The sequence below is a fragment of the Pteronotus mesoamericanus genome, unplaced genomic scaffold (genome assembly GCF_021234165.1).
Source record: "Pteronotus mesoamericanus isolate MK-2021 breed Mesoamerican mustached bat unplaced genomic scaffold, CSHL_Meso_final scaffold_1066, whole genome shotgun sequence".
NCBI lineage: Eukaryota > Metazoa > Chordata > Mammalia > Chiroptera > Mormoopidae > Pteronotus > Pteronotus mesoamericanus.
The window spans coordinates 760-144,938 of record NW_026555299.1 but is presented as its reverse complement, the minus strand read 5'-3'; the positions used below and the strand labels follow the sequence as shown (position 1 = coordinate 144,938).

The 144,179-nt window shown below is 37.5% G+C and overlaps 14 protein-coding genes and 1 pseudogene across 14 annotated transcripts; 9 read left to right on the top strand and 6 right to left on the bottom strand.

Moving 5' to 3' along the window:
- Positions 1-4,119: 4,119 nt before the first annotated feature.
- LOC129081488 (olfactory receptor 5L1-like) lies at positions 4,120-5,055 on the top strand. The gene has a single exon (XM_054587153.1). It carries the CDS (start codon positions 4,120-4,122, stop codon positions 5,053-5,055), a length of 936 nt encoding a protein of 311 aa, XP_054443128.1.
- Positions 5,056-14,071: 9,016 nt separating this feature from the next.
- On the top strand, positions 14,072-15,016 carry LOC129081487 (olfactory receptor 5L1-like). The gene has a single exon (XM_054587152.1). The coding sequence runs from the start codon at positions 14,072-14,074 to the stop codon at positions 15,014-15,016; it is 945 nt and encodes a 314-aa protein (XP_054443127.1).
- A 10,606-nt stretch (positions 15,017-25,622) lies between these two features.
- LOC129081486 (olfactory receptor 5L1-like) lies at positions 25,623-26,552 on the top strand. The gene has a single exon (XM_054587150.1). The coding sequence runs from the start codon at positions 25,623-25,625 to the stop codon at positions 26,550-26,552; it is 930 nt and encodes a 309-aa protein (XP_054443125.1).
- A 324-nt stretch (positions 26,553-26,876) lies between these two features.
- On the top strand, positions 26,877-29,282 carry LOC129081465 (double-strand-break repair protein rad21 homolog). Its single transcript, XM_054587134.1, is given in 4 exon segments — positions 26,877-26,891; positions 27,375-28,758; positions 28,761-29,011; positions 29,013-29,282. Coding segments are annotated over 4 exon segments (1,920 nt in total).
- Positions 29,283-33,913: 4,631 nt separating this feature from the next.
- LOC129081485 (olfactory receptor 5L1-like) lies at positions 33,914-34,852 on the top strand. Its single transcript, XM_054587149.1, has one exon. The coding sequence runs from the start codon at positions 33,917-33,919 to the stop codon at positions 34,850-34,852; it is 936 nt and encodes a 311-aa protein (XP_054443124.1). The 5' UTR covers positions 33,914-33,916.
- An 11,900-nt stretch (positions 34,853-46,752) lies between these two features.
- LOC129081484 (olfactory receptor 5L1-like) lies at positions 46,753-47,706 on the top strand. The gene has a single exon (XM_054587148.1). The coding sequence runs from the start codon at positions 46,756-46,758 to the stop codon at positions 47,704-47,706; it is 951 nt and encodes a 316-aa protein (XP_054443123.1). The 5' UTR covers positions 46,753-46,755.
- A 9,261-nt stretch (positions 47,707-56,967) lies between these two features.
- Positions 56,968-57,927, top strand: LOC129081482 (olfactory receptor 5L1-like). Its single transcript, XM_054587147.1, has one exon. The coding sequence runs from the start codon at positions 56,968-56,970 to the stop codon at positions 57,925-57,927; it is 960 nt and encodes a 319-aa protein (XP_054443122.1).
- A 10,500-nt stretch (positions 57,928-68,427) lies between these two features.
- LOC129081481 (olfactory receptor 5W2-like) lies at positions 68,428-69,366 on the bottom strand. The gene has a single exon (XM_054587146.1). It carries the CDS (start codon positions 69,364-69,366, stop codon positions 68,428-68,430), a length of 939 nt encoding a protein of 312 aa, XP_054443121.1.
- A 15,326-nt stretch (positions 69,367-84,692) lies between these two features.
- LOC129081480 (NADH dehydrogenase [ubiquinone] 1 beta subcomplex subunit 1-like) lies at positions 84,693-84,874 on the bottom strand (annotated as a pseudogene).
- A 2,780-nt stretch (positions 84,875-87,654) lies between these two features.
- Positions 87,655-88,575, bottom strand: LOC129081479 (olfactory receptor 1020-like). The gene has a single exon (XM_054587145.1). It carries the CDS (start codon positions 88,573-88,575, stop codon positions 87,655-87,657), a length of 921 nt encoding a protein of 306 aa, XP_054443120.1.
- Positions 88,576-95,781: 7,206 nt separating this feature from the next.
- On the bottom strand, positions 95,782-96,720 carry LOC129081478 (olfactory receptor 1020-like). Its single transcript, XM_054587144.1, has one exon. The coding sequence runs from the start codon at positions 96,718-96,720 to the stop codon at positions 95,782-95,784; it is 939 nt and encodes a 312-aa protein (XP_054443119.1).
- A 10,921-nt stretch (positions 96,721-107,641) lies between these two features.
- LOC129081477 (olfactory receptor-like protein OLF2) lies at positions 107,642-108,619 on the bottom strand. Its single transcript, XM_054587143.1, has one exon. It carries the CDS (start codon positions 108,617-108,619, stop codon positions 107,642-107,644), a length of 978 nt encoding a protein of 325 aa, XP_054443118.1.
- Positions 108,620-118,841: 10,222 nt separating this feature from the next.
- On the bottom strand, positions 118,842-119,780 carry LOC129081476 (olfactory receptor 1044-like). Its single transcript, XM_054587142.1, has one exon. The coding sequence runs from the start codon at positions 119,778-119,780 to the stop codon at positions 118,842-118,844; it is 939 nt and encodes a 312-aa protein (XP_054443117.1).
- A 10,809-nt stretch (positions 119,781-130,589) lies between these two features.
- LOC129081475 (olfactory receptor 1044-like) lies at positions 130,590-131,528 on the top strand. The gene has a single exon (XM_054587140.1). It carries the CDS (start codon positions 130,590-130,592, stop codon positions 131,526-131,528), a length of 939 nt encoding a protein of 312 aa, XP_054443115.1.
- A 9,056-nt stretch (positions 131,529-140,584) lies between these two features.
- On the top strand, positions 140,585-141,454 carry LOC129081474 (olfactory receptor 5W2-like). Its single transcript, XM_054587139.1, has one exon. It carries the CDS (start codon positions 140,585-140,587, stop codon positions 141,452-141,454), a length of 870 nt encoding a protein of 289 aa, XP_054443114.1.
- Positions 141,455-144,179: the final 2,725 nt, after the last annotated feature.

The following is a 144,179-nucleotide window of genomic DNA, read 5'->3' as shown; positions in this document are numbered from 1 at the left end:
AGGCATATATATCAGTGCAATAGAATTGAGGATCCAGAAAATGCCTCCAACCCTGTGTACGGTTGATTGGTTTTGAAAATCTGTCAGGCAGTTCAGTGGGGCAAAAAGTCCTTTCAATTAGCGAGAATGAGTGATTGGAGAATCATATGCAAAAATGATGAATTTCAACCTTTGCCTCACATCATACACAGACATTACCTCAAAATGGATCATTGGCCTAAAATTTAAGAACAAAAAGTAAAAGTTATATGCTTGATGAAGGATTTGTATCAGCAATATGCAAAGGACACTTATTTACAACTAGAGTATGAAAAGCCATATGCAGTTTATGCAACAGACAGAATATTTGAATAAACTTTTCACCAAAGTCAACATAATCTAAAAGGCATATTATCATCTGCAATAAGGCCCAGAGCCAAGTCATGAATTTAAGATGTCTTAAGTGAGGGCTTAAAAACTTAAAAGTGACCTTAAGATCAACAACATTCATAGTTACTTACTAGAATGTTCTGACCCACAGGTTTCTCCTAATGGGGACAATTCAACCATTATGGATTGATGAGAGCTTTTGTTTTGTTTTGTTACATTAAAGGTGATGTAGAAATGGAGGACCAGATGTCTAATCAGTCCTGGGTGTTATATCTGGTACATCAATTGTTGGAATATATATTGTAATACAGTATTTGAGAGCATAAAAAACTATTTATTTGCAACTACTTTTTAGTTTAATTTTATTATTATTTTTTTTATTACTGACATTGTTACAAGGGTCCCCCATTTTTCTTGTTTTGACCACCACTAACAAGCCTTGCCCCATACCCCGGGCCCTCAACACATTGTTGTCTGTGTCTATGGGCTATAGGTATATGCATGTATTTTTTGGCCAGTCTCCTCCAGTCCTCCACAGCCCCGCCCCTCCGAGATCTGTCAGTACTTTCTGACCACATGGACCTTGTGAGGTTGATGTGTGCACTCAGTGACACACACAGACAGACAGAACACTGTGGCCTACATGAGCATTAGACAGAATGAGAACACATCTGGGACAGATCATAGAAGGGGTCCCCATGGATGGCTTCAGGCATTGGGCACACATTCAGAAAATGCCACCTCAGTACTGGCTGGGAGCTTGTTCTCCCACCGGCCCCCCGCCCCCCACCCCCGCTCCGCCCCCACCCTACCCCCTGCAGTCAGAAGAGCGGGAAAAACCACAGAGCCGCATGGGACTTTTCCTGTGACTTATTTTGACTTTAAGCTGCAATTCCGTGGTTGTGCCTCCATCCTCTCCTTTGTGAGACAGGCCTAGATTTGTTCTCTTGATTGGTTGTCGGGATGATTAAATGAGTTAATGTTGCATAGTATTTAGAGCGGGTTCTAACATATAAGTGCCCAATAAGTATGAATTATAGTATAGTTTTCTGACCAGTAGGTTCATTGCTTTTATGGTAATAAAAAAATTCAGGTGTAGCTATAGTCATTGAGCCATATAAGAATTTAGGACATTTTATAATATCATAAGAGAAGAAGAATTTATGAGAAATATTCACATTACTATGGCAATTATGAGCTGTGATACATGTATATAATGCCAAGGTGTAAAGTCATAATGAATCATAAAATCTAGGAGGCACGTTTGGTTTAAACAGCTTTTTCCCAAGTGGAGATAACTTGAAAAATAAATTTTCTGATGATATTCCATAGAGATTAATTTTGTTTTTGTTACTTCACACGTTGTAGTAAGTTTAATTTTCATATATTTTGTTACAGCATAGAAATCAATAATTGATGTGCAACGTGAGGGACCCATTCCCCAGGAGCTTAAATTGCAGTATAAGTCTCTAACTGTGCACCACACTCATCCAAACATGTTCGGCACCGGGGACGGAACGTCTGTCACTCAGGTTTGTTAGCTAATGCTAGGCTGTGGTTACCTGAAAATTAGAGTGAATATAGTTTCCTAGCAAACAATTATTTGAAAGATGTAACTATCTGTTTGTCTTCTTGATAGAGAATGATTTAACATACCACATTCACGTGCGCTTACTGGTTCAAGTGTTTTTGTCTTTTTGTACTGAGAGACACTTGGTCGTAAAATCAGAACAGTTTCCTCTGGGTCACCAAGGGCTGATATATATGAATAATATGGAGTGAAAAGTACAGAATACAGAGTGGTCTCTCTCTCTCTTTCTCTCATCTATTTCCATTTTATTTCACACCATTTATTGTCATGAAACCTAAATATGACCATAGAGAACTCCAGACTGTGACCCTAGTTTTTTGTTATTAGAGTGGGTTTTATCACATTTTAAATGTCGTGAGGCGACACTGGTTCCTAAGACTAATAGGTTTGAAGCGTGCACTCCTACGATGGGCCACCTGCAGGTTGTCCTGTGTGCCTGCCACCCAGAGTCAGAATTTCTTCCGTCACCATGCACTTGCCCCCTTTACCCACTGCTACCCCTCCCCACTCCCCTCCCCCTGGTCACCACCGTGCTGTTGTCACCCTCAGTCTGAGGGTTGACGTCAGTGTACGAGCCTGAGACTTGGTCACGGAGAGAGAGTCAGGGCATGAGGACTATCTCTGTGATAAATGAAGTCCTTTAGATTGGACTTGCTTTTACCGTAAACTAGTTTCTTATCAGCCCAGAATATAGGGGGACATTTTCCAGCTTTATTTTCCTGGTTTAAGTCTTAAGTGAGCAAATAAGTCAGGGTTTTGGTGAGTTTTTTTGCCAAGTAATAAGAAAACCATGATTTCAGGAGGTGATTTGCCCCCACTTTGAAATTAGCTCCAGCTATGGAGAAAATACCAGGTTAGTTTTCAGTGCAGAATGTCTTCACTCAGTTTCCTTTACGTGTATGTCTATGACATCATAGGAATAGTCCTCTAGGAAGGAGGGCAGAGGATCAAATTCTTTAAATCTTATGTGTTTTCTTTAAGGTCAGGTCTGAATGGTACATCTAATTTTTGCTGCACATATGAGTATAATGTAACCAATTTCCCAACCAAGTACTTCAGAGAACCTGGGAACGTTTTCACTTACCCTTTCTGTAAAATGTGGGTAAAAGAGTAACCTTCTGATTGTAGCCAAGTTGCAGTGGTAAATTACAAAATATCTATCATATGTCTACATACCTCTACATGTATATCTTAATTTCCATCTACTTGTATATTCCAAATGTTTTCTTATGCATTTTTAAAAAGAGTTAACCATCTCCAGAACATAATTTAAAATGACCTGATAGCTTTCTACCCTAGATATGATGCATCAGGATGTAACAATTGCTCTCTTTTAGACACTTAAAATTTCCCAGTGTTGATATCGTAAACAATGCTTCAGTGTACCCTTGGATGTAGTTTTTCACAATTTTGCAATGTAATTACCATATCTTATTCACATTTCTCATTAAAATGTAAGATAGCTTTTGTTGTTGTCAGGGTTACGTGTTCTAATATATGCCCTAACTACTTTCAAGAAGAATGTTTAGGAAATTTACATCTTCCCAAGACCTTATTAACTTAGCTCATTATTAGTGTAACTAATTAAACCAATTTGTTGATTTGATATGAAAAGTATAATTTTAAGGCTATATTTTAATATTTTTCATAATTCTCAATTTACAGAGTTTCCTGAACCACAAATCTCAAAGAATTGTCACCTCAGAAATGGACTTGTGAAGAATATTGTGTCTGCTTCAAATTTCTGTCCTTGACAGAATCACTTAGAAAAAGGTAAATATTTTATAGAACCAGAGTAGGTGTTATCTTGTTGGAAAGAATTATCATGTTTTCGAGAATGGGAATAATATTTGTGCGGTTTTGAAGTATATCATTGAATGTGTTTTGAACCCATGAACACGCTGTTTTAATCGGTCATGTCAGCCTATTGTCATAAAGGTTGGACCTATTCTTAATTTGTGTTATGTGTAATTCAATTTTGACCCATGGGTCTCAGGAGACAATATTTTTAGTGAGATGACAATTATGTTTCTGTCATGTATGAATACACTGCTGGATATCAGTGTTATATTTCCTGAAATTGTTCACCTCTTCATTTCCTCTATTTTCTGTTTCCAGAGAAACACAGAAATTGTCATTTGTTTTCCCACTGGGTGGACATGAGGGAGGAGAACTGCACCGCTGTGACAGAGTTCATTCTCCTTGGATTAACAGACGCCCCTGAGCTGAGGGTCCTTCTTTTCATGGTGTTCCTCCTGGTCTATGGAGTGACGGTTCTGGGCAACCTGGGCATGATCGCACTGATTCGGGTCAGCTCTCGGCTTCACACTCCCATGTACTTTTTCCTCAGCCACCTGTCCTTGGTGGATTATTGCTACTCCACGATCATTGTGCCAAAGATGCTAGCTAATAGTATAAATGAAAACAAAGCCATCTCCTTCATGGGATGCATGGTGCAAATATATTTATTTTGTGCGTATGGAATCACTGAGGTCTTCCTGCTGGCCGTGATGGCCTATGACCGCTTTGTGGCCATTTGCAGCCCACTGCTGTACATGGTCACCATGTCCCAGAACCTGCGAATGGTGCTGGTTTCTAGCTGCTACCTCGGTGGGGCAGTGTGTTCTCTGATTCACTTGTGTTTAGCTCTTGAGATCCCATCCTACAGATCAAATGTGATTAACCACTTCTTTTGTGATCTGCCCCCTCTCTTATCCCTTGCTTGCTCTGATGTCACCGTGAATGAACTGTTTCTGTACATTGTGGCCTCCTTCAATGAGATCATCACCATTGTGATCATCCTCACCTCCTACTTGTTTATTCTCATCACCATCCTGAGGATGCGCTCTGCAGAGGGAAGGCGCAAAGCCTTTTCCACCTGTGCCTCCCACCTCACAGCCATCATTGTCTTCCATGGGACAGTCCTTTTCACTTATTTCCAGCCCAGTTCTGGCAACAGTGCGGATACTGAGAAGGTGGCCCCTGTGTTCTACACTGTAGTGATTCCCATGCTGAACCCCCTGATCTATAGTCTAAGGAACAAAGATGTGAAAGAAGCTCTCAGAAAACTGGGGAGCTCCAAAATATTTTCCTAGGGAATAACTTCTTACCAGGACTTGGGTTCCCATGACACGGGCTGGTGGAGGGAGGAATCGGTTTGCAGTTTTGGAGTGGGAGGAACAGCCTGGACATACATCTCCATGAGGGAGTCGTTTAGATTCCCTTATCTTTGTGCCCCTGCAGTTGAGCAGGGTAGGTTTGGACTGTTTTCATCATTTGCAGCCTACATCTTCGCTTGTATTCTTTCAAAAATGTTTTAAATTGGCATGGGAAGTGGACTGTCAGACATACATTGTTTGCTTAAAACATTCATAAGGTTACCAATCTTGAGATTCATATTTTCTGATCTGTTATGGAAACTGAGTTATTTCAAAATTGAATTCCTCTCATTTTACAATGGAGACCACAGCTTTGCCAGTTTATACAGAGAATGAGATTCCCATATGTGTATATACTCTGCTTGTTGTTCATTTCTTGCTTCCTTGTCATTGCAGTGTCTAATGTTTTTGGAGGTTCAGGTACTAGGGTCTAAAAAATGGAGACATGAACAAAATAATTATTTCCCAGGAATCGTAGGGAACTTTAGTGACAAGTCATGTGTGAAGAGCTTAGGAAAAATCAGTGCTGAATTAGCTTTCTGTTTCTGTCCTTGGGTTGCTGTGTGTTTCTGTCTCTCTGTCGTGTGTGTGTACGTATATTAAATGTGTAGATACATTTAACAACCTTTGTTATGGGTGACAGCATTTCTGAATTTGGCTGTTTTTATCACTCTTCCTGCTTATCATTATTGCTACTTTATAGTTTTTTTTAAATTTTATTTTATTTTTCATTTCATTTTATTTTTTTTAATTTATTTACTTTTTAAATACATTTGTCTCTGCCTCCCCTCCACCTCTTTCCCTTGCCCCCTCCTACCTTCCCTCCCTCAGCTCCTCCCCCTTGGTTTTGTCCATGAGTCCCTGCTATATGCTCCCCGACTTTCCCCTTCCCTTCCCTTTCCCTGCCCCCCCTTCCCTCTTGTCTCTGCTGATTTCTTTTCCCTTCAGTGTTGCTGGTCATATTTTCCTTGCATCTTTGCATTGTTGGTTAGGTTCCACTTATAGGTGAGATCATATGGTATTTGTCTTTCGCCCCCTGGCTTATTTCGCTTAGAATGATGCTCTCCAGTTCCATCCATGCTGTCGCAAAGTTTAGTACTTCTTTTTTTCTTTCTGCTGCGTAGTATTCCATTGTGTATATGTACCACAATTTTTTGATCCAATCATCTACTAATGGGCATTTAGGTTGCTTCCAACTATTTACTCATACTTATAGGTAGACTTCTAGGCGCGGTTTATGTTCTTTGTTGTGTTTTTGCTCTTGATGAAATGAGCTTTTTTCATTCTTCTTCTTTGTGTCTGAATCATATTTCTTCATTCATTCCTGATTTATATGCATCATTGACTAATTTACTTGTGCTTTCATTGTGTTTATTTCAATTCCTACAATATATTTGCCTGTCCAATGAAGCTTCTCCCCTTAAATTGACAATAATGTTAGCAGTAGGCTTGAGCTCGTGAGGAGTCCTGTGAATTGTAGGCTGTTCAGCAGTATCCGCAGCCTCTACACACTCGATGCCCCAGCACTACCTTGTCATTGTGATAATCAAAATTGTCATACGTTGTCAAGTGTCCTCTGTGTGTTTGTTTAGTTTGTTTGGTGGAAGTAGATTCAAAACTAACTCTACTTTAGAACAACAGTTCTAAAGGGGAAAAGGTAAGCATGCGTCTGATAAATGATTTGTATCTACAGATCTTTATAATTAAAAACTCACGTCTCAATAAAGCAAAGATCAAAAAGGAGCACAAGATGTCCTGGTTGGGTGGCTCAGTTGGTAGAGCATCATCCCATTCACCACAAGTTTGTGGGTTTGATCCCCGGTTGAGGCAGTTTCCTGGGTTGCGGGTTGTATCCCCACTTCTGGCACATATGGCAAGCACCCGATTGATGCTTCTCTCTCACATCCTGTTTCTCTCTCTCCCTCTCCCCCTTTCTTCCTCTCTAAAAACAATAATAATTTAAGAGCAATCTTCAGGTGAAGATATAAAAAAGTTTTAGAAAAAGCATAAAGTAACTTATAAAATGTTTTGAATTAAATGCAAATGAAAACACTATCTATAACATTTTAAAGGAGGGATATTTAGAGTTTTAAAAGGTAAGGGATACCTTAAAACTAGAACCTTAGATTCTACATTTAGAAAGTAGGAAAAAAGTCGAACTAAACAAGCAAAGAAAGAAAAACAAATATAGGAAGCATATAATAAAGACTAAAATATAACCAATAATACTAAGATGAAACACAATGTAGAACATCCATGAGTTTTAATTTTGAAAACATCGCTAAAATGGACAAAAACCTGTCTACAATTAGAATGAGAAGATGAGACAATTTACAAAATAACATCAGGAGGGATGCTGGACTTGCGAAAATTAAAATCTCTATAATAAATATAAGAACATGTGCCAAGCAATTAGTGAACTTAGATGAGAAGAGCAAGTTACTACATAGCTAAAGTTACCCAAAAGTGACAATAGAAAATAGGAAACCTGAATAGACATATAACAAGGAAATAAATTGGGTTTGTAACTAAAATATTATCTCTTCTGTCAATATTCAGACACAGCTGGCTGGACTTGTTGTTTTCACTCAACACTTATATAATTAATAATAGGAATTATTGATTAACTCTTGTCAAAAATGAAGGAGGAGATTTCTTTCCAAATCACTTTATTTAGGAAGTATTAGGCTGATATCAAAGTCAATAAGGAAAGAGAAAGAAAGACAACACACATGACAACACACATAAAACCCTTCATGGTAGTAGATAAGAAAATTCCCAGCAAAATATTTGCATGTAAATTCAAGAATATATATAAAAATTAATAAATCATAATCAATGAGTATATCCCAGGAAAGCAAGGAGGGTTTAACAGATGAAAAGCAGTTAATGGAGCACATGACATACAGAACAGAAGAACCATACACAAAAGCCATATGGCTACCTCAGTAAATACAAAAGAGGTATCTGACATAATATCAATCCCATTCAAGATAAAAATTTCCGAGGAAGAGAAATAGAGAAAATGCCTCCAACCTACAAAACTTGCTTCTGCCATCAAACTTAATGATTGCTGAATGAGTGTTTTCCCCCAAATCACAAAACAATGCAAGATGTCCACTCTCAGTGCTGATTATAGATGACAGATTTTTATATATATGTATATATGATAGACTAATAAGACAGTCAGTCATCTGGATTCATAGTAAAGCTAATTTATCCACAGACTACATAATCTTTTAAGTAGAAAATCCTGATCACTACACACACACAGAAACCACTAAAGTAATGATTGGGTTTATCAGAGTCACAAGATGCAAAATGAAAACAGAAAAACAATTTTATTTTTATATAGTACCAAAAGAATCCCTGAATGTGAAAGTAAGAGAACAATTTGATTTATAACAACATTAAAAATCCTTAGAAAATAATTTAACAAAAACAAGACAGTAGTTAATATCAAAGTTATGAAACATGGTGTTTGTCCTGGTATAAGGCAGACACATATCAATGTAATAACACTGAAAATTAAAAAGTGAAGAGACTAAAGGTTGATTGATTTTTGACAAAGCTAACAAGGCTATTCATTCAGCAAGGAGAATCAGTTCAATAAATGGTGAAGAGTAATTGACTATCCATACCTAAAAACATGAACTGAAATCTATACTTCACACCACATGCAAATATTAACTCAAGGTGGATCATAGACAAAAACTTAAGAGCCAAAGGCACAAGTGGTATATCTGATGAAAAGTTCGTATGCCTAGATAAAAAGAATACTTTCACCTAGACCATAGGAAGTCAAACGGGCACAGTAATCGCACATATATTCCACCAAAGAAGAACGAGTTTAAGAGGCCTCAACTGCGATATACAACCTTCCAAACACTAATATTTCAAGTTATTTCTCTTTCGACCCCCATGTTTCTATTCATGGAGGTAATACACAATATACGGACTGGCGAAAGTTACTTTCCTTTTTTTAGTTTTGAAAGATGATGAGGAAATGGAGAACCAGAGAGTTTCCTCCATCTAGGGTGCTCTCTTTGACACGTCAAGTTTAGGATGATGGTATGTGGTATTTTATTTTGTTTTTTTCTTTTTTGTTTTTTAAAAAAATTGCTGTATTTTTCCCATTAATATTGAGGCTCCCTAAACTCATTCTACTTTGGTGAGATGTTTATGCAAATATTTTGTCAGATTGACTTCCTGGGCTCTAGTTGTAAGTATTCTTCATAGATTAAGGATATAAAATTTTCACCAGATATATAAATTGTGCCTTTGGCTCTTAAACCTCTTATGGTATTTTTCCATTACCATTTATTTCCCTTCAACCCCCTTGAGTCCTTCTTCATTTTTGCTTAATTTCTCCACTGCACACCCTTCCTTAGTTGTCATCCTGCTCTCCATCTATGAGTCCGCCTCTATTTTGCGTATTACTGTAGTTTGTTCATTAGATTCCCCACATGACTGAAATCATATGGTATTTGTGTTTCTCTGAGTGGCTTATTCACTTATAATAGTGTTCTCCAGGTCCATAGATACTGAGGCAAAAGGTAAAATTTTATTATTACTACTTTTATTGATTATTGTTATTATTTTTGGTTTTAGACAAAGGGGAAGGGAGGGAGAAAGAGAGGGAGAGAAACATCAGTATGTGGTGGCCCCTCATGCAGGCCATACCAGCTACCTGGTCTACAACTCAGGCATGTGTCCTGAGTGGCAAACGAACCAGTGACTCTGGTTTGCAGGCTGATGCTCAATTCATTGAGCCACACCAGGCAGGGTGAAAAATTTTATTATTTTTAAAGCTTAGTAATATCCCATTGTGTAAAGGTCCCATGGTTGTTTTATCTACCCATGTATTGATGGACACTTGGGCTACTTCCATATCTTGGCGAGTGTAAGTAGTGAGGCAGTGAATATAGGGGCACTCACGGTCTTTTTTGAGGTATCTGTACACTACTTTCTACAGTGGCTGCACCAGTCTGCATTCCCACCAACAGTGCCAAAAGGTTCCCCTTTCTCCACAGCCCCTCCAGCACTTGTCATTTGTTGATTTATTGATGCTAGCCATCCTGACAGGTATGAGAAGATATCTCATTGTGGTTTTAATTTGCATTTCTCTGATGATTAGTGACACTGGGCATCTTTTCATATGTCTATTGGCCATCTGTATGTCTTCTTAGGAGATGTGTCTATTCAGGTCCTTTGGCCATATTTTTGGTGTTGAGTGTTGTAAGTTCTTTATAAATTTTGGATACTAACCCTTTATCAGATGGATAAGTGGATATGTTCTGTCATTCAGTGGGTTGTCTCTTTATCTTGTTGATGTTTTCCTTTGCTGTGCAGAAACTTTTTAGTTTGATGTAAGCCATTGTTCAATTTTTCTTGTGTTTCCTTGCCTGAGGAGATATGTCTGATAAAATGTCCCCAAGAGCAATGTCCAAGATTTTGCTGCTCATGTTTCCTTCTATGATTTTAATGGTTTTGGGTGTAACATTTAGGGTGTGGAGCTTTGGGTTTAGATACCACACTTCTCAGGAGGACCCTATGTTGGCTGAAATATACCTCTGGAAGTTCAGCTGCTCTCCGTGGCAGCCCATCTGGCTCTCTTGTACCTCTCTGCACTCCCTACCAATCATGTTGTGGTGAACTGGTTTCTTCTGTCTGTCTGTGGTTATAGGGCTTGTCTGCAGCTTGCGTTCAGTTGGTTATTCAGGATTATTTCTCAACTATTTAGTTGAAATTCCAGACTGGTCTGGGAGGAGGTTCCTGTAGCTTGCACTTACTCCTCGGCCATCTTGGGTCTAGTATATGGTATTTTCAAGTATAAAAATTGATTTACTTGTAACTATTTTTGACCACATACACCTTGTAAAGTTTATGTGTACACTCAGTGATACACATAGACCAGTAGAAACCGTAGCCCACACTGACATTAGACAGTCAGCAGAAGAGCACATCTAGAAGGGATCATCAAAGGGGTCCCATTTGATGGCTTGTGGCGTTGGATGTAAGAAGGGACATGCGGCCTCAGCACTGGGTGAGAGTGCTTTTTCCCTACATAGCCGGAAGGTTGGGGAAAGCCACAGAGCAGCATGGGGTGCTTTTCTGTGATTTATTTTGACTTTATGCAGGTTACGACTCAGCGTGTGTGCCTCCATCATCTCCTTTGTGAGACAGACCCCTAAAAAAGATTGCTCTCTTGACTGGGTGTCATGATGATAAATGAGTTAATATTGCACATTACTTAGAGTAAGTTTTAACATGCAAAAAGTGCCCAGGAAGTCATAACTATTAATAATTTTCTGACCCGTAGGTTATCTTCTTCCTAGTGTTTGAAGGGATTCTAGTGCGTCTTTAATCACTGTAGTTGCTGGAATTTAGCGGAATCTGTAATATGGGAAAAAGGGGGAATTAATAAGAAACATTCATGTTATTTTGTATGCCACTCGGATGCAATGCCGTATAGCACCATGGAGTCTGAATGGAGACCCGTTTGTTTTCAAATAAGTGTTTTATAAATTAGGGCATGACAAATATTCCTGGTGCTATTCCATAGCGATTAATTATGTGTCCTTATACCACATGTAATATTAGTTTACTTTTAATTTTTTTCTGTAGTTTTGAAGATTAACAATGATGTGAAACTTAAGGGACCCATTCCCTGGGGGTTAAAATTACAGTCTAATTCTCTACCTGTGTACCATGGTCTTCTTAACACTGCAGCACCAGGGAAGAACTGTCTGTCACTCAGGTTTGTTAGCTTCTGCTAGGCCTGGTTTCTTGAAAGTCAAAAGGATCTGTTTCCCAGAAAACAATTATTTTAAAGATAGAGCTGACTCATCTGTCTTCTAATTAGAGAATGATTTAACAGACCACACTCCCGTGCACTTACTGTTTCCAATGTTTTTGTCCTTTTCTACTGAGAGAGAGTTGATGGAGAAATGAGAACAATTTCTCCTGGACCACCAAGCGTTGATGTGTATGACAGAATGGAGGGTAATCGAATGGTAGTGTCACCCTCTCTGTGTTGTGTGTCTGTCTGTGTCCTTGTGTCATTAACATTCTTCCTTTCTCCGCATCAACTTGTGCCATGGAATCTAGATTTTTATAAGTATAAAAGAGCTCCCTCATTGTCACCTTAATTCTGAGCTGTGAATTTCTGTCCCCCTGAGTCGGTCATGAGGGATCAGGATGTGTAGACTACCTCTGCTCAGTGAATGAGGTGAGTCCTTTTAGATTTGTTTAGGGTCTACCAGAAACTGTTTTTGTTTAAATTGTTGTTCAGTTACAGTTGTCTCCATTTCTCCCCACCACTCATCCCTCCCCATGCATCCCCACCTCCCACCTTTGATCCTTCCCTCCTTCGGCTTTGCCCATGTGTCCTCTATGTAATTTTCTATATTGTAGGCCTAGAACGTTACGAAGCAGTGTTTCCAAGTTGATTCTCCTGTTTTACTTTGAAATGGACAAATAAGTCAGGTTTTTCTCGAGGTCAAGTGATGAGAAAAGCATGATTTTTGCAAGATGGTTTGGTTTTACTTCTTAAAATTAGTTCATATTTTGGAGAAAATGCCAAGTTCTGTTTCAGTCCAGAATCTTTTCTCTCAATTATCATTACATAATATAGGTATAATGTCATGTGGGTACCCCGGTAGGATGGAGGGCAGAAAAAAACATTTGCCACCTTCCATATGACTTTTCTGAAGAACAGGTCTGAATGCTATTGTACATTGGACTTTGAGAATATTCAATGTAACCACTTCCTCCAACCTACTACTAGAGGGAACTTGGGAAAATGTTCACTTACCTCTTTCTCCATGTGAGGAATGGATTGATGTTCTAGGGTTGTAGCCAAATAAAAAAGAGAACATATAATACTTTCACCTTATATATTCATTTGTCAACATATATATTTTATTTAAATATACATCTATATCTATATCTATATCTATCTATCTATCTATATATATATATATATATATATATATATATATACCATTTAAAAAAATTTTTCCTAACATCATTTCAAATAACATGAGAGCATTCTATTTTAGGTAAGATATGCTATGGTTCAACAATTGCTCTATTAATGACAATTATTTTTCCCATTGTGAATATTATAACTAATTATGCAATGTGGATGTGAATATACTTTTCACAATTTGTAAATGTAGTTAAGAATCTCTTGTAACAGCTGATAAATTAAAATCTCTCGTAGATATATCAGGTAGGTTTTAGTGTTGTCAGGGTGAAGACTTTGAATATATATTGCCTAGTTGCTTTCCAGAAACATTTACACTGGAGTGATATCTCTCGGAGTCATTATTGATATTGATGATTATTATAATAATTAATTAAGTCAGTTTGTTAATGTGACAAGTAAAAATGATGTTGGATTTCAGTTTATATTTTAAATCCTTTTAAAATTCTGCGTATTCCCAAATTTACAGAGAACTCAGAGTCACTGTACTCGGAGATTTGTCACAGTCCCCAACAAGAGGACTGCACAGGACCTCACAGGCTGAACCTTTAAGCTAATGAAAGACAGAGTTAAAAATATCAATGTATATAGGACCTAAGTTATTGCTGTCTTACTTGAACAAAATTTATTACATTTTTCAGGGAACAGGAATTGATCCCTTTGGCTTCAAAATACATCATTGGATCTATTTCAAACTCTTTCAAAACATCTAAGTTAATTCATCACCCCAATGTATTGTGGTTGGTAACAGTTGAGAATCACACACATTTCTCCTGATACTTTCCATTTGGTCTGTGGGGTCTGCTGCCACACGGAACATTTGGGATTATTTAACAATTGTTTTACAAATACATTGTGTTTGACATCAATGTGATTTTTTAAATTAAATGGATGTGTGTTTTCTCTCTTATTTCCATTTCAGAAGACACACAAAATTTATCATTCGGTTTTTAACCCCGACATATGATGGAAATGGGGGAGGGGAACTGCACCGCTGTGAGAGAGTTCATTCTCCTTGGATTAACAGACGCCCCTGAGCTGAGGGTCCTTCTTTTCATGGTGTTCCTCCTGGTCTATGGAGTGAAGGTTCTGGGCAACCTGGGCATGATCGCACTGATTCGGGTCAGCTCTCAGCTTCACACTCCCATGTACTTTTTCCTCAGCCACCTGTCCTTGGTGGATTATTGCTACTCTACGATCATTGTGCCAAAGATGCTAGCTGATCTTATAAACAAAGACAAAGCCATCTCCTTCGTGGGATGCATGGTGCAGTTTTATTTATTTGGTGCCTGTGCAATCACTGAGGTCTTCCTGCTGGCTGTGATGGCCTATGACCGCTTTGTGGCCATTTGCAGCCCACTGCTGTACATGGTCACCATGTCCCAGAACCTGCGAATGGTGCTGGTTTCTAGCTGCTACCTCGGTGGGGCAGTGTGTTCTCTGATTCACTTGTGTTTAGCTCTTGAGATCCCATCCTACAGATCAAATGTGATTAACCACTTCTTTTGTGATCTGCCCCCTCTCTTATCTCTTGCTTGCTCTGATGTCACCGTGAATGAACTGTTTATGTACATTTCGGCCTCCTTCAATGAGATCATCACCATTGTGATCATCCTCACCTCCTACTTGTTTATTCTCATCACCATCCTGAGGATGCGCTCTGCAGAGGGAAGGCGCAAAGCCTTTTCCACCTGTGCCTCCCACCTCACAGCCATTGTTGTCTTCCATGGGACACTCTTATTTACTTACTGCTGGCCCAGTTCTGAGAACAATGCGGATGCTGACAAGGTGGCTGCAATGTTCTACACTGTAGTGATTCCCATGCTGAACCCCCTGATCTATAGTCTAAGGAACAAAGATGTGAAAGAAGCTCTCAGAAAACTGGGGAGCTCCAAAATATTTTCCTAGAGAATAACTTCTTACCAGGACTTGGGTTCCCATGACATGGGCTGGTGGAGGGAGGAATCGGTTTGCAGTTTTGGAGTGGGAGGAACAGCCTGGACATACATCTCCATGAGGGAGTCGTTTAGATTCCCTTATCTTTGTGCCCCTGCAGTTGAACAGGGTAGGTTTGAACCGATTTCATCATTTGCAGCCTACATCTTCACTTTTACTCTTTCAAAAATGTTTTAAATTGGCAAGGGAAGTGGACTGCAGACATACCTTGTTTGCTTAAAACATTCTTAAGGTTAAGAAAGAATCTTGAGATTCATATTTTCTGATCTGTTATGGAAACTGAGTTATTTCAAAATTGAATTCCTCTCATTTTACAATGGAGACCACAGCTTTGCCAGTTTATACAGAGAATGAGATTCTCATATGTGCATATACTCTGCTTGTTGTTCATTTCTTGCTTCCTTTATTATGTTTGTGCTGTTGTCATTTTAGTGTCTAATGTTTTTGGAGGTTCAGGTACTAGTGTCTAAAAAATGGATGATATAGCTTAAGGAACAAATCTTGAGAGGAGTTGCTTTGAATTTATACACTGCTTTGGGTGGTATGGAAATTTTTAATGATGTTAATTTGTCCTATCCATAACATGGTATGTGCTTTTACTGATTTGTATCTTCTTCAATTTCTTTCTTAAGTGTCTTATAATTTTCTGAGTACATGTGCTTTACATCCTTGGTTAGGTTTCTTCCTAGGTATTTTATTCTTTTTGAAGCAGTTGTGAATAGGATAGTTTTCTTAATTTCCCTTTCTGTTAGTTTGTTATTGACATCTAAATTGCAAATGATTTCTGTGTATTAATTTTGCATTGTGCTACTTTGCTGAATTCATTGATCAGTTCTATTGGTTTCTTGGTGGAATCGTTGAGTTCTCAATGTATAGTATCACGGCATCTGCAAATAAAGACAGTTCTTCTTTCATTCCAATTTGGGTGTCTTTTATTTGTTTTGATCTGATGCTGTGGTCAAAACTTTCAGTCCAATATTGAAAAAGAGAAGTGAAAGTGGACATTCCTTGCTGGATCCTGACCTTAATGGATAACTTGTAGTTTTTCCCATTGATTGTGATGGTAGCAGTGTGTTCGTCATATATGGCCTTTATTATATTAGATATGTTTCCTCTAATCCCACTTTGCTACAAGTCTTTATCATAAATGGGTGCTAAATTTTATCAAATGATTTTTTGCTTTTATTGATATGATTGTGTGGTCTTTTCCCCTCATTTTGTTTATGTGGTGAATCACATTTACTGATTTGCAAATTTCATACCAACCTTGCATTCCTAGAAGAAACCCCACTTGATCATGATGTATGATCTTTTTGATGCACTGCAGTATTCTGTTTGCTAATATTTTGTTGAGGATTTTAGCATCTATGTTCATCAGTGATATTTACCTATAATTTTTATCTTTGTAGTGTGTTTTTCTTGTTTTGGAATTAGAATAATGTTGGTCTCAGAAAATGAGCTTGGGGACCTTCCCTTCTCTTAAATTTTTGAAATCTTTTGAGAAGAAGAGGTGTTATTTTTCCTCAGGATGATTGGTAAAATACACCTGTGATGCTGTCTGGTCCAGGGCTTCTGTTTGTGGGGTTTTTTGTTTCCTGCTTCAATTTCCCTAGGTGTAATCCATCTACTCAGATTCTCTGACTATTCTGATTTAGTTTTGGATGATTTTATGTTTCTAGGAATTCATCCATTTCATCCAGGTTGTCCAGTTTGCTGGTATATTTGTTCATGATATTTTCTTAAAATCCTTTGTATTTGTTTGGTTTCAGTTGTTATTTCTCCTCTTTCATTTCTGATTTTATATATTTGGGTCCTCTTTTTTCTTGATGAATCTTGTTAAAGATTTGTCAATCTTATTTATTTATTTTAATTTTTAAATCATGTTTATTCTATTACAGTTGTCTCAATTTTTCCCCCTTTACCCCCCTCCACCCATCCCACCCCCACCCCAACTCCCACAGTCAATTCCCACTCTGGTGTTTATTTCCATGGGTCATTCATATATGTTCTTTATCTAGTCCCTTCCCCTTCTTTCCACCATTGTCCTCTTTCCCTCTCTCCTCTTGTCACTTTCAGTCTGCTCCATGTTTCCATGCCTGTGGTTTATTTTGTTCATTAATTTATTTTGTTGAATAGAGTCCACTTATAGGTGAGATCATATGGTATTTGTCTTTCACCAACTGGCTTATTTCATTTAGCTTAATATTCTCCAGTTTCATCCATGTTGTCACAAAAGGTAGCAGTTCCATCTCTCTTTTTTTCTAAATGCAGATTGATTTTATTTATTTTTTTTACGTCAAAGTCAATTATATTAAAAAATTTAAAACCCTTTTAAAGTCTCAGCAATTAAACCAACATGACACCTGCACAGAAATAACCAAGTAGATCAATGAAATATAATGAACATTCTAGAGACAAATGTATATATCTGTCTAACAATATATGATTAAGTTGATATTTCCAGTCAATGGGTAAAATAAGGCTTATTCAACAAATAAGGTGCATGGACCAGTATTACTTGAAATCAAAAAAATATAGAGCCCGGTTTCACACATTATACAAGAAATATTCAGGTGAATTAAAAATCAATATGTAGAATCTAAGGAGTTTTTGGAGAAAATACAAACTAATATTTTTCATGACCTGAAGTAAAATATTCAAACCCAGAAGCTGTAAAGTAAATATTGACAATATGACTATATTAAACACTTAACTATATAGTAATATACATTTAAAAAAGTTAAAGGATCAGGAATAGAATAGAAAAATATTTGCAACACATCTAAAACATGGTTAATAGGTTTTTTTTTTGAAAAAAGTTCTACAAACCTTTAATCAATAAGTGGATAAAGAATACCAAAAAGTCATTTAAAGCTTTTTTAAAAAATAATAGAAATAGGCAAGAAATATACTAAAACAGGTTTAGTTTCAACAAATAATAAAGGAACAATTAAAATAACATCATTTTCACAATCAGATTAATGAGCATTAAAAATATTGGTAATATCAAGTATTGACAACTCTGAAAGGAACTGGGTATTCATAGACTCTTTCTTCATCATCTTAAAGCAGTCCCTTAAGCATATTTTGCAGTGCTGGTTTGGTGGAGGTGTATTCTTTTAGCCTTTTTTTTTGTCTGGGAAACTCCTTATTTCGCCTTCCATTTTATTTGAGAACCTTGCTGGGTAAAGCAGTCTTGGTTGCAGGCCCTTGCTTTTCATAGCTTGGAATATTTCTTGCCATTCCCTTCTTGCTTGCAGTGTTTCTGTTGAGAAGTCAGCTGCTAGCCTTATCAGGGCTCCCTTATATGTTACTACCTCTTTCTTCCTTGCTTGCTTTAGGATTCTCTGTTTGTCTTTGCTATTTGCCATTTTAATGATGATGTGTCTTGGAGTGGGCCTCATTGGGTTCCTCTTGAATGGGACCCTCTGTGCTTCCTGGACTTGTGTGACTTTTTCTCTCCAATTAGGGAAGTTTTCCATCATGACTTTTTCAAACAGGTTCTCTATCCCTTCCTCATCCTCTTCTACTTCTGGTATCCCTAGTATACGGATATTATTATGTTTCAGGTTGTCTTGCATTTCCCTCAATGACTCTTCATTCTTTTTGAGTCTTTTTTCATTTTCTTGCTCTTTCTGGGAGCTTTTTTCTACCTTGTCTTCCAGCTTGCCGATTCGGTCCTCAGCTTCATCTAGGCTGCTTTTGATTCCTTCTACTGTGTTCTTCAATTCAGAAATTGTATTCTTCATTTCCTCTTGTCTCTTGTTGATAGTTCCTATGTCCTTTATCATGCTGATATAGTTTGCAGTAAGTTTCTCATAGTTTCCCTGTAGTTTTCAGTAATTCTCTCTGAGCTCACTGAGCTTATTGAGCTACCTTGGAACCATTGTTTTGAACTCAATATCTGATAGTTAACTTGCCTCTATTTCATTTAGTTTTCTTTCTGGGGATTCCTCCTTTCCCTTCGACTGGGGCGTGTGTCTTTATCTTCCCATTATTTGTGAGACTCTTCTCTTTTGCTTCTGATTCTTAAGTTGATCTGTCTTGATTTCCTGACTTTGTGGTGTGAACTTCTATGGTTGGAGACCACTGTTTTTACTTTCTGGATCTGTCTCTGATGATGTCAGATATTGACCCTGTCCAAACTTAGGCAGTCTGTTCGAGTCTTCCAGTAATCTACTGTTTGTGGCTGTCTCCTTCAGCTGTTAATCTATTCTCTCTGCACTCAGCAGGCCACCTCAGACAGCTCAGGGTGGGGAGGAGTCCCTCCTGGGGGCTGGGTTATTGGGTCCTTTTACACTGCTGCCGTATGGGGGAGGAGTCCGAGCTACTCTCTCAGTTCTCTCCCCAAAGCCTCCGTCCCCAGTCTCTCTTCAAGTGTCGCCAGACCTCTCTGCACCCCCTTTTGCCAGGGATTTACTTTCTGTGGCTGCCACTCTGCACTCAGCAGGCAGCTTAGACAGCAAGGAGAGGGGTGGAATCTCATGAGGGGTGGGGCTATTAGGTCCTTTGATGCAGGTGCTGCTTAGGGGGCATGGTCTCTGCCTGAGCAAGATGGCTGCTGCCATATGAGGGATGAATCAGCCCCAGATCCTGCCGGCTACTCTCTCAGTTCTCTCCCCAAAGCCTCCTTCCTCAGTCTCTCCTCAGGCGTCTCTAGCCCACTCTGTCCCCACCTTTGCTGGAGACCAGGGTAAGTGGCTGCAAATAATAATTTTGTGTTGGTCCTTTAAATGGTTCTCTGCATCTCCAGCCGCCTGTCTCTGGCAGAGAGCAACCCTGCAGCTCTTCGCAGCTGGCTGTTTTCTGTGTACTTTTTGGGCTCTGGTGCTGTGGGCTAGAGATCCCCAATTTTGCTTTAGACCCCACTCTTCCCAGGGGGATCCAGCTGGCCATTTCAATATCTTTCTGGTGCTGCCGCCTGTGGGCGCCCTGCCCGCCTTCTCAGGTCTGTACTGCACTCCGTACCAGTTAGATTGTGCTAAAGCCGATTCTTCTGTCTGTCCGAGGTTACAAGGCTCCTCCCTCACTATTGTTCAGTTGTTTGTTCCAGGTGATTTCTCCACAATTTAGTTGTAATTCCAGGTTGGTCCTGGGAGGAGGTCAGGGTGACTTCCACTTACTCCTCTGACATCTTGATTTTCTTACTTATCTTTTCAAAGAACCAGCTCTTGGATTCATTGATATTTTGTATCTTTTTTATTAATTGTTGTTCAGTTACAGTTGTCCTCATTTTCCACCCATTACTCTGGCCCTCACTACCCTCCCCTATCTTCTACATTCAATCTACACCCGCTGTTGTCTTTGTCCATATGTCGTTTATACATGTTCTTTGACTCTTCCCCTTCTTTCCCTCATTGTCCCCTCTACCCTCCTCTCTGATTACTGTTATTTCTTTATTTCAATGATGCTGATTAAAATTAGTTTAATAAAATTTTAATAAAATTTGTTTGTTGTGTTGATGAGGTTCCATTTATAGGTGAGGTCATATGGTATTTGTCTTGTACCACTTGGCTTATTTCACTTAGCATAATACTCTCCAGTTCCATCCATGCTGTTGTGAATAGTAGAAGTTCCTTGTTTTGTTCTGCTGTGTAGTATTCTGTTGTGTGAACGTACCAGTCTTTTGATCCATTCATTTACTGATGAGCATTCAGGCTGTTTCCAGAATTTGGTTATTGGAATAACACTGCTGTGAACATGGGGGTACATAGGTTCTTCTGAGTTGGTGTCTCAGTATTCTCAGGGCATAATCCCAGTAGTGGAATTAGGGTCCAAAAGGCAGTTCTGTTTTTAGATTTTGAGGAAATTCCATACAGTTTTCCACAGTGGCTGCACCAGTCTGCATTCCCACCAACAGTGTACTAGGGTTCCCATTTCTCCACATCCTCTCCAGCACTTGTTGTTTGCTGATTTGTTTATGATGGCCATCTGACTGGTGTGTCACTTTTAAAGACACAATTTCATTTATTCCTGTTCTGATCCTTATTATTTCCTTCATTCCACTCACTTTGGGCTTTATTTGCTATTCTTTTACAAGTTCCTTTAGTGTAAAGTGAGATTGTTTTTTTGAGCTTTTTTTTTTTAGATAGGTCTGTAATGCTTTGAATTTCCCTCTTAGGGATGTTTTCCCTGTATCCTATAGATTTTGGATCGTTTGTTCTCATTTCCACTAGTTTCAAGGTATCTTTTGATGTCTTCCTTGATCTCATTATTGACCCCTTTATTATTTAATACCATGTTATTTAGCTTCCATGTCTTTGCATGTTTTTCAGTGTTCTTGTGATTGATTTCCAGTTTCATAGCATTGTGGTCAAAAAAGATGCTTCATATGATTTCCATCTTCTTAAAGTATTTGAGACTAGTTTTCTTTCCTAACATGTGGTCTATCCTGGAAAACGATCCCTGTGCACTTGAAAAGTATGCATATTCTGCTGCTTTTTGGTGAAATGCTCTGAGGTTATCAATTAGATCCATTTGATCTACTGTGTCATTTAAGGCCACTGTCTCCCTCTTGATTTTCAGTATTTTTATAATCATTAGTCTAAACTCTCTATCTGATAAATTGCTTGTCTCCATATTATCTAGTTCTTCTTCTGGAGAATTCTCTTGTTTTTTCACCTGGGGCCTGGTTCTTTGTCTTCCCATCTGGCTGCCCCTGTGTTTGCTTCTGAGTTATTAGGTAGGTCTGCGAAGACTCTGGTGCAGACCTTTAGAGATGCCTCTTGTGACTGGTCCCGGGCAACCTGTTTGGAGCTTCAGTGATCTTTAGCATGTGGCTCCCTTGCTGTGCAGAAAGAACCAGGCTATGCACTAGGGAGTCTTGTGCACCAGCTCTGGGCCCAGAAAGGGTCAGCTAAAGTCTCAAGACTCCCAGAGATCTGTCTTAGTTATTAAACTTAATCAGTGATGCAGCCTCAAGCTTACCCAGTAGCCTGGCTTACGCTCTACAGGGTGGGGCAGAATAATTCCTGCAGGCAGGACTGTTGCTTCTCTTCAGCTGATGTCATTTGGAGGGGAGTGCTCTGCCTGAGAAAGATGGCCCTGCAGTGTGGGGAATGACTCAGCATAGAGATCCCGATGGCTGTTCCTTCAGTCTCTCCCCAGAGCCACCAGCCCTCTATTCTCCTCACATGCCATCAGTCCACTCTGCCCTCGCTCTGCCAGAGTCTATGGTACATGGCTGCAAATGGAATTTTGAGCATTGGCTCTTTAAGAGGCTCTCTGTGTCTCCAGCTTGTCTCACCCTGACTGACAGAAACCCTGTTGCTTTTCACAGTTGGATTGTAGCTGCATTTTTTTCTTTCAATGTTCTGCTAGTGTAGGCTGGCGAGCCCAGCTTGGGGTTGAGACACCACACTCCTCAGGAGAAACCTCTCTCTGCTGAAATATACCTCTGGAAGTTCAGTTGCTGCCCGTGGCAGCCCATCTGGCTCTCTTGCACCGCTCTGCAATCCCTACCAGTCATGTTGTGGTGAACTGGTTTCTTCTGTCTGTCTGTGGTTATCAGGCTTTTCTGCAGCTTGCGTTCACTTGGTTATTCAGGCTGATTTCTCAACAATTTAGTTGTAATTCCAGATTGGTCCTGGGAGGAGGATCCTGTAGCTTGCACTTACTCCTCGGCCATCTTGAGTCTAGTATATGGTATTTTCAAGTATAAAAATTGATTTACTTGTAACTATTTTTGACCACATACACCTTGTAAAGTTTATGTGTACACTCAGTGATACACATAGACCAGTAGAAACCGTAGCCCACACTGACATTAGACAGTCAGCAGAAGAGCACATCTAGAAGGGATCATCGAAGGGGTCCCATTTGATGGCTTGTGGCATTGGGCGTAAGAAGGGACATGTGGCCTCAGCACTGGGTGAGAGTCTGCTCTTTCCCTACATAGCCGGAAGGTTGGGGAAAGCCACAGAGCAGCATGGGGTGCTTTTCTGTGATTTATTTTGACTTTATGCAGGTTACGACTCAGCGTGTGTGCCTCCATCATCTCCTTTGTGAGACAGACCCTTAAAAAAGATTGCTCTCTTGACTGAATGTCATGATGATAAATGAGTTAATATTTTGCACATTATTTAGATTTGGTTTTAACATACAAGTACCCAAGATGTCTCAACTGTTAATAATTTCCTGACCTTCAGGTTATCTCCTTTCAGTGTTTGAAGGGATTCTGGTTCGGCTTTGGTCACTGTACTTTGCTGGAATTTAGTGGATTCTGTAATAAATAAGAAAGGGGGAATTAACAAGAAACAGTCATGTGTTTTTGTATGCCACTCGGATGCAATGCCGTACAGCACTATGAAACTTGGATGAAGACATGTTTGCTTTCAAATAATTGTTTCACAAATATGGACTTTACAAATATTCCTGATGCTATTCCATAGAGATTAATTATGTGTCCTATACCACATGTAATATTAGTTTACTTTTAATTTTTTTCTGTAGTTTTGAAGATTAACAGTGATTTGGAACTTAAGGGACTCATTTCCTGGGGATTAAAATTACAGTCTAATTCTCTACCTGTGTACCATGGTCTTCTTAACACTGCAGCACCAGGGAGGAACTGTCTGTCACTCAGGTTTGTTAGCTTCTGCTAGGCCTGGTTTCTTGAAAGTCAAAAGGGTCTGTTTCCCAGAAAACAATTATTTTAAAGATAGAGCTGACTCATATGTCTTCTAATTAGAGAATGATTTAACAGACCATATTCCTATGTACATACTGTTTCAAATGTTTTTGTCTTTTTGTACTGAGAGGCAGCTGATGGAGAAATTAGATCAATTTCCCCTGGAACACCAAGCATTGATGTGTATGAAAGGATACCTAGTGAACAAATGGTAGTCTCTCTCTTTCTCTCTCTCTCTCTCATTCACATTCTACCTTTTTTCTACATCATCTTCTGTCATGAAATCTAGATTTTATAAGCTTAGAATAACCCTGTAATTGTCATCTCAATAATGAGGGTTGAATTTATGTGTCCCTGAGTTTGTCATGGGGAATCAGGACATGTAAATACTCTCTGTTCAGTGAATGAGGTGAATCCTTTTAGATTTGTTTCGGGTCTGCCATGAACTAGTTTTTTTCATCAGCCTAGAATTTAGGAAGAAGTGTTTTCAAGTTGATTCTCCTGTTTTAACTTTGAAGGGGGAAATATATCAGGTTTTTTTGGCGGGGGTTAAGTAATGGGAAAAGCATGACTTTAGCAAGATGGTTGTTTTTACTTCTTTAAAATTAGTTCATGTTATGGATTAAATGCCAAGTTCTGTTCTCAGTCCAGCCTCTCTTCACTTAATTTTCATTACATTATGTGTATAACATCATGGGTGTACCCCTCTGGGACAGAGGGCAGAGGATAACATTTGTCACCTTCCATTTGACTTTTCTTTAAGGACAGGTCTGAATGTTATTGTACATCAGACTTACAGAATATTCAATGTAGCCACTTCCTCCAACCTACTACTAGAGGGAACTTGGGGAAGACTTTACTTCCTCTTTCTCAGTGTGAGGAATGGATTGGTCTTCTAGGGTTGCCACATTGAAGTGATAACATGATTTTTTATCACATATATTCATACATAAAAACATATATTTTATTTAAATCTACATATATATACAAATTGTACTAGGTTTTTTTAAAAAGGAAAAATAACCATTTCTGTAATCATTCCAAATACCACGATAACATTCTTTTTAGATAAGATATACCATACTTTAATAATTGCCCTACCTATGACAATTAATTTTTTCAAATTGTGAATATTATGAATAATGATGCAATGTAGCTTTGAATATACCTTTTCACAATTTGTAAACATAATTAAGCATCTCTTATAACAGTTTAAAATATAATCTCTCATAAATATATCAAGTAGCTTTTATTGTTAGGATCGAGACTTTAAATATGTGTTGCCTAATTGCTTTGCAGAAAAATTTATACCAGAGTTATACCTCTCTGAGTCACTATTGATATTGATCACTATTATTGTAATTAGTTATGTGAGTTTGTTAATTTGACAAATAAAAATTATTATGGATTTCAGAACATTTGTTTAAATCTTTTTTTCATTTCACATAGATCGAAATTTATAGAGTACTCACACCCAGTGTTCTCAAAGATTTGTCACACTTCCCAGCAAGAGAACTGCAAAGGACCTCACCTGCTGGAACTTTATGCTAATGATAGACAGACATAAAAAAATTAATGCATATAGGGTCGCAGTTGTTATATTACTTGAACAGAGTTTATTACATTTTTCAGGGAACAGGAGTTGATCTCCTGTGGCTTAAAAATACCAAAACATCTAGTTAATTTATCACCCCAATGTATTGTGGTAGGTAGCAGTTGAGAATGACACACATTTCTGCTGATACTTTCCATTTGGTCTGTGGGGTCTGCTGCCACACTGAACATTCAGGATTATTTGATAAATGTATTTCAAATACATTGTGTTTGATATCACTGTGATTTTTTAGGTTAATATAAATGTGTGTTTTCTCTCTTATTTCCATTTCAGAAGACACACAAAATTTATCATTCGGTTTTTAACCCCGACATATGATGGATATTGGGGAGGGGAACTGCACCGCTGTGAGAGAGTTCATTCTCCTTGGATTAACAGACGCCCCTGAGCTGAGGGTCCTTCTTTTCATGGTGTTCCTCCTGGTCTATGGAGTGAAGGTTCTGGGCAACCTGGGCATGATCGCACTGATTCGGGTCAGCTCTCGGCTTCACACTCCCATGTACTTTTTCCTCAGCCACCTGTCCTTGGTGGATTATTGCTACTCTACGATCATTGTGCCAAAGATGCTAGCTGATCTTATAAACAAAGACAAAGCCATCTCCTTCATGGGATGCACGGTGCAGTTTTATTTATATTGTGCCTATGCAGTCACTGAAGTCTTCCTGCTGGCTGTGATGGCCTATGACTGCTTTGTGGCCATTTGCAGCCCACTGCTGTCCCAGAACCTGCGAATGGTGCTGGTTTCTAGCTGCTACCTCGGTGGGTCTGTGTGTTCTCTGATTCATTTGTGTTTAGCTCTTGAGATCCCATCCTACAGATCAAATGTGATTAACCACTTCTTTTGTGATCTGCCCCCTCTCTTATCTCTTGCTTGCTCTGATGTCACCGTGAATGAACTGTTTCTGTACCTTTCGGCATCTTTCATTGAGATGATCACCATTGTGATCATCCTCGCCTCCTATTTGTTTATTCTCATTACCATTCTGAGGATGCGCTCTGCAGAGGGAAGGCGCAAAGCCTTTTCCACTTGCGCCTCCCACCTCACAGCCATTGTTGTTCTACAAGGAACAATCCTTTTTCCTTATTGCTGGCCCAGTTTGGGCAACAGTGAGGATGCTGACAAGGTGGCCACTGTGTTCTACATTGTGGTGATTCCCATGCTGAACCCCCTCATCTATAGCCTAAGGAACAAGGATGTGAAAGAAGCTCTCAGAAAAGTGGTGAGCTCCAAAATCTTTTCCTAGGGAATATTTCAAATTGGAGGATGGTGGAGGGCTGAATTAGTGGGCTGCAGTTTGGAGTGGAGAGAGTAGCAGCCAAGGAATAGGTCATTATGAGTGAGTATTTTTGATTCACTGATCTTTATACTTTTGATTACTTACCAATCAGCATAAATATATTATTAATTTGATATGTTTTTATGTTAGTATGTTTTTGGCTAATCTCTTCCAGTCCTCCACATGCCTGCCCCTCTGAGATCTGTCAGTACTTTCTGACCACACACACCTTGTGAAGTTGATGTGTGTACTCAGTCATATGCACAGATGAACAGAACACCGTGGCCTACAATGGCATTAGATGAAGTAGAGCACATCTGGGACAGATCATAGAAAGGATCCCATTTGATGGCTTTTGGCATTGGGCATGCATTCGGAAAATTGCGGCCTCAGCACTGGCTGGGAGTGTGTTGTTTTCCCCACGTAGTCACAGGGGTGGGAAAACCACAGAGCAGCGTGGGGCTTTTCCTGTGATTTTCACTCAGTGCTTGTGCCTCCATCATATCCTTTCTAAGACAGACTTAGAAACAGGATTTTTCTTTTGATTGGTTATCCTGTTGATTATAAAAGTTAATATTTCAAAGTGTTTAGAATAGGTTCTAACACAATAGTTCACAATAATTGTGACCTATTATATAGTTTTCTGACCAGTAGGTTCATTATTTATATGGTATTTAAAAAATTCTGGTATCTTTAGTCATTGTGCCCTATAGGAATTTAAGGTTTTGTAATATAAAAAGAAAGGGAGTCAACTCCTAGTGGAGAGCTAGGTTTCCTCCTATTTCACAGTCAATAAGAACAATTTTCTACACACATTTTGTCCTCAGTAAAAGAGGGCCTTTGGTCAAAATTTGGCTAGTGGCCCACTGGGATAAGAAGGTAACCAAAGCCCATGTGTTTGAGTGTAATCTAGAGAGCAGTGTGGAGAGCATCATCTCACCAAAGGTGAAGATGGCACTCCGAACATCAGGGAACCTCTTGCTGGGAGTACGAATCTACCGCAGAAAAGCCAAATACCTCCTTGCAGACTGTAATGAAGCATTCATTAAGATAAAGATGGCCTTTCGGCTAGGTGTTGTTGATCTGCCTGAGGTGAACCGAGAAGCCGCTTACAATGCTATTACTTTACCTGAAGAATTTCATGACTTTGATCAGCCACTGCCTGACTTAGATGACATCGATGTGGCCCAGCAGTTCAGCCTGAACCAGAGTAGGGTGGAAGAGATAACCATGAGACAAGAAGTTGGGAACATCAGTATTCTACAAGAAAATGATTTGGGTGACTTTGGGATGGATGATCGTGAGATAATGAGAGAAGAAAGCACTTTCGAGGATGATGACATGTGAATAAGCACTAGTGCTTCTCACCTCCTGTTGGAGCCTGAGCAGAACACCAGCAATCTGAATGAGAAAATTAACCATTTAGGATATGAAGACCAATATAAGGATGACAATTTCAGAGAAGGAAATGATGGTGGCATATTAGATGACAAACTTATTAGTAGTAATGATGGCGGTATCTTCGATGACCCTCCCGCCCTGTCTGAGACAGGGGTCATGTTGCCAGAACAGCCTTCACATGATGATATGGATGAGGATGATAACGTATCAATGGGTGGGCCTGACAGTCCTGATTCAGTGGATCCTGTTGAACCAATGCCAACTATGACCGATCAAACGATACTTGTTCCAAATGAGGAAGAAGCCTTTGCTTTGGAACCTATCGACATCACTGTCAAAGAAACAAAAGCCAAAAGAAAGAGGAAACTAATTGTTTACAGTGTCAAAGAGTTGGATAGTAAGACAATTAGAGCCCAACTTAGTGATTATTCTGACATAGTTACCACTTTGGACCTGGCACCGCCTACCAAGAAATTGATGAAGTGGAAAGAGACAGGGGGAGTGGGAAAGCTCTTCTCTTTACCTGCCCAGCCTTTGTGGAGAAACAGACTACTGAAGCTCTTTACACATTGTCTTACACCTCTAGTTCCAGAAGATCTTAAAAAAAGGAGGAAAGGAGGAGAGGCTGATAATTTGGATGAATTCCTCAAAGAATTTGAAAATCCAGAGGTTCCCAGAGAAGACCAGCAACAGCAACATCAGAAGTGTGATGTTATCGATGAGCCCATTTTGGATGAGCCAAGCTGCCTGCAGGAATTGGTGATGGAGACCAGCAGAACTTGGATGAGTCGGCCATGCCCCCACCACCACCTCAGGGAGTTAAGCGGAAAGCAGGACAGATCGACCCAGAGCCTGTGATCCCTCCTCAGCAGGTAGAGCAGATGGAAATACCTCCTGTAGAGCTGCCCCCAGAAGAGCCTCCAAATATCTGTCCGTTGATTCCAGAATTAGATCTTCTACCCGAGAAGGAGAAGGAGAAAAAGGAGAAAGAAGATAATGATGAGGAGGAGAAGAGGATGAAGATACTTTGAGGGGGGGGGTGATCAAGGTCAAGAAGAAAGAAGGTGGAACAAAAGGACTCAGCAGATGCTTCATGGCCTGCAGCGAGCTCTTGCTAAAACTCGAGCTGAATCTATCAGTTTGCTTGAGTTATGTAGAAACACGAGCATAAAGCAGGCCGCAGTGAAGTTTTACAGTTTTTTGGTTCTTAAAAAGCAGCAAGCTATTGAGCTGACACAGAAAGAGCTGCACAGTGACATCATTGCAACACCTGGACCCAGGTTCCACATTATTTGAGTAGCTCAGAAGCACTATCGCTAGTGTTCATGTCATGAGTGTACACAAATGGCCCCCGCGTGTAGGGCGCACAAAACCCTTTAAGAAAGGGTTTTCTTAGTGTGCCCAATTTTTGCCTGTACAAAGTCTCTGCTTTTTTGATTTTTTCCAGTATTTTAATTTTATCAGCTTCATCTTTAAGGGAAACTGCTCGTATGGACTGTGTTCTGATGGAGAAAACAAGCACCCCGAGGACTCAGAAGATTATTCCAACAGTTCAGAAGAGATGTGTGCAATATGGGCGCATGGAATAATGTTGAGTAGCAGTCAAGAGTCAGGATTTTTATCTGTGTTCTCCATTGGAAAGGAAAACTTGTCAGGAAAAATGCCTGACAGTTTAAGAATTATGGTGTGAGTCTTAGAAGGAAATTGTCTTTTCCCATCAGTAACACTGGCAATCTTCTTGGTGGCCTCTGTACTCAGGCCTGGTGCCCAGGGATCGTCCTCGAGATCTGTTTTTTTTTTTTTTTTTTTTTTTTTTTAAAGTTGTTTGTTTATTTCATATATTTGACAAAGAAATATATTTGTACTTTTTTCACTGTTATACTTTCCCAGGGAAAGAACTTTATTAAATATGGTTAAAGTAATCTTCTTTAATCTGCATACTTAGAAAAAAATGTAATTATATGTATAGAGGTAATCTTCATATCATTTAAGGCATTCTCCTTATCAGTTCTTTAATTATAAAGTTTATTTTTTTTTTTTTAAAGTTCATTTTAACATTTTATTTTTCATATTATGATTTTTTTTTTTAATTTTTTTTTAATTAATTTATTTACTTTTTAAATACATTTGTCTCTGCCTTCCCCCCCCCCTTTCCCTTGCCCCCTCCCACCTTCCCTCCCTCAGCTCTTCCCCTTTGGTTTTGTCCATGAGTCCTTGCTATAGAGATCTGTTTTTAAAGTGTAATTCTGTCATAACCAAGGGGGTGTGGGAAATTGTGTTGTAACTCGTCCCCTCAGCTACAAAATGATAGGACTTGGTTAGAAGTGTTCTATTTTATAAATCATTCCATGAATCTTTTTAACGAACCTTACTATCCTAAAATCTGTTGTTTTAGTGAGGCTCTAAAATGAGCAGAAATAGACTTTTTTAGTCTATTGTTGCTTATGGTTTTTGTTGCTTATTGGGTTTTAATATTGTTCCTGAAAATAGTTGATGCTATGTTACGTATAACTTTTCTAATAAACATTTATAACTTTCCAGGAGCTACAAATCAAAGTTTTAAAAAGATGTTTGGATATATTCGAGTATCCAAATCATGGAAATAAAAATTGCTATGCCAACCAAAAGGACAGACTGATGGGAAATCATACACTTGGTTGACTTAACCTTTAGGCAGACAATGCTGTAAAAATAATGGCTTCTCTGATATTTCTTATAAGTTTTATTACTGATCTCTTTTTCCAATGCTGCACATTCTGTGTTTGGAACTTTAATAGCTTTGCAACAGAAATCCTGTATCCAGTTTCCTATAATTTAAGTGAAGAGAAACATCCAAATAAAGGCTTTATTATTAACAGACCAGATAGCACCAGAAATTATGTGTCTATTATGATTATCAAAAGGTCTTAACTTTTTAGGGCAAAATTACACTGAAAGTTCTAGCTTAAGTTTTGGTACTTTTGTGGGGAAAAAAATCACTTTTGAAACTCCGACTTCAGTGTATATCCAGTAATTTAAAATTAAGTGAAATGTTTTAAATTTGTGAATGCATAATTACTGTTTTGATGATTCATTTTCTTGAGAATGGTAATTGTATAAAATTCCTATTGCAGCTTTATTTTCAATATAATGTGCCCGTAAACCATTTTTCTCCCTTTGTAAAAAGACATTGTAGATAATTGAATGTTTGATTATAGAAAAGTCATTAGTTCCTTGTTATTCACATTTTGTTAGTCTGGTTTTTGTTGCTTATTGGGTTTTAATATTGTTCCTGAAAATAGTTGATGCTATGTTACGTATAAATTTTCTAATAAAAGTTGTGTTACAAGCTGTAAAAAAAATAAAAAGAAAGGGAGAATTTATAAGAAATAATAATGTTATAATGGGAATAATAAACTGTGACCCATGTATATCCTATCCACATGTAATATCTTATAAGGTACCATAATATCTAGGAGGCATGTATTGTTATGAACAGTTTTCTTCCCAAATGGGAGTAATTTTAAAAATAAATTTTCTGATGATATTCCATAGAGATCAATTATTATTTGTGTCACATCACACATGGTCTAAGTTTAATTTTTATACGTTTTGTTACACCATGGAAATGAATAATCGATGTGCAACTCCAGGGAGCCATTCCCCAGGAGCTTAAATTACAGTATAAGTCTCTAACTGTGTCCCTTCTCATTGTAATATGTTCGGCACCAGGGACAGAATATCTGTCACTCGGGTTTGTTAGCTAACGCTAGGCTGTGGTTACCTGAAAATCAGAGTGAGTATAGTTTCCTAGCAAACAATTATTTTAAAGATATAACATCTGGTTTGTCTTCTTGATAGGGAATGATTTAACATACCACATTCACGTGCACTTACTGGTTCAAATGTTTTTGTCTTTTTGTACTGAGAGGCAGCTGATGGTGAAATGAGAACAATTTCCTCTGGATCACCAAGCGCTGATGTGTATGAGAGAGTAGAGTGAACCCATGGTAGTCTCTGTCTCTCTCTCTCCTCTTTCTATTTTACTTCACACCAATTTTTGTCATGGGTCTAAAAATTAATGATCATGGAGGAACTCCTAATTAAATGTTATGTTAATAGAATGAGTTTTATCATATTTTAAATGTCATGAGGTGACATTGGTTAAAAAGACTAATAGGTTTCAAGCATGCACTCCTACGATGCATCACCTACAGATTGTCCCGTGTGCCCGCCACCCAGAGTCAGAATTTCTTCCGTCACCATGCACTTGCCCCCTTTACCCACTGCTACCCCTCCCCACTCCCCTCCCTCTGGTCACCACCGTGCTGTTGTCACCCTCAGTCTGAGGGTTGATGTCATTGTACGAGCCTGAGACTTGGTCATGGAGAGAGAGTCAGAGCATGAGGACTATCTCTATCATAAATGAAGTCCTTTAGATTGGACTTGCGTTTACCGTAAACTAGTTTCTCATTATCAGCCCAGAATGTAGGGAGAAAGTTTTCCAAGTTTATTTTCCTGGTTTAACTCTTAAGTGACCAAGTAATTCAGGGTTTTGATGAGTTTTTTACTAAGTAATAAGAAAACCATGATTTCAAGAAAGTGCTTTGCCTCCACTTTAGAATAAGCTCAAGCTATGGAGAAAATACCAGGTTATGTTTTCAGTGCAGAATCTCTTCACTCAGTTTCCTTTACCTGTATGTGTATGACGTCATGTGAATAGTCCTCTAGCAAGGAGGGCAGAGATCAAATTCTTTAAATCTTATGTCTTTTCTTTAAGGTCAGGTCTGAATGGTACATTTAATTTATGCAGAATATATGTGTATAATGTAACAATTTCTGAACCAAGTACTTTCAAGAACCTGGGAATATTTTCACTTTCCTCCCTTTTTAAATTGGGTCAAGGATTAGCATTTTGATTATAGCCAAAATACAGTGATAAGATATAAAATATCTATTATATATCTACATACTTTACATGTACATCTTAATTTCCAGCTACTTGTATGTTCCAAGTGTTTTATTATGTATCTTTATTTAAGAAAATTAACAATCTCAAAAACAAAATTTAAAATAACATGAAAACTTTCTACCCTAGATATGATGCAGAGGGTGTAACAGTTGCTTTCTTTTTGACAATTAAAATTTCCCTATTGTTGATATTATGAACAATGCTTCAGTGGAGCTTGGATATAGTTTTTCATGATTTTTGTCAATGTAATTAATATAGGTTATTAAATTTCTCAATAAAATATAGGATAATTTGTTCTTGTCAGGGTTGTCTTCTAATATATGCACCTATCTACTGTTCAGAAAAAATTATAGAAAAACTCTTTCTTCTTGAGACCTTATTAGCATTGATAAATATTATAACTAATTAAACCACTTTGTTGTTTTGGTATGAAAATTACCATTTTAGGTGTACATATTAATTTTCTTTTTTTAATGAATCCCAAATTAAAGGGTTTTCATTATCCACAAATCTCAAAAATTTGTCACCTCAAAAATGAAATTGTGAAGAACTTTGTCTCTTTAAAATTTATGTTCCTGATAGATTCAACTAAAAAAAGTATATAGTGGTGTTATCCTAGTCGACTAGAATTTACATTGTTTTTTTAGGTAACAAGAGTTAATGTTGTGTGGTTTTGAAGTATATCATTGAATCTGTTTTGAAACCCATCAAGCCATTGAACTTTAAGTGATCAATCAATCTACTGTGATAGATAAAGGTTGGAATTATTTAATGTTTCTGCTGATGTTTAAGTCAATTTTGATCAGTGGGACCCACTGAGATATCATTTTAAATTATATGACACTTCATCTCTCAAAAATACACTGCTTGACAAATATCAACACTATTTATTTCAGAAATTATTTATCTACTGATTTCATCCTTTTTTCTCTTTCTAGAAGAAGCACAATTTATCGTTTGTTTTCCCAACCTGGCGGAAATGAAGGAAGAGAACTGCACCGCTGTGACAGAGTTCATTCTCCTTGGATTAACAGACGCCCCTGAGCTGAGGGTCCTTCTTTTCATGGTGTTCCTCCTGATCTATGGAGTGATGGTTCTGGGCAACCTGGGCATGATCGCACTGATTCGGGTCAGCTCTCGGCTTCACACTCCCATGTACTTTTTCCTCAGCCACCTGTCCTTGGTGGATTATTGCTACTCAACGATCATTGTGCCAAAGATGCTAGCTGATCTTATAAACAAAGACAAAGCCATCTCCTTCGTGGGATGCATGGTGCAGTTTTATTTATTTTGTGTCTGTGGAATCATTGAGGTCTTCCTGCTGGCCGTGATGGCCTATGACCGCTTTGTGGCCATTTGCAGCCAACTGCTGTACATGGTCACCATGTCCCAGAACCTGCGAATGGTGCTGGTTTCTAGCTGCTACCTCGGTGGGACTGTGTGTTCTCTGATTCACTTGTGTTTAGCTCTTGAGATCCCATCCTACAGATCAACTGTGATTAACCACTTCTTTTGTGATCTGCCCCCTCTCTTATCTCTTGCTTGCTCTGATGTCACCATGAATGAACTCCTTCTGTACATTGTCGCTTCCTTCAATGAGATCAGTACCATTGTGATCATCCTCACCTCCTACTTGTTTATTCTCATCACCATCCTGAAGATGCGCTCTGCAGAGGGAAGGCGCAAAGCCTTTTCCACCTGTGCCTCCCACCTCACAGCCATCATTGTCCTACAGGGAACAATCCTTTTCACGTACTGCCGTCCCAGTTTTGGTAATAGTACAGATACTGACAAAGTGGCTTCGGTGTTCTACACTTCAGTGATTCCCATGCTGAACCCCCTGATCTATAGCCTAAGGAACAAGGATGTGAAAGAAAGTCTCAGAAGAGTGGTGAGCTCCAAAATATTTTCCTAGAGAATATTTCAAAGTGGAGGATGGTGGAGGGCTGAATTGGTGGGCTGCAGTGCTGGAGTGGATTGAGCAACCAAGGAGTAGGTCGTGAGTGAGTTGTTTGATTCACTGATCTTTATACTTTGATTACCTACCAATCAACATAAATATATTATTAATTTATTTTGCAGCTTGACCAAGAGCATATCTCAATTCTTTAGGACTTTCTAGACAGTTTAAAAAATAATTGAATAGATTTGTTGTAAGTATTGAGAGCTAATTTTGTGTTTGGGATGGAATATTGTTTTTATTTTTTTATTTTTGTAACTTTCAAATTTTATTATTATGTGTTTTTTAAATTAAATTTAATTTTTTGTTATTATTATTATTTTCTTATTTATTTTTTCAAATACATTTGTCTCTGCCTACCCCCCACCACTTTCTCTTGCTCCCTTCCCTCCCTCCCTCAACTCTTCCCCTTTGGTTTTGTCCATGAGTCCTTGCTGTATGTTCCTTGACTTTCCCCTTCCCTTCCTTTTTCCCCACCCCCCTCCCTCCTTCCCTCTTGTCTCTGTTGGTTTCTTTTCCTTTCAGTGATGCTGGTCTTATTTTCCTTGCATCTTTGTATTGTTGGTTAGGTTCCACTTATAGGTGAGATCATATGGTATTTGTCTTTCGCCTCCTGGCTTATTTCGCTTAGCATAATGTTCTCTAGTTCCATCCATGCTGTCGCGAAGTGTAGTAGTTCTTTTTTTCCTCCTGCTGTGTAGTATTCCATTGTGTAAATGTACCATGGTTTTTTGATCCAGTTATCTCCTGATGGACATTTAGGTTGCTTCCAACACTTGACTATTGTAAATTGGGCTGCTATGAACATTGGGGTGCATAGGTTCTTTTGAATCGGTGTTTTGGGATTCTTAGGGTATAGTCCCAGCAGGCGAATCACTGGATCAAAAGGCAGTTCCATTTTCAGCTTTTTGAGGAAATTCCACACTGCTTTCCACAGTGGCTGCACCAGTCTGCATTCCCACCAACAGTAGACTAGGGTTCCCTTTTCTCCACAGCCTCGCCAGCACCTGTTGTTTGTGGATCTGTTTATGATGGCCATTCTGACCGGTGTGAGGTGGTACCTCATGGTGGTTTTGATCTGCATTTCTCTGATGGCTAGTGATGCTGAGCATCCTTTCAAATGTCTCTGGGCCCTCTGTATCTCCTCCTTGGAAAAGCGTCTGCCCAGGTCCTTTGCCCATTTTTTGATTGGATCGTTTGTCTTCTTGGAGTGGAGTCGAGTGAGTTCTTTATATATCTTGGAGATCAAACCTCTATCTGATGTATCATTAGCGAATATATTTTCCCATATGGTTGGTTCCCTCTTCATTTTGCTGATGTTTTCTTTAGCCATGCAGAAGCTTCTTATTTTGATGAGGCCCCACTTGTTTATTCTTTCCTTTATGTCCCTTGCTTTAGGAGACATATCAGTGAAAAAATTGCTGCGTGGGATATCTGAGTTTCCTGCCAATGTTCTCCTCTAGGACTTTGATGGTGTTGTAAGTCTTTTATCCATCTTGAGTTTATTTTTGTGTATGGTGTCAGCTGATGATCCAATTTCAATTTTTTGCATGTAGCCGTCCAACTCTCCCAACACCATTTGTTGAAGAGACTATTATTGTTCCATTTTATGCTTCTGTCCCCTTTGTTGAATGTTAGATGCCCATAGAGACCTGGGCTTATTTCTGGGATTTCTATTCTGTTCCACTGGTCTATGGATCTGTTCTTGTGCCAGTACCCGATTGTTTTGAGTATAGTGGCTTTGTAGTAGAGTTTGATGTCCGGAATTGTGGTCCCTCCAACTTTGTTTTTCTTTCTCAAAATTGCTGTGGCTATTCAGGGTCGTTTATGGTTCCATATGAATTTTTGAAATGTCTGTTCTATTTCTGTGAAATACGTCATTGGTATCTTAATAGGGATTGTGTTGAATCTATAAATTACTTTGGGTAGTATGGATATTTTGATGATATTAATTCTTCCAATCCATGAGCACTGTATATGCTTCATTTATGTGTGTCTTCCTTAATTTCTTTCTTCAGTGTTGTATAGTTTTCTGCGTACAAGTCTTTTACCTCTTTGGTTAAATTCATTCCTAGGTACTTTATTGTTAAATTAACTGTATTGATAATACAGTTAATTTATAGATAAATTAATGATAACCTAAAAAAGAAATTACAAATGTAGATTATTATGTATATTAGGGAGGATTTATTTTTCATCTAATAGTAGTAATATTTATTAGAAACTGTCCTCATAGACACTATTATCTAATTTTTAAATATTTATAACATGTTTATCATTAAAAATTCTACCATAAAATTGTTTGAATTACTTATATTTTCTTCTTATATCCTGTACTCTTTGTATTAAGACAAAATTCAAAATTGTTCACACTTATTGAGTGGATAATTTTATTTGTTTTTGTGAGAGTAAAATGAAAACTGGACACAATCTTATACTGGTTCATGAAATAATTTGGTATGGTTATATGATTTTAAACTTACAATGATAAATTAAAATAAAACCTGTAATATTTGTGATTGTAATGTAACCAAAATGTTGTACACCTACACAAATAAGCTACCTTCCCTTGAATATTGCCACTAACTTAATTCTTAACTTAACTGTAACTATCATGGAAAATTAACAAAAATATTATATTGCCTTTGATTGGAATTTATGTTTTCTCTCTACCTTGGTATAAGATGATTAAATTTTTGTGCATTTAGAGATATAAACCTTAATTTTATTCTGAGTAAATAAAAATAGATTGTTTAAGTGCTCTGACCAGTATATTAAACATAGTCCGTGATAAAATAAAGATTTCAACTACAGAAGCACTATACTTTTCAATAAATACTGATGTAACATTTCATGTTATTTTATTCCGTCACTTTAGATTTCAAAATGTCTTTGAAATCTCTTACATCTGCTATGCAGAACATGATTTATATTAGTGTTAGCTATTATATTTTTTATGCATGTGACTCTTCAGTGAATCGGTTTTTGAAATCTATATATTTGTTATAATTTTAATTGACTTAATTGATGATTTATAATTCATCATAAATTTAACTTGAAAGGAGAAACCTATGGTCTTCAGTGTATTCCACAGCTCTTATGTGCATCTTGATTAATTTGGAATTCATGGATCATCAGGTTACACGTATTTATTTTGTCCTTGAGTTATACCTTATTTTGTTCCTGATCTTATAGAAAATGTTTTCAGTCTCCATCACTGAGAATGATGTTAGTCATAAGCTTCTCATATATGACCTTTATTATGTTGAGGAACATCTCATATTTACCACTGGTATGGCAGTGGGAGGGTGGTCTAGTTGTGGAAACATTTAGAAATAATTTTAACTAAAAGCTGTCCTTTCCTACATAGCTGGAACTATAACAGAGTATGACTAATATTTATTGTGTACTCCTGTTATCAGATTACTGTATTTGAGGATATTGTTGATGGTAGACTACTTTAGAGGTGCCATAAATTGCAAATTTACATGAGCTCTTTTTGTCAATGTTCATTTTAACATTGTCTGTCCAATAAATATACATTTATATATTTAATAAACATATTCTTTTCATTTCTTATTAAAGTTACATCTGGTAATTTATTTATTTTGAAATGGAATTACTAAGCCATGCCTAAGAAAATTTACTTTCCCAGATTCAGAGAAGTTTTTAAAAGTCTTCAGTATTACTCATTAAATGACAACTTAAAAAACATATGTCCATTCCTCTTAGATGAAACTTGTTTAAATCAATATAATCACACTTTTGGCTAAAGTGTAGGAGATGGCTAACTAGAAAGAGATTGCTTCTGATACTAGAACACAAAGTTGGATACTCTGCAAGTTCAAAATTTTTCTGGAACCCACAGAGAGCAGAGGTCACTGTGTAATCAACTGAAAGAAACATAGAGTTCCAGGTAACAGGATTCCATTGCTAGGGGAGGGGAAAGAATCTGGAGAGAGGTCCATATGCAAAGAGAAGACTGAAAGCTTAAGATGGATTAGTAACTGAGAATCTCTGGCAAACCAACTCCCACCATAAAATAAGATGACTGTAGATGAATCTGAAGTTTGTGGATCTCAGAGATAATCATATAGTCAACAAAACTGAAGCCTAGCTTCAAGCAATATCCTTAATGCTGAGCAAAAGGTATACATCATTTTTAGGCAAAAAGCCATTTGTTTGAATCTCTATTGATCTTCAGATAATGTGCATTAAAAAAAATGTAGCTGTGGCATGAAAAAGCAGGAGAAAACAACTGGTTATAGGGAAACAAAAACACTACCAGACTCAGATTTGGATTGGCTTAGATTTTAAAGTCATCAGTTACACGGTCTAAAACAACTATAGGTCTATGGGTATCAGTGGAAAAGGTATCAACATTTGTGACCAGATGGGAAATTTCAACAGAGTAATGGAAACTAATTCTGAAAAACTAAATTTTCTGGCAATAATAATGAAAAAATAGAGATAAAGTATGTCCTTATGGGCATAGCAGTAGCCTCAACATACTCAAGGAAAACATTAGTGAATGTACAGACAGATGAATAGAAAATACACAAAATGACACAGAGGGAAAAAAATGAAGAAATAAAGGAAAATATTTAAGCTGTATTCCAATATCAGATAGTCAAAATCACTATATTTGAAACTCTGAAAATAAAAATGAAAAAGTCAAGGCAGAGGAAATATGTGTAGAGATAATGGCTAAGAATTGTCTAAAATTAACAAGACACCAAACTACAGGTCCAAGAACCTGAGATAAAACCAAAGAGAAGGAACGCACACAGAAAACACAGTGGGGAAAATGTGGAACAGTCAGTACTGAATGTCGCAGCACTGAATAACCTCCTCGTGGAGTGCTCTCAGTTGCATTGTGGGATGATGAGCAGCGCCGTGGCCTCTACACACTGGATGCCAGCAGCACCCCCTTCTAGTCATGACGATCAGAAATGATCCACAATTAGTTGTCAAAGGTCCCTGTATCTGTGTGTGGGAGTGGGTACAATACCACCTCCAATTTTGAACAACTTTTCTAAAGAAGAAAAATAAACATTAGAACAGATTTCTTACTAATAAAGTGAGAAAAAAAATTGAAAAACGAAAGTGTTAAAGAGGAGAAACAATGACAAAACTCTTACCACAGAATGGTGATATAATAAAATATCTTTCAAAAATAAATGACAAAACTGTTTTCAAACTAACAAAAACCAAGGTAATTTATTTTCAGTAAACATGGACTAACAGAAGTATTAAAATATTTTATACAGGGAGAGGGAAAATCATCAGACAGAAAATGAAGTTCACAAAGATAAAAAAATCACTAGCCATTGTATGTTAAATGTAAATATGAAATGTTCTTTTCTTATTTTTAATTGTTCTAAAAATATCCTTGCAAGCTAGGGGAAAGTGAAATAATCAAAATGCTTAAGAAATAAAAGCAATAGCAAAAATTAACATTTATAGACTCTATAAAAGTGTAATGTAGTAAAATAATAACATAAAGGATCAGACAGAACAGGGCTCTGCTGTTTCCTGATCCATACAAAAGCCATAGTTTATTAAATAAGTTTATTGTTAACTCCTAAAAACCATTGAGATTTTACAAAGAAAAAAAATATTGTCAGTAAGGATTAAAAAATTCTCATTTCCAACAGTGATGAATGACGGAAAATACTATAAAAGAAACAAAAAACAGGTGAAAACAGAGAGATAAGGTATTAAGGTTAGATACCTAAGTTAATCATATCAATAATACCTTAACTATAGTCTAGACTCAACAATTAAAATATAGAGAATGTCTTATTGGACATACAGGCAACATGAAAACTGTGCACTATCTAAAGAAGCTCCTTAATCATGAAGGCATAATTTAAACCTAATAGGATAGAAAATATCTCATGTGGATATATTAAAATAAAACAAAGGTTTAGAACAAGATATATTACAAAGGGTAAAGAGGCTGTAGCATGAGGAAGGAAGGATAAATTCATCATTGTACAGAACAATCTTAAATATGTTGGTTGAACGGTTGTATGTGGTTAAGATAAAATGACTTGCTAGGTTGATCAATAGATTCAATAAAATTGTGCTAAAAATCTTGCAGGATTTTCTAAATGAACAGGCTGATGCTAAAATATGTACAATAAAGAGCTAGAAAAATTGGCAGTCAAACTGGGGTAAGTAGGATACTGCATGTACTTAAAACTGAAAATTATAAAATATTGTACTTGGTACTCGTAGTATAAGGTAGGTATATATATATATATGTCTTATATACAGCTATATATATATATATATATATATATAAGGTAGATTTTATATATATATGTCATATATATAAGGTAGATTTTATATATATATGTCAGAAAAAGTCCAACTATCATCAATATAATGAGAATGATTTGCATGGCATTGATGTAACCTGGCAGCCAAGGAAAGTGGACTGGAATGTTCATGCGTGAACAATGGCAAGTTCACGGTATTAGTCAGTGGGGGTGGTAGATACTATTGAATGAACATATGTACTGTCTGGTTGTTGCATGCAAAATGCCCGAGCAAATAGAGCAATGAATCTGCGTCAAATTTTGCCTTGAACTTGAACATTCCTCTGCAGAAACTGTTGGGATGGCTCACTAGGCCTCAGCTATGGGCAGCTGGTAACTGGCAGCTTCATCAGGGCAGCATGCCTGCTCACACATCATTTCTTGCACAGAGTTTTTGGGAAAACATCCAATCACCCAGGTGTCTCAGCCCTGCTACAGCCCACATTTGGTGCTCTGCTACTTCTGGCTTTTCCCAAAACTCAAATCACCTTTGAAAGGGAAGAGATTTCAGACCATTGGTGAAATTCAGGAAAATGCAACAGGGTAGCTGATAGCACATGGCAGAACTGTGTGCCTCCTTTGAAGAGGACTGAGGCATCATTGTCCTGGACAATGTTTCTTGTATCTTGTATCTTCTTCAGTAAATGTCTCTAGTTTTCATACTGCATGTCTGGGTACTGTCTGGACAGACCTTGTATATCAGTGCAATAGTACTGAGGGTCCCCAACCGCCCCCCGCCCCCCGAACAACCCAACCATGTGTATGGTTGAATGGTTTTGAAAATTTGTGAAGGCAATGCACTAAGGGAAAATAGTCCTTTCAATAATGGAGTTGAGTAATTGGATATTCACATGCAAAATTGATGAATTTCAACCTTTGCCTCACATCATACACAGACATTAACTCAAAATGGGTTATTGACAGAAAATAAAATTTAAGAGCAAAAATCACAAGTTATATATTTGAGGAAGGATTCATATCAATAATATGCAATAGATACTTACAACTAGAGTATGGAAAGCCATATACAATTTTTACAATAGGCAAAATATTTGAGATAATGTAATCTAAAGGAATGTTATATGTGTAGACACAGAGAGCCATACCATGAGTTTAAAATGCCTCAACTGAGGACATAAAAATATTCAAAATGGCCTCAAGATCAACAATGTCCATACTTATACTTTGTTTTGGCCCACGGGGTTTCTCCTAATGGAGGTAATTGAACGATAATGGGTTGAAGAGAGCTTTTCTCTGTTCTTTTGATGGTGGAAATGGAGGACCGAGTGTCTAATCAGCCCTGGGTTCTGTCTCTGGCACATCAATTTTTGAAGTATATGGTGTAATATAATAGCTGAGAGCACAAAACATCATTTACTTGAAACTACTTCTTAATTTAATTTATTATTTTTTATTACTGACATTATTACAGATGTCCCCCCATTTTGACCCCTACTCTCCAGCCTCTCCCCCACCCTAGGCCCTCCCCACATTGTTGTCTGTGTCCATAGGCTATACACATTTGCGAGTATGTTTTTTGGCTAATCTCTTCCAGTCCTCCACATGCCTGCCCCTCTGAGATGTGTCAGTACTTTCTGACCACATACACCTTGCGAAGTTGATGTGTGCACACACTGATACACCAGATGAACAGAGCACAGTGGCCTACGTGAGCATAAGACAGAATGAGAGCACATCTGGAAAAGATCATAGAAGGGGTCCCATTTGATGGCTTCTGGCATTGGGCATGCATTCAGAAAATGTGGCCCTAGCACAGGCAAGGAGTGTGTTGTTTTCCCCACGTAGTCACAAGGGTGGGAAAAACCACAGAGCAGCCTGGGGCTTTTCCTGTGATTTTCACTCAGTGCTTGTGTCTTCATCATCTCAGTTGTAAGACAGGCCTAGAAACAGGATTTTTTTCTTGATTGGTTATCCTGATGATTAAATGAGTTAACATTTAATAGTGTTTAGAATAGGTTCTAACACAAAAGTTCGTAATAATTGTGAACTATTATATAGTTTTCTGACCAGCAGACATTATTTTTATGCTACTTAAAAAACGCTTTAAATACTTTTTTTTATTAAGGGATACTAAATACTAGCTTTAGTTATTGTGCCCTATAGGAATTTAGGATTTTATAACATAATAAGAAAGGGAGAATTTATAAGAAATATTAATGTTATTATGGCAATAATAAACTGTGAACCACATATATCATATCAACGTGTAATATCATATTGCACCATAATATCGAGGAGCCATGTTTTTGTTGTGAACAGTTTTTTCTCAAATGAAGATAATTTAAAAAACAAATTTACTGATGATATTCCATAGAGATTAAATATTATTTGTGTTACATCACACATTGTCTAAGTTTAATTTTTACACATTTTGTTACACCATAGAAATTAATAATTAATGTGTAACTCCAGGGAGCCCTTCCCCAGGAGCTTAAGTTACAGTATAAGTCTCTAACTGTGCACCTTACTTACCCTAACATGGCCAGCACCAGGGATGGAACGTCTGTCACTCAGGTTTGTTAGCTAATGCCAGGCTTGGCTTACATGAAAATTAAAATGAATATATAGTTTCCAAGCAAACAATTATTTTAAAGATATAACATCTGGTTTGTCTTCTTAATAGAGAGTGATTTAACATACCACATTCACGTGCACTTACTGGTTCAAATGCTTTTTCCTTTTGTACTGACAGTTGATGGTGAAATGAGAACAATTTCCTCTGGATCACCAAGCGCTGATGTGTATGAGAGAGTAGAGCGAACACATGGTAGTCTCTCTGTCCCTCTCTTCCCCTTTCTCTTCTCTTTCTCTGTCTCTCACCTTTCCATTTTATTTCACATCAATTTTTATCATGGAATCTAAAGTTAATGACCATGGAGAAACTCCTAATTGTTTTTTATGTTATTAGAGTGGGTTTTTTCATATTTTAAATGTCATGAGGCGACACTGGTTCCTAAGACTAACAGGTTTCAAGCGTGCACTCCTACGATGCGTCACCTGCAGATCCTCCCGTGTGCCCGCCACGCAGGGTCAGATCTTCTTCCGTCACCATGCACTTGCCCCCTTTACCCACTGCTACCCCTCCCCACTCCCCTCCCCCTGGTCACCACCGTGCTGTTGTCACCCTCAGTCTGAGGGTTGACGTCAGTGTACGAGCCTGAGACTTGGTCACGGAGAGAGAGTCAGGGCATGAGGACTATCTCTGTCATAAATGAAGTCCTTTAGACTGGATTTGCGTTTACCATAAACTAGCCCAGAATATAGGGAGATATTTTCCAGCTTTATTTTCCTGGTTTAACTCTTAAGTGACCAAATAGTCAGGGTTTTGATGAGTTTTTTTGACAAGTATTAAGGTAACCATGATTTCAGGAAAGTGATTTGCCTCCACTTTGAAATTAGCTCAAGCTATGGAGAAAATACCAGGTTATGTTTTCAGTGCAGAATCTCTTCACTCAGTTTCCTTTACCTGTATGTGTATGATATCATTGGAAGAGTCCTCTAGGAAGGAGGGCAGAGGATCAATTTCTTTAAATCTTATATCTTTCCTTTAAGGTCAGGTCTGAACGGTACATTTAATTTATGCAGAACATATGAGTATAATGTGACCAATTTCCCAACCAAGTACTTCAGAGAACCTGGGAATGATTTCGCTTAACCTCTTTTTTAAATGTGGGTAGAGGATTACCTTGATAGAGTAAAGTTGCTGTGGTAACATACAAAATATCTATCATATGTCTTCATACCTCTACATGTGTATCTTAATTTCCATCTACTTGTATATTCCAAGTGTTTTCTTATGCATTAAAAAAAATTAACCATCTCCAAAACATAATTTAAAATAACCTGATAGCTTTCTACCCTACATATGATGCATCAGGATGTAACAATTGCCTCTCTCTTTATTATTATTATTATTATTTATTTTAATTTTATTTTTTTATTTTTCAAATACATTTGTCTCCACCTTTCCAACACCACTTTCCCCTACCCCCCTCCCTCACCTCTCTCCCTCAATCCTTTCCCACTTTGGCTTTGTCCATGGGTCCTTTATACATGTTCCTTGACTTGATCCTTCCCTTCCCTTTCCCCACCCCCACTTCCCTCTTGATTCTGTTGGTTCCTTTTTTCTTTCAATGTTGCTGGTTATATTTTCCTTGCTTGTTTGTTTTGTTGGTTAGGTTCCACTTATAGGTGAGATCATATGGTATTTGTCTTTCGTCCCCTGGCTTATTTCACTTAGCATAATGCTGTCCAGTTCCATCCATGCTGTCATGAAGGGTAGTAGTTCTTTCTTTCTGCTGCATAGTATTCCATTGTGTAAATGTACCATAGTCTTTTGATCCACTCATTTATTGATCGGCACTTAGGTTGCTTTCATTGACAATTAAAATTTCCCATTGTTGATATTATAAACAATGTTTCAGTGTACATTTGGGTGTAGTTTTTCATAATTTTGCAATGTAATTACTATATCTTATTAAAATTTCTCATTAAAATATAAAATAGCTTGTGTTGTTAGGGTTAAGCCTTCTAATATATGGACCTAATTACTTTCTAGAAGAATTTTTAGAAAATTCCATCTTCCTGAGACCTTATTAGCATAGGACAATATTATAACTAATTAAACCACTTTGTTGTTTTAATATGAAAATTATCATCTTAGGTGTATATATATTAATTTTCTTTTTTCATAAATCTCAATTTAAAGGGTTTTCATGAGCCACAAATCTCAAAACTTTGTCACCTCAAAAATGAAATTGTGAAGAATTTTTTTTAAATTTAATTTTATTTTTTCAAATACATTTGTCTCTGCCTACCCCCTACCACTTTCCCTTGCCTCCTACCTCCTTCCCTCCTTCAGCTCTTCCCCTTTGGTTTTGTCCATGAGTCCTTGCTATATGTTCCTTGACTTTCCCCTTCCCTTCCTTGTCCCCACCCCCCCTCCTTCCCTCTTGTCTCTGTTGATTTCTTTTCCTTTCACTGTTGCTGGTTTTATTTTCCTTGCATCTTTCTATTGTTGGTTAGGTTCCACTTATAGGTGATATCATATGGTATTTATGTCTGTTTTAAATTTATGTTCCTGATAGATTCAATTTAAAAGAAGTATATATTTTATTGAACCACAGAAGATGTTACCTTAGTGGATTAGAATTTCCTTTTTTTTAGGGAACAGGAATTAATATCTATGTGGTTTTGAAGTATATTATTGTATCTGTTTTGAAGCCCATCAAATCATTAAACTTTAATTGGTCATCCAATCTGTTGTGATAGATGAAGGTTGGAATTATTTAACATTTTGCTGATGTTTAAGTCAATTTTGATCAGTGGGACCCACTGAGATAATATTTTTAATTATATGATAATTTGTCTCTGTTATATTTCATAAATACACTGCTTGATAGATATCAAGATTATATATTTCTGAAATTTTTAACCTGTTCATTTCCTCCTTTATATTCCATTTCTAGAAAAAACACAAAATTTATCATTTTGTTTCCCAACGTGGTGGAAATGGGGGAAGAGAACTGCACCGCTGTGAGAGAGTTCATTCTCCTTGGATTGTCAGACGCCCCTGAGCTGAGGGTCCTTCTTTTCATGGTGTTCCTCCTGGTCTATGGAGTGACGGTTCTGGGCAACCTGGGCATGATCGCACTGATTCTGGTCAGCTCTCGGCTTCACACTCCCATGTACTTTTTCCTCAGCCACCTGTCCTTGGTGGATCTCTGTTACTCCACGATCATTGTGCCAAAGATGCTAGCTGATATCTTAAACAAATACAAAGCCATCTCCTTCCTGGGATGTGCTGTGCAATTCTACTTGTTTTGCACGTGTGTAGTAACTGAGGTCTTCCTGCTGGCTGTGATGGCCTATGACCGCTTTGTGGCCATCTGTAACCCACTGCTGTACATGGTCACCATGTCCTGGAAACTCTGTGTGGAGCTGGTGTCTTGTTGCTACATCGGTGGGACTGTGTGTTCTCTGATTCACTTGTGTTTAGCTCTTGAGATCCCATCTTACAGATCAAATGTGATTAACCACTTCTTTTGTGATCTGCCCCCTCTCTTATCTCTTGCTTGCTCTGATGTCACTGTGAACAAGCTGTTGCTGTATATTGTGGCCTCTTTCAATGAGGTCACCACCATTGTGATCATCCTCACCTCCTACTTGTTTATTCTCATCACCATCCTGAGGATGCGCTCTGCAGAGGGAAGGCGCAAAGCCTTTTCCACCTGTACCTCCCACCTCACAGCCATCATTGTCTTCCATGGGACAATCCTTTTCACTTATTTCCAGCCCAGTTCTGGCAACAGTGCGGATACTGAGAAGGTGGCCCCTGTGTTCTACACTGTAGTGATTCCCATGCTGAACCCCCTGATCTATAGTCTAAGGAACAAAGATGTGAAAGAAGCTCTCAGAAAACTGGGGAGCTCCAAAATATTTTCCCAGAGAATATTTTCTTAGCAGGACTTGGATTCCTGTGGCAGGGGCTGGTAGAGGGATGACTTGGTGGGCTGTGGTTTTGGAGTGGGCAGCACAGCCAAGGCATATGTTTTTATGAGGGAGTCATTAAGATTCATTCAACAAAGATAAGTTCACTCAACGACTCACTCATAAAGATGTATGCCTTGGTATACTATTGTACTTGGCAATTCAGCAGAGTAGGGTTGAACATATTTCAAAGTTTGCAGCCTCCTTCTTTGCTTTTGTTCAATACAAAATGTTTAAATTGGCAATGGTAATGGCCTGCTAAGACACACACATTCAGTTTGCCTAAAACGTTCATAAGGTTAATAAAGAACTCTTGAGAATCACACTTTCTGATCCGTTATGGAAACTATGATTTATTTTGAAATCGAATCTTTTTATTTTACAATGAGGAGCATAGTTTTGCAAGTTTCTGTACAGAATGAGATTCACACATATTTATATAGTTTGTTTGTTTTTAATTTTTTGCTTCCTTTAATATACTTTTTGCATTGCAGTGTCTAGTGTTTTTGGAACTCTGGAGACTAATATCTAAAAAACGGAGACACCAATAACAATTATTTCACACAAGTTTTTGGGAAATCAAGTGACGTTGCCCTGTGTAAAGAGCTTTGGGAATTTCATGGAACTTAATTATTTCTCTGTTTCTGTCCCTGGGTTGCTGTGTCTCCCTGCCTCTGTGTGCAGGTGTGTATATGTATATGTTAAATATATACTTACATTTAATAACCATTGTTGTCAGTGTCAACATTTCCTGCTTTGGCTATTTTTTTCAGCTTATCTTTTGCTTCTTATCATCATGGCTATTTTATAATTTGTGGATCAAATGCTTACTGTGACTTACAAGTAGACTTCTAGCCTCTGTTTATATTCTTCGCTGTGTTTTTGCTCTTGATTAAATGAGCTTTTTTCATACTTCCTCTATGTGTCTGAATCATATTTCTTCATTCAATCCTGATTTATATACACCATTGATAATTTATTTGTGCTTTCACTGTATTTATGTCAATTTCTACATTATGTTTACTTGTTCAATGAAGCATCTCTCCTTATATCTATAGTAATGTGAGAAAGCACTAGCCTTGAGTTTATGAAGTGTTATCCTGTGCATTGTAGGCCGTTTAGCAGTATTTGTGGCCTCTATACACTAGATACCGCAGCACTACCGTGTAGTTGTGATAATCAAAAATTGTTACGCATTGTCAAGTGTTCCCAGTGTGTTTGTTTGGGGGGAGGGGAGGCACACAATGATTGATGGAAGTAGGTTCAAAATTAACTCTACTTCAGAACAGCTGATCTAAAGGTAAAAATGTAAGCACATATCTGATAATGGATTTGTATCTAGAACATAGAACTTCAAAATGAAGTTTTTAAAGAAAGAAAAGTTCAAATAAAAGAGCCCAAGATGCCCTGGCTGGGTGGTTCAGTTGGTTGGAGAGTCACCCCATACATGAGAAGGTTGCAGGTTTGAAATCTAGTCAGGGCACATACCTAGGATGTTGGTTCGATCCCATTTGGGGCCTGTATGGGAAGCAATGGATTGATGTTTTTCACATCAATGTTTTTCTCTCACTCTCTCTCTCCCTCCTCTCCATTTTTCTCTAAAAATCAATAATAATTAAAAATGACATATCTTCAGGTGAGGATTAAAATGTTTAAAAAAGCAGAAGAGAAATTACAAAATATTTTGAATTGAATGCAAACAAAACCACAATCTATAAAATTATTAAAGGGCGGAAATTTAGAGCTTTAAAATGAAAGAGATATTTCAAAACTAGTCTTTTAGAGAACAGACACCCTTGTCTTGTTCCTGATCTTAAGGGGAAAGCTTTCAGATTTGCCCATTGAATATATTATTTTGTCTGTAGGCTTCTGGTATATGGCTTTTATTATATTGAGGTATGTTCCCTGTATTCCCACTTTGCTGAGTGTTTTTATCATAAATGGGTGCTGGATTTTATCAAATGTTTTTTTTGGTATCTGTTGATATAATCATGTGATTTTTGTCCTTCATTTTGTTTATGTGGTGTATTATATGGCGAATATTGTACCATCCTTGTATCCCTGCGATGAATCCCACTTCATCATGGTGTATGACCTTTTTAGTGTATTTCTGTTTATGGATTACCAGTATTTTGTTGAAGATTTTAGCATCTATGTTCACCAGAGATGTTCGCCTGTAGTTTTCTTTCTTTGTTATATCTTTACCTGGTTTTGGAATTAGGATGATACTGGCCTTGTAAAAAAAGTTTGGGGGTCTTCCATCTTTTTGAATTTTTTGGAATAGTTAAAGAAAGATAGAAGTTAGTTCTTTAAAAGTTGGGTAAAATTCCCTTGTGAAGCTATCTGGACCAGGGCTTTTGTGTGATGGGAGTTTATTGACTACTGCTTCAATTTCACTAGTTGTTTTGGGTCTATTCAGGCTTTCTGTTTCTTAATTCAGTTTTAGAAGATTATGTATTTCTAGAAATTTGTCCATTTTGTCCATGTTGTCAAATTTCTTGGCATATAGATGTTCATAGTTATTTCTTACAATCCTTTGTATTTCTGTGGTATTGGCTGTAACGTTTCCTCTTTTGTTTCTGGTTTTACTTATTTGGGTCCTCTCTCTTTATTTTTTGATGAATCTGGTTAAAGGTTTGTCAATTTTGTTTATCTTTTTCAAGAACCAGCTCCTGGATTTATCGATCCTTTGAATTGTTTTTTTAGTTTGTGTGTCATTTAGTCTATCCTGATCTTGATCATTTCCTTTAACCTTGTCAATAAATGGTGTTGGGAGACCTGGACTGTTACTTGCAAAAAGATGAAACTGGACAACCAGCTTATACCATACACCAGAATAAACTCAAAATATATAAAGGACTTAAATATAAGGCATGAAACCATAAAACTATATTTCCTAGAGGAAAATAAAGGCAGGAATATTTCAGATATCCCACATAGCAATATTTTTGCCAATATGTCTCTTAAGGCAAGAGCAATAAAGGAATTAAAAACACCAAATGAGATTATATCAAACTATACAGTTTCTTCATGGCTAAGTAACCATCATCAAAATGAAAAAGGAACTGAATGCATGGGAGAACATATTTGCCAATGATGTTTTGGACAAGGGTTTGATCTCCAAAATATGTAAGGAACTAACACAATTCAACAGCAGGAAGACAAATAATCCAATTAAAAATGGGCAAAAGGTCTGAATAGATACTTCTCCAAAGAGGACATACAGATGGCTCATAGGCATATGAAAAGATGCTGAACATCACTAGCCATCAGAGAGATGCATATTAAAACCACAATGAGATATTTACCTCACACCTGTGGTCATCATTAATAAATCAGGAAACAGCAAGTGCTGGTGAGGATGAGGAGGAAGGGGAATCCTAGTGCACTGTTGGTGAGAATGCAGATTGGTGCAGCCACTGTAGAAAACAGTATGGATTTAAAAAAAAACAACTAGAAATGGAACTGCCATTGGACCCAGAGACTCCGTTGCTGGGAATATATCCTGAGATCCTGAATCACCAATTAAAAACAAGTTATGCATCCCTATGTTTGTAGCAGTGCTATTTAAAGTAGTCAAGTGCTGGAAACAGTCTAAGTGCCCATCAGTAAATGAGTGAATCAAAAAACTGTGGTACATTTACACAATAGAATATTATGCAGCAGAAGGCAGGAGCTCCTAACTTTTGCGACAAGATGGACAGAACTGGAGAGCATCATGCTAAGTGAAATAAGCCAAGCAATGAAAGACAAGTACAATATCACCTATAAGTTGAATCTAATGAACAAAATAGACTAATGAACAAAATAGAAAAAAAAAATTGGGTTCTTCACTTCAGTTCTAAGTCTGGTTTTCTTAAATGGGGAAAAAAAACCCTATAAAGTGCTGGAAGATGAGCAGATTTCAAGTCTTTCTATAGTGACATTTCTAAAACAACTAAATTCATAATGACTTTATGTTTAGAATGTATACCATAGTAATTTAATGAGCAAATCAAATCATGCAAATTTATTTTTTGCTCTGAAAATTAAAGTTGCTTTTCAGTCAATAAAAAATCAGAAACAAACAAAAAACTAATAACTTAGATTTCATATTTAGAGACTAGGAAAAAAAGATGAACTAAAAACAAGCAAACAAACAAAAAACCAAATGGAAGGAAGGATGTAAAAAAAATTAGAGTATATCCTAACAATACAAAGGTGAAAAACGATATAGAAAATCTGTAAGTGGAACCTAATCAACAAAACAAACCAATGAGCAAAATAGAACCAGAGACTTGAAGTAAAGAACAAAACTTTGAAATAAAGAACAAACTGACAAGTGACCAGACGGGAGGGGCGAGGGGGATAACAGGAAAGGAGGGGAAGGGGCAAGCCAAGGAACACAAATAGAGGACTCATGGGCAGGGACAATGAGGGGACATTGACTGTGGAAGTCCGGGGTCGGGGGGGCGGTGAGTCAGGGAAGAGCAATAGGGAAAGCTGGGACAACTGTAACTGAACAACAATTAAAAAAAGAAAATCAAAGCATTTTAATTTTCAGAAGATAAATAAAATGGAACAACATTTATCTATAATTAGAAAGAGAAAATAAGACAAGATACAAATTGACACCATGAGGAGGAATAATGTCCTTGAAAATATTAAATAACTGTAATAAGTATTATAAAAACTTATGCAAAGAAATTAGTCAACTTAGATGATAAGAACAAATTCCTAAATAGAAAATCATTCAAAAATGACAAAAGAAGAAATAGATAATCTGAATAGACATATAAAAAGGAATAAATTCGGTTTGTAACTAAAATATTTCCCCCTTTATCAATATCCAGACACAGATGACTTCACTGGTTATTCTCACTAAACATCTAATATAAGAAATAATACATTGTTGATTAACTCACATCAAAAATAGAGAAGACGACCACTTTCCAACTCATTTTATTTAGCAAGCATTACCCTGATACCAAAGTCAATAAGGAAATAGAAGGAAAAACAACACAACATAATATCCTTCACAGTTGTAGATAAAAAATTGTCAACAAAATATTAGCAAAATAAATCCAATAATACATATAAAAGGATAATAAATCATCATCAATGAGATCTATCCCAGGAAAGCAAGGAGAGTTTAACAGATAAAAAGCAGTTAATGTAGCACATCACATATAGAACAGAACACAAAAACCAAATAGCTACCCCAGTAGATACAGAAAAGGTATCTGACACAATCCAAATCTCATTCAAGATAAAAATTTCCAAGGAAGAGAAATAGAGAAAATGCCTTCAACCTACCAAACCTGCTTCTGGCATTGCACTTAATGATTGTGGAATGAGTATTTTTACCCAAAACCACAAAACAATGTAGGATGTCCACTCTCAGTGCTGATTATAGACGATAGATAGATAGATACATACATACATACATACCTGTGTAGATGATAGACAGATAGATTAATAAGTCAGTGGATTTGTAGTAAAAGGAATTTTATTCACAGACTACATAATCTTTTAAGTAGAAAATCCTAATCACTCCACATACAAACAAACCACTAGAAGTAATGAGTTCATCAGTCACAAGATACAAAATGAAAACAGAAAAACAATTTTATTTTTATATGGTAGCAAAATAATCCCTGAATGTGAAATTAAGAAAACAATATGATTAATAATAATGTTAAAATACTTAAAAATAAATTTAACAAAAGCAGAACAGTAGTTAATACCAAAATTATAAAGCATGGTGTTTATCCTGGTGTAAGGCAGGCTTATATCAATGTAATAACACTGATAATCTAAAAATTAACAGATTAATGGTTGATTGATTTTCAACAAAGCTACCAAGGCTGTTCATTCAGAAAAGAGAATCATTTCAATAAATGTGAAGAGTAATTGACTACTCATATATGAAAACATGAACTGAAATCTATACTTCACACTATACACAAACACTAACTCAAGATGAATCATAGACAAAAATTTAAGAGCCACAGGCACAAGTTGTATATCTGATGAAAGTTTGATACCCATAATATACAAAGGGTACTTACAACTAGAGCATAAGAAGTCAAATGGGCAAAATATTTGCATAAATTTTTCACCAAAGAAAAATGAGTTTAAGGAGCCTCAATTGCAAAGAAACAGAAAAGTTAAAGGTAGCCTTCCAAACATCAATATTTCAAGTTATTCCTATTTTGACCCACATGTTTTATACTCATGGTGGTAATACACAACATATGGGCTGGTGAAAATTTTCTTTCTTTGTTTAGTTGTGAAAGAAGATGTGGGAATGGAGAACCAGAAGGTTTCCTTAGCCTAGGGTACTCTACGTGACACATCTAGCTTAGGAAGATATTATATCATATTTTAGATTGTAAAAATTGATTTACTTGAAATTATTTATTTATGATCATATACACCTTGTGATGTTTATGTGTACACTCAGAGACACACATAGATGAATAGAAAACTGTGGCCTACATTGACATGAGCCAGAAGAAGAAGAGCTCATCTAGAACAGATCATTGAAAAGGTCATTTGATGGCTTCTGGCATTGGCTATGCACAAGGAAAATGCGGCCTCAGCACTGGATGGGAGCATGTTCTTTTCCCCACGCAGTCCTAAGGGCAGGGAAAACCACAGAGCAGCCTGGGGCCTTTTCCTGTGATTTATTTTGACTTTATCCAAGTTACAACTCAGTGCTTGTGCCTCCATCATCTCCTTTGTAAGACAGACCTAGAAACATGAATCAATATTGTATAACATTCAGAATAGGTTCTAACATACTGAGTGTCTGAGAAGTGTTAACTATTAATAATTTTCTGATGTATAGGTTAATTCTTTTCTAGTATTTGAAGAGATTCTAGGGTGGCTTTAGTCACTGTACCTTGCTGGAATTTAGGGGATTCGGTAATATATAAGAAAGGGGGAATTAATAAGAAACATTCATGTTATTTTGTTATGGCAATGTGATCTGTGACCCACATATAGGCCACTAGGATGGAATGCCGTATAGCACCATGAAATCTGGATGAAGCTGTGTTTGCTTTCAAACAATTGTTTCACAAATTAGGAGGGCATTAAAAATATTCCTGATGCTATTCCATAGAGATTAATTATGTGTCCCATACCACATGTACAATTAGTTTAATTTTAACTTGTTTTTATAGCATTAAAGATTAACAATTGATTAGGATCTTGAGGGATCCATTCCCCAGGGGTTAAAATTACACTAAAAGTTTCTGCGTATCATACTCGTCCTAACATCTTCACCACCAGGGGGAAACGTCTGTCATTCAGGTTTGTTAGCTAAAACTGGGCTCTGGTTATTTGAAAATTAAACTGGGTATATTTCCCAGAAAACAATTATTTTAAGGATATAGCTAATTCGTCCATCTAGAGACATTTGATGGTGAAATTAGAACAATTTCCTCTGGAACACCAACTGCTGATGTGTATGAAAGACTGGAGCGTGAACAAATGGTAGTCTTGGTAGTCTCTCTCTCTCTCTCTCTCTCTCTCTCTCATTCACATTCAACCTTTCTCCACATCAACTTCTGTCATGGAATCTAGATTTTATAACCATAAAAGAGCTCCCTAATTGTCATCCTAATTCTGAGGGTTGCATTTATGTGTCCCTAAGTTGGTCATGGGGAAATCAGGACATGTAAACTCTCCCTGCTCAGTGAATGAGGTGAATTCTTTTAGATTTATTTTGGGTCTACCACAATCTAGTTTCCTTATTATTAGTCTAGAACATTAGGAAGAAGTGTTTTCAAGTTGATTCTCCTGTTTTAACTTTGAGGTGGGCAAATAATTTGTTTTTTTTGGGGGGGTCAAATAATGAGAAAACCATGGCTTTAGCATGGTGATTTGTTTTAACTTCTTCAGAATTAGTTCATGTTATGGAGAAAATACCAAGTTCTGTTTCAGTTCAGCATCTCTTCACTCAATTTTCATTACATAATATGTGTATAACATCATGGGTGTACCCTTCTGGGAAGGAGGGCAGAGAATAAAATTTGTCACATTCCATATGACTTTTCTTAAGGACAGGTCTGAATGTCTTTGTATATCAGACTTAGGGCATATTCAGTGTAACCACTTCATCTACAGGAGGGAATTTGGAAAAGTTTTCACTTACCTCTTCTCAGTGTGAGGAATGGATTGATCTTCTAGGTTTGGAGCCAAATCAAAGTGGTAACATATGATACTTTTACCATATATATTCATACCTCAACATAAACATTTTATTTAACTTACATATGTGCAGCAACTGTCCTAGGTATTCTTTTTAAAAAATAACAATCTCCATAACATCATTTGAAATAACATGAAAACTTTCTGTTTTAGATAAGGTATAACATAGTTTAACATTGTTTTTTTATGACAATTAATTTTTCCAATTGTGAATATTACAAATAGTGCTGCATTGCTTTTAATATACTTTTTCATAATTTGTAAATGTCATTAAACATCTCTTATGACAACTTTCAAAGAATAAAATCTTTCATAAATATATCAGGTAACTTTTATTGTTATCAGAGTTAAGACTTTGAATATATGTTGCCTAATTGCTTTGCAGAAAAACTCATACATGAATTCTATCTTTCTTAGTCATTATTGATAGTGATTACTATTATGATTCATTAAGTTACTGTTAATTTGACAATGAAAAACAATGATGGATTTCAGTGTATATTTTAAATCTTTTTTTTCATTCCACATAATCCTAAATTTGTAAAGATCTTCGAGCTACTGTTCTCAGAGATTTGTCACACTCCCCAACAAGAAAATTGCCCAGGATGTTACCTACTGAAAATTTATGCTCATGATAGACTGACATAAAAAAATTAGTGTGTATAGGGTCACGATAGCTGTTGTCTTGAACAGAATTTATTATATTTTTCAGGGAATAGGAGTTGAACTCTTGTGGCTTCAAAATATATCATTGAATCTACTTCAAACTCTATCAAAATGTCTAAGTTAATTCATCAACCCAATGTATTGTGGCACATAACAGTTGATAATTACACACATTTCTACTGATGCTTTCCATTTTGTCTGTGGGGTCTGCTGCCACACTGAACATTCAGGATTATTTGATAAATGTATTTAAAATACATTGTGTTTGACATCAATGTGATTTTTAAGTTAATCTAAATATGTGTTTTCTCTCTTATTTCCATTTCAGAAGACACATGAAATTATCATTTGGCATTTTAAACCCAACATATGGTGGAAATTAGAGAAGAGAACTGCACTGCTGTGACAGAGTTCATTCTCCTTGGATTAACAGACGCCCCTGAGCTGAGAGTCCTTCTTTTCATGGTGTTCCTCCTGATCTATGGAGTGACGGTTTTGGCCAACCTGGGCATGATCGCACTGATTCAGGTCAGCTCTCGGCTTCACACTCCCATGTATTTTTTCCTCAGTCACTTGTCCTTTGTAGATTTTTGCTACTCTACTATCATTGTGCCAAATATGCTGTTCAATATCTTAAACAAAGATAAAACCATATCCTTCCTGGGATGTATGATACAATTCTACTTATTTTGCATTTGTGTAATTACTGATGTCTTCCTGCTGGCTGTGATGGCCTATGACCGCTTTGTGGCCATTTGCAGCCCACTGCTGTACATGGTCATCATGTCCCAGAAACTGCGAATGGCGCTGGTTTCTAGCTGCTACCTCTGGGGGATAGTGTGTTTTCTAATTCACTTGTGTTTAGCTCTTGAGATCCCATCTTACAGATCAAATGTGATTAACCACTTCTTTTGTGATCTGCCCCCTCTCTTATCTCTTGCTTGCTCTGATGTCACTGTGAACGAGCTGTTGGTGTACATTGTGGCCTCTTTCAATGAGATCATCACCATTGTGATCATCCTCACCTCCTACTTGTTTATTCTCATCACCATTCTGAAGATGCGCTCTGCAGAGGGAAGGCGCAAAGCGTTTTCCACCTGTGCCTCCCACCTCACAGCCATCATTGTTCTACAGGGAACAATCCTTTTCACGTACTGCCGCCCCAGTTCTGGCATCAGTGCCGATTCTGACAAAGTGGCTTCAGTGTTTTATACAGTAGTGATTCCCATGCTGAACCCCCTGATCTACAGCTTGAGGAACAAGGATGTGAAGGAAGCCCTCAAGAAAGTGTTGGGATCAAAATTGCTTTTTGAGAAGCTCTTTTCTTAGCCAGATTCAGGGTTCTATCAGAGACCTTTACAGAGGATTTATTGGAGTGAATGTTAAAGAAAAGGAAAATAGGGAAGGATTTTACATGCTAGAGATCTATGCATGCTTTCTTACTTTCCATGTGTCTGTCTTGTTAAAGCCATATCATTTTTATTGTCTTTGTGCATTTATTTTATTCAAAACCATATAATTTTTAAATCTTTTCTGTGCCTCTGTCTATTATCTATCTATTATCTATCTAGCTACCTACTTACCTACCTACCTACCTATATATATATATATATCCATTTTTTAATTTATTTATTTAAATATATTGAGGTGGCATATGTTACTAAAATTTTATAGGTTTCAGGTGTACAATTCTATGATACATCATCAGTGTATGTGCCTGTAGCCCTAAAACAAATGATCTTCCATGACCGTATATTTGACCCCCTTTACTTTTTACTACCCCTCCCATCTCCATCTTCTCTGGTAACTACCATACTCTTGTTTGTGTCTATGAATTTTCATTTGTTTTTCTTGTTTGTTCATTTGTTGCTTTTAGTTTAAAACCGTATCTTATCTTTTTTATTGGCTCATCCAGATGCATTTTCTACCTTTGCTGCTGCTCTCCAATTTCTCATTGCTTTGAATGGGTTTTTGGAGTGGTATTGTTGACTCAGTTTTTGTTTTGAGATGTTATCAATGTATTTCTAATAGGGTGCACATACCCACAAGTCTTCATCATTTTTAATGAATGCAACTATTTTTATTAAACTACCATTTTACATGGCATGAGTATACATTTGTCTCATATTCTATGTTTTTTTCCTATCATAAAAATTTGGAGCAAATTCCCTACATGTGTATATGTATTTGAGGAAATACTTTTTAGTCATTTGTAATTATTTTCTTTTTTTTTACCCTTTCTATTGTAAGGTTATAATTTAATAACTTTCCAGGCTGAACAGCTGTCAGAGGGCATAGTGGGAAGGGGTGACTGAATGAAAGAAGGGGAAGGGATTAGCCAAAGAACACATGTGCTTGACACATAGATACAGACGACAGTGCGGTGGTGACCATAGAGAAGGGGGTAGGACTGAGTGGAAGTGGGCAAAGCGGGGGGGGGAATCGGTACATCTGTAATAGTGTCAATAATCAAAATAAGTTAAAAACTTCTGCAAAGTAGATAATACTACTCTAATTTTATAATAAAACTTTCATAAAAATTAAATCTGTATCTTAAGTTCTTAGCACAATATATGGTATAATTGATTAATAAATTATCTTCTATTGTTGTTAGTTTTTACTTTTACCTTTTGTTCTCTATTTTACCGATTAAATGAGCAGATCACGGGTCCCAGGGATGAGAGCCTGGTATATATGAGGGTATTTGTTGAAGCTGCACACTCCCATCTGTTTAAAGTTAAATCATAATTTACTTTTCCTCCGTTTCCACAATGTTATTGCTTCATTTTAAAAATCACTTACTTAATATATCACTTGGTATTTGTTGTTGTTTATATATTTACTCAGGTCACACTTATATACAGCACAAGTCCTTGTTACTTTAATGAGTAACAAGGTACTTTGCTTGAAATTAAATACCTGGGGGTTGGTTCAGACCTTGATGAGTAATTTTGAGGAAGATGCTTAAATTTACTTAACGTTTAGTCTTTCAAATATAAAGCAGGGATAAACTGCCAGCCTCAAAGAATTATTGTTGAACTTAAATATAACAAAACTGCACGGATCTAGTCCATAAAATGCATTCATCGTGTGTTTCTTTAAAAGAAAATTTTGAGAGCAAGTGTCATTTAAAAATATTCCAGTATCACTGGCAAAGGCAACTTACTCAGTGTTTTTTAAGTAAGTGAATAAACAAGGACCAAAGGTATGGAGTTACCTTCTGCTTATGATACAAAGTATGTCATGGCTCTGCATTGGTTTTCAAATAATCTCAATAGAGTGAGATTTACCATATCACCCATGAGAATTTGTACTTTAAGATGAAAGAAAAATTTTTCTTCACCTTTGGTCTTCTAATCAGAGTGGGATCTTTCAACCTTAGCACTAGTGACATTTTGGTTCAGCCAATTCTGTTCTGTGGGGGCCTTCCTTGCGCATTGTGAGGTGTTCCAAAGTATCCCTGGCCCCTACACATTAGATAAAAGAAGCACCCTTCCCCACATTTATGACAAGCAAAAATGTCTCCAGATGTTGTCAAATCTCACCTAGCAAGGAAACCCTGAGCTGGGAGTCACTAAACTGGAATGTGTCCATATGCTAGAGCCCTGGTCTCCTAGACGAACCTTCACTATCGAACTTCCCTGTATTTAAGACGCCTCGACAGCTGCTCAGGCACTTGCCTTTTAGCCAGTTATTAATTTGATCTCTCTCCAGAATCTATGATGTCCCTTTCAGAGGTCTTTTGAGTTTCAGGATTTAGGGACACAGAACTCCTCTTACTTAATTTGGTATGGATGAATAACTATCGGTATCCATAGCCTACTGAGATGCAGGCAAACTTTTTGTATCTAAAAGCTGGTTGGTTTTATGAGCACAAAGGAAGTCACATTATATTCACCTTCACAAAAACTAAAATGCCATATTTCTATTTTTTTTCCCAATGTCATTTTGTAAATAACAATCGCAGTTTTCTGGGAATATCTGAGGAACACTGAGTGTCTCACAGACATGTCTGCAAAGCAAGTTCATAGTAGTTTCTTTTGTATTTCTTCAAGTGGTTTATTTTACATATATAATATGTTCACTCCCTTACTTGCAAACTGCAGGGGTTGATATGTGTTTCTCATCCCTTTACTAATCGCATCTCAATTTCCTAGTAAGTGTGCAGCCCTTCCTATCCTTGGTGAGTCTGTTTTTGCACCAGTGGGATTTGGTGAAGTTTTCCTGGCCAGTCACCAAAGATCCAGTGATTGGTTTCTGAGTGGTGACTAATGAGTTACTGATTTAAGTATGGGATTTTGGTGGAATGATTGGGGAAAAGAGAGTTTCTTCCTGCTGAGATTAATCTTCTGGGCAGATAGAAGCTCAAAACTGCACATATCTCTGTGTGTGTGTGTGTGTGTGTGTGTGTAATTTTTCTTTCTTCCCAGTCCCTCTTCGATATGTAACACATTCTCAATCTCATTTTCAGGTCTCCAGTCATGTAATGAACTTTTCAATCTCCATTAATAGCTTTTGTTACTTCTTCTAATATCTCTTATTCACTATTAAGGACTTGTCAAAATTCTTAATGTTCTTTTGAAATTATCCTCCTTTTCTCTGTAGAACATTGCCTGGCACAACATATTCATAGAGTAAATGTATTTATTGAATGAGGATTCTAGGGTCTATTCTGGCCTTGGATGGCCAGAGTTCCATTTTGACATGATGCACGTATTACACATATCAGAGTCATTAACTTCGTTTATAATTGGTTTTCAGTCTACATGTTGACTTTCAAGATCTCTAATTCTCAACAACCTGATAGATATATTTTTGCTTCTTTCCCATTTATTCCACCATCTTATCATGTAGAATATTCTGTTCTTTCATAAATTATTTTAAACTGGCTAAATAAAACTAAATAGTGATTATCATAATCCAATTTTATATATAATAATTTACTATTTGAGAGCCAAAATATATATTTTTGAGATGTTCTCAAGATGTACAAAACCACATCACATTATTTCATTTTGTGTTTAATCAACTCTTCAGTAGATAAGGGTGTCCAACCTTTTGGTATCTCTGGGCCACAATGTAAGAAGGGCTGTCTTGGGCCATGCATTAAATACACAAACACTAACGAAACCTGATGAAGCAAAAAAAAGATTTTAAGTAAATTCATGATTTTGTTTTGGGCCTCATACAAGCCATAAGCTGTGGTTTGGACACCTTATTTGCCCACATAAATTTTTCCACTGGGTTTTGGATATCAAGTTTGTGTTCCTGAGATATGATGTGAGACCAGAAAACTAACCTCAAAGCCTCTAAGCAAAATATAAGTGGACTTGCAATATTCTAGGGAACCGCAGCCTTGCCAAGGGAAGCACAACTTTCTTCTATGAGCACAGGCCTACTCGAGTGGGTTATAAAAATTTGGCTATGGTCAATTTTTTAATCTTTAAGTCTCAACATTAATTTTTCCAGTAAAAAATAAACTGATACAACAGTGTAGTAAGAAGGTGAGTGAAAAAAGATGATGATCTGGTAAGGATTCTTACCTTAATCCCAGGATATTAGCTCTTGTGATAGGATTTTAAGTGCTTATCTTATTATAGTCCCTTATTTCAAGCACAGGAAACTGATGTTTTGAGAAAAAAAAATGCCTGGAATAACACAAGTTTTAAATCCTCAAGGTATTTCCAACAAAAACAGCAGAAGAACAAAAAATTTGCATGTTTAACATATGATACTCTTAAAACAATCCTCAGCATTATTGGAGGGTTTTTTAAGAGAAAGGAAGACATCAAAGCTATCACATGGAATAAGGAAATAAAGTTCCTTACACTTAGAAAAATCTTAGATTTAACATCCTGGATGTAGTTTGGGATGTGGAGAAAAATAGAATTTGACATTGTTGGGACAAAAATCCTGTCTCACTCAGTAAGCTGAAGGGGAAACAAGAAACCCACAAACCCACATAGGTGCCTGTAAGGAAACATTACAATGAAATGAAGGAAAGTAAATGAAAGTAGGTGTAGGGCAACGTTTTTGAGGATGAAATTCACTTAAATGTTGACATGTGCTGACAGTTTATGAAAGATTATTAATAATAGTAAGGGCTAAGATGATTAGTAATAATAACATCTTAATTGATGCAAAGAGAATTCAGTGGTGTACCATTGACGAGATTAACTTCAGAGAGGAGGGGTGCATTTTCCCCAGAAAAGGAAAAGAGAGAGGAAATCACTGATGAATTCAAATGCTTATACAATGACAAGATGAGAAAGTTGAGGATATTCTTATTTGCTATTCTATATTTTTCTCTACAAAATAAAAATCATTTTCTGGCAGTGAAGAGTAGATAGTAGAAGGAGATCTAAAAAGAAATATTAAGGTTTGCTATAGCTAGTAAATGAGGGAAACAGCTGTACATAATATGAAATGTTAACAAACTATGTATGTGTCTGTATAAGTCATATAGACACATACGTATATGTATCTTAACATTGCGAACTTTATGCAAGTATAAAATGAACATTTATCAAAGATTTTACTTAATTGATTCATTAATTAAGCTGTTATTGGCATAAAAGATAATTCAAAGAATTATAGATCAGGAATTCACAAATCAATACACAAATAGATACAAATTGGCTTTTTTCACAGGAGGAGAGGGAAATCAATTGTCTACGCTGGATCAAATGTGCATGTTTATAGTCCCGTATCACTGGAGTTGTTATTGGTTAAATACAATTTACAGATCTGTAAATTAGAACAAGGACAGGAAAGGCAGAGAGAACTCAGGAAGGTATGTTGGAGAGGCTTTTCAACACCTTGTACAGTTTTTTGCTACAGAGGGCATGGACACATTTCTGGATATCATTATCATATTGTCTGGATTGAATTTAATGAATTTATAAGAATGGGGCTTTCTGAATTATCTGGAATCCAGGCTATGGAATACAGCTTGGATTCCAGATTGAAGAAGTCCAAATTTTTCTCCTTTTGTCCCCACCTTTCCTTCAGACAGTGCTCACACCATCATCCATGTCCATGGATCATGCCTATATGTTCTTCCGTTAGTCCCTTCACATTCTTTCGTCTAGTACCTACCTCCCCCAGCCCTCTACAGCTGTCAGTCTTTCCCATGTTTCTATGGCTCTGATTCCAGTTTGCTCATTAGTTTATTCTGTTCATTAGATGCTGCATATAAATGAGGTCATAGTATTTGTCTTTCTCTGACTTATTTCATTTAGTGTAAGAGTCTCCAGTTCTATCCATGCTGTTGCAAAAGGTAAGAAATCCTTCTTTTTTTATTCCTGCATTTTAATTCCATTGTGTAAGTGTACCAAAGCTTTTTTATCCGCTCATCTACGGATGGGCACTTAGGCTGTTTCGAGATCTAGGTGATTGTAAATAAAGTTGCTATGAACATAGTTGTGCTTTTATTCTTTTGAATTGGTGTTTCAGGATTTTTAGGCTGTATTCCCAGAAGTGGAATTACTGGGTCAAAAAGAAGTTCCATTTTTAAATTTTCTGAGGAAATTCCCACACAGTTTTCCACAGTGGCTGCATCAATCTGCATTCCCACCAACAGTGCACTAGGGTTCTCTCTTCTTCACATCCTCACTAGCACTTGTTGTTTGTTGAATTATTAATGATAGCCATTCTGACAAGTGTGAGGTGACATATTTAAAACAGAGGAGTCACAAGGTGCTGAGGTTATGGAGGCTGGAGAAGAAAATTTAACTTACAATGTGATGTGAAAGGTACTATTCTTCTATTACAGATGATGGAACTGAAACTCAGTGATTAATTGGTCTGCCTAAGGTTTCCCAACCACTAAGTGACAGAGCTAGCAATCAGTCACTTTTATCACTTTTATAACTAATTAAGAATCTTCTAATTTATCAATGGGTTTCAAACAACTGTAAGGAGTTTCTTTGTTCCTACAAAGTGAAGCCAGGTCTCAAGGTGAGAAATACAGAAATTTGTTTCCTCTGCCTACACAAGGTTTCACCTTGAATAATAATGTTTATCTTTTGTAGAAATAAAAAACAACATAAATAGGAATAGAGGCTATTTATTCCAAGTATGCTATGTAATAACGTGGTTAGTTACTATTGCTTAACATTGGTGGAAGGTGAGAGAGTCAAAGAAAGTAAAGAGTGAAGCTTGGGTTTAAAGTTCAACAACTGGTTTGGTGGTGGTGCCATTTAACATGGAGAATAATAGCTTTAATTTTATTAACCAGAGTACACTAATCAATTCAATGAAAAAGAAATAGAAGTGATAATATATCACTTTAATAAAACAATTGAAAGTCTATGCATTGTAGTACATTCACTAAGTCTAGGCATATAGCAGATATGCCTAAAAGTAATCAGGATGCCCAAATACATTTAGAATGACTCTTCTCTTTATTTTGACCATTTTGTATTTTTCATTAATATTGAGGTTATTATTAATATTGTTATTGTTACTCTGTCACAACCTCCAAAGTCCAAAAGCACTGCAGAAATGGAGTTGGAGAATGGTACTGTGATAACTGAGTTCTTTCTCTTGGGATTTAGTGACCATCCCGAACTCCAGAATGTTGCTATTTTTTCTATCTACTCTATTATCCTTATGGGGAACCTTGGGATGATTTTGTTTATCAAGACCAGTTCCCACTTGTACACCCTTGTGTACTTTTTCCTCTGCATATTTTCCTTCATAAATACATGCTGCTCTCTGTCATTGCCTCCAAATTACTTCTGGACTTGGTTTCCAGTAAGAAGACCATTTCTTACAACGGCTGGGCTACAGTTATATTTTTTCCTGCTCTTTGGTTGACACAGAATCTTTCCTCTCGGCTGCTATGGCTTATGACTGATATACAAAGCAAACTGCAACCCACTGCTCTCTACTGTTATTATGTCTAAGAAGCTTTCTTGTTAGCTTGCTGTTGACACATTTTTGGGGCTACAAGAAGCTCAGTTATTCACACCACTAGTAGTTTCCATCTGTCTCTCTGTTCCAAAGAAATTAACCACTTATTTGGTGATATGTCCCCACTCTTTTCTCTGTCCTGTACTGACACTTACAAGTGTTACATTGTCCTGTTAGTCTTTGCTAGTTTGGTGGAAGCTATCTGTCTTCTAGCAGTTCTTCTCTTTTATGGGCGCATCATAGCAGCTACTCTTAAAACAGGTTCTACCGAGGAAACAACAAAAGGGTTCTCTACTTGTGCTTCCATCTGACTGTGTCACTAATTACCATGATATCCTCATCTTCATTTACAATATTTGCATTCCAGCACTTGTCATTCACTGGATGTTGATGAAGTCATCTCTGTGTTCTGTACATTGATTATACCTATGCTGAACCCTCTAATTTGCAGTCTAAGGAACAAAGATGTCAAAAACGCCCTTAGGGAAGTGATTAGCCAAAAATTTCTGTCTTAAGAAAGGATGAAACTGGGTCTGACAACTTTTCACCAATGTCTATTTTTTGACCTTTGTTTCTAAATGAATATAATAGCAAAGGAAAAATGATGGGGAGCAAGGTAGCCAATTAGAAACAATTGTTTCTAGTCTGTTGCATACTTCTTTTGCACTGTTGCAAAGGAGAGTCTGTTGAATTGACATGAGAAGAGTGGTTGCTATTCTCATGATATCTCACTGGGACATATGTATAAGAGAGGGAAAATATGAAAGATCCCTCTGCAAAACAGCAAAGTAAGTCTATTATTACTTTATTTTAGTTTGGGAAAAAAAACTAATATCAATAATTTATGTTCCTTACACTCAATTTAGGCACAAAGGTAAGAAATGGGAAATATCCAGAAATTTGTTTTTAATTGTTAAAAAAGTCAGTTTAATATGGATGTTCCCAAATCTGTGGAAAATAAAGCCTCAACCACAGACTAGGGCATGATGCTGTGGACAACACCATCTTTTTTTTTTCAACACCCAGTGTTGAGGGATTGATAGGGAATTAATTGGCAAAAGACACAGAGATGGCAAGTAAATAATATTATACAGATATGAACTCAAGTCAGCTTCACTTTGAAGTCTAGTCTAGTTTTTATTTTAAACCTTCTACCATTATTAACTTTTTCTTAAAATGAATATAAATAAAAAAAAACAAAAACCAAAACCCTGGTATCCTAACTATCTGTAAAAGCTATTAAATCAAAGTCTTTAGAAAATATTTAAAAGACAATGAAATATTTTCATTTATCTTAAATCTCTGTTCAAACAGTAATGCAAGACTAGTAACTTACTGAAAATTGCATGTTATTAATGTGTTTTATTCTCATAATGTTTTGAAGCATTTAATAGTTCATTTTATACAATATAGGAATATATAAAATAAGGAAAGAGGATTTAAATAAAAAATCTTGTGTAATCCATTACTCTATCCCCCTGAAACCAGAAAGGAGTGTCTCAATGTTCCTTTCTTGACAACAACTTAAAATAAAATGAATATTCTTGAGAACCTGAAATTGTGTCATTTTTCATAACTGGATAAATTCCTAATTTATTACAGTGCAAAAGAAGTATGCAATTAATTTAGTGTTTGAAATAGGTTATAGGATTACCTAATATTCATCTATTCAGTGATGACCACTATTAAAATTTTGTTTAAAATACAGTTCTGGTTAATTTCACAGATACTCAGAGAGTGAATATAAATAATTACAAATGTAACATTAATAGAAATACTGTCTTGTCATTTATTTTTACATTATTAAAAACATCAAGGTAATAAATCTTTCTTTTAAATTAAACTGTATCAATTTTAGCTTTCTAAGTCTATTTTAACTAGCATAATGCTATGAACGCAGAAAGAGAAATGAAGTCCTCTTTTCCACTGGCTTTTGGAAGAAGCCCAGGTCCTTTATCCCCCAACTTCCATTTATGTGTTTCCTTTACAGTTGTTAATAGCACCAGGTCTATTATCCAGAGTGAGGGTAAGAAGGAAAATCTACAGGCTGTTGTGAAGACTATCAGCTGTAATATAAATCTGTAGCTACTGACCCTGGAGATGTCTGCTGACATAACAGGCCAGAACGATGAGAAATAGAGAATCCAAGAAGATTTTTACATCAAATAATTCTTTTCTCTGATTCTAACCAAAGCCAACACAAAAAGACAAGCACTGCAGATTTCACTTAAGTTAAAGATACCAAAATAAAATTGAACAAGAGAATTTCTTTTTGCATCTTATTTCAGCCTACATTCATTAATTTATTCAACAAATATTTTGAATGGAGTCCTGGAGCTGAATATTGTTAATAGCAAAAGAAAAATGATGGGGAGCAAGGTCGGCAAAAGTTATGGCCTTACAAACCTTTCAGTGTAGGGCAGGATATTTCTGATTTATTTTTATTTATCTATTTACTACTTATATCCTTTTATATGTCAAACAAGAACATTTATAAGAAGATACTACTACATAGGAAGGAGAAAAACAAACCTAATTCAATCCACTATCCTCCCTTCTGACTGAGCAAGTTTATTAACCTTATATTTGTAAAGGAATGTTAAGGAGAGTCTGTTGAATTGACATGAGAAGAGTGGTTGCTCTTTGCATGATATCTCACTGGGACATATGTATAAGAGAGGGAAAATATGAAAGATCCCTCTGCAAAACAGCAAAGTAAGTCTGTTATTACTTTATTTTAGTTTGGGGAAAAAACTAATATCAATAATTTATGTTCCTTACACTCAATTTAGGCACAAAGGTAAGAAATGGGAAATATCCAGAAATTTGTACTGGTTGAGACTGTAGGAGCTTATGTTACAGTGCTTGAACTTTAGTGCTCAGATCTTTCAATATCTTTGGTTGACCACGCTTTCACCCAGAACGTAATTTAGTGCAAATTGCTTTACTCAGGGCACCTTTCACGTCCCTATTCCTTAAGCTGTAGATCAGTGGGTTTAACATGGGGATGACAACTGTGTAGAAAACAGAGGCCACTTTGTCTGTGTCCATGGAATAACTCGAGCTGGGTCGGAAATACATGAACAGGAGTGTCCCATAAAATATAGCCACAGCGGTTAGGTGGGAGGCACAGGTAGAGAAGGCTTTGTGTCTGCTCTTGGCCGATTTCATTCGCAGGATGGTAGTTATGATGTAGCTGTAGGAGAGGAGGACAGTGATGATGCTGGACCCCAGAACACAGCCAATGAAAGTGAACATCACTATCTCATTGATTGTTGTGTCTGAGGAGGAGAGGGCAAGTAAAGGGGGAATGTCACAGAAAAAATGATTGACGATATTTGAATTGCAGAATGACAATCGAAATGTGCAACAGGTGTGGATTGCTGAATCCACCAAGCCTGTGATGTAGGCAATGGTCACAAGCTGGGTACAGATACTCCTGGACATGGCTGTTGTATAAAGAAGTGGATTACAAATAGCTACGTAACGGTCATACGCCATGACAGCCAACATGAGGCATTCAACATCTGCAAAGGCACCAAAAAAATACATCTGAATGGCACACAGATTATAAGGAATTCTCTTTTGTTCAGATAAGAAATCAGCCAGCATCTTGGGAGAGACAGTGGAGGAGTAGCAGACGTCACAGAAAGACAGATTGCTCAGGAAGTAATACATGGGCGTGTGGAGTTGGGGGTCCACGTTGATCAGCAGGATCATTCCTAGATTGGCGATCACCGTGATGCCATAAACCAGCAGGAAGAGCGCGAAGAGCCCCTGCTGCACTTCCTGTCTGCCAGAGAGTCCTAAGAGAATGAAGTCCGCAAACACAGTGCAGTTCTCAACGGCCATCACTCAGGCCTGGAGGTCCCTGCTTGTGGAGGAACGAAATGGTTGTGGGGTTGACCTTACAAGTACTATTTTAATAGTTAACAGCTGATTCTGTTTATTTTTCAGTAATTAGGAAAAGAGATAAGCATAGCTAAGTCTGCTTTAGGTAAAATGACTCTCCTTGAAATACATCCGATTTAGTATAAATTGATGAAATGATAGTGCTGGTGGTCTTTGGAAGGCCAAAGAAATTCTGTGTCCCACTGTTATCTTTTACCCAATCAATTATGTTATATCTATTATCACATGTGACCACCTTGGCTCTCTGAGACTACAAAGAAAGTGGAGTTGAGGGTAGGTGAAAGATGATATATAAGTAGTGATTTATTGATCAATGTGTAGGATTCCAAACCCTTGGCCTAAATTCCTCTAGAAGCATCATCAAAAATGTTTTCCATGTAAAAATGAATGTATTTTATAAAATATACAAAAATGCAGAATAAAATTTTAAAATAATAAAAAATATTCTACTGCCTCCTCAATCCATGCTTCCATTTTATGGTGTTTCTTGCTATCATTGTATATGTATTTAAATTAAGTAAATGAAAAATATCTATATCTACATGGCTTTGCTGGTATCACTGGTGCCCGTAGGCATAATACTGATAACAACTGTCTCCTTATAAATTCTGTCTTCCATAAAATGGTTGTCTGATTCAGAGATGTGGGCAATTATCATATAAATGCATGACAATACTACCAAGGAAAACCAGGTTTATTAACGCTGTCTGTTGCATGAAACAGGACAAGAAGAGACTACGGTTGCTCAATGTACCTCTGATCTATAAGCAAGGCAGTTTAACAGAATGAAGGATAGGCATTTAACTAAATATTCTATGAATGTTGTATGCTGTACTAATTTTATAACCATATCTTGAAAATGTATTATATAAAATAAGCTGCTAAAAATTAATAACGAAATCATGCCTTTGTCTACAATCTGAGAGTAAATAATTCTTGTTTTTATAAAATGTTTTTAAGTTATATATATCCTTTGAATTTATATACTTATTTTTTAACATTTTTTAAAAGTAGCAAGTGAATTTTCAGTATGAAAACATCTTTGCATTAAATCCTGAACATCAACATAAAGAACAGAAGCATTTCAGAGACCGTCTTTGAGCTTGAATGATAATAGATGTCCAATATGATAGTTTTGTATGTTTTCTCTTAAGAGAAAAACTTGATTCTATCACTGACAATGCTGCTGCATATAAATTAATAAGTGAAAAATTTCACGTACTCTTTTAGTGCATGGCATCTTAGTGCTTACTGAAACCTGAAACACACTTTTACAAAACCGTTCTATCACTCATCTTCACTGGTTTGTGGCAGCATTTATAGACTACTTGTATGACTGACCTTTGCCAAAGGACAAATCCCTTTTCAAGACAGAGATGTCATAAAAAGAAGTGAAAACAAAATATTATGTGTAAATTCATTTTTATTTTAAGCTGCCTTTCCATTTAAATGAATATAGATAGAGAAAAAAAATGTTCCTGAGATATGTAGAATTCTGTGTGGTTCCTATGTCTGCATTATGTTTATGTGTGTTTGCTGATATATGAAAATTTGAATGTGGACAGTGGTCTAACTTTAATTTTTTCTAGAGTTAAAAACTATGGTATGGAAAAACATATATTGATATTTTTATGTGCTCTCTTATTTAAAAAAACAAGAGCAAACCTTAAATTTACATGTACAGCAATATCTATTGCAGAGTGATAAAAATAATGGTTTACTTATCACCCTTGAATAAAATATAAATAAGATATTTTATTTTCTCATACTAAGAACAAGTGAAGGCAGACAAATTCACACAGGTCTAACAAAGAAGTAGCATTGTTTGGCCATTAGGTCAAAAAGCTCATTTAATTGAGTAAGCAGATATGAAGTGATTCATTAACAAAATTCTCAATTCTTGATTCTTCATTTTTCCCAAAGTAAAGTTTTTCCCCACTCTATATTCTTCCAGTTAAGCCATTTATAAACCTACCTGAAATGAACAAGTCTTTCCGTCCTTATCTCTGGTACATCAGCAATAGGCAGGTTGCCTTTTACTTCTACCTAGTGACTGTTGGGAATTAAGTCTCTAAGGCCTCGGCCTCCACTCTTCTGTGTTAGGAGAACATGATCAATTAGACTCTGCTTCTGTGTTTTCTCCACTGAATGCTTCAACAAATTTAGCAAAGGCTGAACTCTGATTCTTCACTCTTTTTGCTAAATTGATCAATGACAATAACTTACCAGAATTTATTTTAATGCTATGCTTCATGGCAACCATGAATCTACACTGTCCTCCAATGAAACTAGATGTCTAATGAAATTCAAATAGATTGTCTACTTAATGATTTTTATTTTTCTTTTCATTCTTTATCCTGTTTCTTCCATTCATGAAACATCTCTTTCACTTCTCATTTAGAAATGTGATAACCTCACATACTGGTCATGGACTGTATTCCTTTCTTGCAAGGTGTCGACCACCCTCCTTGAAATGATTTTTTGATAGGGTAGGGGTGGGAAACTTTTCCCTTCTTCTCTTTTGTTTTCTTTGGCCTAATAATTAAATTGACACAGGAGAAAAAAATTGAATTTGCATGTACAGGAGCCCTACACCAAATCCGAGACTCAAAGAAGTGACCAAAGAAGGCAGTTTGTATACAATTCAAACAAGAAAACAATAAATGTGTAAATAATTGGTAAGACAAAGGAGTCTGGGGTTGGGATAGTGAAGAAGTGTAAGTTTTAAGTATATAGATTTCTTGACTCTAAATTCCCTATCTCTGGTGATAAGATAGTGAATATAAATTATTGTAAATGGAATACTAATATGGATGCTACTCACTTTGTTTTTTCTTTTTTCAAATATGCACAAATTTATTTATTTATTTATATGAATTTATTGGGATGATACTGGTTCATAAAACCATACAGGTTTCAAGTATACATCTCCTAAAAGGTCATCTGCAAACTACTTTATGCGCTCATCATCCAAAGTAAAATCTCTTTCAGTTCCCTTTTATCCCCACTCTGCCCCATTTACCTAACTCTACCTATTTCCCCTCTGGCTATTCCTAAACTGTGTCTGTCTGTCTGTCTGTCTGTCTGCCTCTCTCTCTCTAGATATGATTTTTTTTGCTGAATACCTTCACCTTCTCTCATCCAGTCCCAACGCCTGTCGCCTCTGACAGCTGTCGGTCTGTTCTATATATCTATGCTTCTATTTCTATTTTGTTTGTTAAATCATTTTTTTCATTAGATTCTGCGTATAACTGAGAACATATGGTATTTGTCTTTCTCTGACCAGCTTATTCCACTTACTTAATAATCTCTATGTCCATCCATACTGTCACAATTTTAAGATTTCCTTCTTTTTAAACTGCTGCATAGTATTCCATTGTGTAAATGTACCACAGTTGTTTTATCCACTCATCTACTGATTGGCAGTTGGGTTGTTTCCGGATCTTGGCTATTGGAAATAATGCTACAATGAACATAGGGGTGCATATATTCTTTTTAAATTAGGTTTCTTTAGGTGTATTCTGAGAAGTGGGTTTGTTCGGTTAAATAGCAGCTTCATTTTTAATTTTTTGAAGAACTTCATACTGTTTTCCACAGTGGCTGTACCAGTCTGCATTCTCACCAATAGTGCATCAGGGTCCCCTTTTCCTCCACATCCTTGCCAACACTTGTTTGTTGATTTATTGATGATAGCCATCCAGACAGGCTAAAGACAGTATCTTATTGTGGTTTTAATTTGCATCTCTCTGATAATTAGTGACGTTGAGCATCTTTTCATGTCTTTGGCCATTTGTATGTCTTTGGAGAAGTGTCTATTCAGGGCCTTTGCCCATTTGTAAATTAGGTTGTTTTTCTTCCTGGTGTTGAGTTGTATAAGTTCTTTATATATTTTGGAAATTAACCCCTTATCAGATGTTTCATTGGAAAAATGTGTTCTCCTATTCAGTGGTTTGCCTTTTCATGTTGTTGATGGTTTACTTTGCTGTGCAAAAGTTTTTAAATTGGATGTAGTCCCATTGGTTTATTTTTCCTTGTTTCCCTTGCCCTAAGAGATAAATTGGCAAAAATATTGCTATGAGAAATATCTGAGATTTTACTACCTATGTTTTCTTGTGGGATTTTTATGGTTTTATGACTTGTACTTAAGTCTTTAATTAATTTTGAGTTTATTCTTGTGTATGGTGTAATTTGCTGGTCTAGTTTCAGTTTTTTGCATGTATCTGTTCAATTTTTCCAATGCCATTTATTGAAGAGATTGTCTTTACCACCTTGTATATTCTTGCCTTCTTTGTCAAATATTAATTAACCATAAAGACATGGGGTTATTTCTGTTCTTGCTATTCTCTTCCATTGATCTACATGCCTGTTCTGGTGCCAATACCATGTCTCTTTGACATCAGGTAATGTGATACCTTTAACTTTGTTCTTCTTTCTCAAGATTGCTGATGTTATTTGGGGTCTTTTTTGGTTACATATAATTTTTGAAATATTTGTGTTATATCTGTGAAATATGCCACTGGTATTTTAATAGGAATGATGTTGAATCTGTAGATTACTTTGAGTAGTATGGATACTTTGATGATGTTAATTCTTCCATTTATTTATATCTTTCTCAATTTACTTCTTCAATATCTTATAATATTCCAAGCACAAACATTTTACCTTCTTGGTTAAATTTATTCCTCGGTGCCTTAATTTTTTTGTTGCAATTGTAAATGAGATTATTTTCTTAATTTTTCTCTCTGGTACTCTATTATTGGTGTATGAAAATGCCACCAATTTCTGAATAGTAATTTCATATCCTACTACTTTACCAAATTCATTTATTAGTGCTAGTATTTTTTTGGTGGAGTCTTTAGGGTTTTCTAGATACAATGTCATGTCATCTGCAAATGATGATGGTTTTACTTCTTCCTTTCTATTGGATGACTTATTTCTTCTAGTACTTTCAGTACTATGTTGAATAAAAATGATCAAAGCAAACATCCCTGTTTTTTTCCTGATCTTAAGGGAAACACTTCTAGTTTTTGCCTGTTGAGTATGAGATACAAGTCACAGTTGTTCTGCATCCTAACCAATGCTTGCTCTTTCAGTTGTTTTTATTTAACCATTCTGTATTTGAGTTATAATAGTATATTTAGATAATTATTTTTGTTTCCCTAAATGCCAATAAAATTGGGTAGCTACTTCCAAGAAGTGGTTATAAAATTCTTAATTTGAATAACAGGCCACTCAACAAGTTTATATTTATAGGCATTTGGCCTTCTGCAATTCACACTATCTAGGTAGAATTATTGTCACCAATATTTCAGGGTAAAACAGCCTAGATGTGTAGTATATTTTATTTTTGCATGAAGATGTGGTTACTGATGTAATATATATTAAAATTATATGTTATAGAGTGTGTGTGTGTGTGTGTGTGTGTGTGTGTATAAAATTTTCAAACCTTTCCAATACTGTACCGGGGATGAGTTTACACAGCAGTAGAACCACATTTCATTGTGACAGATTGTATTAGCTAGAAGACCCCAGAGGTAATCTAGGTGAAGTCCCTATAACATGGGTATAGGAAAGAAATATGACTTGTTAAATACCATAGTGATTTAAAGTGGCAATATCACCTGGTTTATAGCATGTTTCTAGAAAGAGATGTTCAGGAAAGTTAAATGTTTCCACCTGTGGTTTTAACACAGGTCCTCCTACTTGTTGGGTTATTACAGATTATTACTGCTTTGTTTCAAACAAATATAGATACACAGCCAATGACCAGTATGTTTATATTTGTTTCCTGTGATTCACATATACCCTAATCTACCTTTGCTATGTCATCCTAAGTTTAAGGATTTCAGTGGCAGGATGAAAGAAGAAGTCAAGATATAAAATTTGATAATAATATTAACTGAGTATACACTGTCATTGATAACATTGTATTTGGACAATAGTACTTGTCATCAATCATTAATGGGTATGTGAGAAGGATGTGATGAGGAAAGACTAAGAGGGAAGGAATGATGTTGATTGAATTTTTCAGGAGAACCCTATTTATTTATTCAGTACATATTTATCATGGGAATCATATAGCCAATCATGGTAAATAACAAAGTAGAAATAGTTGTGAACAAATGGCCTTGCATTTATGAAACTTTGAGTTAGGGCAGAGACTTTTGTTTTTTTTTATTTATTATTAATTACCACTTACATACTTCTAAGTGTTATGGTGGAACATTTATAAGGAGATACTAGCACATAAGGAGGATACAAACAAATCTAATTTAAGCCACTAAAACTACCTCTGGCTGAGTGACTTTATTAAACCTTTTATTTTTTTTTTTAATTGGAGCTTTGAGGACAGTAAATGGAATCAACATGGAGGAAGAGTTGCTCTGCCCATGATCTCTCTCTGGGACACATGCATGAACAGAGCAGAAAGTTACTTTAAAGAAAAAAACCTTTGCAAAATAAAATAGTGAACCTATGACTACTCTTCTTTAACTTGGAGAGAAGACTAAGATCAATAATTACTGCTCCCTACATGTGATTTAGTCACAATGAGAATAATGGAAAATATCTAGAAGGTATATTACTGAGATTTCTAAGTCAATGAGGAAGGGCAGAGGGAAACCATGAAAAGTTTTCTAGACTGAAACATACTTTCTTTTACTTTTCTTAGCTGAAAACCTCATTATTATTCACTTTGATATGCAATTGGGTACTGTGTTGCACAATTCCAGGGAGCAGGTTGAAAATAAGAAATACTTATTAATAAGGTGCCCCTGACATTGTGCAATGTCCAGACATTGGGCGATATTCTCTGCATTGACCACGTTCTGAGACATTTTATAATATGTGAATCATTGCAGGATGCCTATATGCACTACTTCCTATGTGTTTATTGAATTCCATTGTAGATTGTAACATATAAATAATGTCTTTTTGCTTCCACTCTGCTTTATTACAGCTAATATATTTCTTCCCCATAAAACAAAGTTTGAGTGTAAAAATAATTTATGAAGTGATGGGCAATAGTCAGCATACATACACATAGGTCTAGGTAATTTTTCCTTCTAAAGCTTCATCTAGAACTAGACAGGGACATTGACTATTTTCATGGTTCCTACAGCTAAACAACATTTAGGGTAAAATCATGAAACTATTCTTCAGTGGGGGTGGGGGGGGAATGGCTCCTTAATGATACATTCTATGGTTGCCTTTTTATATTTTATTGTCATCTTTTGTGTGATGATGCAGATACCAATATGTCAATTCACTGTTTTAAGAGCCATTTGGACACCATGCTTCAACTAAGTAATTATAATAACTTGCCACCCATCAAAGTGAAAATATTGATGTATTTGTTGTACCCCGGAGCATTACTACCATTATAAATTTCTCTGGTGCCTGGAAAAGAAATGAGAATTGTCCTTGGTCACTTTGAGTCCTTTCCAAGCTCATTTTTTTAATCAGGTGTCCCTTTGTGCCCAGTGATGACAAATCTCTCCAGGTTACATTGTGTGGAAGCAGGATCTAAATTTAGCTTCCCACACATGGCTACCCTTATAGTCCTTTTAGTCTATATTACCTTCAACTCTTTTTATTAAAACCTGAGCTTTAGTGGTTACATTATTATTAAAATCTGGACAATTAATAGTCCCAAACGATTTGTAGTTAATGAAAGATAGCTTTCTTAAATCATGGAAAAATGACTTAGTTGGAATTTAAGACATTAGAAAGAAGCTAGTGAGAAAAACCCCAACTCTCAAGGGCAGGCGTAAACTGACCTGCCCGCCGCGATTGCGGAGCGGCCCACAAAATAAGTAGAGCTGCCCAGAGTCCCTGGAGGAGAGACCAGAAACAGGATAAACTGGAGAGTCCTAGAGCTGATTTCCTCCCATTTCCGTAGTCCCCATTTGGCGAGGGCAAGCAATGCACCCAAAGAGCCAAAAGCGGGGAAAACACACAATAGAAGACCCTAAACTGACCAGTGCCGTGGAGCTCGCCAGTCAGGGGGGCCAGATGAGTACGCGAGGTCGCAAATAAGCCCCCTGGTCTGGGGCAAGCACATGCAAGCCCAGGCAGGCGGGGGATCCTGCCGCGCTGGGAGTGCGCTCAAGGAGCCCACGTGAGAGTGCAGAGAGATCCCAAAAAATAACCCAGCCCTGACCGAAGGGGTCACAGAGCTGCTCCAAGCAGGAGTCAGACACAGGCATTAGACTCCTGGAAGGCTCAAACAAACAACCCAAGGCCCTATAGGGTCAACAACTGACATCATCAGAGACAGGCCCAGAAAGAAAAGTAAAGGACAAAAATACTTAACAGACTCTCACAAAAATGGGAAGAAAAACAAGTTCCCCTCAGATGAGTGGAAAAGGGGACTCCCCACAGAGAGAGCTAAATGAAATAGAGGCAAGGGAACTATCAGATACTGAATTCAAAACAATGGTTCTAAGGAAGCTCAATGAGCTCAGCCAGCTCAAAGAGAACTATGAGAAACTGCAGAGAAACTATAAGGATCTTACAGCAAACTATATCAGCCTGGAAAAGGGCATAGAAGCTATCAAGAAGACACAAGAGGATATGAAGAATACCATTTCTGAATTGAAGAACACAGTAGAAGGAATCCAAAGCAGGCTCGATGAAGTCGAGGATTGAATCAGTGAGATGGAGGACAAGGTAGAAAAAAGCTCCCAGAAAGAACAAGAAATGGAAAAACGGCTCAAAAAGAATGAAGAAGCATTTAGGGAAATGCAGGCCAACCTGAAACGCAATAATATCCGTATAATAGGGATACCAGAAGGAAAAAAAGAGGAGCAAGGAATAGAGAACCTCCTCGAAAAAGTAATGATGGAAAATTTCCCTAATTTGAGGAGAGAAAGGCTCTCATGGATCCAGGAGGCACAGAGGACCCCACTCAAGAGGGACCCAAGGAGGTCCACTCCGAGACACATCATCATTAAAATGGCAAATGTCAAAGACAAAGAGAGAATCCTCAAGGCAGCAAGGGAGAAGGAGAAAGTAACATACAAGGGGGGCCCCGATACGCCTAGGAGCTGACTTCTCAACAGAAACACTACAAGCCAGAAGGGAATAGCAACAAATATTCCAAGCCATGAAAAGCAAGGGCCTACAGCCAAGGCTGCTCTACCCAGCTAGGCTCTCCATTAAAATAGAAGGAGAAATACGGAGTTTCCCAGACAAAAGAAAGCTAAAAGAATACATCTCTACCAAACCAGCACTCCAAGATATGCTAAGGGGACTGGTTTAAGCAGATGAAGGAAAAGAATGAGACAGAGAGGAACACAAGTACAAAGAGAAAAGATGAGTAAGTTTCTATCAGTAATATCTCGCAATGTGAATGGACTAAATGCCCCAATCAAAAGACACAGGGTAGCTGAATGGATAAGAAAACATGACCCACACATATGCTGCCTACAAGAGACCCACCTCAGAGCAAAAGACCTACACAGATTGAAAGTAAAGAGATGGAAAATAATATTCCAAGCAAATGGACATGAGAAAAAGGCTGGCGTTGCCATACTTGTATCAGACAAAGTAGATTTCAAAGCAAAGGCCATAAAGAGAGACCCAGAGGGGCACTTTATCATACTTAAAGGAAGAATCTATCAAGAAGACACCAACATTGTAAACTTATATGCTCCCAATATAGGAGCCCCCAAGTTGATAAGGAAATTGTTGGATGACTTCAAAAAAGATATAGACAGCAGCACACTGATAGTAGGGGATTTCAACACCCTACTGTCAAAAATGGACAGATCTTCCAAACAAAACATTAATAAACATATCGTGGCGCTGAATGACACACTGAATCAAAGAGACTTAACTGACATATATAGAACCTTACATCCCAAAGAAGAAAAATACACATTCTTTTCAAATGCTCATGGCAGTTTTTCAAAAATAGACCACGTGATAGGACACAAAGCAAGCCTCAGCAAATTCAGGAAAATTGAAATAATACCAAACTTTTTCTCAGACCACAAGGCCTTGAAACTCGAAATCAACCTCAAAGAGAAACTTCAAAAACTTGCAAACTCATGGAGACTGAACAGTACACTATTAAACAATGAATCGATCAATAATGAGATAAGAGAAGAAATCAAAAAATTTCTGGAAACAAATGAAAATGATCAGACAACAGTCCAAAACCTATGGGACACAGCAAAGGCAGTCCTGAGAGGGAAGTTCATAGCAATACAGGTTTACCTTAAAAAGATAGAAACTACAACTTCAAGAACTGGAGAAACAACAACAAATAAATCCCAGAGCAAGTAGAAGGAAGGAAATAGTCAAGATCAGAGCAGAACTGAATGACATAGAGACAAAAAGAACAATTCAGAGGATCAACCAATCCAGAAGCTGGTTCTTTGAAAAGATAAATAAAATGGACAAGCCTTTAAGCAGACTCATCAAGACAAAAAGGGAGAGGACCCAAATTAATAATATCAGAAATGAAAGAGGAGAAATAACAACTGATACCACAGAAATACAAATGATCATCAGAAACTATTATGAACAATTATATGCCAAGAAATTTGAAAATCTTGATGAAATGGACAAATTTTTAGAAAAGTATAATCTTCCAACACTGAAGGAGGAAGAAACAGAAAGCTTGGACAGACCGATAACAGTTGGGGAAATTGAAGCAGTCATCAAGAAACTCCCAGCACACAAAAGCCCAGGGCCAGACGGTTTCCCAGGAGAATTTTACAAAACATTTAAGGAAGAGCTAACCCCTGTCCTTCTCAGTCTATTCCAAAAAATCCAAGAGGACGGAAGACTCCCAGACTCCTTCTATGAGGCCAGCATCACCCTGATCCTAAAACCAGATAAAGACCCTGCAAAGAAAGAAAACTACAGGCCAATTTCGCTGATGAACATAGATGCTAAAATCCTCAACAAAATATTGGCAAACCGCATCCAGCAATACATTCAAAAGATTATCCACCACGATCAAGTGGGATTCATCCCAGGGATGCAGGGATGGTTCAATATACGCAAATCAGTAAACGTGATACATCACATAAATCAAAGAAAAGACAAAAACCACATGATCATCTCGATAGATGCAGAAAAAGCATTTGACAAGGTACAGCACCCATTTATGATCAAAACACTCAGCAAAATGGGAATAAATGGGGCATTCCTCAACGTAATAAAGGCCATATATGAAAAACCTACAGCTAATATCATACTCAACGGGCAAAAACTGAAAGCTTTCCCACTAAGATCGGGAACACGACAAGGATGTCCACTCTCACCGCTTCTTTTCAACATCGTATTGGAAGTCCTAGCCACAGCGGTCAGACAAGAGAAAGAGATAAAAGACATCCAAATAGGAAAGGAGGAAGTAAAGCTATCATTGTTAGCAGATGACATGATAGTGTACATAGAGAACCCTGTAGACTCTACCAAAAAACTCCTCAACCTAATAAGTGAATTTGGCAAAACAGCAGGATACAAAGTCAACATTCAGAAATCAAAGGGGTTTTTTTACACCAGCAATGCAATAGAAGAAGAAGAAATCAGAAAAAATATACCATTCGATATAGCACGAAAAAAGATAATGTACCTAGGGATAAATTTAACCAAAGACACAAAAGACCTGTATGCAGAAAACTCTACAACATTGAAAAAAGAAATTAAGGAAGACACAAATAAATGGAAGCATATACCGTGCTCATGGATTGGAAGAATTAATATCCTCAAAATGTCCATACTACCCAAAGCAATTTATAGATTCAACGCAATCCCTATTAAGATACCAATGACGTATTTCACAGAAATAGAACAGACATTTGAAAAATTTATATGGAACCATAAACAACCCTGAATAGCCACAGCAATTTTGAGAAAGAAACACAAAGTAGGAGGGATCACAATACCGGACATCAAACTCTACTACAAAGCCACCATACTCAAAACAATCTGGTACTGGCACAAGAACAGACCCATAGACCAGTGGAACAGAATAGAAAGCCCAGAAATAAGCCCAGGTCTCTATGGACATCTAATACTCGACAAAGGGGGCAGAGGCATAAAATGGAGCAGTAATAGCCTCTTCAACAAATGGTGTTGGGAGAGCTGGACGGCCACATGCAAAAAATTGAAATTGGATCATCAGCTGACACCATACACAAAAATAAACTCAAGATGGATAAAAGACTTAAATATAAGTCGCAACACCATCAAAGTCCTAGAGGAGAACATTGGCAGGAAACTCTCAGATATCCCACGCAGCAATTTTTTCACTGATATGTCTCCTAAAGCAAGGGACATAAAGGAAAGAATAAACAAGTGGGACCTCATAAAAATAAGAAGCTTCTGCACGGAGAAAGAAAACATCAGCAAAATGAAAAGGGAGCCAACCGTATGGGAAAATATATTTGCTAATGATACATCAGATAGAGGTTTGATCTCCAAGATATATAAAGAACTCACTCGACTCTACTCCAAGAAGACAAATGATCCAATCAAAAAATGGGCAAAGGACCTGGGCAGATGCTTTTCCAAGGAGGAGATACAGAGGGCCCAGAGGCATTTGAAAGGATGCTCAGCATCACTAGCCATCAGAGAAATGCAGATCAAAACCACCATGAGGTACCACCTCACACCGGTCAGAATGGCCATCATAAACAGATCCACAAACAACAGGTGCTGGCGAGGCTGTGGAGAAAAGGGAACCCTAGTACACTGTTGGTGGGAATGCAGACTGGTGCAGCCACTGTGGAAAGCAGTGTGGAATTTCCTCAGAAAGCTGAAAATGGAACTGCCTTTTGATCCAGCGATTCCCCTGCTGGGACTATACCCTGAGAACACCAAAACGCCAATACAAAAGAACCTATACACCCCAATGTTCATAGCAGCACAATTTACAATAGCCAAGTGTTGGAAGCAACCTAAATGTCCATTAGTAGATGATTGGATCAAAAAGTTATGGTACATATACACAATGGAATACTAAGCAGCAGAAAGAAAAAAAGAAGTACTAAACTTTGCGACAGCATGGATGGAACTGGAGAGCATCATGCTAAGCGAAATAAGCCAGGGGGCGAAAGACAAATACCATATGATCTCACCTATAAGCGGAACCTAACCAACAATGCAAAGATGCAAGGAAAATATGACCAGCAACACTGAAAGGAAAAGAAATCAAAAGAGACAAGAGGGAAGGGGGGGCAGGGAAAGGGAAGGGAAGGGGAAAGTCAAGGAACATATAGCAAGGACTCATGGACAAAACATAGGGGAAGGGCTGGGGGAGGGAAGGTTGGAGGGGGCAGGGGAAGGATGTGGGGGGGAGGCAGAGACAAATGTATTTAAAAAGGAAATAAATTAAAAAAAAAGAAAACACACAAAAAAACATAAAAAAACACACAGTAATGTGAAAATAAATACAGATTTTACTATTAAAAAAAAAAAGAAAGAAAAAAACCCCAACTCTGTTTACAGGACATCCTTGGTACCACCGGTGCCTCTAAATATGATACTACGTAGGCAACTGTCTATCTGCTTATAAACTCCCACTTGGAAAATAATTGTATGGGCCTGTCATGAGCCACTATAAATAAGTTCAGTGCATGATATAGATACCAAAGAAAACCAAGTTAATTTAGTTTCCCTGTTCCTGGAAACAATATTAGAAGTGCTGAAGGGCTGAATAAGACATCTTTGCTTTATAACAAAACAGCAATTTTTAGTAACATAGTAGATGACTTAAAAAAATTTTCTATGAATGTTGCACCCTCTATTTCACAAAAATATGCTGAACTTTATTGATTCTAAGGAATTACTATTGTCACATGTCAATGATGAGGAAATATTCTGAGAAACGCACTTTCAGGTGATTTCATCATTGTGTGAGCATTGCAGGTGTGCGAGCACTTGTAAACATGTGGATTGTAGAGCCTGCTACATGCCTTGTCTGTACAGTACAGCCTGTGGCTCTCAGGTTACAAAACTGTACAACTTGTTGCTGTGAGGATCACCGTAGGTAGTTATAACACAAGGGTAAGTATTTGTGTACCTAAACATATCTAAACATAGAAACGGCACAGTCAAAATCAGTGTAAAAGATAAAATATGGTACACCTGTTAGAGCAGTTGCTATGAATGAAGTTTGCAGGACTAGAAGTCGCTTTAGGTGAGTCAGTGCTTGAGTGGTGAGTATATGTGAAGGCCTAGGACATTTCTGTACACTATTGTAGACTTTACAAACATTGTACACTTTGGCTACAGTAAATTTATAAAACAACACAAGATTGTATCACACATGAGAGAAAATGATGCCATCAAGAGACATGGTTAACCCAAGATGGGTGAGGCTGCTGCCAGTGTAACAGAGCACACTGTTTTACAGCAAACGCTTTTTATAAATGGAAGGAGTATAGTCTAAATAACAATAAATAGTATAGCAAATACATAAACTCATAGCATAGTCATTTATTGTCATTATCAAATATTATGTACTGTACATAATTTTATATGATATACTTTTATACACTGGCAAGGCAGTAGAGTTTGTTTACACCAGGATTACCACATACACATGTGGAATGCATTGGGCTATGACACTACAGTGGCCACATGTCACCAAGTCATAGGAATTTTTCAGCTCCACCATTATGTATGTGATCCATTAGTGACCGAAATATTATTTGGTGCATAACTGTAGAGATAAAAACTTAAAGTAATGAAATTCTGAAGTTTTGTAATGTAATGGTGTAAAACTTATTCTTGAAAATTCCTTTGGTATGTAATTTACACATAGAGAATACTTAAATGGGGAGATATGTAGATAAATAAAAAAAATCACTGGAACCAGGATCCATACCCAAAATCAGAAAATTACCAGAGTTACTAAAGCCTCTACATGTTATTTCCCAAATTACTTGCTCTCTTACCCCAGAGGAGTAATTAACCTCTTGGCTATTATCATGGCATATTGTTTTCATATTTTTGGAACCATGTATAAGTAAATGCTTACAGAATATACTGTCTTATTCAACAACACTCTTGTGCACTCCATCCATGTTGTTGCATGGAGTTGCAGTACAATCATTCTCATTGTAAATTTTATTTTTTACCAACAGATCACCATTTATTTATCTACTTTAAGTTGATAGGCAGTTATTTTCCCTTTTCTACTATCAATAATGCTATTGTTAAACATTCTTTTTTTGGGTTCAAATTAAATGTTTTTATTTTTCTCATAAGTTAAAAACTGTGAACATTCTGTAGTTCAGCCACAACCTTTATTTACAGGTGATTTCTTCACGGGGTCTCAATTCACTTTTAAATAACAGACTCTTGTTTGGGAAGGCATTTAGTTAGTTTTTCATCATTTATTTTGTCTAGATAACATTTCAAGAACAAACCCTATGGGGACAAGAACAGGTATCCAATGGTCACACACCGTTTGAATTAAAATCATCATGAATGCTGCAGTCTCGGTGCCAGCAAACACTGCGACTGTTCTGTACATGTCTTTTGGTGGAGATGTAGTCATTTACTTTGGATATAAAACCAGGAGTTGAAAATGTGCTTGTGCATGTATGTGTATAAAATTCAGATTTAGTAAATACCATCATAATTTTTTCCAAGAAGTACGCCAATCCATACTTTGGCTATCACTCTTATTTAAATGAGTCCAGTTTGATGGTCTTGGGGCTTCGGCAACCATGGAATCATTTCTGTCATCCTTGTCCCTTCCATTTCAGGTCAGATTTGCCTAACGGTGTAATGCAGTCCTTTGTTGTAAATATACTTGCAATTATCTGCTATTTTTAAAAATCTCCCAAAAGATAAAAATAGGTCTATGCATTGATAGGATGACACCAACAGACACACGATGTGGCAGCAGGAGTCCTCAGTGAGTATTGCTTAGCTTAAACCCCTCTTTCAGCAGAGTGGATATGATGTTCAAAAAGGAAAAGTGATTTATTGAAAGCCATAGTTACAGTAAACTGAGAGTAGATACCGAGGCTCAGTACGGCTGTCATTTCTTCTCCAGTTCATTGCATGTTTCTGCAGAGGATTTCAAGCCAGATTAAGTTTGCCATCTCTTTAGATTGAGACATATACTTATAGATACGGTGAGAATTATTAATTGTGATTTAACCAATTTTGCTAACCAACTTTTCACCATTATAGAGCTAATTGCTTATATTATTATACATAGACCCTGATTACCATCCCTAGTTGCCCTTATGTTTGGTGGTACCAATGCCTGAGCAAAAAGGAGCTGTGATGAAAGAATTGACCTATGACACTGACTCATTGCACACAGTTACTGAAGGAGGCTATGCTCTTATTTTGTGCACTTAAAACTAATGTAATATTATGTGCCAATTATATCTCAATAAAAAGTTTAAAGTATATCTTCTTTATTACATATACATGTGAATGGTGGCCAGTGAACCTAGTTTTACACAACATAAAAAGATTTAACTTTATAGATAGAAATATAGTGTTTTTAACAAAATACATTAAGTTGGGCATAGACTGGAACAGTGATTGAGAGGTTCTGATACGTGATATGGTCTATGAATAACAAGTAAATTATTTGAGATTATGAAAGAAAATATTGAAGATATTATAAAATATTTTTATTTTGTCTTAAAACTATGTTCAATAAGTAATGCAAGATAAATAGCCAGCTGAGGATTCCATGTTTATAATGTATAGTTTCATTCTTAGAATGTTTGAAGTACATACATTATGCACACTTTATGCATGAAAAGGAGATAAGGATAGATAGATAGATAGATAGACAGACAGACAGACAGACAGGTTTATGGAAGGGGATGTAACGAAAATCTTTATGTAATCTATTACTTCATCCTCCAGGAAGTAGATGAGAGAGCCTCTAGGTTTCTTATATAAAGGCAATCTAACCAATAAATGAATACTCTGAGAACCTTAAATTGTATCAGGTTTTTTATGATTGTATTAATAGCTAATCAATAATAGTGCAAAAATCATGTACAATTACCTTATTAAAATAAGTTTTAGCATTACTTAACACCAGACCACTAAGCAATGACCATTATTAAAATTGTATACAGAGTATGGTTTCAGTTAATTTCACAGATTCACAGAAAACAAACTGAAGTCATTGTAAATGAAATACTAACAAAAATACTATTTTATTCTTTCCTTTTTGACCAGTTGAATATAGTTTTTTTTAATAGCTCTATTTCAATTTAATCTGTATCAATTGGACATTTTAGATTTTTTAAAAAACATGATTAGTATAATGTTATGAACATGTAAAGGTAGATAAAGTCCTCTTTGCTTGTGCCTATTAGAGAAGGTCAAGGTCCTATAGCCCCAAGTGCCATTCATGCAGTTTCTGTACAGTTGTCAAGGGCATGTATCTGTTCCCCAGAGTGAGGGCAAGAGGGGAAATTCACAGTCGGATGTGAGGACTATGATGTGCTGCATAAATCTAGGGCTGCTGATCCTGCCGATCGCTGGGGGAGAAATGGTCCTTGTCCCTAGTACTTACTCAGCCTGGGTCAAAGAGGAAGTACAGGTGGATTTTATGTAACTGAACATACTAGAATAAGATAGAACAAAGGAAGTTTTCTTATCTTTTTCATTAACAAAGATTCTTTTTTATATCAGTCCTATAGGGGACACACCTACATTCATTCAATAAATGTTTTTGAATGGCATTCTGAAAATGAGCAATGTAAATAACAAAGTAGAAATATGGTGAACAAGATGGAAAAGAGCCTTATATTTAAGGAACTTTGAGTTAGGGTATGAAAATTTTAAATTATACTTAATAGTTTATTTACTTCTAAATGCTTTGATGAAAAATTTATAGGATGATCATAGGACATAGGAAAAAAACAAAAGAAAAGCTAACTTAAACAATAAGACTCCCATCTGGCTGAGCAGGTTTATTATAACCATTGTTTAAAAAAAATGGACCTTTAACATGGAGGGCTATGGGACTGTGCCCATATCCCCCTGGGATAAACACCCATGAACAGAGTAAAGTAGTATATAAAGACCCGCTTTGCAAAACTATAGAGTAGACTTATAACTCCCTTTTCTTAGTTTGAAGAGACTAAGATTCATAATGAAAGATATAATCAATTTAGGCACAAAAGTAGGTAAAGGAGTATTCAGAATTGTTTTTGTGAGACTACAGAAAACTGTGTCAAAGTCCAAAACCTTTAGCTCTCAACTCACCCAGAACATAATTTAGGCCAACTGCTTTTTCAGGGCGCCTTTCACATCCTTATTCCTTAAGCTGTAGATCAGTGGGTTTAACATGGGGACAACAACTGTGTAGAAAACAGAGGCCACTTTGTCTGTGTCCATGGAGTACCTTGAGTTGGGTCGGAAATACATGAACAGGAGTGTCCCATAAAATATAGCCACAGCGGTTAAGTGGGAGGCACAGGTAGAGAAGGCTTTGCGTCTGCCCTCGGCTGATTGCATTCGCAGGATGGTAGTAATGATGTAGCTGTAGGAGAGGAGGACAGTGATGACACTGGACCCCACAACACAGCTACAGGAAATGGTCAACGCTATTTCACTGATGGTTGTGTCTGAGGTGGAGAGGGCTAGTAAAGGTGGGATGTCACAGAAAAAGTGATTGATGACATTGGAATTGCAGAATAATAATGGAAAAGTGCAAGAGGTGAAGATTGCCATATCTGTGAAACCTGCCATGTAGGCAGTGGCCACGAGCTGGATGCACACTCTCCTTGACATGGTCACTGAATACAGAAGTGGATTACAAATGGCTACGTAGCGGTCATATGCCATGACAGACAGCATGACACATTCCACAGCTGCAAAGGCACCAAAGAAAAACATCTGAACCACACATAGATTATATGGAATCCTCTTTTGCTCAGATAAGAAATCAGCCAGCATCTTGGGAGAGACCGTGGAGGAGTAGCAGATATCACAGAAAGACAGATTGCTCAAGAAGTAATACATGGGTGTGTGGAGTCGGGGGTCCACGTTGATCAGCAGGATCATCCCTAGATTGGCGATCACCGTGATGCCATAAACCAGCAGGAAGAGCGCGAAGAGCCCCTGCTGCACTTCCTGTCTGCCAGAGAGTCCTAAGAGTATGAAGTCCGCAAACACAGTGCAGTTCTCAACGGCCATCACTCAGGCCTGGAGATCCCTGCTTGAGGAGGAAGAAAATGCAAGTGGAGGGAAAGTCATCTTACTGTCTTAGCAGTTAAAGTACTGGTTCTTTCTTTTTGTCAGTAATTGGAGAAAGAAGTAAACAGTGCTAGGACTCCATGTGGAAACCTGACTCCTTGGAAATACCTGCTATATAATGTAAATCAATAAATGATAATGATAATATCTCTTACATTTACATAGCATTATACTGAATTTGTGGCACACTTTTACATCAAATCCTGATATTTCCATAGCAAATGATTTAGTATTTAAGATAATTTTTGTTACTCCTTTCTTTTAGATTAAGAAATTGATGTTTTTACAGTTGAGGCAATAGTTCTTAAATTAATTGGTTCAGTCACCCACATCTTCTGATAGGATTGTTGTGGTTTTCCAATATTGCGGAGATTGTGTTATATCTGTAATTGAGAAACATAGCTAGGTGATAGGTATGAATAATGAATATATTGTCTTATTTTCCCTTTATTTTTACAGTTGTGGAGTCGGCAGAGACATGGTGGGTATCTGGACTCCCCTACATCCCTATTAACCCCTCAGGTGCTTTCCAGTCTCAGTAAACAAGGGTAGAGAGAGTCTGTGACCCAGGGCCCGCTGGCGCAGGAGGTGGTGGCTGCCGGAGAGGAGGCTGGCAGGGTCCTGAGCGCGACACAGGCTGGAATGTCCTGGGCTCCCCACGCTCCCTCTGGCAGCTGTTGTTGTTCAGCAGAGCTTCTGAGGAATGTTTGGGACCTGACTGTAGGCGTGCTGGTAGCTAGGGTGACAGAAAGAGAGGGTGATGTATTTCCATGTGAGTCTGTGTCCTCTAATCAACTGGCATCCACACGATGTATCACCAACAGAACAGATATGTCAGACACACGATAAAAGTCCTCATCTGTCCACAGACCAGTAACTTCAGAGAGAAATCATGTTTTCCCCATTTCTCCACAATTAAATATTGCTTATTGTTTTCTTTTTCTGCATGGTTGTTTAATTACAGGTGTCTCCATTTCCCTCCCCCATTACTGTCCCTTGCTCTACCCACCTTCCACATTCATACTTCCTCTGTGTTGTCTCTGTCCATGGGTCCTTTATACATGTTTCTTGACTTGTCCCTTATCCTTCTTTCCCCCGTTATTCCCTACTTTCCTCCCCCATCCCCTCTGGTCACTGTCAGTTTGTTATTTATTTCCATGTCACTGGTTATATTTTGCTCGCTTATTTGTTTTGATGATTATGATCCACCTATAGGTGAGATCATATGGTATTTCTCTTTCACTACCTGGCTTATTTCATTTAGCATAATGCTTTCTAGTTCCATCAATGCTGTTTAGTAGGGTACGAGTTCCTTCTTTCTTTCTGCTGTGTAGTATTCTGTTGCATTAATGTACCACAGTTTTTTGACCCACTCAATTACCAAAGGGCACTTAGGCTCTTTCCAGCACTTGGCTATTGTAAATAATGGTTCTATGGACATTTGGGTGCATGGTTTCTTTTGAACTGGTATTTCAGGATTCTTGGGAATAATCCTGGTAGTGAAATTGCTGGGTCAAAAGACAGTTCCATTTTCAGTTTTCTGAGGAAATTGCTTATTGTTTCTTTGACCCCTATTTTCCTTGAGTAGCTATGAAATATGCCTGTCTTTGCTTTATAAGAATTGGTCTTTAAGAGTCCAATTGAATTTTATGTCCCAGTGTTTTAACTTAACCAATCAATATGCTATGTATGCCATATATGACCCCTTCTCTTCTGTGAGGATATAATGACCTAGAAGTTGAAGGTAGAAGAACAGAAAAAGAAAATCAGAGTAATGACCTAGTGATCCATGTGTAGTTCTCCAAGCCCTTGGCATAAACTGATTTCAATATCTGTCCCTGTAGACACAGCTAAAAAAAGAAAAGAAAGTGCTTTTCTTAAACAATAAGGGAAATATGTCTTTAAAAAATCTAGAAAGTACAGGTAAGTGATTAAACATAACAAATCTTACTACCTCCACAATCCATTATTGCAGGTCATTGCATTTTCTGCCTTTATGTATATGTCTTTAAATTTAGATGGATAAAAGTAATTAATCTAACAGTTTCTATAGTATTTCACACTTCTTAAAGAGTTATCGCATACTTTCAGTCCAATAAAGGTAAATATTAGCGAAATCTAAGGCAGAAAGGAAAGCAGCAGGCCCCGGTACCTGTCCCAGAGCGCTGGCGCCTGCATCCCATCCAGTCTGCCTGCGGAGGCTCCGCGCTGTCTCCGGACTCAGCTGGGTTATAGCGCCAACTTCGTGTCTGGTCACTGGGCGCTGCACACGCTGTGGCAGGAAAAAGTGACAGATGTAATGATATGTTTTGTCACGTGTTATTGTCTACAGACAGGGTGAATGGGAAAGAAATACAGACTTAAAAGCATGTTAGGTGTTTTAAAGTCCTCCGAAGTGATTTTCCACGAGGTAAACACAAGGAAGTGCTGTACCTGTGGGACCGAAGAGCTTTAGGACCATTGTCTTGTCTCTCTGGTGTATTTGTGGAGGAGGCAGAGTCACCCTGGGCCCCTTCCTCTGATTCCTCCCCATACTCGTTTGCCCCTCAGGTGCCCCCTGCCTCCAGGGATGTCAGTTTGACCCACAGATACATAAGCAGAATATTAATATTGTATTATTGAAGCATCCCTATTTCTCTCCTTGTGTTCCCCAGCCATGAGCAGGGGGCACACTCTGCTGGACATGGGGAACGTATAGAGGAAGGGGTTGCTAATGGCCTTGTGCCCATTAAGAGCCATTATTGCCAGCTATGCACACTCAGACTCTGCCTAGGAGCAGAAGATCAAGAATTGCACTAAGTGGTCATAGATGGGAATTGACTTCTTGGCAATGAAACCTACCAGCATCCTGGGTCCAGTTGCTGTGGTGAGCAGAGATCACTGAGAGAGCAGTGACTGAGAAATGAATACAATGGCAGGTGTACCCAGAACCAGACCAAAATAAAAAGAAGTATTACTAGCATCTCAGAAAATATACCCACACCTATCACAAATTGTTGTCCAATGTGATAGATGAGTTTGTACCTTTTTGTAGTATATAGTTGTCAAATCATATAATTTTTTACACATCTATGTCTGGCTTGTTCACTCTATATTATATGTGTAAAATTTCTGTATGCTGTTGCATTTGAAAGTAGTTTGCTCATCTTCATATTGTGTAGTATTCCAATGGACAGATTCATCATGAAGTAAATTACTGAATCTGGACCACAAGTCAACAAACTATAGCATGTCAAGTATTGTTGAAGCTTGAACACACCATTTATTTATATATTGTTGATGGCTGCTTTCATGAAACAAAGGAAAATCTCAGTGGTTATGAAAACATTTTATGGCCCACCAATCTTAAAAATGTACACTACTTAACACTTTAAGGAAAAGTTTGTCAACTCCTGACCCAAAGTGTTGAAAAGAATTGACTTGTTTTTAGTTTATACTATTGTACATAATTCAATGGTGAATAATTTGTACATGCCTTTGAGTGAAGGTATTCATTCATTTCTCTTGGGTATAATTCTAAGAATGTTATTGGGGTCACTTGCTATATATATAGTTAACTTCTCTGAAGTGCTTGAAATGGCTTAGGCGGTCTTCTCAGCATTCTGTCAGTTAATCATGTAGCAATCGATGATGCAGGTAATATATTTTCCCCAGTTCACAGCTAAGTTAACTGAGGCTTAGAACAACTAAGTGAGTTGTTGAATGTGCCACTCAATAGCTGGGTACAGACCTGGTATATGAGTCAAGGGAATCTGGCTTCTTCCCTCATCCAGTAATCTACCCTTGTCAATGGATAATCAGTACATGATCACACACAGAAACACACACATGCTTTTCTGAGGTATTTACTTTATCCTTTAAGACAACCAGCTGCAATCCAGTGTAGCATTAACTTCAAGCAGCAACATTAAACCTTGTAAATGTTTTCTTATATGTTGGAGTTATAAACTGCAATTGAATGTGGGACAAACAAATGTTTAGTAAAATTCTTTGAGAGAAGTTGTATGTGTGTTTGAGGGTGCTGGGGTTTCCAGTTAGGGTTTGTAATTAGGGAATTAGATGACTCTTGGAAGGTCATATGTCACACAGAATCTACCTGCAGCCCTGTGGCTTTCTTAGAAGTGTAGTCTCCATAGTTGTTTGTCAAACTATAGATCAGCAGGTTCATCACGAGGACGGTCGTGGTGTGGAATGGAGATAAATTTGCAAATAATGGGAGAAGAATCCCTTCATGGGTGGCCACAGAAGTCAGGTGAGAGGCCCATGTAGAGAAGGTTTCCTTCTCCCCGGGAGAAGCATACTGTTAGCCTGAGGAAAGGGTGAAAGAGTAGGAGATGAAGATGTGATGAAACAGGCAGTTTCCATCAGCTGCCCTTTGTGGGGAGAAGCCACTCATTAATTGATGTGCCTGTGCTCGGTACCTTAAACAGGGGAGGGGAGCACAGGAAAAAATGACTAATAACATTTTTTCCCAGTACTTCAGAGTAAATGCAAAGGGTGTGTGAACCAAGGAGCTGTGGTTGCCTCCAATGAATGCAAGACACCAGCTTTCTAAAGCAACAGTATTTGAAAATGATCAGCATGCCCAAGTGGCATAGTTTGGGGTTCTGTTCTTGTTTAATTGTTTAACATCGAATTCTTGTGGTCCCAAATTTTGTATTTTGCGTATGTATGTATATATGTACTTTAAATCTATCACTCCAATCTCCATAGGAATAGATATGTCTTTCTACATTCTCGCAATCCTTAGCATACAAGTTACATGAGTAATGACTCAGTAAATGTGTATTTTTAATTTTTTCTGTTGTTGGCTGGTTCATATTCAACAAAGTGTAGGAAAAAACAGCCACAGAAAGCTGATTCTGCTAATGTATTTCATATGCATGAGGATGACTTTTTTATTGGATTTTTTTCATTACCATTTATCACCCTTATACCCTCATCTACTTCCAACCCTGTGAAGACAATCTTTGATAAAAAATGTGTTTTTGTATCATGCTTTCAAAGATACAATGTATTCTACTATACTGTTGCTCATAATATGGTTCAGATGGAAACTGAGCAGAGATGAGTGAATAGATAAATGTGAGGAATTTTCAGAGATTCCTTTTATGCTCTTACTTTAATTTAATTTAATGCTCTTTACTTAGAGCATAATTGATCTGTTGGTCTTTACAGATCCATTAGCTTAGTGTCCACAACAACCATTTTTGTACTTTCTGAATAGTGATGAAATATGTATTGCCAACCCTCATACCCTGAAATTTGTTGTTTTAGTAACATCTAATTAAGAGCTAAAATGTTATCTAATATTTCATTTTAGTGTATATTTGCCTGCTTTGTCATTCTGTGTCACTAATACCATGCAGGTACTTTGGGTAATAGACACAACATGCTCAGTCCTTGGGCGAGGAATGCTCGCAGTCTCACGTATGAGATTGTGATATAATAACAGAATGATCTTAGTGCAATACTTGAAGGAGAGAGTTGTCTGTGATTTAAAAATGGGACATTTAAGCAGAGCTGAGAAGGGTGTTGTTTCACTCATTATGTTTGAGGTACATACAGTAAGCACACTTCATACATTAAAGGGATGTGTGTGTGTGTGTGTTTGTGTGTGTGTGTGTGAAGGAAATGAACCTGCATGAAAAGTCTTGTGTAATATATTGCTCTGTCCTCCAGGAAGAAGAAGAGAGAGCCTCCAGTTTTAATTTTTTTATTTTTACTTATTTATTTTTTACAGAATGGCAACTTTAAAGTTAAATGAATACTCTGAGAACCAGAAGTTTTAAAGGTTTTTTTAAAAAATAATAATGGTATTAATAGTTATTCAATAATAGTGCAAAAAAAAAAAAAAAGAACCCAACACACACACATCAGGTACAATTATCTTAAGCTATAAAAATAGATTTTAGCATTACTTACGGTCAAATCATGAGCAATGACCACTATTAAAATTGTATTTCCAATACAGTTTCAGTTTATTTCACAGCTTCATAGAGAACCAATTTAAGGCACTAAAGCTGGAATACCTATGTAAATACTACTTTGTTTTTTCTCTATTGAACATAAATTTTTGGTAATACTTCTTCCTTTCAGCTTAATGGTACCAGTTGGCCAATTCAGTTTTTTTATCAAAGTTAGTTAGTATAATGCTATGAACCTGTTGTAAGAGAGATAAAGTACACACAATCGCACACTTTATATACTAAAGGGATAGTGGCTGTTAGAGAAGGTCAAGGTCCTAACGCCTCAAGAACCATTCACGCAGTTTCTGTACAGTTGTCAAGGGCCTGGATCTGTTCCCCAGAGTGAGGGCAAGAGGGGGAATTCACAGTCTGATGTGAAGACTATGATGAGCTGAATAAATCTAGGGCTGCTGATCCTGCCGATCGCTGGGGGAGAAATGGTCCTTGTCCCTAGTATTTACTCAGCCTGGGTCAAAGAGGAAGTACAGGTGGATTTTGTGTAAAAGGAACATATTAGAAAAAAATAAAATAAAGAAAGTTCTTTTCATTTTCATTCACAAAAGCTGCTTTTTACATTTGTCTTGCAGTGGACATACCTACATTCATTCGATAAATGTTTTTGAATGGCATCCTGAAAATGAGCAAAGTAAACAGCAAGGTAGAAATAATGGTGAAGAAGATGGAAAAAAGTCTTGCGTTTATGAGACCTTGAGCTAAGGCAAGAGAATTTTAACTTTTTAGTATTAATTTATTTACTACTTATTACTTCTAAGTGTTACGATAGAAAGTGTATAGGATGGTACTAGCACATAGGAAAAAGACAACAAAAGCTAACTTAAACCTCTAAAACTTCTGACTGAGAAAGTTTATTAAAATCCTTGTTTAACAAAATGAAGCTGTAAGCATGCACGGAGATGGTACTGTGCCCATATCTCTCTGGGATATATACCCATGAATAGAGCAGAGCAGCACACAAAGATCCTCTTTGCAAAACTATAGAGTAAACCTATTACTTTCCTTCCATAGTTAGAAGAGATAAAAATTCATTATGACTATTCTCTACATTCAACTTAGGTCCAAAGGTAGGTAAGGAAATATCTAGAATTGTATTGGTGAGACTACAGAAAACTGTGACTGCCAACATCTCTAAATAAAAACTTTGGGATTGAACACGCTTTCACCGAGAGAATAATCTGGTGCCAACTGCTTTACTCAGGGCGCCTTTCACATCCTTATTCCTTAAGCTGTAGATCAGTGGGTTTAACATGGGGATGACAACTGTGTAGAAAACAGAGGCCACTTTGTCTGTGTCCATGGAATAACTTGAGTTGGGTCGGAAATACATGAACACAAGTGTCCCATAAAATATAGCCACAGCGGTTAGGTGGGAGGCACAGGTAGAGAAGGCTTTGCGTCTGCCCTCGGTCGATTTCATTCTCAGGATGGTAGTAATGATGTAGCTGTAGGAGAGGAGGACAGTAATGACACTGGATCCCACCATACAGCTACAGGAAACAGTCAACGCTATTTCACTGATGGTTGTGTCTGAGGTGGAGAGGGCTAGTAACGGTGGGAAGTCACAGAAAAAATGATTGATGACATTGGAATTGCAGAATGACAATCGAATTGTGCAATAGGTAAAGATGGTGATATCTGTAAAACCTGCCATGTAGGCAGTGGCCACGAGTTGGATGCATGCTCTCCTGGACATGGTCACTGAATACAGAAGTGGATTACAAATGGCTACGTAGCGGTCATACGCCATGACAGACAGCATGACACATTCCACAGCTGCAAAGGCACCAAAGAAAAACATCTGAACCACACATAGATTATATGGAATCCTCTTTTGCTCAGATAAGAAATCAGCCAGCATCTTGGGAGAGACCGTGGAGGAGTAGCAGACATCACAGAAAGACAGATTGCTCAGGAAGTAATACATGGGCGTGTGGAGTCGGGGGTCCACGTTGATCAGCAGGATCATCCCTAGATTGGCGATCACCGTGATGCCATAAACCAGCAGGAAGAGCGCGAAGAGCCCCTGCTGCACATCCTGTCTGCCAGAGAGTCCTAAGAGTATGAAGTCCGCAAACACAGTGCAGTTCTCAAGGGTCATCACTCAAGCCTGGAGATCCCTTGTTGTAGAGGAAGAAAATGCAAGTGGAGGGAAAATCATCTTACTGTCTTAGCAGTTAAACTGCTGGTTCTTTCTATTTATCAGTAATTAGAAAAAGATAAACAATGCATATCCTCTTTAAGTAAACTGACTCTCTGTAATATTCCAATTTAATATTAATTGGTGATAAGATAGTGACATAGGCTACATTTGCATCATACTATATAGAGTATATAGTACATTTTGATCCTAATGAAATAATTTTATTTCCATACCAACCGATGCCGTATTTTTCCAGGTTATAGATTAAGAAATTGATGTCCTCATTGTCAAGCAAGTTGTCTCACAATTATTTGGTTCAGATAACCCACATCTTATTACAAGTTTGTTTCTGCTCTTGATGTAGTATGTGTTGTTATATTCTGTAATAAAGAAGCATAGTGATGTGAAAAATGCAGGTAATGAATATATATCATTGCTTTTCCCTCATTATCGTATCTTGTAGAGGAGGCAGATCTATGGCTTTTTTCTTGATGTAACATGTCCCCACTTCCCCATTATCCCCTCATCCTATCCAGCTTTAATAAACAAAGGTTAAAGATAGTTTGTGACCCAGGGAAGGTTCTCCAGAGAATAAGTTGGAGGGGTCTCCACGAATGATACATTAGAGAGCACAAACTGGAATATGCCAGGCCTAACCATGTTCCCCCTGACAGCATTATCAGGGAGCTATTTTGGACCTGTAGTAGACATCCTGGTACCACAGGTGACAGAGGCAAGCATGTATTACTGTGTGTGACCTTCCATTTTATTCTGCTAGAATCCACTTAATCCATTCATCAGTAGATCAAATGGGCAAGATATGAGGTACATGTCTTCATGTGTCCACAGTCTCATAACCTGAGAGATTTGGGTCTGAATTATGCCCCAGCCCAATCTCCTAGAAACTGTAATATTGCTTTACTGTTTTTTAAAATTTTCTCCATTTCCCCCTGCCCAACCCCTGCCTTACCTATCTTCACCTCCCACCGTCTATCTTACCCCCTTTGGCTTTGTCCATGGGTCCCCTATACATGTTCCTTGATGACCCTTCCCCTATTTTTCCCTATTATCCCTGTCCCCTTTGGTTACTTTCAATTTGCTCTTTATTTCAATGTCTCTGGTTATATTTTCCTTGCTTGTTTGTTTTGTTGATTAGGTTTGACTTACAGGCCAGATCATGTGGTATTTGTCTTTCACTGCCTGGCTTTATTGTTTTTTTTTAAATCCTCTTTCTCTTGAGTATCTCTGAAATCTGCTTTCTTTTGGTTAAAAAGAGTTGGTCCTTGGGAGGCCAATTAAATTCTATGTTCTACTGTTATATTTTGCACAAAGTATATCATATATAATATAATACTTGATCTCCTCTTTTCTGTGGAAATTTAAGGAAAATGGAGTTGAATGTAGAACAAAGAATTACATCTGAATAATGATGTAGTGATCTATATGTAGGTCTCCAAAACACCTGGTCTGAACTCACCTAATTATTTGTGCTTGTAGAGACATTTAAAAAAAGCTTTCATTTCAAAATGAAAATATTTATAAAATATGTAAAATTACACATGAGACTAAAAACAAAAAAAATGTTTAGCCACATTTGTAATCGATATTTATATTTTATTGTCTTCCTTACCATTTGTGAACGTCTTTAAAATAATGAGAGTGGTAAAAGTAACTAAAAGTTTGTATAATATTTCACACCCCCCATTGGCTTCACAACATGCTTTCAGTCAAATAAAGATAAAATAAAGAAATCTAAAATAGAAACTAGAAAACCACGAGAAACAGCTGTACCTGTCGCAGAGCACCAACTTCTCTGTTGTCCGGAGCCTGTGTGCGGAGTGTTCAGCCCTGTCTCTCAGTGGCCTGCTTATTATGTTACCGGGGCTGTGCCTGGGCCTGGGTGCTGGTCTCTCAGGAATAGGTGACGGGTGTAATAAGACGTGTCATCATCTGTTACTCCCTACAGGCCAGGCGGTTGAGAAAGGAACACGGACCTTTTTAAAATGTTACTTCTCTCCCTGTCCCCCTTATTGCCTAAAATTGTACTTAGCAGAGTAAAATGACCACATTGAGGGTTCTTTACTCTCAGCCCACCAAGCCTTATACAGACATTTTGTTTTAATTCCATAATTTACAAAACAAATAACCACTCAGGTTACACACAAAGACTCACATAAACAAACGCTCTCATATTAAACAGGTTAACAAAATAAAGAGCTTTGTAAATACAGAAAAAACTGACTATAATTATTGTGCTTAGGGAAAACTAAATTTTGTCTGTTATGGGATTTTTAATATTTAAACTAAAATTAATCAGAATAAATATAACCTATATCTAAATAATTATTATGAATAATGCCAATACAACCTTTTCTGCATTAATTTGTTCATTCTTTCTTTCTTAATGGCCTGTAGGTTTATAGAATTTTCATACCATAGAATTTTAATGAGTTAATTTATATATACATAATTTTCCAGAGCTAAGTTTTTCTTAAAAATAAATTGTAAGAAATGACCTTTAAAAGCATGTAAATTTGACTGTAAATAAAGTCAATTTTGGCTTTTTTTATCTGAGTGATATGTTTTATATTATATAATAATAACCACATATTATCATATATTTTATGATACATACATCCTGAGTTGTTTCCAATAAACTTATTATATGATACAGAAATTGAAACTTAGAGGTAATAACTAACCTAGAGTCTTTTAGACATTTTCATGAAATTCATAAAAGTTGCTCAAAATAGGTGTTCTTTGAATGTTTGGTAAAATTCACCTGTGAAGCTATATGGTCCAAGACTTTTTTGGGAGGGAGTTTTTTGATTACTGCTTCAATTTCCCCAGTTGAAATCTGTCTATTCAGATTCTCTGATTCTTCCAAATTCAGTTTTGGAAGATTGCATGTTTCTAGGAAATTTATCTATTTCATTCTGATTGTCTAATTTGTTGCCATGTAGTTTGTAATATTTTCTTACAATCCTTTGTATTTCTTTGGTATGGAGAAGAGGGAACCCTTGTGCACTCTTGGTGGGAATGCAGACTAGTGCAGCCAGGGTGGAAGCAGTATGGAATTTTAACCCAAAAAATTAAAAAAGGAACTGCTTTATGACCTAGCAAATTTACTGGGAATTTATCCAAAAACACCCGAGGCACTAATTCAAAAGAATTTATGCACCTTTATGTTCATTGTAGCATTGTTTATACAATTGCTAAGATTTGGAAGCACCCAGATGCCCATCAGGTGATGAATGTATAGAAAAAGCAGTGGTGCGTTTATACAATGGAATTCTACTTGGCCATAAAAAGAAGGTAATGTCACCGTTTGCAAGAACATGGATGACTGTGGAGAGCATTATACCTAGTGAATAAGCCAGTCAGAGAAAGACAAGTACCATATGGTTTCACTCATGTGTGGAATCTAATAAAGAAAATGAACTAACAAGCAAAACAGTGACTAACTCACAGAGAACAGCCTGACAACTTGGAGTGGGGGCTGTATAGGGGCATGGAGGGATTGAGCAAAAATAAAAAGGAAATAAAAAACTCATGGGGACCAAAGTGTGGTGATTGCCTAGGGGAGGAAGAATGGAGGGAGGCAGAGGATGGTATATGTATGATAAATGGTGAGGGACTGAGACTTGACTTTGGGTGGTGAAAACACAACACAAGATGATGTGTTGTAGAGAACTGTGAACTTGAACTCTGTATAATTTTGTATAACCAGTGTCACCCCAATAAATGCAATAAAAATAAATAAATAAATAAATAAATAATACAAATAAAAAATTTGCTCAAAGTGGATTCCTGAATACAGTGTCATGAAACAAATTTGACTTAATAGATAACAGTTAAATACTGTCATAGAATGTTATTGTGTATTTACATTAAAGTGACATTTGAAAATGCCCAAAATTAATGACCCTAGACTCCTAGATTCCTGAGAAGACTGAAGCCTTCCAAGTCCCACATCTAAATCAAGGCAATATCTCAGCACTGACTAAGGGTGGAAGACAGCAAATAGGGTGGGTTCCACACTGGGAGGTTATCTGTTTTATTTCTGTTAGCTGGGCAATTGATTATAATTAAGGTTGGTGGGAAGAAGAACAATATGGAAAGCAGCTGCTTTGCACAGTTTCTGGAACAACAGGAAATAAAGAATTAGTGTCCCTTGATGAGTGTAACTGGCATCTTTGGGAAATATTCTTTATACTGTCCATTTATTGAGCAATATTTTATCATATGAGTGAATCATTGTTGTACATTTACAAAACTTAGGTTATTATGTATTCTTTAAACACCCATAGTTGATTCATCTTCCAAAAAAATGGAGGAAAATCGTGTGTCTTAGTTCCAGATTTTGAGTCTTAATGCAGTTAATTTAATTGCACAAAACCTATCCATGCAAAATTTGTGGATATAAGGCAGGTAGAATTTGTGCCTTCCAATACTCTAGGAAGCCTCATGTTTCTTCTGAAACCTTACCTGGATTAAACATAGGTTTGGTGTTGTTCATGCTTACTTGTTTTTCTTGTGTGTTGTTATGGAGTTTTTCTGCTTTCTATAGAAATAGAATACTCTTTAGGCAAAATTCAACAAAATGAATATATTTTTAATTTTTGGAGAAGTGTTTTAAGTGGCCAGTTTTAATTCATTTCATGATGTGTTGCACTTTGTATGATGGTTCCAATACTAAAACACCCAATGTACTCCTGTGGGACATAGTGTTAAGGCAAATCTCAAACTAACTTAGTAGTTTTCCACCAGGTAAATGCAAGAAAGTGCTACATCTGTGGGACCTACGAGTTTTACTAGCATTCTCTGCTTCTTCAGGGTGTCTTTGGTGGAGGAGGAAGTCGTCCTTGGTCACCTTTTTCTGATTCCCTTCCATATTTACCTTTTCCTCAGGTTCTCTCCATCTCCAGACTTACCAGTTTCCTCAGGTTGCACTCCCTTTAGATGGGATCTAAACTTTAAAGTGAAAAACATGGGAGCCCCTCCAGACGTGTAGTCTAACTCCCACTCCCCATTACATTCGGAACATGGGTAACAATGTATTGCTGAAAATTGGGTAATCTGAATTCCTTCCCAAAGGAAGTTGTATGTAATAGGGATTTTTTTAAAGCAAAGGCAGTGGGGGAAGACTTAAGGTAGAATTTAAGATGTCACAGATAAAAATGTGAAAAAGAGTCTGTATATACAAGATCTTTCTGTTAATCACTTGTGCTGCTAAATATGATACCATGTAGGCAACTGTCTGTGTATAAACTCTTTCCTTCAGAATATATTTATGGCCCTGAGACTGGCCATCTTGACTAAGTTCAGTGCTTGGTAATGACACTAAGGGACACCAGGATTACTAGTCTCCTTGTTTATGGGAACAATATCAGAACTGCTCATGGTTTGAATAAGACATATTTGCTTTAAAAATATACAGTAATCGTTTATAACCAAAAGAAATATATTTTCACAGGAATAGTTTATAAAAGGTGCTCCAATATTTTACAAGAATATACTTAACTTTATTGTAGACAAGGCAGCAAGGGAAATAAATATTTTACAATAATAAATTTCTGCAGTTTCTTAGAATCTAATGGTGCATTCATAGATTTGCTTTTTGGAAAACCTATTGATATGTAATGTACATGAGATACTTAAGTGATAAGTATATAGGTAAATAAATTTAAAAATACAGCATGGATGGAACTGGAGAGTATTATGCTAAGCGAAATAAGCCAGGGGGCGAAAGACAAATACCATATGATCTCACCTCTAAGTGGAACCTAACCAACAATACAAAGATGCAAGGAAAATAAGACCAGCAACAGTGAAAGGAAAAGAAATCAACAAAGACAAGAGGGAAGGGGGGGGGCGGGGAAAAGGAAGGGAAGGGGAAAGTCAAGGAACATATAGCAAGGACTCATGGACAAAACAAAAGGGGAAGAGCTGAGGGAGGGAACGAGGGAGGGGGCAAGGGAAAGTGGTGGGGGGTAGGCAGAGACAAATGTATTTGAAAAAATAAATTAAAATAAAATTTAAAAAAATACCCTTGTAACCAGGACCAGACCAACAAACAGAACACTACCAGAATCACCAAAGCCTTCTATTGGAGATATCTTTATTTTAAAAATAAAGATTTCATTTATTTATTTTTTAGAGAGAGGGGAAAGGAGGGAGAAAAAGAGGGAAAGAAACATCAATGTGAGAGAGGAACATCATTTGGTTACCTCTCGTATGCACCTTGACTGGGGACTGAACCTGCAACCCAAGCATGTGCCCTGCTTGGGAATCAAACTGGTGACCTTTCACTTTGTGGGACAACACCCAGCCAAGTCACATTGGTCATGGCATGAAGATATCCCCTTAAGTCACTACTCTCTTCACCCAAAGAAGTAATTACATTCTTGGTTATTATCACGGTAGATTAGTTTTATGCTGCTTTGAACCATACACCAGCAGACACCTAAAGCATGTGCTGCTTAAGTCAATTATACATTTGTGCACATTGTTGCATTCAGTTGCAAAACACTGATTTCTATTGTTGTATAGCATTCTTTTATACAACTATATTCTCATTTATTTACCTACTTTAATGTGCATGTAGACAATTGAGTTGTTTTCTCTTTTGTTATCACCAATAATTTTAGTGTATACACATTTCTAATACCTTTTGGTACACATATACACTTATTTATCTTGTATATAAAATCAGGAGTTGAAAATGTGTATGGGCATGTGTATAAAATTTAGGTTTAGTAAATGTCATTATACAGTTTTCTATCAAGTCTGTCAATCCAGCCTGCCAATAACACACTATCCTTGTGTGAGTCCCTTGTTGAACATCCTCACCAATAAAACTTAATACTGCCTGTCCTTTAATTGTAGCCATTACTTTGAGTATTTTATAGCCATGACAATTAATAAAGTTGAATATTCACTTTTATAAAGTGTATCTTAGATGAAGAATGTGGAATTGAATGCCTGTTAAGTAGTGTTAAGTAGGACTGGTAAGTTTAAAGAAAGTACATGAAATGTGTCCAGAAATAGTCCACCTATTGTTAATATAAGGAGAATGGTTTGTGCCACATCAATATAACCTGGCAGCCAAGGAGAGTGGACTGGAATGCACATGAGTGAACAATGATCACTTCCCTGAACTAGTCTATTGAGGCAATAGATGTGATTGAGTGAGCATGTGTGCAGTGTGGCCATTGCATTAAAAATGACTGATCAAGTAGAGCAACGAAGATGCATCAAATTTTGCATTAAGCTTGAATATTCTTCTGTTAGAAATGTTGGGATGATTCAGAAGGCTGCAGTGATGGGCAACTGGTGATTGGCAGCTTCATCACCACAGCGTGTCCCCTTGTGCATATCTCGTGTGGAGTTTTTTTGACTAAACATCCAATAACCCAGGTGACTCAGCCCCCCTACAGCCCAGATTTGATTCCCTGTGACTTCTGGCTTTTCCCAAAACTAAAATAATCTTTGAAAGGGAAGAGGTTTCAGACTATCTGTGAGATTTATGAAAATACAATGGGGAAGGTGATGGCAATTGGGAGAATTGTGTGAGGTCTATGGTGCCTACTTTGAAGGGGACTGAGGAAAACCTTCTGACAGTGAAAATGTATGTTGGGTTATAGTCTAGATCGCAGTTCCTTTTACTGCAATGCAAGGTAGCTTTCCTAAAAGGGGTTTGTCTTTGAATATCAGTGGTGAGCTAGCACTCTGGCCAAAGTAGGGTTTCAATAGAGAAGAATGGAATGGCTGCCCGAGAGTGACGAGAACCAAGTGTTTTTTCCTAAATACTGAGCAGAAGATGTCCAGAGTGCAGGAGTAGTGAATGACTATTGGTTCCTTTGTAGTTTAATGGGCCATTATAGTCACAGTCCTTGGGACAGGGACAAATAGAATAACATGAAATGAGGTACTCTGGGATTAATTATCTGAATTGCTTCTTGGCAGTGCGGGGTCTGGAACTTAGATTAGTAGAGTGGGCCCAGGGATTTGGCCTGGACGTGGGAATGGTGTGGCCAGCATGGGCAGCCATGAACAACCTCTACTCAGCGGTAAGAGTGAAGGCATTTCAGGAAAGACAAGCTGTGGGATGGATGGCAGAGAGCCCCAAAGCACCCGAGGCTGGGACTCACAAGGGAATCTGCCAGTGGGGTGAGCAGGCTGTAATGGATCTTGGAGACTTCACCTCCTGACATAAAGCTGGGGAGGAAACCGTCTCTTCTTCCAGCACGAGGGCTTTGGCTCCTGATTGGGAGTTAGCTGTCTGTGTAAGACCTTACGAATGCTCTTCGGCAATCATAAATGCCTGATTTTATATATATTTCTCCTTATAATGTCTATATTATGCCTGTGATAAAGAGATGAGGAAACTAAGCTTATACCACAGTTAATAAGGAAATAATTTTTTCTTTTTCCCCCTTTTTATTGCATTTAATGGGGACAAGGAAAGGATTTGAACAGATTTGAAATCTGATGTGTCTCATTTCAAAGTCCAGTTCTTATCTTAACCTGAGTACCATATTGATCATTTCCCTCAAATGAAAATAAGACACAAACAGAAACAAAAATTCTGCTTTCCTGCCTATGTGTAAAAGCTATTATTTCAGTATCTTAAAAAAAAGACAAAGAAAAAAGTATGGTATTTTTTTCTCCTAAATGTATATGCAAATGATGACCAACAAATCTAATTTTATACAACATAAATAGATATGAATATATTTAGAATGTTTTTAATAAAATAATTGAGAGTGGAAGAAGTTTGGACAATGATTGAGAGGTCCTGATGTGCTAAATATTCTATGAACAACAAATAAATAAGTTGATATAAAAGAAAAGAGTTAAGAGTAATAAAATATTTTTGTCTTACAACTCTCTCCAATCAATACCCAAAGACAAGTAACCTCTTAAAAATTGCATGTTTCTAATATACTGTTCCATTCCTATCATGCTTGGAAGTACATGACATTCAGCACTTTTTATACACCAAAGGGATAGATAAAATTAGGGATGAGAACCTAAATGAAAAGCCTTCTCTTAATCAATACTCTGTCCTTCTGGAACCAAAAAAGAGTGTCTCCTTGTTTCTTTCTTGACAACAACATAAAGTAAAATAAGCACTCATTAGAACCTGAAATTGTATTATGTTTTTCACAGCTTGATTAACTGTCAATTGACTGCAAGGAGAACAACCTAAGCAATTAACTAATTAAGTTACTGGAATAGCATTAACATACTCAGAAATGACCACTATTAAAGTGGTGTGCATAATATGGTTCTAGTTTATTACACAACATACAGAGAGCAAATGTAAATCATTACAAATAGCGTACTATGATTTATCCTTATTTTTCCATTGAACACATATTTTTGTTTATAACTATGCCTTTACAATTTAAATGGTATCATTTGGGCAATTCATTTCTTAAAATTTATTTTTAACTAGTGTGGAGCTATGTACACATCAAGATGGAGTATACTTTTCTGGAGACATTGAGGAGGTCGTGGTGCTATTAAACCTAACTTCCATTCATGCAGTGTCTGTCTGTTTGTCAATAAGGTCATGTCTGTTCTCCACAGTGAGGGCAAGAAGGGAAATCCCTAGGCTGATATGAATACTGTGAGGTGCAATATAAATCTACACCTCCTGATCTTTTGTTAATGAGTCTGGGGCAGAATGATGGGATTTAGAAGATCCAGGAAGTTCTCTGTATCCTGTGATCTCTGTCCTTGAAACTTATTCAGCCGAGGCCAAAAAACAAAGAGCACCCATGAATTTTGTCTAAGGTTAATGTATTAGAATAGAAGAAAATGAAATAAAGGGAGCCCTGTATTTAAAAAAAATTTACATTAGTTTTACAGAGGACACATTCATTTATTCAACAAATGTTTTAGAATAACATTCTGGAAGAGAGCATTGTCAATAGCAAGGCAGAAATATTTGTGAATAGACAGGAGAGGGTCAGCATTCATGAAACTGTTAGGGCCAGAATTTATAAAAATTCTTATTTACTTATATACTACTTATATTTCTAAGTGTTATGATGAAGTATTTGTAGGGTGATAGAAATACATAACAATAAGACAAAGTGCCTATTTTAACCCATAAGCTCCCCCTGAATGAGCAAGTTTATTATACTCATTGTACAAAATAAATAGAACCTTGGGAGGGTGAACTGACTTAGCTGTAGGGGTTGATTTGCCTGTGATGTCTCACTGACACTACTCATGCACAGAGAAGGGAGGGATAAAAACCTTTGAAAAAGGGTAAAACAAACGTATAACTAGTCTCCTTTAGCTTGCAGAAGAGATTAAGATCAATAATGACTGGTCCCTACATTTAACTTAGACATAATGAAAAATGATGGAAAATACCTAAACAGAGGACTGGTGGGTTGATAGAAATGTATGCCAAAATACCTGAACTTCAAAACTTTGGTACATTTACACAATGGAATACTATGCAGCATAAAGAAAGAAGGAATTCATACCTTATTAAACAGCATTGATGGAATGGGAGAGCATTATGCTAAGTGAAATAAGCCAGGTGGTGAAAGACAAATTCCATATGATCTCACCTATAAGTGGAACCTAATCAACAAAACAAACAATGAGCAAAATAGAACCAGAGACTTGGAAATAAAGAACAAACTGAGAGTGACCATACAGGAGAGGGGAGGGAGACAAAGAGTAAAAAAAGGGGAAGGGGCAAGTCAAGGAATATGAGTGGAAGACACAAGGAATGGACAATGGGGAGGATTGATGGCGGGAGCTGGGGGGGTGGGGTAGGGGAGAGCAATAGGGAAAAAGGTGGGACAACTGTAATTGAACAACAACAACAAAAATACCTGAACTTTAGCTCTCAGGATCTTGAAATAAGTACTTTGGGTGAAATCATGGCTTCAATCAGACATAATTTAGTGCCAACTGCTTTTTTCAGGGCATCTTTCACGTCCCTATTCCTTAAGCTGTAGATCAGTGGGTTTAACATGGGAATGACAACTGTGTAGAAAACAGAGGCCACTTTGTCTGTGTCCATGGAGTAACTCGAGCTGGGTCGGAAATACATGAACAAGAGTGTCCCATAAAATATAGCCACAGCGGTTAAGTGGGAGGCACAGGTAGAGAAGGCTTTGTGTCTGCCCTTGGCTGATTTCATTCGCAGGATGGTAGTTATGATGTAGCTGTAGGAGAGGAGGACAGTGACGATGCTGGTCCCCAGAACACAGCTACTGTAAGTGAACATCACTATCTCATTGATGGTGGTGTCAGAGGTGGAGAGGGCTAGTAACGGTGGGATGTCACAGAAAAAGTGATTGATGACATTGGAATTACAGAATGACAATTGAATTGTGTAATAGGTAAAGACTGAAGAATACAACAAACTTTGGATGTACACAATGGCCACTAGCTGGGCACAGACTTTTCTGGACATGGTTGTTGTATAAAGCAGTGGATTACAAATGGCTACGTAGCGGTCATACGCCATGACAGACAGCATGACACATTCCACATCTGCAAAGACACCAAAAGCAAACATCTGAACAGCACATAAATGATATGCAATCCTCTTTTGCTCAGATAAGAAATCAGCCAGCATCTTGGGAGAGACAGCGGAGGAGTAGCAGATATCACTGAAAGACAGATTGCTCAGGAAGTAATACATGGGCGTGTGGAGTCGGGGGTCCACGTTGATCAGCAGGATCATCCCTAGATTGGCGATCACCGTGATGCCATAAACCAGCAGGAAGAGCGCGAAGAGCCCCTGCTGCACATCCTGTCTGCCAGAGAGTCCTAAGAGAATGAAGTCCGCAAACACAGTGCAGTTCTCAAGGGCCATCACTCAGGCCTGGAGGTCCCGGGTTGTGGAGGAAGAAAATGCAAGTGGAAGGAAAATCATCTTACTGTCTTAGCAGTTAAAGTGCTGGTTCTTTCTTTTTGTCAGTAATTGGAGAAAGAAGTAAACAGTGCTAGGACTCCATATGGAAACCTGACTCCTTGGAAATACCTGCTATATAATGTAAATCAATAAGTGATAATGATAATATCTCTTACATTTACATAGCATTATACTGAGTTTCTGGCACACTTTTACATCAAATCCTGATATTTCCATAGCAAATGATTTAGTATTTAAGATAATTTTTGTTACTCCTTTCTTTTAGATTAAGAAATTGATGTTTTTACAGTTGAGGCAATAGTTCTTAAATTAATTGGTTCAGTCACCCACATCTTCTGATAGGATTGTTGTGGTTTTCCAATATTGTGGAGACTGTGTTATATTTGTAATTGAGAAACATAGCTAGGTGATAGGTATGAATAATGAATATATTGTCTTATATTCCCTTTATTTTTACAGTTGTGGAGTCGGCAGAGACCTGGTGGGTATCTGGACCCCCCTACATCCCTATTAACCCCTCAGGTGCTTTCCAGTCTCAGTAAACAAGGGTAGAGAGAGTTTGTGACCCAGGGCCCGCTGGCGCAGGAGGTGGTGGCTGCCGGAGAGGAGGCTGGCAGGGTCCTGAGCGCGACACGTTAGGCTGGAATGGCCTGGGCTCCCCATGCTCCCTCTGGCAGCTGTTGTTGTTCAGCAGAGCTTCGGAGCAATGTTTGGGACCTGACTCTGGGCATGCTGGTAGCTAGGGTGACAGAAAGAGAGGGTGATGTATTTCCCTGTGAGTCACTGTCCTCTAATCAACTGGCATCCACACGATGTATCACCAACAGAACAGATATGTCAGACACACGATAAAAGTCCTCATCTGTCCACAGACCAGTAACTTCAGAGAGAAATCATGTTTTCCCCACAATTGAAATTTTGCTATTGTTTTCTTTTTCTGCATGGTTTTTAATTATGGGTGTCCCTATTTCCCTCCCCCGCATTGCTCTCCCCTTCTCTACTGTCTCCCCACCTTCCACTTTCATTCTTCCCCTGTGTTGTCTTTGTACATGGGTTCTTTATACATGTTTCCTGACTTGACCCTTAGCCTTATTTCCCTGGTTATTCTCCTTTTTCCTCCCCCATCCCCACTGGTCATTGTTGTTTGTTCTTTATTTCCAAGTCCTGGTTCTATTTTGCTCATTTGTTTGTTTTGTTGATTATGTTCCACTTATAGGTGAGATCATATGATATTTGTCTTTCTCCCTTTGGCTTATTTCACTTAGCATAATACTCTCCAATTCCATCAATGCTCTTTAGTAGAGTATGAGTTCCTTCTTTCTTTCTGCTGTGTAGTATTCTGTTGCATTAATGTACCACATCATTAACTGAAGGGCACTGGGGCTCTTTCCCATATTTGGCTATTGTAAATAATGATGCTGTGAACATCAGGATACATAGGTTGTTTTGAGTTGGTGTTTCAGAATTCTTAGGGCATAATCCCAGCAATGGTATTGCTGGGTCAAAATGCAGTTCCATTTTCAGTTTTCAGAGAAAATTGCTTATTGTTTTTTTGACCCCTATTTTTCTTGAGTAGCTCTGAAATCTGCCTGTCTTTATAAGAATTGGTCTTTGGGAGGCCAACTGAGTTCTTTCTGCCAGTTATAATTTGACCAATGAACATGTTATATATGTCACATATGATCCCTTCTGTGAGAATACAATGACCATGAAGTTCAAGTTAGAGGAACAGAAAAAGAAAATCTGAGTAAAGACCTAGTGATCCATGTGCAATCCTTCAAACACTTGGCATAAAGTAATTTCTATATCTATCCTTAATATACACATCTTTAAAAAAATGCTTTCCATAAAAAAGGAAATATTTCTTTTAAAAATATATAAAGTACAGGTAAGAGATTAAAAATAAGAAATCCCACCACCTCCACAATCCATTATTGCAGTTCATTGCATTTTCTGCCTTTATGTATATGTCTTTAAATTTAGATGGATAAAAGTAATTAAAATAAAAGTTTCTATAGTATTTCACACTTCTTAAAGAGTTATCGCATACTTTCCGTCCAATAAAGGTAAATATTAGAGAAATCTAAGGCAGAAAGGAAAGCAGCAGGCCCCGGTACCTGTCCCAGAGCGCTGGCGCCTGCATCCCATCCAGTCTGTCTGCGGAGGCTCCGCGCTGTCTCCGGACTCAGCTGGGTTATAGCCCCAACTTCGTGTCTGGTCACTGGGCGCTGCACACGCTGTGGCAGGAAAAAGTGACAGATGTAATGATATGTTTTGTCACGTGTTATTGTCTACAGACAGGGTGAATGGGAAAGAAATACAGACTTAAAAGCATGTTAGGTGTTTTAAAGGCCACAGAAGTGATTTTCCACGAGGTAAACACAAGGAAGTGCTGTACCTGTGGGACCGAAGAGCTTTACGACCATTGTCTTGTCTCTCGTGTATTTGTGGAGGAGGCAGAGTCACCCTGGGCCCCTTCCCCCGACTCCTCCCCATACTCGTTTGCCCCTCAGGTGCCCCCTGCCTCCAGGGGTGCAGGTTACCTCAGGCTCCACTCCCTTCCAGCAGGAACCAAGAGTCATCGTCATAAACATGGAAGCCCCTGTAGTCCACCTCCCACTCCCCATTAAATCCAGAGTTGGATCGCAATACATTGTTGAAGATTAGATAATTTACATCATTCCCAAAGGTTTTATGTTCTTTAAAAAAAAGTCATGTTTATTCTATTACAATTGTTTCAATTATCCCCCTTTGTCTTCCTCTACCCATCCCTCCCACTCCGCTCCCACAGTCAATTCTCACTCTGTTGTCCATGTCCATGGGTCACTCATACATTTTCTTTTTCTAGTCCCTTCCTCTTCGTTCCACCATTGTCTTCCTTCCCCATCCCCTCTGGTCACTTTCAGTCTGCTCCATGTTCCATGCCTGTGGTTTATTTTGTTCGTTAGTTTATTCTGTTGAATAGATTCCACTTATAGGTGAGATCATATGGTATTTGTCTTTCATTGACTGGCTTATTTCACTTAGCATAATGTTCTTCAGTTCCATCCATGTTGTTACCAAAGGTAGAAGTTCCTTCTTTCTTTATTTTTTAAATGCAGATTACTTTTATTTATTTATTTTTTAAATGTCAAAATCCATTATAAAATATTAAAAAATTAAAATCTATTATAAAGTTTCAGCGATTACCATGACACTAGCACAGAATAATCAAGAAAATCAATGAAGAAAAATGAGCATTCTGGAAACAAACATATATATCCGTCTAACAATGTAATATACGATTAACAGTGTAATATATGATTAAATTGATATTTCAAATCAATGGGGAAAATAAGGCTTATTCAACAAATAAAGTGCATAGACCACTATTACTTGAAACAAATGTAGAGGCCTCTTACACTCATTATACAAAAATCATTCAGGTGAGTTAAAAATCAATATGTAAAATCTAAGGAGTTTTAGGAGAAGATACAAAATAATATTTTTCTTACCCTGAATTAAAATATTCAAACCCAGAAGCTATAAAGTAAAATATTGACAATATGACTATATGAAACATTTAAGACTATAAATAATAGGCATATAAAAAAAGTTAAAGAACAAGTAATAGAATGGGAAAGTATTTGTAACACCTCTAAAAAAAGGTTAATGGTTTTTATTTTTACTAAATGTTTGTAGAATTTTTTCCCAAAGGTTTTATGTTCTAATAGAATGGCTTTCTTTAACTACAGGTTGAAGGGGAAGATTTCCAATAGAATTTAGGACTTCAGAGCAAGCAGGAGAAAAAAAATTCTGTATCTACTTTGCTTTCCTGATATCACAGGTGCCCCCAAACACAATACAGCATCGATAAGTGTCTACTTATAACCCCCTTCTTCCAGACAGTGGTGGTTTGGCCCTGAGGTATGGCTCATTCTCACATGGGTGGAGCGCATGACACATGACAATACTCCCAAGGAAAACCAGGCTTAGTAAAGGCTTCCTGTTGCAGGAAACAAGAAAAGCAGGGACGGAGGGCTGCTAAAAACATCTCTGATATATAAACAAGGTAGTACTTTCTGGTAACAAAAGTCAATCGTTTAATGGAATAGTTTATGCAAGTTGCACGCTTTGTTAATTTTACAAAAATATTTTGAAAACGTGTGTAGAGGAAACCGTAAGAGACTTAAAACAGTAATGAAATCCTGCAGTTGCATATAATCTGATAGTAAATAGCCATTGTTTTTAGAAAATCTTTAAAAGATATGCATGTGTATGTTTTTTAAAAAATGCATTTTTAAAAATTAAAAGATAACATGTGTCTGCTTCCAAACCCTGAGCAAAAATCAGAACACAAGCCCTTCACAGACTGCCTCTGGACCTTAACAAAACTGATACCAATATAGTACATAGTTGTGCATGTTTTTATAAAGCACACAGTATTAAAATTGTTCTGTTTTTATCCTATCATGTTTGTATTCTTTCATTCAATATTATGTATGTGAAATTCCTCCAAGCCATCGCATGTGATGATAATGTATCCATTCTCTTTGCTGTGTAGTATTCAAAGAAACAATCATACTACATGTTTCAGTTGTCTTTTGGGAGAGTGATGTGCTAGCTAGTTGCTACTTTTATGCTTTTAGGGTTGACACCCATCTTCGCTTAGGCTTTAGTCTAGTTCAGTTGTACTCCTGTTGGTGTTCAAACAGTACATAGCTCATAGGTAAAACATTCAAAGCCATGTGTTAAAATGGAGATGTTGTTACTACAAGAAACATCTCCTACTGTTTTTCTACCCTATTGTATCTCAGAATCCCAGAAACAATACCTCCCTAGATAACAGAGCAGTGTCATTGTGCTCATGGGGTTTCCCTAGCAATCTGAAATGTTTTCCCTCTAAGGCATTATATAAGGGCACCTAAGTATTGACTGACTTCTGGCTTGGGTAATTAAATGTTGTAGCCAACATTTAAGACTGTCCTTGCAATCTTATGATTGCTTCTTGTGTGATCCTTCAAATTCATGTCTTTGTTCCTGTTTACTAACTAAGCCACGTCGAGAGATTTGATCAACAAAGTGGAGCAGAGGCATGTGAAACTGTCAAGCATTTGAGAAATGTTTGCTTTAATTACTTTCCAAAAAATTTATCTGTATCTTTTTAACTTATTTTAAATTCCCTTATTTATAAATTCCGTTATTTTAGCATCCACAACCACTTTGTGTTCTTGCATAGAAGATTCAAAAAATGAATTCAAGGCAACTACTAGACCATTGGTGAATTTTTTTTGCCTTATATGTACAAACATTCAATAAAAATTAACTTTTTTGATATCTTTCTTTCAGGAGCGAGGCTGGTTCTTGGGTAAAGAAACAAAATGCACAGCCTGAACCTCGGAGTGTTTAAAAGCCCACTTTGATGGTAATGATTTAGGAGACAGAGTTGTAGGTTCAACAGTGTTCTACGGCAAAGGCGGTGTATGAACCAAGCTGAGAGCTCGCTGGGGGGAGGGAGAGCCCCTGGAGGCAGGAAATGGATTGGGAATTGCAGTGCAGGGATTGACTCGTGCGACAAGTCCCCTGTTCTTTTTATACCTTAGTCACACTGGTCTTCATTAAGCTTTGAAATCCCAGAGAAAACATGGTTTTGTCCAACTTGAGGCCCCTCTACTAGCTGATCCATCTGTCTAGAGTGCTTCTCTAACTGCCGGAAGCTCTCAGGTAATTCCCACTTATTGTTTAGATCTCAGTTAATTGTTTATACCAGGGAGAACAATTTATCTTCCTTCCTTATACTTGATCAATGTGCTTTGGGTGTATAGTGTCCAGTCTTTTCACATATGGCATAATCATAGTTTATTATAAATAGTTTGAATGATCACATATAAAAATTTGTCCCTTACACTAGATGATGAGCTTCTTCAGTATAAAAGCTGCTCGAGCTGCTGTGAAATTAAAAGCACATAGAAGTGCAACAGACACTTTGTAAACTCAATAACTTTAGAAAATAATTAAATGCACAAATAAAAGATAGATGCAATAAAAACATGGTAACTGAAAGTCCACAGCATTTCTAAAAATAAGGAGTATCTCATATATATTCAAGACATTAAAGAAACCATGGAGTATTAGCAAATGACACATTTTGGAATAGCTGAAACATAGTTTAAGTAGTTATTGGATCATACAAATAAATTTTAAAGAATATAGTGTATGTACAATTATATATACATGATTATATATCATATACATAACATATAACTTTTCAATGGAACCACTTTTTGTTTCCAAGTTTTTCCAGATCCCCTTTCATATCCTTTGTATAGGCTATGAGTCAGAGGGTTTAACATGGGAATCACAAAGGTGTAAACAATGAGCTCATTTTGTCTTGATCTATGGGGTAGGAAGAACTTGGCCTGAACTACACGAAGAGCAGAGTAGTTCCTCTGGGAAACTGCCAACACAGAATTTAAGGGGGAGGTGCAGATGGATTAAGGTTTGAACTTCCCCTCAGTGCAGTTGATCTTCATCACTGATAGGATGACATAACAATTACACACAAAAAGTCCTGATAGACTCATCAGTTTAGTGAAGTCCAAAATTGAATATCAGCAACTCATTGACCTGAGAATATGAGCCAAATTAAGAGAAGGTGAGGTGGGCCATCACAGAAGAATTGGTTAACTTTGTTTGAGCCACAGAAACAAAAAGCAGGATATTAATATTGTATTATTGAAGCGTCCCTAACTCCCTTCATGTGTTCCCCAGCCATGAGCAGGGAGCACACTCTGCTGGACATGGGGAACGTATAGAGGAAGGGGTTGCTAATGGCCTTGTGCCCATGAAAAGCCATCATCGCCAGCTATGGACACTGAGACTCTGCCTAGGAGCAGAAGATCAAGAATTGCAGTGAGTAGTCACAGAAGGAAATTGACTTCTTGGCAATGAAGCCTGCCTGTGTCCTGGGTCCAGTTACTGTGGTGAGCAGAGGTCACTGAAAGAGCGGCGGCTGAGAAAAAAATACATTGGCAGGTGTACCCAGAACGAGGGCAAAAGAAAAAGAAGTATTACTAGCATCTCAGAAACTTTACCCACATTTATCACAAATTGTTGTCCAATATGATAGATGATTTTGTACATTTCTGAGGTATACAGTAGTCAAACCATATAATTTTTTACACATCTACTTGTTCTGACTTGTTCACTCAATATTATGTGTGTAAAATTTCTCTATGCTATTGCATTTGCAAGAAGTTTGTTCATCTTCATTGCTGTGTAGTTTCCCAATATACAGACTCATCATGAAGTAATTTACTGAATTGAGACCATGTGTCAATGAACTATAGCGCGTCAAGTGTTATTGAAGCTTGGACACACCATTTATTTAAATATTGCTGATGGCTGCTTTTATGAAACAAAGGAAACTCTCAGTGCTTATAAAAACATTTTATGGCCCACCAATCTTAAAAATGTACATTAATTAACACGTTAAGGAAAGGTTTGTCAACCCCTGATCCAAAGTGTTGAAAAAAATTGAGTTGTGTTCAGTTTACACTATTGTAAATAATTCAATGGTGAATAATTTGTACATGGCTTTGGGTAAGAGTATTCATTCATTTCTCCTGGGTATAATTCTAAGAACATTATTGGAGTCACTTGCTATATATATAGTTTACTTCTCTGAATTGCTTGAAATGGCTTAGGCAGTCTTCTCTGCATTCTGACAGCTAATCATGTAGCAATCGATGATGCAGGTAATATATTCTTCCCAGTTCACAGCTAAGTTAACTGAGGCTTAGAACAACTAAGTAAGTTGTTGAATGTGCCACTCAATAGCTGGGTACAGACCTGGCGTATGAGTCAAGGGAATCTGGCTTCTTCCCTCATCCAGTAATCTACCCTTGTCAATGGATAATCAGTACCTGATCACACACAGAAGCACACACATGCTTTTCTGAGGTATTTACTTTATCCTTTAAGACAACCAGCTGCAATCCAGTGTAGCATTAACTTCAAGCAGCAACATTAAACCTTGTAAATGTTTTCTTATATGTTGGAGTTATAAACTGCAATTGAATGTGTGAAAAACGAATATTTAGTGAAATTCTTTTGAGAGAAGTTGTGTGTGTGGTTGAGGGTGTTGTGGTTCCCAGTTAGAATTTGTAATTAGGGAATTAGATGACTCTTGGAAGGTCATATGTCACACAGAATCTACCTGCAGCCCTGTGGCTTTCTTAGAAGTGTAGTCTCCATATTTGTTTGTCAAGCTATAGATCAGCAGGTTCATCACAATGATGACCGTGGTGTAGAATGGAGATAAATTTGTGAATAACGGGAAAAGAATCCCCTCATGGGTGGCCACAGAATTCATTTGAGAGGCCCATGTAGAGAAGATTTCCTCCTCCCACAGGAAAAGCATACTGTAAGACCAAGAAAAGGGTCAAAAATAGGAGATGAAGATTTGATGAAACATGCATTTCCATCAGCTGCCCTTTGTGAGGAGAAGCCACTCATTAATTGATGTGCCTGTGCTCGCTAGCTTAAACAGGGGAGGGCATCACGGGAAAAAATGACTAATAACATTTTTATCCCAGTACTTCAGAGTAAATGCAAAGGGTGTGTGAACCAAGGAGCTGTGGTTGTCTCCAATGTATGACAAGACACCAGCTTTCTAAAGTAACTGTATTTGGAAATGATCAGTATGCCCAAGTGGCATAGTTGGGGGTGGTATATTCTGGTCTTCTTGAATTGTTTAATTTTGAATTATCTTGATACCCAAATATTGTATTTTGCCTATGTGTGTGTATACACACACACACACACACACACACTCATATTTATGTATTGTAAAAATATCACTCTATCTAATCTACATAGGTATACATATGTTTTCTATATTCTCACAGTGCCTCATACAATTTCCATGAGTAATGACTCAGTAAAAGTGTATTTTAAATTTTTCCTTTGTTAAGTTGGTGGATATTCAACAAAGTGTAGAAAAATCAGCTATAGAAAGCTGATTCTGCTAATGTAGTTCATACGTGTAGGATGATTTTTTTATTGTATTTTTTCATTACCATTTATCACCCTTATACCCTTGCCTCCTTCCACCATCCCTTTAAAAATGATCTTTGATAAAAATATATGTTTTTGGATAATGCTTTGAAACATACAATGTTCTACTATACTGTTGCTCATAGGATTCAGATGGAAACTAGAGCAGAGAGATAGGTGAACTAGCCAAATGTGAGAATGTTCAGAGATGAATGCTCTTTACTTAGAGCATGATTGATGTGTAGGCCTTCACAGATCCGTTACCTTAGTGTCCACAACAACCATTTCCTTGCTCTCTGAAGAGTGATGAAATATGTATTGCCAAGCCTCACCCTGAAATTTGTTGTTTTAGTAACATCTAATAAAAGCTAAAATGTTATCTAACATTTCATTTTTGTATATATTTGTCTGCTTTCTCATTCTGTGTCACTGTGTTACCCATGCAGGTGCTTTGGGTCATAGACATGAAATGCTCAGTCCTTGGGCGAGGAATGCTCGCAGTCTCACATAGGAGATTGTGATACAATAACGGAATGATCTCAACACAATGCTTGAAGGAGAGAGTTGTCTGTGATTTAAAAATGGGACATTTAAGCAGAGCTGAGAAGGGTGTTGTTTCACTCTTACGATATTTGACGTACATACACTAAGCACACTTCATTTTAACTTTTAAATTATTAATTAACTTTTAACTTTTATTTTTTAAAATAATTATTTAAATAATTATTTAATTATTAATTAAATGTTAACTTTTTATTATTAATTTAAGTGCTAATCACTTCTAAGTGTTATGATAGCAAATTTATAAGATAGTACAAGCACATAGGGAGACACCAAGTTAAGATAAACCACTCGAAATTTATACATGGAGGGAAATGGTAATGTGCCCATATCTCTCTGGGATTTATACCCATGAATAGAGCAGAGCAGTACAAAAGATCCTCTTTGGAAAACTATAAAGTAAACCTTCCTTAGTTTGAAGAGATAAAGATTCATTATGACTATTCTCTACAATCAGTTTAGGCACAAAAGTAGATAACGAAACATTCAGAATTCTATTGGTGAGGCTACAGAAAATGGTGCCTGTCAACATCACTTAAAGAAAACTTTTTGGTCGAACACACTTTTATCCAGAGAATAATTTTTTGCCAATTGCTTTTTTCAAGGCGCCTTTCACATCATTATTCCTTAAGCTGTAGATCAGTGGGTTTAACATGGGGATGACAACTGTGTAGAAAACAGAGGCCACTTTGTCTGTGTCCATGGAATAACTCGAGTTGGGCCGGAAATACATGAACATGAGTGTCCCATAAAATATAGCCACAGCAGTTAAGTGGGAGGCACAGGTAGAAAAGGCTTTGCGTCTGCCCTCGGTCGATTTCATTCTCAGGATTGTAGTAATAATGTAGCTGTAGGAGAGGAGGACAGTGATGATGCTGGACCCCACCAGACAACTACAGGATATGGTCATCGCTATTTCACTGGTGGTTGTGTCTGAGGTGGAGAGAGCTAGTAAGGGTGGGAGGTCACAGAAAAAATGATTGATGACATTGGAATTGCAGAATGATAATCGAATTGCGCAATAGGTAAAGATGGTGGTATCTATAAAACTTGCCATGTAGGCAGCAGCCACGATCTGGATGCACACTCTCCTGGACATGGTTACTGAATACAGAAGTGGATTACAAATGGCTACGTAGCGGTCATACGCCATGACAGACAGCATGACACATTCCACATCTGCAAAGGCACCAAAGGCAAACATCTGAATGACACAAAGATTATATGGGATCTTCTTTTGCTCAGATAAGAAATCAGCCAGCATCTTGGGAGAGACAGCGGAGGAGTAGCAGACATCACACAAAGACAGATTGCTCAGGAAGTAATACATGGGTGTGTGGAGTCGGGGGTCCACGTTGATCAGCAGGATCATCCCTAGATTGGCGATCAGCGTGATGCCATAAACCAGCAGGAAGAGCGCGAAGAGCCCCTGCTGCACATCCTGTCTGCCAGAGAGTCCTAAGAGAATGAAGTCCGCAAACACAGTGCAGTTCTCAAGGGCCATCACTCAGGCCTGGAGATCCCTTGTTGTAGAGGAAGAACATCCAAGTGGAAGGAAAACCTCCTTACTCTCCTGATGGTGAACTTCTGGTTTTTTCAATTTGCCAGTTATTAGAAAAGGAGATAAACAATGCAGATCCTCTTTAAGTAAACTCTCTCTGCAATGTATTTAATGTAATGTGAATTGATAATATGATAATAACACAGCTTACATTTTGATCACACTATATAGATTATGTAGCACACATTGATCTGAATGAACTAATTTTATTTCCATACCAACCAATGTAGTATTTTTCCATCTCCTGGATTGAGAAGTTGGTGTCGTCATAGTCAAGCAAGTAGCTCTTACATTTATTTGGTCAAGATAAGCCCCATCTTATAACAAGGTTGTTTCTGTTCTTGATGTAGTATTAGTGTTGTTATAGTCTGTAATAAAGAGGCATAGTGAACTGAGAGATGCAGGTATCAAATATATTTCTTTGTTTTTCCCAATGATCCAATATTTTAACAGACTCATCTTCAACTTGGTTCTTGATATAACATGTCCCCACTTGCTAATTATCTCCTCGTCCTATCCAGACTTAGTAAACCAGGGACAAAGCTAGCCTGTGACCCATGACTCCCAGAGCAGGGAGGGTTCACTAGAGAAGGAGTTGGAGGGGTCTCCATGAATGATACGTTAGAGAGCGCAAACTGGAATACGCTAGTGTGAACCATGCTCCCACTTACAACTTTGCTCAGGGAAATTATGAAGAAATTTCAGTACTTGATAGCAGGCATCCTGGAAGCACAGGTGACCCAGAGACAAGTATGAATCAATGTATGAGACCTTCTGTTCTAATCTGCTAGAATCCACTCAATCTCTTCACCAGTTGATCAGATGTGCAAGATGCGAGGTAAATGTTTTCTTGTATCCACAGTGCCCAGCCTGAGAAATTAGTGTCTGAACTGTGCCCCATCCCAATCCCCTAGGAACTGTAACATTGCTTTATTGATTTTTTTGATCCCCTTGCTTTTGAGTATCTCTGAAATCTGCTTTCCTTAGGTTAAGTGTGTTGGTCCTTGGAAGTCCAATTAAGTTCTATGTTCTACTGTTATATTTCACACACCAAGTGTATTATATATAATACAATATGTGACATTCTGTCTGTGAATATAGAAGAAAATGAATTGAACTTAGGATAGAAAGAGAAATACATTGGAATAATGATGTAGTCATCCACATACAGGTCTGCAGGTGACCTGGTGAACTCATCTAATTATTTGTGCTTATGAAGACATATTGTTAAAAAAGCAACTTCATTTCAAAATGAAAATATTTGTAAAATATATAAAAATACAGGTAAGAGATTAAAAACAAAAAATTTCGATCCACCGTCATGAAAGATATTCACATTTTATTCTTCCTTGCCATTTGTGAATGTCTTTAAAACAAAGAGAGTGGTAAAAGTAACTAAAAGTCTGTATAATATTTCACACCCCCATTGGCTTCACAACATGCTTTCAGTCAAATAAAGATAAAAAACTAAAGAAATCTAAAATAGAAACTAGAAAACCACGAGAACAACTGTACCTGTCGCAGAGCACCGACTCCTCCGTTGCCCGGAGCCTGTGTGCGGAGGGTTCAGCCCTGTCTCTCAGTGGCCTGCTTATTATGTTACCGGGGCTGTGCTTGGGCCTGGGTGCTGGTCTCTCAGGAATAGGTGACGTGTGTAACAAGGTGTGTCATCATCTGTTACTCCCTACAGGCCGGGCAGTTGAGAAAGGAACATGGACCTTTTTAAAATGTTACTTCTGTCCCTGTCCCCCTTATTGCCTAATATTGTACTTACTTAGCAGAGTAAAATGACCACACTGAGGGTTCTTTACTCCCAGCCCACGAAGCCTTATACAGGCATTTTGTTTTAATTCCATAATTTATAAGAAAACCACTCAGGTTACACACAAAGACTCACATATTCAAATACTGTCTCATCAAACAGGTTAACAAAATAAAGAGTTTTGTTACTCTTTACAGTGTTGTTATACTGTACCAAGATACAGAAAACTGACTATAATCATTGCGCTTAGGGAAAACTATGATGGGATTTTTAATATTTAAACTAAAATTACATCAGAAGAAATATAACTTATATCTAAGCAATTATTGTGAATAATCAATGCAACCATTTCCACATTAATATTTTCATTCTTTGCTAATGGCCTGTAGGTGTATAAAGAATCTTCATGCCCTAAAATTTAGCCATGAGTAAAATTATACATGCATAGTTTATCATAGATAGTTTTTCCTGAAATATAAATGGTAAGAAATGGCCTTAAAAAACATGTACATTTGCATTTAAATAAAGTCAATTTTGGCTTTTTTGCCACAGTGAGATGTTTTATATTGTGCAATAATCACCACATATTTTCATATATTTTATGATATATATATATCCTGAGTTGTTTCTAATAAAGTCATTGTATGCAACAAAGGTTGAAACCCAGAGGTAATAAGTAATCTGGAGTCTTCTATGCATTTTCATTAAATTCATAAAAGTTGCCCAAAAGTTGTTCTTTGAATGTTTGGTAAAATTCACCTGAGAAGCCATCAGGTCCAGGACTTTTTTTAGGGGGGAGGTTTTCATTACTATTTCAATCTTCCTAGTTGAAATCTGTCTGTTCAGAATCCCTGATCCTTCCCAATTCAGTTTTGGAAGATGGTATGTTTCTAGGAATTTATCTATTTGATCGTGATTGTCCAGATGGTTGCCATGGTGTTATTTGTAATATTTCCTCACAATTCTTTGTAGGTCTTCGGCATGGGGAAGAGGGAATCCTCATGCACTGTTGGCGGGAATGCAGATTGGTTCAGACAGGGTGGAAAGCAGTGTGGACATAACTCACAAAATTAAAAATGGTACTGCTTCTTGACCTAACTATTCCAGTTTTGGGAGTTTATGCTTGGAAATGGCACCAAGGGAAACCAGGTTGACTGGTCCCTTGTTCCTGCAAACAGTAGTAGAAATGCTCTTATTTGAATAAGACTTCTTTGCTTTAAAAAAATACAGTAATCATCCAGCTCTCCGAACACCATTTGTTGAAGAGGCTGTTATTGCCCCATTTTATGCTTCTGCCCCCTTTGTCGAATATTAGATGTCCATAGAGACCTGGGCTTATTTCTGGGGTTTCTATTCTGTTCCACTGGTCTATGGGTCTGTTCTTGTGCCAGTACCAGATTGTTTTGAGTATAGTGGCTTTGTAGTAGAGTTTGATGTCCGGTATTGTGATCCCTCCTACTTTGTTTTTCTTTCTCAAAATTCCTGAGGCTATTCGGGGTCATTCATGGTTCCATATAAATGTTTGAAATGTCTGTTCTATTTCTGTGGAATATGTCATTGGTATCTTAATAGGGATTGTGTTGAATCTATAAATTGACGGGTACATGCAAAAAATTGAAATTGGATCATCAGCTGACACCATACACAAAAATAAACTCAAGATGGATGAAAGACTTAAATAGAAGTCACAACACCATAAAAGTCCTAGAAGAGAACATTGGCAGGAATCTCAGATATCTCGTGCATCAATTTTTTCACTGATATGTCTCCTAAAGCAAGGGACATAAAGGAAAGAGTAAACAAGTGGGAGTTCATCAAAATAAGAAGCTTCTGCACGGAGAAAGAAAACATCAGCAAAATGAAAAGGGAGCCAACCCTATGGGAAAATATATTCGCTAATGATACATCATAGAGGTTTGATCTCCAAGATATATAAAGAACTCACTCGACTCCACTCCAAGAAGACAAACGATCCAATCCAAAAACGGGCAAAGGACCTGAGCAGACGCTTATCCGAGGAGGAGATACAGAGGACCCAGAGACATTTGAAAGGATGCTCAGCATCACTAGCCATCAGAGAAATGCAGATCAAAACCACCATGAGGTACTACCTCACACCGGTCAGAACGGCCATCATAAACAGATCCACAAACAACAGGTGCTGGCGAGGCTGTGGAGAAAAGGGAACGCTAGTCCACTGTTGGTGGGAATGCAGACTGGTGCAGCCACTGTGGAAAGCAGTGTGGAATTTCCTCAGAAAGCTGAAAATGGAACTGCCTTTTGATCCAGTGATTCCCCTGCTGGGACTATACCCTAAGAATCCCAAAATGCCAATTCAAAAGAACCTATGCACCCCAATGTTCATAGCAGCCCAGTTTACAATAGCCAAGTGTTGGAAGCAACCTAAACCCATCTGTAGATGATTGGATCAAAAAGTTATGGTACATATACACAATGGAATACTAAGCAGCAGAAAGAAGAAAAGAACTACTAAACTTCATGACAGCATGGATGGAACTGGAGAGCATTATGCTAAGCGAAATAAGCCAGGGGGCGAAAGACAAATACCATATGACCTCACCTCTAAGTGGAACTTAACCAACAATACAAAGATGCAAGGAAAATTAGAGTAGCAACACTGAAAGGAAAAGAAACCAACAGAGACAAGAAGGAAAGAGGGGCGGCGGGGAAAAAAATGGGTAGGGGAAAGTCAAGGAACATATAGCAGGAACTCATGGACAAAACCAAAGGGGAAGAGCTGAGGGAGGGAAGAAGGGAAGGGGCAAGGGAAAGGGGTGGGGAGTAGGCAGAGACAAATGTATTTGAAAAAACAAATTAAAATAAAATTAAAAAATACAGTAATATTGATAACAAATATTCACAGAAATAAATTATAAGAGTTGCTCCATTATTTTACAAGAATATACTGAACTTTATTTTAGACAAGGCAGCACTTTAAGTAAACATTTTACGATAATAAATGTCTGAAGTGTCACAGATCTACTGGTGCAAAATTAGACTTGTTTTTTGGAAATCCTTTTTAATATGTAATGTAGATGGGAACACTTAAGTGATATGTATACAGCTAGCATAATTAAAAAATAAATACTGTTATAACCAGGGCCAAAACCACAAATAGAACACTACTATCATCAACAAAGTCCTCTACTTGAGGTATCCTTTTTTTATAAAAATATTTATTCATTTTTAAAGAGAGAGCAAGAAAGGGAATCGAAGAGGGAGAGAATTATTGATGTGAGAAGGAGAGATCAATTGGTTGCCTCCTGCATGTGCCCCGACTAGGGACTGAACCTGCAACCCAAGCATGTGCCCTGACTGGGAATAGAACTGGCGACATTTCACTTTGTCGACAACACCTAAGTAATTGAGCCACACCGGTCAGGGCACGGAGCTATCCTCTTAAGTCAGTAGTCTCCTCACCCCAAGGAATAACACATTGTTGGTTTTTGTCATGATAAATTAGTTTTATGTTGTTTTGAGCCATACACCAGCAGACACCTAAAGCATGTGCTGCTTTAGTCAGTTACACAGTTGTGCAGATTGATACATTCAGTTGGAAGACATTGATTCCCTTTGTTGTATAGCATTCTTTTTACAACTATATTATTAATTCATTTACTTTAAAATGCAGAGTAGGATGCTGAGTTGTTTTCTCTTGTTATTACTAATAATTTTAGTGGGAACACTCGTAGTACCTTTGGTAGGCATATACGCACATTTACATTCTATTTAAAGCCAGGAGTTGAAAATGTACGTGAGCATGTGCAGAAAATTTAGATTTAGTAAATATCATCATACTGATTTCTACGAAGTCTGCCAATCTACGAATGTCAGAAATGAGACAATACGTACACAGAAAGCATGTATAAACATGATCAATATAGCATTATTTGGGATTTGACAAAAAATATATAGTATGACTATTCATTGGAATACTACACAGCAAAGAGATTAAATACACTATCATCACATAGAAGTGCTTGCAGAAATCATATGCATAATATTGAATGAAAGGATACAGACATGATAGAATAAAAACAGAATGATTTTCATCCTGTCGGCTTTATGAAAACACACAACTATTTACCGTATTGACAGCGATTGTGTTAGGGTCCACAGACAGTCTCTGAAAGGCTTGTTTGCTGATTTTTTTGTTCGGGGTTTCCAAGAAGGGACATTTAAATAATCAAAAATGTACCTTTTAAAAATATACAAATGCACATCTCAAAAAATTTTGGGAAATCAAAGACTATTTACTATCAGACTGTATGCAGCTGCAGGATTTCATTACTGATTTTTCAGTCTCTAGCTGTTTCATATAAACACAAGTTTTCAAAATATGACTGTGAAATTAACACAGCATACAACCTGAATAAATTATTTCATTGAAGGATTGAGCTTTGTTACCAGAAAGTACTAGCTTGCTCATATATCAGAGATGTTTTCAGCAACCTTCAGTCACTACTTTCCTTGTTTCCTGCAACAGGAAGCCTTACTAAGCCTGGTTTTCCTTGGGAGCTATGTGAAGCGTCATGCATCGGCCCATGTGGTAAAGAGCCATGCCTCAGGGTCAAACCACCCCTGTCTGGTGAAGGAGATTATACGTACACAACTTTCAGTGCAATCTTGTGTTTGAGGGCACCTGTGATACCAGGAAACCCATGAAGATAAAGAATATTTTTTCTCCAGTTTGCTCTGAAGTCTTAAATTCTATAGTATATCTTCCTTCTCAACCCAGAGTTAAAGAAAGCCATTCCAATAGAACATAAAACCTCTGGGAATGATGTAAGTTATTTAATTTCAACAATGTATTGCGAACCAACTCTGGATTTAATGGGGAGTGGGAGGTGGACTACAGGGGCTTCCATGTTTATGACGATGACTCTTGGTTCCTGCTGGAAGGGAGTGGAGCCTGAGGCAGGGGGCACCGGAGGGGCAAACGAGGATGGGGAGGAGTCGGGGGAAGGGGCCCAGGGTGACTCTGCCTCCTCCACAAATACACCAGAGAGACAAGACAATGGTCGTAAAGCTCTTCGGTCACACAGGTACAGCACTTCCTTGTGTTTACCTCGTGGAAAATCACTTCAGTGGCCTTTAAAACACCTAACATGCTTTTAAGTCTGTATTTCTTTCCCATTCACCCTGTCTGTAGACAATAACATGTGACAAAACATATCATTACATCTGTCACTTTTTCCTGCCACAGCGTGTGCAGCGCCCAGTGACCAGACACGAAGTTGGCGCTATAACCCAGCTGAGTCCGGAGACAGCGCGGAGCCTCCGCAGGCAGACTGGATGGGATGCAGGCGCCAGCGCTCTGGGACAGGTACCGGGGCCGGCTGCTTTCCTTTATGCCTTAGATTTCGCTAATATTTACCCTTTATTGGACTGAAAGTATTCGATAACTCTTTAAGAAGTATGAAATACTTTAGAAACTTTTATTTTAATTACTTTTATCCATCTAAATTTAAAGACATATACATAAAGGCAGAAAATGCAATGAACTGCAATAATGCGTTGTGGAGGTAGTAAGATTTGTTATTTTTATTCTCTTTCCTGTACTTTCTAGATTTTTTAAAGAGATGTTTTCCTTTTGGTTTAAGGAAAGCATTTTCTTTTTCTTTTTTTGTTTTTTTTTTAGCTGTGTCTACAGGGACAGTGAAATCAGTTCATGCCAAAGGTTCAGAGAACTGCACAAGGATCACTTCACTAGGTCATTCGTCAGATTTTCTTTTCCTGTTCTTCTACCTTCCACTCCACTGTCATCATATTCTCACAGAAGAGAAGGGGTCATATATGACATATGTAAGTTATTGATTGGGTAAATTATAACAGTGGGACATAGAACTCAATTGGCCCTCCAAAGACCAATTCTTTTAAAGCAAAGAAGGGCCTATTTCTGAGTTATTCAAAGAAATAGAGATCAAAGAAAACAATAAGCAATATTTTAATTTTTAAGGAAACAGGGGCACATTTCAACATAGTTTCCCTCTGAAGTTACTGGTCTGTGGGCAGATGAGGACTTTTATCGTGTGTCTGACACATCTGTTCTGTTGGTGATACATCACGTGGATGCCAGTTGATTAGAGGATAGTGACTCACACGGAAATACATCACCCTCTCTTTCTATTCACCACCAACAGTGCATGAGGATTCCCTCTTCCCCATGCCAAAGACCTACAAAGAATTGTGAGGAAATATTACAAATAACACCATGGCAACCATCTGGACAATCACGATCAAATAGATAAATTCCTAGAAACATACCATCTTCCAAAACTGAATTGGGAAGGATCAGGGATTCTGAACAGACAGATTTCAACTAGGAAGATTGAAATAGTAATGAAAACCTCCCCCCTAAAAAAAGTCCTGGACCTGATGGCTTCTCAGGTGAATTTTACCAAACATTCAAAGAACAACTTTTGGGCAACTTTTATGAATTTAATGAAAATGCATAGAAGACTCCAGATTACTTATTACCTCTGGGTTTCAACCTTTGTTGCATACAATGACTTTATTAGAAACAACTCAGGATATATATATATCATAAAATATATGAAAATATGTGGTGATTATTGCACAATATAAAACATCTCACTGTGGCAAAAAAGCCAAAATTGACTTTATTTAAATGCAAATGTACATGTTTTTTAAGGCCATTTCTTACCATTTATATTTCAGGAAAAACTATCTATGATAAACTATGCATGTATAATTTTACTCATGGCTAAATTTTAGGGCATGAAGATTCTTTATACACCTACAGGCCATTAGCAAAGAATGAAAATATTAATGTGGAAATGGTTGCATTGATTATTCACAATAATTGCTTAGATATAAGTTATATTTCTTCTGATGTAATTTTAGTTTAAATATTAAAAATCCCATCATAGTTTTCCCTAAGCGCAATGATTATAGTCAGTTTTCTGTATCTTGGTACAGTATAACAACACTGTAAAGAGTAACAAAACTCTTTATTTTGTTAACCTGTTTGATGAGACAGTATTTGAATATGTGAGTCTTTGTGTGTAACCTGAGTGGTTTTCTTATAAATTATGGAATTAAAACAAAATGCCTGTATATGGCTTCGTGGGCTGGGAGTAAAGAACCCTCAGTGTGGTCATTTTACTCTGCTAAGTAAGTACAATATTAGGCAATAAGGGGGACAGGGACAGAAGTAACATTTTAAAAAGGTCCATGTTCCTTTCTCAACTGCCCGGCCTGTAGGGAGTAACAGATGATGACACACCTTGTTACACACGTCACCTATTCCTGAGAGACCAGCACCCAGGCCCAGGCACAGCCCCGGTAACATAATAAGCAGGCCACTGAGAGACAGGGCTGAACCCTCCGCACACAGGCTCCGGGCAACGGAGGAGTCGGTGCTCTGCGACAGGTACAGTTGTTCTCGTGGTTTTCTAGTTTCTATTTTAGATTTCTTTAGTTTTTTATCTTTATTTGACTGAAAGCATGTTGTGAAGCCAATGGGGGGTGTGAAATATTATACAGACTTTTAGTTACTTTTACCACTCTCTTTGTTTTAAAGACATTCACAAATGGCAAGGAAGAATAAAATGTGAATATCTTTCATGACGGTGGATCGAAATTTTTTGTTTTTAATCTCTTACCTGTATTTTTATATATTTTACAAATATTTTCATTTTGAAATGAAGTTGCTTTTTTAACAATATGTCTTCATAAGCACAAATAATTAGATGAGTTCACCAGGTCACCTGCAGACCTGTATGTGGATGACTACATCATTATTCCAATGTATTTCTCTTTCTATCCTAAGTTCAATTCATTTTCTTCTATATTCACAGACAGAATTTCACATATTGTATTATATATAATACACTTGGTGTGTGAAATATAAGAGTAGAACATAGAACTTAATTGGACTTCCAAGGACCAACACATTTAACCTAAGGAAAGCAGATTTCAGAGATACTCAAAAGCAAGGGGATCAAAAAAATCAATAAAGCAATGTTACAGTTCCTAGGGGATTGGGATGGGGCACAGTTCAGACACTAATTTCTCAGGCTGGGCACTGTGGATACAAGAAAACATTTACCTCGCATCTTGCACATCTGATCAACTGGTGAAGAGATTGAGTGGATTCTAGCAGATTACAAGAAGAGGTCTCATACATTGATTCATACTTGTCTCTGGGTCACCTGTGCTTCCAGGATGCCTGCTATCAAGTACTGAAATTTCTTCATGATTTCCCTGAGCAAAGTTGTAAGTGGAAGCATGGTTCACACTAGCGTATTCCAGTTTGCGCTCTCTAACGTATCATTCATGGAGACCCCTCCAACTCCTTCTCTAGTGAACCCTCCCTGCTCTGGGAGTCATGGGTCACAGGCTAGCTTTGTCCCTGGTTTACTAAGTCTGGATAGGACGAGGAGATAATTAGCAAGTGGGGACATGTTATATCAAGAACCAAGTTGAAGATGAGTCTGTTAAAATATTGGATCATTGGGAAAAACAAAGAAATATATTTGATACCTGCATCTCTCAGTTCACTATGCCTCTTTATTACAGACTATAACAACACTAATACTACATCAAGAACAGAAACAACCTTGTTATAAGATGGGGCTTATCTTGACCAAATAAATGTAAGAGCTACTTGCTTGACTATGACGACACCAACTTCTCAATCCAGGAGATGGAAAAATACTACATTGGTTGGTATGGAAATAAAATTAGTTCATTCAGATCAATGTGTGCTACATAATCTATATAGTGTGATCAAAATGTAAGCTGTGTTATTATCATATTATCAATTCACATTACATTAAATACATTGCAGAGAGAGTTTACTTAAAGAGGATCTGCATTGTTTATCTCCTTTTCTAATAACTGGCAAATTGAAAAAACCAGAAGTTCACCATCAGGAGAGTAAGGAGGTTTTCCTTCCACTTGGATGTTCTTCCTCTACAACAAGGGATCTCCAGGCCTGAGTGATGGCCGTTGAGAACTGCACTGTGTTTGCGGACTTCATTCTCTTAGGACTCTCTGGCAGACAGGATGTGCAGCAGGGGCTCTTCGCGCTCTTCCTGCTGGTTTATGGCATCACGCTGATCGCCAATCTAGGGATGATCCTGCTGATCAACGTGGACCCCCGACTCCACACACCCATGTATTACTTCCTGAGCAATCTGTCTTTGTGTGATGTCTGCTACTCCTCCGCTGTCTCTCCCAAGATGCTGGCTGATTTCTTATCTGAGCAAAAGAAGATCCCATATAATCTTTGTGTCATTCAGATGTTTGCTTTTAGTGCCTTTGCAGATGTGGAATGTGTCATGCTGTCTGTCATGGCGTATGACCGCTACGTAGCCATTTGTAATCCACTTCTGTATTCAGTGACCATGTCCAGGAGAGTGTGCATCCAGCTCGTGGCTGCTGCCTACACCACAGGTTTTATAGATACCACCATCTTTACCTATTGCACAATTCGATTATCATTCTGCAATTCCAATGTCATCAATCATTTTTTCTGTGACCTCCCACCCTTACTAGCTCTCTCCACCTCAGACACAACCATCAGTGAAATAGTGATGACCATTTCCTGTAGCTGTCTGGCGGGATTCAGTGTCATCACTATCATCCTCTCCTACAGCTACATCATTACTACCATCCTGAGAATGAAATCGACCGAGGGCAGACGCAAAGCCTTTTCTACCTGTGCCTCCCACCTAACCGCTGTGGCTATATTTTATGGGGCACTCGTGTTCATGTATTTCCGGCCCAACTCAAGTTATTCCATGGACACAGACAAAGTGGCCTCTGTTTTCTACACAGTTGTCATCCCCATGTTAAACCCATTGATCTACAGCTTAAGGAATCAAGATGTGAAAGGCGCCCTGAAAAAAGCAATTGGCACCAATGTATTCTCTGAATGAAAGCATGTTCTATCCCAAAGTTATTTTAATGACGTTGAGATGCAGAGTTTTCTGAAGCCTCTCCAATACAATTCTGAATGTTTCATTATCTACCTTTGTGCCTAAATTGATTGTAGAGAATAGTCATAATGAATCTTTATCTCTTCAAACTAAGAAAGGCTTACTCTATAGTTTTGCAAAGAAGATCTTTGTGTACTGCTCTGCTCTATAAATGGGTATAAATCCCAGAGAGATATGGACACAGTACCAGTTCCCTCCTTGTATTAATTCCCAGTGGTTTAAGTTAGCTTTTGTGTCCCTATGTGCTTGTACCATTTTATAAATTTGCTATCATAACACTTGGAAGTCATTAGCATTTAAATTAATAATATTGTTAAAATTCTCTTGCCTTAGCTCAAGGTCCCATATGCAAGACTCTTTTTCATCTTCTTCATCATTAATTCTACTTTGCTATTTACTTTGCTCATTTTCATGATGCCATTCACAAATATTTATTGAATGAATGTAGGTGTGTCCCCTGCAAGACAGATGTAAAAGGCAGGTTTTGTGAATGATAATGAAAAGAACTTTCTTAGTTTTATTTTATTCTAATATGTCCACCTACAAAAATCCACCTGTACTTATTCTTTGACGTAGGGTGAGTAAGTACTAGGGACAAGGGCCTTTTCTCCCCCAGCGATCGGCAGGATCAGCAGCCCTAGATTTATTCAGCTCATCATAGTCTTCACATCAAACTGTGAATTTCCTCTCTTGCCCTCACTCTGGAGAACAGATACATGCTCTTGACAACTATACAGAAACTGTATGAATGGCACTTGGGGGTATAGGACATTGACCTTCTCTAATAGCCACTATCTCTTTAATGTATAAAGTGTATAATGTATTTGCTTTATCTCCCTTCACATTATGTTCATAGCATTATACTAATTAACGTTTTTTAAAAAACTGAAATGCCCAATGGATGTAGTTTATTTTGAAAAGAATTATTAACAAAAATTTATGTTCAATGACGAAAACAAACAAACAAGTAGTATTTACATGAGTAGTGTAGTTGTTGTGTGTTAAACTGGTTTCCATGAACTGTGAAATTAATGGAAACCATTTATAACACATTTTTAACATTAATGTCAGTCATTGTTTAGCGGTTGGATGTTAAGCAATGCTAAAACTATTTTAATAGCTTAAGTTAATTGTACCTGATGTTTGCACTGTTATTGAATAACTAATAATACTGTTATTTTAAAAAAATTAAATAATTTCTAGTTCTCAGAGTATTCATTTAATTGAATGAGGTTGTCATTTGTAAAGAAAAGAAAAGAAGAGAAAAAGAAAGAAAGAAAGAAAGGTTTAAAATACACATATACATACATAGGCAAAATACAATATTTGGGTACCAAGATAATTCAAAATTAAACAATACAAGAAGACCAGAATATACCACCCCCAACTATGCCACTTGGGCATACTGATCATTTTCAAATACAGTTACTTTAGAAAGCTGGTGTCTTGTCATACATTGGAGACAACCACAGCTCCTTGGTTCACACACCCTTTGCATTTACTCTGAAGTACTGGGATAAAAATGTTATTAGTCATTTTTTCATGTGATCCCCTCCCTGTTTAAGCTAGCGAGCACAGGCACATCAATTAATGAGTGGCTTCTCCTCACAAAGGGCAGCTGATGGAAATTCCCTGTTTTATAACATCTTCACCTCCTACTCTTTCACCTTTTTCTCAGTCTTACAGTACACTTTTCCTGTGGGAGGAGGAAACCTTCTCTACATGGGCCTCTCACCTGACTTCTGTGGCCACCCATCAGGGGATTCTTCTCCCATTATTTGCTAATTTATCTCCATTCCACACCATGATCGTCCTCGTGATGAACCTGCTGATCTATAGTTTGACAAACAAATATGCAGACGACACCTCTAAGAAAGCCACAGGGATGCAGATATATTCCATGTGAGATATGACCTTGCAAGAGTCATCTAATTCCTAATTGCAAGCTCTAAATGGGAACCCACAACACCCTCAAACACACACACACATATTCTCTCACAAGAATTTCACTAAACATTCATTTTTCACACAGTAAATCGCAGTTTATAACCCCAACATATAAGAAAACATTTACAAGGTTTAATATTGCTGCTTGAAGTTAATGCTACACTGGATTGCAGCTGGTTGTCTTAAAGGATAAAGTAAATACCTCAGAAAAGCATGTGTGTGTTTCTGCGTGTTATCATGTACTGATTAGGAGGGAAGAAGCCAGATTCCCTTGACTCATACACCACGTCTGTACCCAGCTATTGAGTGGCACATTCAACAACTCACTTAGTTGTTCTAAGCCTCAGTTAACTTAGCTGGGAACTGGGGAGAATACATTACCTGCATCGTCGACTGCTACATGATTAACTGACAAAATGCAGAGAAGACTGCCTAAACCATTGAAAGCACTTGAGAAAAGGTAACCATATATATAGAGTGACCCCAATACTGCTCTTAGAATTGTACCCAGGAGAAATGAATGAATACCTTCACCAAAGGCATGTACAAATTATTCACCATTGAGTTATTTACAATACTGTAAACTGAAAACAACTCAATTTTATAGTCACACTGGTCTTCATTGAGCTTGAACACTTTGGGTCAAGAGTTAACAAACTTTTCCTTAAAGTGTTAATTAATGTACATTTTTAAGATTGGTGGGCCATAAAATGTTTTCATAACCACTGAGAGTTTCCTTTGTTTCATAAAAGCAGTCATCAGCAACATTTAAATAAATGGTGTGTCCAAGCTTCACTCACACGACGTGCTATAGTTTGTTGACACATGGTCTCAATTCAGTAAATTACGTCATGATGAGTCTGTACATTGGGAAACTACACAGCAATGAAGATGAACAAACTTCTTGCAAATGCAATAGCATAGAGAAATTTTACAGACATAATATTGAGTGAACGAGTCAGACGTAGATGTGTAAAAAATTATACGGTTTGACTACTGTATACCTCAGAAATGTACAAACTCATCTATCATATTGGATATCATTTGTGATAGATGTGGGTAAAGTTTCTGAGATGCTAGTAATACTTCTTCCTCTTTTGCCCTCCTTCTGGGTGCACCTGCCGATGTATTCATTTCTCAGCCACCGCTCTTTCAGTGACCTCTGCTCACCACTGCAGGCAGGTCTCATTGCCAAGAAGTCAATTTCCTTCTGTGACTACTCACTGCAATTCTTGATCTTCTGCTCCTAGGCAGAGTCTCAGTGTCCATAGCTGGCGATGATGGCTTTTCATGGGCACAAGGCCATTAGCAACCCCTTCCTCTATACGTTCCCCATGTCCAGCAGAGTGTGCTCCCTGCTCATGGCTGGGGAACACATGAAGGGAATTAGGGATGCTTCAATAATACAATATTAATATCCTGCTTTTGTTTCTGTGGCTCAAACAAAGTTAACCAATTCTTCTGTGATGGCCCACCTCACCTTCTCTTAATTTGGCTCATATTCTCAGGTCAATGAGTTGCTGATGTTCAGTTTGGGGCTTCACTGAACTGATGAGTCTATCAGGACTTTTTGTGTGTAATTGTTATGTCATCCTATCAGTGATGAAGATCAACTGCACTGAGGGGAAGTTCAAACCTTAATCCATCTGCACCTCCCCCTTAAATTCTGTGTTGGCAATTTCCCAGGAGACTCTACTCTTCGTGCAGTTCAGGCCAAGTTCTTCCTATCCCATAGATCAAGACAAAATGAGCGCACTGTTTACACCTTTGTGATCCCCATGTATGTTAAACCCTCGGACTTAGAGCCTACAGACCAAGGATAAAAGGGGCCATGGAAAAATTTAGAAACAAAAACTGGTTACATTGAAAAGTTATATATGTATATGCATTCCATGTATATGAATACGTATAATTTACATACACAATATCCGTAAAAATTTAACTGGTTTTGATTAATTTGGTATGATCCAATAACTACTTCTACTCTGGTTCACCTATTCCAAAATGTGTCATTTCCTAAATACTCCATGGCTTCTTTAAAGTCTTGAATGTATATGAAGTACTCCTTATTTGCGGAGATGCTGTGGACTTTCAGTTACCATGTTTTTATTGTGTCAATTTTTTATTTGTGCATTAACTTATTTTCAAAAAGTTATTGAGTTTACAAAGTGTCTGTTGCACTTCTATGTGCTTTTAATTTCACAGCAGCTCGAGCAGCTTTTATACTGAAGAAGCTCATCATCTAGTGTAAGGGACAAATTTTTATATGTGATCATTCAAACTATTTATAATAAACTATGATTATGCCATAATGTGAAAAGACTGGACACTATATATCCAAAGCACATTGAGCAAGTATAAGGAAGGAAGATAAATTGTTCTCCCTGGTATAAACAATTAACTGAGATCTAAACAATAAGTGGGAATTACCTGAGAGCTTCCGGCAGTTAGAGAAGCACTCTAGACAGATGGATCAGCTAGTAGAGGGGCCTCAAGTTGGACAAAACCATGTTTTCTCTGGGATTTCAAAGCTTAATGAAGACCAGTGTGACTAAGGTATAAAAAGAACAGGGGACTTGTCGCACGAGTCAATCCCTGCGCTGCAATTCCCAATCCATTTCCTGCCTCCAGGGGCTCTCCCTCCCCCCAGCGAGCTCTCAGCTTGGTTCATACACCGCCTTTGCCGTAGAACATTGTTGAACCTACAACTCTGTCTCCTAAATCATTACCATCAAAGTGGGCTTTTAAACACTCCGAGGTTCAGGCTGTGCATTTTGTTTCTTTACCCAAGAACCAGCCTCGCTCCTGAAAGAAAGATATCAAAAAAGTTAATTTGTATTGAATGTTTGTACATATAAAGAAAAAAAACCCCCACGAATGACCTAGTATGTGCCATGAGTTTATTTTTTGTATCGTCTATGCAAGAACACAAAGTGGTTGTGGATGCTAAATAAAAGGAGTGTTAAAGACAAACAGATGAATTCTTTAGGCGATAATTAAACCAAACAACATTTCTCAAGAGACTTCACAACTTCACATGCCTCTGCCTCACTTTGCTCAAGTGGCTTGTTTAGTGAACAGAGACAAGGACAGGACTTTGAAGGTTCACACAGGAAGCAATCATAAGATTGCAAGGACAGTCTTAAATGTTGGCCACAGTTACCCAGGCCAGACGTCATCCAATATCTAGGTGCCCTGATACAATGCCTTAGAGGGAAAACATTTCAGATTGCTAGGGAAACCCCATGAGCACAATGACGCTGCTCTGTTATCTAGGGAGGTATTGCTTCTGGGATTCTGAGACACAAGAGGGTAGAAAAGCAAGAGGACAAGCTTCTTGTAATAATAATATTTCCATTTTAACCCATGGCCTTGGAAATTTTACCTATGAGCTAGGGACTATCTTGAACACCAACAGGGCAGGAGTACAACTGAACTAGACTGAAGTGAGAGCAAAGATGGGTGTTAACCGTAAATGCATATAGATAGCATCCAGCTAACACATCACTTGCCCAGGAAACAACTGAAATGTATTTAAAGTCAGATTTCATATGCTTGTCAGTCACCCCAAACAGATCTGAGTCGAATGAGTGAACCAAAGTACAAACAGCAAGAAAGCAGAAGGCTTCACTGATTCTGATAATACCCTGTTCCTTAGTCTGGTGACTGATTACTGCGATATTTTTTAACACAAATGGTGTACTTACCCCTTAAGCATTTTCTGTATGTACATGCTGCACCATGACTCACCTAAAGATCAGCTACAGTGAAAAAGATTCTCAGTATTAACATCAAGTACCTGTTTGAATGAGGAATAACCACAGGTCTCACTCACTGACAGAACTCACAATGGACGTTCACCTTTGGAAATCTGTGCGGTAGCTTTCTCTTACAGCCTCCTTAAAATCCCCCTTCAGAGACATAATCAACAGAAAAGAGACAATATGTACACACAAAGCATGTATAAACATGATCAATATAGCATTATTTGGGATTTGACAAAAATATATAGTATGACTATTCATTGGAATACTACACAGCAAAGAGATTAAATACACTATCATCACATAGAAGTGCTTGCAGAAATCATATGCATAATATTGAATGAAAGGATACAGACATGATAGAATAAAAACAGAATGATTTTCATCCTGTTGGCTTTATGAAAACACACAACTATTTACCGTATTGACAGCAATTGTGTTAGGGTCCACAGACAGTCTCTGAAAGGCTTGTTTGCTGATTTTTTGTTCGGGGTTTCCAAGAAGGGACATTTAAATGATCAAAAATGTACCTTTTAAAAATATACAAATGCACATCTCAAAAAATTTTGGGAAATTAAAGACTATTTACTATCAGACTGTATGCAGCTGCAGGATTTCATTACTGATTTTTCAGTCTCTAGCTGTTTCATATAAACACAAGTTTTCAAAATATGACTGTGAAATTAACACAGCATTCAACCTGCCTAAAGTATTTCATTGAAGGATTGAGCTTTGTTACCAGAAAGTACTAGCTTGCTCATATATCAGAGATGTTTTCAGCAACCTTCAGTCACTACTTTCCTTGTTTCCTGCAACAGGAAGCCTTACTAAGCCTGGTTTTCCTTGGGAGCTATGTGAAGCGTCATGCATCGGCCCATGTGGTAAAGAGCCATGCCTCAGGGTCAAACCACCCCTGTCTGGTGAAGGAGATTATACGTACACAACTTTCAGTGCAATCTTGTGTTTGAGGGCACCTGTGATACCAGGAAACCCATGAAGATAAAGAATATTTTTTCTCCAGTTTGCTCTGAAGTCTTAAATTCTATTGTATACCTTCCTTCTAACCCAGAGTTAAAGAAAGCCATTCCAATAGAACATAAAACCTCTGGGAATGATGTAAGTTATTTAATTTCAACAATGTTTTGCGATCCAACTCTGGATTTAATGGGGAGTGGGAGGTGGACTACAGGGGCTTCCATGTTTATGACGATGACTCTTGGTTCCTGCTGGAAGGGAGTGGAGCCTGAGGTAACCTGCACCCCTGGAGGCAGGGGGCACCGGAGGGGCAAACAAGGATGGGGGCGGTGTCAGGGGAAGGGGCCCAGGGTGACTCTGCCTCCTCCACAAATACACGAGAGAGACAAGACAATGGTCGTAAAGCTCTTCGGTCCCACAGGTACAGCACTTTCTTGTGTTTACCTCGTGGAAAATCACTTCGGTGGCCTTTAAAACACCTAACATGCTTTTAAGTCTGTATTTCTTTCCCATTCACCGTGTCTGTAGACAATAACACGTGACAAAACATATCATTACATCTGTCACTTTTTCCTGCCACAGCGTGTGCAGCGCCCAGTGACCAGACACGAAGTTGGCGCTATAACCCAGCTGAGTCCGGAGACAGCGCGGAGCCTCCGCAGACAGACTGGATGGGATGCAGGCGCCAGCGCTCTGGGACAGGTACCGGGGCCTGCTGCTTTCCTTTCTGCCTTAGATTTCGCTAATATTTACCTTTATTGGACGGAAAGTATGCGATAACTCTTTAAGAAGTGTGAAATACTATATAAACTTTTATTTTAATTACTTTTATCCATCTAAATTTAAAGACATATACATAAAGGCAGAAAATGCAATGAACTGCAATAATGCGTTGTGGAGGTAGTAAGATTTGTTATTTTTATTCTCTTTCCTGTACTTTCTAGATTTTTTAAAGACATGCTTTCCTTTTGGTTTAAGGAAAGCATTTTCTTTTTCTTTTTCTTTTTTTTTTCAGCTGTGTCTATAGGGACAGATAGTGGAATCAGTTCATGCCAAAGGTTCAGAGAACTGCCCAAGGATCACTTCACTAGGTCATTCCTCAGATTTTCTTTTCCTGTTCTTCTACCTTCCACTCCACTGTCATCATATTCTCACAGAAGAGAAGGGGTCATATATGACATATATAAGTTATTGATTGGGTAAATTATAACAGTGGGACATAGAACTCAATTGGCCCTCCAAAGACCAATTCTTTTAAAGCAAAGAAGGGCCTATTTCTGAGTTTTTCAAAGAAATAGAGATCAAAGAAAACAATAAGCAATATTTTAATTTTTAAAGAAACAGGGGCAGATTTCAACATAGTTTCCCTCTGAAGTTACTGGTCTGTGGGCAGATGAGGACTTTTATCGTGTGTCTGACACATCTGTTCTGTTGGTGATACATCACGTGGATGCCAGTTGATTAGAGGACCGTGACTCACACGGAAATACATCACCCTCTCTTTCTGTCACCCTAGCTACCAGCACGCCCAGAGTCAGGTCCCAAACATTGCTCAGAAGCTCTGCTGAACAACAACAGCTGCCAGAGGGAGCGTGGGGAGCCCAGGCCATTCCAGCCTAACGTGTCGCGCTCAGGACCCTGCCAGCCTCCTCTCCGGCAGCCACCACCTCCTGCGCCAGTGGGCCCTGTGTCACAGACTCTCTCTACCCTTGTTTACTGAGGCTGGAAAGCACCTGAGGGTTTAACAGGGATGTAGGGGAGTCCAGATACCCACCATGTCTCTGCCAACTCCACAACTGTAAAAATAAAGGGAAAATAAGAGAATATATTCATTATTCATACCTATCACCTAGCTATGTTTCTAAATTACAGATATAACATAGTCTCCACAATATTGGAAAACCACAACGATCCTATCAGAAGATGTGGGTGACTGAACCAACTAATCTAAGAACTATTGCCACAATTGTAAATCATCAATTTCTTAATCTACTATAAAGGAGTAACAAAACTTATCTTAAATGCCACATCAGTTCCTACAGAACTAGCATGATTTGATGTAAAAGTGGACCTTGACTCAGTATAATGCTATGTAAATGTAAGAGATATTATTATCATTTATCGTTTTATATTATATAGCAGGTATTTTCAAATAGTCAGGTTTCTCCATGGAGTCCTACCATTGTTTCCTTCTTTTTCTAATTATGTACAAAAGGAAAGAACCAGCAGTTTAACTGCTAAGACAGTAAGATGACTTTCCCTCCACTTGCATTTTCTTCCTCCACAAGCAGAGATCTCCAGGCCTGAGTGATGGCTCTTGAGAACTGCACTGTGTTTGAGGACTTCATACTCTTAGGACTCTCTGGCAGACAGGATGTGCAGCAGGGGCTCTTTGCGCTCTTCCTGCTGGTTTATGGCATCACGGTGATCGCCAATCTAGGGATGATCCTGCTGATCAACGTGGACCCCCGAATCCACACGCCCATGTATTACTTCCTGAGCAATCTGTCTTTCTGTGATGTCTGCTCCTCCTCCACGGTCTCTCCCAAGATGCTGGCTGATTTCTTATCTGAGCAAAAGAGGATTGCATATCACTTATGTGCCGTTCAGATGTTTGCTTTTGGTGTCTTTGCAGATGTGGAATGTGTCATGCTGTCTGTCATGGCATATGACTGCTACGTAGCTATTTGTAATCCACTGCTTTATACAACAACCATGTCCAGGAAGGTCTGTGCCCAGCTAGTGACCATTGTGTACGTCCAAAGTTTGTTGTATTCTGCAGTCTTTACCTATTGCACAATTCAATTGTCATTCTGTAATTCCAATATCATCAATCACTTTTTCTGTGACCTCCCACCGTTACTAGCCCTCTCCACCTCTGACACCACCATCAATGAGATAGCGATGTTCACTTACAGTAGCTGTGTTCTGGGGACCAGCATCGTTACTGGCCTCCTCTCCTACAGCTACATCATAACTACCATCCTGAGAATGAAATCGGCCGAGAGCAGACGCAAAGCCTTCTCTACCTGTGCCTCCCACCTAACCGCTGTGGCTATATTTTATGGGACACTCTTGTTCATGTATTTCCGACCCAGCTCGAGTTACTCCATGGACACAGACAAAGTGGCCTCTGTTTTCTACACAGTTGTTATCCCCATGTTAAACCCACTGATCTAGAGCTTAAGGAATAAGGATGTGAAAGATGCCCTGAAAAAAGCAGTTGGCGCTAAATTGTGCTCTGATTGAAGCCATGTTTTCACACAAGGTATTCATTTGAAGATCCTGAGAGCTAACGTGCAGGTATTTGACACTCATTTCTATTGGCCCACCAGTGCCCTTTGTACATATTTTCCACTTCTTATCATCGTGTCTAAAGGAAACATAGGGAGTACTCATTATTTATCTTAGTCGCCTCCATAAGCTAAACAGGACTAGTAGTAGGTTCGCTTAATTGTTTTTCAACGAGGATTTTTCATCCCTCTTTTCTCGATTCACGGGTAAGTCCCAGGGAGACATAAGGGCAGAGCAACCCCTCCAGCCATGTCAGTTCAACTCAGCCACCCAAGGTTCCATTTCTTTAAACAATGGGTGTCATAAACTTGCTCGTTCCAGGGGTTTTATGGGTTGACATAGGCTTCTTTATCTTATTCCTGTGTATTTCTATCACCCTGTAAATACTTCATCATAACATTTAGAAGTATAAGTAGTAAATAAGTAACTAAGAATCCAAACTCTGGCCCTAACTGAAAGTTCATAACTGCACACCCCTTTCTTGTCTTCTTCACAAATATGTCTTCCTTGTTATTGTCAATACTCTGTTCCAAGATATCATTCAAAAACAGTTGTTGAATAAATGAATGTCCTCTGCCAAACTGATGCAATAAAGAACCTTTTAACTTTTCTTAAATATACAGAGTTCCCTTTATTTATATTCTTCTATTTCATTATGTTTGTCTTGGACAAAATTCACAGGTGTTCCTTGTCCTTTGTCCTTGGCTGAAAAGTTTCAGGGAGCAGGGATCACATGATACAAAAATCTTCCTGGGTCCTCTATTTGTCACCACTCTGCCCCAAATTTATGAACAGATACCCAAAGGATCAGAAGGTGGATATTTATGTGGCACCTTGCAGCATTCACGTGAACCTATGGATCTCCCTTCTTGCCCTCACTGTGGAGAACAAGCATGACCCACTTGACAAATGTACAGAAATTGCATGAATGGAAGTTGGAATTAATGACGCCAGGACCTCTTGAAGGTCAGTGGAAAAGAAAACTTCATGAGGAAGAGTATGCATAGCTCCACACTGGATAAAAATAAAATTTTAAGGAATGTATTGCCCAATGGATACCATAAACTGTAAAGGCATAGTTAAAAACAACTATATGTGCTCAATGGAAAAATAGGGATAAATCATAGTGTTCCATTTGTAATGATTTACATTTGCTGTCTGTATATCTGTGCATTGAACTGGAATAAACTCTACACACGACTTTATTAGCGATCATCTCTGAGTATGTTAAGGTTATTCCAGTAACTTAATTACTTAACTGCTTATGTCCTTCCCCTCACAAAAATTAACAGTTAATCAAGCTGTGAAAAACATAACACAATTTCAGATTCTATAGAGTGCTTATTTTATTTTATGTTGTTGTCAAGAAAGGAATGAGGACACACTCTTTTCTGGCTCCAGAAGGACAGAGTCTTGGGTAATAGAAGGTTTTTCATTCAGGTCCTCATCCCTAATTTTATCTATCCCTTTAACGTATGAAAGTTTGGAAGGTATATACTTCCAAGCATGATAAGAATGAAACAATACATTTAAACATGCGATTTTCAGCAGGTTACTTGCCTTCAGTTACTAATGGAGTTTCAAGACAAAGATATTCTAGTACTCTTAATTCTTTCATTTTATAGTACCAAATAATGTAGTTGTTGTCCATGAAATAATTAACACACGAGGACTTCTCAATCATTCTCCAAAACACTTCAACTCTCACTTATTTTAATAAAAAACATAATACATATATCCATATCTTTAAAAAATGACCTCTTTATGCTGTATATATTTAGCTTGGATGCTCATGATTCACATGTACATTTAAGGAAAAAAAAACCATACTTCTTTCTTTAACTTTTACTTTAAAAATACTGAATTAATAGCTTTTACACATAAGGAAGAAAACAGAATATTTGTTTCTGTTTGGCTCTTATTTTCATTTTAGGGAAATGACAAAGATGGGACACAGGTTTAGATAAGAATTGGACTTTGAAGTAAGACACACCAGATTGTAAATCCTTTCCTTGTCCCCAATAAATTTAATAAAAAGGTAAATTTCCTTCCTTGTTAGCTTTGGTGTAAGCTAGAGTACTTAATCTTTTTAAGCATCACTTTCCTCATCTCTTGATGACAGGCCTAATATAGATATTAGAAGGAGAAATATATATAAATTCAGGCATTGATGATTACTCAAGAGCATTTGTAAGATCTTACAGAGACAGCTAACTCCCAATTACGAGCTGAAGCCCTGGTGCTGGAATAATAGACGGTATCCTTCCCGACCTAATGTCAGGAGGTGAAGTCTCCAAGATCCATTACACCCTGCTCAACCCACTGGCAGAGTCCCTTGTGAGTCCCAGCCTCGGGTGCTTTGGGGTTTTCTGACATTCACCTCAAAATTTGTCTTTCTTAACGCTGCCTTCACACTTAAAGTGGAGTAGAGGTTGTTCATGGCTACCTGTGTGGCCACACCATGCCCACGTCCAGGGCAAATCCCGGGGCCCACTCTGCTAATCTAAGTTCCAGACCCCACACTGCCAAGAAGTGAGTTCAGATCGTTAATCCCACAGAATCTCATTTCACGTTCTACTGTTTGGCCCTGTCCCAAGGACTGGGGTTAAAA

Coding starts and splice junctions, on each gene's coding strand:
- LOC129081476 (XM_054587142.1), bottom strand. CDS start 119,780: ATGGCCCTTGAGAACTGCACTGTGTTTGCGGACTTCATTCTCTTAGGA.
- LOC129081487 (XM_054587152.1), top strand. CDS start 14,072: ATGATGGAAATGGGGGAGGGGAACTGCACCGCTGTGAGAGAGTTCATT.
- LOC129081484 (XM_054587148.1), top strand. CDS start 46,756: ATGGGGGAAGAGAACTGCACCGCTGTGAGAGAGTTCATTCTCCTTGGA.
- LOC129081478 (XM_054587144.1), bottom strand. CDS start 96,720: ATGACCCTTGAGAACTGCACTGTGTTTGCGGACTTCATACTCTTAGGA.
- LOC129081486 (XM_054587150.1), top strand. CDS start 25,623: ATGATGGATATTGGGGAGGGGAACTGCACCGCTGTGAGAGAGTTCATT.
- LOC129081481 (XM_054587146.1), bottom strand. CDS start 69,366: ATGGCCGTTGAGAACTGCACTGTGTTTGCGGACTTCATTCTCTTAGGA.
- LOC129081477 (XM_054587143.1), bottom strand. CDS start 108,619: ATGGCCCTTGAGAACTGCACTGTGTTTGCGGACTTCATTCTCTTAGGA.
- LOC129081475 (XM_054587140.1), top strand. CDS start 130,590: ATGGCCGTTGAGAACTGCACTGTGTTTGCGGACTTCATTCTCTTAGGA.
- LOC129081482 (XM_054587147.1), top strand. CDS start 56,968: ATGGTGGAAATTAGAGAAGAGAACTGCACTGCTGTGACAGAGTTCATT.
- LOC129081479 (XM_054587145.1), bottom strand. CDS start 88,575: ATGGCCGTTGAGAACTGCACTGTGTTTGCGGACTTCATACTCTTAGGA.
- LOC129081485 (XM_054587149.1), top strand. CDS start 33,917: ATGAAGGAAGAGAACTGCACCGCTGTGACAGAGTTCATTCTCCTTGGA.
- LOC129081488 (XM_054587153.1), top strand. CDS start 4,120: ATGAGGGAGGAGAACTGCACCGCTGTGACAGAGTTCATTCTCCTTGGA.
- LOC129081474 (XM_054587139.1), top strand. CDS start 140,585: ATGGCTCTTGAGAACTGCACTGTGTTTGAGGACTTCATACTCTTAGGA.